Source organism: Prinia subflava, chromosome 5 (assembly GCF_021018805.1).
Source record: "Prinia subflava isolate CZ2003 ecotype Zambia chromosome 5, Cam_Psub_1.2, whole genome shotgun sequence".
In the NCBI taxonomy this organism is placed as follows: Eukaryota; Metazoa; Chordata; class Aves; order Passeriformes; family Cisticolidae; genus Prinia; species Prinia subflava.
In genome coordinates this window covers 52,637,535-52,781,713 of record NC_086251.1, presented here as the reverse complement: position 1 = coordinate 52,781,713, position 144,179 = coordinate 52,637,535, and the positions used below count along the sequence as shown (strand labels likewise).

Here is a 144,179-nt window from a genome sequence, read left to right as displayed (position 1 = left end):
CTTGAGATTCATTAGCATTGTAAGCACTTCCCTAATAACTAACATCAAACTAATCTGAAAATACTTTCAGAAAGTGTGTACCAGCTTCTGCAACAACAGCATCTTTTTCATTTGACATAGCCCTTTTAATACCAGAAGCTCTTGCCTTCAGCTAAGTTTACCTGTGACTCCAAAGCTGCAGGCATCCAGGACTGCGTTCTGGGTAGTTGTGACATTGACCTCAAGACAGAGTTCTTCAAGGGACCAGCTGTTTGCTTGGGCAACATATTGTCTTGTAGCAGTAATATATGCCTCTGGTACAAACAGGCCACCCAGGCACACATGGATGTTCTGTTTAAAGGGGGAAAAGATACAGAAAAAAGGTATTTCAGCTGCAGTATTATTAAGGACTATTATAAATACTTCAGCAATCTATTTACCCTAAAATGTTCCTGCTACTACTGGAACACTAACTGCTAAGCAGCTTTTTGCTCTGAGGCTTTGTCTCCTGTTGTTCCACAGAACTAATGCTCCCTCTGATCTCTGTGCAGTTAGCCTGCCAAGCCCCATCACGCTGTGCTCAGGAGAGCTCAGCAGCACTGACAGACATTTCAGAGGACACTGACTCAAGTTCCTCGACTGAGGAGCTATTTACAAGTGCTGATGTGAGGACTCCAGGAAGCAGTTACACAGCTCCTCCACCAACAACCCCGAGAAGTCAGCACAAGGTACCTTCAGTTCCTTTGCTCCACCAGATGCAGCTGCCTGGGAAATATTCTGGAGCTGTTTAATGCGCTCACTGAAGTCAGACACCCACTGGATAACAGTCATACCAGCTGGCACTGTGTAATGAGACCAGCTGCGAGGCAAAATACCTACAAAGATGGCATCAGAATTAGGTTTTGTTCATATACAGGTTGAAATTGCACACTACATTGAAACTTTGAAGACTTGGACTGGAATATCAACCTCTATTTTAAAAAGCCCTTCAGTAAGTGAAAGCATTTTCAAAGATTACAGAGCAAATGGCCCCCAGGTCTACTGTGTATTTAAAATGCCACCCACTTACAGACACCCTTCAAGAGCAGCTGCAGTTCCAGCTATTTACTGCAAGACCTAATCTTCAACTATTCATGAAGATTTGAGTTCTTTAGAAAAAACTGAAGAGGTGAAGTATCCGTGCTTCAGAAAATGCTGTTGTTCAAATCACCATGTATTACAACATGCAGCATGTCTGTGAAAATTCCACATGTATGCACAATCCTTAAACAGAAATTCAGAGAACTTGAATATTTTCTAGGACGTTTTATAGGACCAATACTACCCATTTGGCAGGATAAATAACTTTGAGAGAATTTAGAATGATCTCAGCCTAGAAATTAAGCTGCTAATATAAATTGTACAAAAAAGCCAAATAATATTATTATTAAAGCCTAACTATTGTATTGTTATTACAGCCTAATTATTAGGCTGTTATCAACCTCAACTTGAAATCTCATACCAAGTCAATGGGAATTTTATGCTCAACTTGAAGTATTACTTGTGCCAAATGGCAATCTATCCACATTTTTCTACCATTTTTGTTTGCTTTTTTTTTTAAGCTGCTGACCAGAGCAGCCTTTTACAGAGTGCAGGAAGCAAAGGGCCCTGGGAGATGCTGGTTTGAATTCCCATACCTTTCACCAGCTCATTGATCAGTGTACGCAAGTAGTTGGTTTGTTTCTTCTTCCCTTCACACACTTGAACCACATCTGCCAGGTCCTGACGAACATCCTGGAGCAGCTTAGCTCCCATTTTCACCTCTCTCTCAAAGAACCGGAACAAAGGATCCTGATGGTCAAAACATTTAGAGTAAGCTGCAGATCAGAGTTCTTGCTGGAAAACTGCTATGAGAAACAACCCCCAGATTCTGGGTGGACGGAGCAGTGACACGGGGACTACAAGCACTGAACACAAAGATGCAGCCTGTGGTGCAGAACGTGATTGCAGAAACTGTTCTACAACTGTTTCTCTCCCTTGGAGAAGGAAGAAAGTAGAAGTCACAGTTGAATAATTAATTGCAGATTGCAGTGGCTAGACTGTTTGCCATTGCATTTCTTCAAATACTAACCAAAAGACATAAACCGGGTTTTAGGAGCACGTCAAGAAACCCAGCAGGTCATTACATGGCTATAGCACTCAAAATCAGCATCAATACAGGTTCCATTGGCCCCCCAGCAGTGGAATTGGTACTTGCAAGTCACAATGCACCTGAACTTGTGCTTTTCCTATGCCCACGTTAAATAAAACACAGTTCTTACTTTAATGTTTTCCACAGTCCGCTTCAGATGGTTCAGAGTTTGTGGGATAAGGTGAAGCCAGTTGGAGGCTGTGGTATGCAGTGTTCTCATCCAGGCTGGGCGCCCATCTGATGTAGAATCAGTTCTTGTCTTCTTCTCAGTTTCTGCATAAGCCAGATCATCCTCATCCTCCAGCATCTGCATTTTCAGCATTTTACTGATCATATCGATGCCTGAAACAGAAGATTTGCTGTTAGAAAAGCAGTGGCTTCAAGATTAAAACATCCCACTACATGCAAGAACCAGGACTTTCCATTATTCCTAGTCTAGACCTAAGATTCAGAACTGCCCAGCTGTAGGTGACTCCAGAAGCTTACAATAAAGCTTTCCAGAATCATGATAGGAGCTTGCCATCTGGAAGGCAAAATGCAACTGGCTTTTTTGATTCATAGGCTCCTGGTCAGCTGTTGGACTACTCAAAAACCAATCATGTTGAGGGAGAAGGAGAAAGCTATCAACTCTTAAACAAAATTTGTATTTATCTTCTGCTTCTTAGTTAAAATGGTGGTCTGGTAATTTAGGGAAGACATAGCTAAAGTTCTGGACTTACCTTGTGTGGTGAGAAGAACTTTCTCTGCATTATTTGGCAGTCCCAGCCATGATGGTGTTTGTGTATCTGGGAGCATCTCAACCCACTGCACAAACTCTTCACGCCTGCAAGGCAGAGTTTTAATATTCATTAAAGGGTTTCCTCTGCTAGAATGCCAAGGTAATGCTTTGCCTGAGACAGACAGCAATACAGCACAGAAATACAGGTTATGTGCTTGGTTTGTTGTTTTTCTTTGTGTGCAGTTTTCTAATTAAAAAAAAAAAAAAAAAAAAAAAGAAAAAAAAAGTTGTACATCAGAGATCAGGATAAGGAAAAAATGATACCTGATTCCATCTGGCATCTGAATATCTTTGTGTCCATCAACCTTGCAAGCCAGCTTGAATTCACTGTCAAAACTCAAGGTAGTGAACAGACGTTCCAAGAAAGTGTTTAACAAACGTTGATCAAATTCATTATCGATACGGCCTCCATAGATAGACTGGGCCATCAGTGTCTTCAGTGCAGACCAGGGGATCTTATCAGGGGAAATGTTCTGGCGACCCTGTCATTAGCAGGAAACAATTGTTGAATTGCCAACAGGTTTTTTGTGCCTACTCATTTAACTTCCTTAATTCTTCCAGAACAGACTGTTTCAGTGAGGATCCAAAGTAATGTTACCTAAGTAGTCAAGAGTACTTGCCTTTGCTGTGTCATCCAGCCAGGTATCCACCGTGTCACAGGCAGATCTCAGGTCGGATTCTCCAAACTCGTACTTCTTGGACCAGCCCAAGGGAGCGTAGCGCAGGCGCTCTTGGATAATGGCATGGAACCAGGCAAGGAGGAAATACAAACGAGCACGCTCATTTGGAGACTAGAAATGGGAGAAAAAAACCAACACAAAACCAAACAACTGTTACTCAAGTGAACTGATAAAACCAAAGCCTGATAAAAGACTACAAAGTATCAGGTTTAATGCTAGATTGTTACTGAAACTTAATACATTCTACCAAACAGAAAAAGCAACTACTATTTATTGGGTGAGGAGAGAAAAAACACTGCAGGTACATCTTAGTATCTGAGGTTTTATCATCTAAGGTAAGATTTCAACAAACATGTTCCTCCATTTAGCTTTATCAAGACAAACCACAGTCTCACCTTGCACATCCTAGAAACTGGAATGCTACTGAAGGTCCTCAGCATGTTTGCCTTTACACCAGGAGGAGGCTCAAACACGAAGATTCGGCCGGCACGTAACAAATTCACTGGCACCTAGAGAAGATCAATAAGCTCACATCCAGCAGCTTTAGCCTTCACTAAATTAAATCCCAGCATAGTTTGCATTAGCCTCAAAACCTCATGGTGAGTATGAAGCCTTTCTTTTGGAGGTTAGGGGAATCAGCAAAAGGAACAGCATGAAGTTTACAGCTACAATTTAGTTATCAGAAAGCAAAACTAGTTACTGCCCTGACAGGTGTGCATTTTCCTTCTTCTTTACTGCAGAACCTTCCCTGGTTTTCTCATGACTTTTAGCTCTGCAAGCCAGTTACTCTGCCAGATAATCAAATTTTAAATCAGTGTTACCTTTGGATTAATCTCCATGGTAAGGAAGAGTCTGAAGCAAGCATGGGGTTGCAGGGAATGTAGTTTCTTTTCTAGTTGCATGAGCCAGCCAGGAGCCAGGTGAACGTTCTTCAGCATTACCCATCTGTGAATTTTTGAAAAAGAACAAATGCTTTTTAGTGAACAGCTTATGGATCCTGGCTGTGATCACCACAAAGAGTAACAGAACATATCAATGCTGCAGATTTTCCTCCCTCTTTTTAACTTGTCTTCTAAATAGAACCAGTTACTATGTGCTGTAAAATGGTTAACTTTCTTGTTTTGCAGGTACAACCTACTTTTCCTGAAATATTTAAACAGCAGATGTAAACAGATGTGCTTGCTATTGCAAACTTGAATTCAAAAGACAGGCCTAATTTTTTGTTTTACTCACAGTTTTCTCTCTTTAATTAATAGCTAACTTCCCCCTTTTATCTTTCTACTAGGCAGTATTCTAGCTGAATAGAACTTACCTTCCAGATTTCACTGCTGTGTTTATTGCTTTATCTGCTTGGTTAAACCCTTCAGCAGAACCTAAAAGACAGAAGGGTTGCTAAATCTTTTACTGCTAACCATTTTATTTATCTTAGATGTTGAAATAAGGTACGCTCTTACCAATAGCAATAGAAGTAATCTGTGTATTCTGCTCAGCTGCAAGGTCTTCAACATGACCACTGGCATCATAACCAGGCACTGAACACATCAGCACAGGGGTATTTGGTTTCACCTGTGCTCCAAGAAGTTGAAAAGAATATGAATCAGTCACTAGATAAATATGAGAATGCAGTAAGCTCAGTGTTTCTTCCCTCTGTACAACTAAAACCATTATGTTATTCTTAGTTTTACTTTTTTAAAAAAGCAAAACAATCCACTCCTCACACCAGAGAAGGGTAAGTGGAAGAAATATTCATTGGATAGCTTAACTCACTGTGGAACTCATGCAAAGTGGCACTAAGCATTTCAAAACCAAGTGGTTTACCTCTGTATCCACAATGTGTGTCAGATCTAAAGGCTGCTCCATAATGGACATGAAAGACTCCCCCAGGTTTGTTGACACAAAGGTGTGTGCCATGGCCAGCAGGCGATCCGGACGGAAGGCCTGGATCAGAAGCAGGCGATGAATGGCCTGTCCAATGGGAGCTGCAAAGAGGAGGCAGGATTAGATGGACAGTGAGTAAACCATTCTCAACACCCTCCTCTCTTCCATTCTCCATTCAATTTCTCCTCATCTTGTTCTGAAGATTACATATTTAGAAAGTTAATTATCCTTTTGGAAGATATGATGCAACTTTTAAATGAAATGCCTATATTCTGTTTGCAATTTGACAACTGAAAAAAGATTAGCAGCTTCAGCTGGTTTACAAAATCTACAGGCTAGAATTATTGACATGAGTGATTTTAATTTCCAGGGAAAACAGATCTTTTCACATCTTCTCACTTACAAAATAATCTGCTCTTCTGCTAGACTTTGAAGTCATTTACACTTGTCTAGCATGGATAGGGTAGATAACCTAGAGCTGCTTCAGTTAATGGTCCAGCAGCTTTAATAAGCAGCTAGTAAATACGAGCTTAGATTCCTTAATTTAGAAAGCTACAGCAATGAGCCCAGAATGATCCAAGACAGCAAACACTTCCTGAAGTTACCTTTCACATAGGGGAGGAACTGAAGGGCAACAGTTACTCTCAGGTTTTCATTCTTAAAAAATTAGCACTGACACCTACTTGTAGCCAAGAGGTAAGACTTCATGCTTAGGTACAACTGCAGGTCTAAACACTCTGCTAGACCAGCCCCGTCCTCAGAAAAATATGTGTCTTGGAGCTTTTTAGGGTGTTGAGCTATCTCCAGACTGGCAGTGACAAAGGTTAATCCTAACTGCTATGCAATAAATCTAATGAGATTGTAGAATTACATTTCATCCTCAGTGGAAGACCAGATCACAGTTTAAGGTGCAGAAGCCAAGTGTAGTAACCACTGCTTAGATCAGTTTGGTTGAAAAAAACCCAACTAAAACAAACAAACCTCCCCAAAACCTCCAAAACAACCCAGAACTGAACCCACTAAACTTGAGGTTCTTATACAGTCCCAGCTTTATGATTTTCTCAATCATTAAGGTCCAAAATTAAATTCTACTTTAGAATTGCTTTTAAAGTCATAGTAACTGCTTAGATGAGTACAGCAGGACTGATATGGACAACAGTGCACCTTCACTTACTTGCAGGTTTTTCTTCAGTCCAAAGGTATGGTACAGTCTGTTCTGGGGAACTGCTATCCAGCCAGATACAGAATTGCTGTATTGAAAAAAAATGCAAAAAACTTGAAACTGAGTTTCAAGATATCAGAAAAGTACAACAAGGACATGTAAAACTCAAATTACACTTTGTCTATTATCCTGTCTTTGGATGTGCAAATCATTCCACTGATATGCCTTCACTGATAGCGTCCAGCACTCCTGATTCTACAGATCTCTATCAGGTCCCAGACCAAGCTATATGTTATTTTACTCTAGGCTGAAATAGCTTAAGGAAAAATTAAATGTAGTAAAGAGAATTCAACTTCTAATATAAAAATTAGGCAGGGCAAACAAAACAGGTACTTATTTAATATATGGCCATAATTTGTGACATAAAATTTCACAGTCAAGACAAAGATGTATTACTCTTTGAACACTCAGTCATGAGAAGGTGCAGTGTTCAGCAGCTCAGTACTATCCAAATTGATTCCACCCAGGCATGTCCAAGAGTCCACCATAATGAAGTTATGTATGGCTGGGGCTGCTCCCCTCTACTGCAGAATTATCACACAATAGTGATGCAGCAGTGCCACACTTTCTGCTACCATGAGAACCAAAGCTGGTCAGCCACAAAGCCGGATGAATGGTGAAACTGTTTCTGAATGATGAACAGTGCTGGTCTTACAAGTTTCACAGCTGGGTTACAAAGGAAGTAAGAAGATTCATATCCACAACTACAGCTACTTAATCTTTAAGACTTCCCTTTCCAAAGCAGGAGAGCTTGTAAGCATGAAGCTTTTCAAGCATCAAGACACCTGAAAAGCTTAATAAGATAGTTAAGTGCCAACACTTACCTCATCAGCTTGAACTTTTGAAACAAGGTCCTTAAATGCAGGAAGGCAGCTCAACCTCATCATTGCCTCTGTTTGCTCTACAGTCAAACCATTGATTTTGGGGAGAGATGCAGTATTTAGCACAATCTCCTTCCCTCTCAAAAAGTGCTGGAATTCTGCATCATATGTAGGCTCCCTAATGTTAAGGGAAAAGAAGACCTTAGCTAGATGCCTTCAAGACAGCCCTCCCCTTTTCAACTGAAGTGAAGCAAGAAAACAAACATTTACCCAATAGTGCCTTTCAGTTTGATCCGGGCCAACAACATGGCAAAGGTTATGTGATCCTGGTGCAGCATGCCACGTGCCACTCGATTGAAGGCCACCTAGAAGCAAAACAGAGTAGCAGTGTAAGGAGCTTTCAACTCTGACCCTTCAGAAATTAATAAAGAATTACATTTAGTAATTAAAAAACTGAACCTGAAAGAGATCCTTTGTGATGATTGACAGACGATGAGTATGGTCTGTAATTCCCTTCAGATTTGGATTCTCATATAAGACATTGTGATAGATGTCCAAGAAAAACTGGAGGGAGTACTGGTACAGGAAATGTATCTGAAAGAGAAGAGAGTTTATTTTTTCTCTTCACAATCCTGTTGTTTGATAACCAACAGAGTATGCCTACCAAACTCCAATACTGGACAGTGCCTATTTAGCTTTAACCAGTAAACCCTCAAAGCTCCTGACAGGAAGAACTCAACCTACCTGTTTCAGTGACTCCATAGTAAAGTAGATACTGCTGCAAGCTGTAGAAAGAGGCAAGTACTGCTGGGAAACAGTCTCCACTTCCTGCATGACAATATCAGTCTCTTCTACTTTTCTGGTAACCTCTGCTGCTTCCCTCTTCAGGTTCTCAAGTGTAGTAATGATGGTGTCATCATCAAGGATACGTCCCTTCACCTCATTAAGTGCTTGCAGTAGGGATTTTTCCAACTGACGTAAGCGCAGCTGAAATTCACCTTAATTATAAGAAAAAAAAGTCATATTGTACAGATATGTTAAAGAATTATGTGAATTGTATGTACTTTGCATTGGGCATCCTGAAAAGAGTATGAAGACATTTCACTGTATTCTTTTATGCAATGTATTCTTTTAGAACAAGAGGAAGTTTATTTTGGTAAACATACCCTGAAGCTTGAGAAGGTCAGAGCGTTTTTCATCAACATCTGGTCTTTCAGCTTTCAGGACTTCATTCAGACACTGGCTCTGCAAGCTGCTGCGAGTTACTGTGAAGTTCACAAACGTAACACGAGAGCAGAGGTCTGGTGGGAATTCAACCTGTCACAGGGAACATGAAAAAATGTTCTCAGCTCTCTTTACATGCCATTTCCACAAACAGGACAGCTTTTGATTTCACTTACTGTTGGATCTCTGGTGGAAAGGAAGATAACGAACGATGGTGACAAATCAATATCTTGGTCTCCCAGAGTAATCAGAACTCTGCCTCCAGTTCTTCGGACTTCACGATTCAGAACAGGATTCAGAACTGGATCGTAGCTCTCCACATCCTAGAAAGACAGATGTGTTAAAGACTGTTGTTTGCAAACATCTCAAGCTAAAACTCCCAGTCCAACAGGGGCGTAAAATTCTGTAAGCAAACAACTGGCAGTTGGTTTGGAACAGGGATCAGGGATTAAGAAAGTATTTGCACTTCAGATGGGTAGTTGAGCTACACAGGTACAGAAGAGAAGTACTATTAGTGGCTGTAATTTTGTTAGCTCTACTGCATGTAAACCCTATTTTAAACAGCACAAGCTGTAGTAACAGCTTCTCCATTTCCATACTAAGGAAAAAACATACCCATTTCAACTGAAAGTCAATTATTCCTACAGTTGCCTGTTTCTTCATATTACTGAAATTTCAGTAAGATATCAGAGCAGATTTAATTCTAGATAACTAACCATGTTAGTTGCCATTATCTATGACTAGGGAAAGCACATGAAAACAAAGGAACAGAGAGACAGGTTGCACGTAATTTTACAGTAGGGAAAGATCAATTCAAAAGAAAAGAATTTGATCTTCAAATGGTGGAAAAGGAAATACCTTCTTTTGATCTTGTAGCTCACAAATTCTTCTCAGGACTAACACCACATATATCTCTAGTTTACTTGTTAAATTGTAAATTGTAAATAAAGTCGCTTGCATGTTACTAAGACAACAACTGCAAACTTTCCTAACACACAGGAACAGAATTCAAGATTTTAAATAGCTTCTACACAATCATGCCACTAACCTGAACCAGAAGTGGGTTACCAAATCTCAAGGCACTTTCCAAGTTCTTCCTGAAAGCGTCATCCAAGAAGCTTGTACGAGTTATCTTACGGTCTTTATACTCATTCATGATAAACTCTGTAGCTTGCCCAGAGGGATCGATGATCAATGGATACCTGAAGTTAATAATAAAACACTTTCATTATTTAGGTTTTGACTGCAGACAGTGTCTAAGCCGTTTTATGAATTTACATGGCATTATTAGTCTCAACACTAAACCCTTGTTTATTCCTTCACTACCTTGAGGCAGGTTCAATGATTCTCTTCAGTTTTAAAAGTTGTATTTGAGCAACAAAATAGCTCAAATAACAAAATGGTTCAAGCCAACTTATTTCAACAGCTAACCATAACAAAAAAGGCAAACAAAAATGAGTTTTATGTTTACATGTGGTTAAGAAGCTTTTAGGAACACGAGAGGCTCACCCCAGTGAAACAGTGCTTTGCAGGAGCTACTCTGACTGAACAGGTGCAAACCCTGCCTGCTGTAAGAGCACTGCTTAAGAACTTCCCCTCTTGGGATGCAGTACTGTTTCCATAAAATGCAATTGCACAGTACCTGTTGAAGCGCTTGAGCATGATGGCATTCTCGGTGCACAGGTCATCGGCGGGCAGCGAGCTCGCCTGCCAGCGCAGCCGCTCGTCGGCGTTGGAGAGGTACTCGGTCCTCGCGATGTCTGTGCGGAACTGCAGGGAGCAAACACAGCTGACATTTAGCTCCACCTCCTCCAACCAGCTGCTGAGGACATTTTAGGTAAATGCAGATCTACAAAGCTGCGACAGCTTTCCAACAGCTCTATTCTTTACCCAGCAATCCTAAAGCTTAACTCCCGTGGTAAATCAATTCATGGTTAACTTATTGTGACTGTATCTTTACCTGGATATTTGCTTGCTGCAAATGGTGAGACCATGTAGTGAACAGATTCTGACGCATCTGCTGGTCAAAGTAGCCAGCATAGGCAATAAAAGCTCCTGAGAGTAAACAGTCTCCTGCAATTGTGGACATCTGGTTTTTGAAAGTTTCACTTGTCTTCTCCCATCTTTCACGTTCAGCAGAAAGACTCTTCAGGAGGGCTGTGCTACGGTTTACCTAGGAAACAGTGGTGAAGTAGATTCTTTAGATGATGAAATGTTCTTATATTACAAGTCTCTCAGAATACTTAAATTCTGACTCAAGGCCCAAGTTACATTTAAAAGCTCAGAATGAGATCAAATTTGGGATTCTTCAGTGACAATTTATTAAGTTGATTCTAACTGTTACCTTGAGGAACTCAAAAGTGCTAAGTACTAATACAGTAGCAACATACTAATGATGAGATCAAGTACACAGAGAAATCCACACTCCCCTCCTTGAAGTCAAGTTAAGACATTACAATCCCACTACATCCATGCCTGTTTTTAAAGGCTTTCTACACATTTTAAACTTTATGAGAACTGTCTTGTTAATCCAGTAGCAACATAAGTTGGTATTTCTCTAACTCCAGACAGGTTTCATGAGAAGCCTTGTGACACCCAGAGATTAAACAGTTCAAATGCACTGCACAGGGGAAGCAACCAAGTCCACTCTCAAATTCGAAGATGGATTCAATTTTGGACTGTCAGAGATTAAAGAATGAAAAATTATTGGTATAGGAAGTCTTACTTTTGCTTCTACAGCAGCCAAGTCTGCCTTAATAGCTTGAGCCTCCGAAATCAGGACTGCGTATTCTTCTTTGTAACGGGCAATACTGGCCTCCAGATCACGAATCATTTGCTCCACTTCATTTGCTTTCTGTTGGTTGTCTTTGGCATCATCCTCCAGCTTCTGCAGTTCATTGCGCAGAGGTTCCACTCGTTTCAACATATCAGCGTAGTTCAGCTGCAAATGGTAAATAGAACCTTTACACTTTCTAAAATGACAAGTTAACAGGAACCACAGCATTCAGGTATATAGTATCAACTGCATCTTTTCATATTTATGTACTTCTGACCTATGTAAGAATTAGTAACTACTTAAGAGAAACTTAGTATTGTTTATCAGTCCCTAGGACTCTAGTTTAAACTAAGCACAGAAACATAAGCAATTGCTTTTTGCAAGATTCTTGTACTGTTCTGTAGGTTTACACAAAGTCATTCAGAAGGTTCAGACCACATTAAGAAGTGCACACCATTGTTTTACAAAAATATTCAATCGGGTGTCCATGCCAGTACTGTGCTAATCTGCCCTTCTTAGCAGTGAAATGAGTAAAGCTAAGCCACAGAACAATTAGGACAGGGCCTGTTGGCAAGATTCAAGTTAAACAGAGTCTCTCCATATCATGCCATTCCAAGCAGGAACAGTTTGAACTGAGCCAAGAATTTTGCTGTATTGGAACACCAACAGGCAAGTAAAACCATGCTTGCATATCTCACTCTGGGGGCAAGACTCCCAAACCCTATTCCTTTAGGAAACTTAAAAGTCTGCCTTGAGTGTGTCCTACTCTGAGGCAAGACAAATGCAGTCTCATTAAGAGGACTGCATTGCATTTTCCAGTGGAGAATTGTGTTGTCCTGTAGAATGGCATCACATACAGAAAGTACCCACCAGTGTTCACCATATACCTAACTTTTTCAGTGCAGATGCTGTATCCACAACTGGCCAATAATTCCCTGGCATGGCACTATATATCCCAAAAGATTCATCTAAACCATCTACCCCATTTTTTGAAGCAAAATAGCTTGCAATACTTTAGCTGAATAAGGGCAAATTCAGAGCCATTAGACATTGCTATGTGCCTTCTGGCTCACTCTTTTCACCTTGCCTTTGCTTCCTCAAGCTGACTTTACCTGTGCAATTGCCCATTTCACCATAGGTCCACAGGCCAGTGATGCTCTGTTTACAATTTCATAGTTGTAACTTGGATTTGACAGGTAGTTTTTCTTCATCTTCTCCCGGATGGCATCACTGCAAGAGAAAAATTTTTACAGATAGCTTGAGTCCATTGTATGTCAGCACACAGGTGCTCAGTATCTCTTCATCCAGCCTGCCTTCCACAGTTGACAAGAAACAATTCCTGTCAGTTTTGCTGAGTAGTAGCTGGGATGTTCAACATGTTGTTTCAGAAATTACAGCTTACAGTGATAAAATTCTACAATATTTTAAGATTAGCCCTTCACTAACTTCTCAACTCTGCTCTAAAAAAACTGGATTTGGCAGGGAATTCAGACGTCTCTAGTCTGACCCTCTGTTCACATTCAGAGCCAGCTAGGAAGCTGACCAGCAGCCTGGTCTGTTATTGCTGCAAAACCACTTTCAGGCGACAATGTGGCTTTGGACACCAACACTGCTTTGCAACCATGCCATTAAATCACACAAGCAGCTGCTTCGTCCCAGTTTTCATGATACACCCTGGCTTCAGCAGTCCAGTTTCTGAACCACCTGCATGTTCACCATGTGCAATAAGCTGCTGTCAAAAGAAGTCAAGTGCTACCAAAGCAATTACACAGAGGAAAGTCCGGCTAAGACCCTCTGCTCTTTGTAAATGGTTTGTTCACATAAATCACACTTGCACTTTACCTGATTTCCTCAGCAGAGAAGTTCACAATGGTTGGAATGAAGTTCTCCCTCATGATGATGGAACGTATTTGTTTCCAGTCAGTGGTGCTTTCACCTAAGAGCAGGCAGATGGACTCCAGTGCCAGCTTAACTGCTGCAGGTGGATTGGCCATGGAACGGACCTCGACCAGGTGCTGCTTCTTTATGGACTTCACAGCTAACCAGTGCCAGAAAGATGAAGAGTGTTGATTGGGAAGAAAACAAACAGTTAGCAAAGTCTAGCAGACTACCCTGGATTTGTACAAATGCTTCAAGATTCTAAAAAGGAATATGAGGTTATTAGAGAAGCAGACACTACTGATTAACTCTATATTACGAGACATGCTTCCACGAAGGTCAACTCGCCAAATGGACACAGGCAACTTACTCTGCTGCCTAAAAAGGATTCACTCAAACCAGTGGTTTGCCTACCCAGTTTAATGAAAGGACAGCTTGACTGCATGCTGTCTGTTCAGCAGCAAGGCATCCCTAGCCTATCTACAGCTGGTCTGCTAGAAACTAAGCTACAAACCATAGAAGCAGTATCAAGAATCAGACCAGTAGCTGGTAAACCAGGACAGTAATATTATACACAGGAAAAAAAAATCACAAAAATCACAGCTCAAAGACTGTGAGTTTAAAAGAAGGGATTTCTTCAACTCTGTTCAGGCCCATGCTAAGAGCCTACACTTTTATTAGACAGAACCAACCCAGATCACAAGAAAACACATTCCCATAGACCAGTTTTAGATCCAAGACAACAGTGTGATCTCTTGAGGTGTTAACATACCATTCTGAGCTTCAATGACAGCAGGCTCCACCTTGTCAAGATCTTCTTTCACACTCATCTGCTTGTCTGCAATGACCTCCTGCTGCTTGTGCAGCTGTTCCTGAATCTCCTGGCTCATGACCTATAAGGAAATTTCACAGACAAAATACTGCCTTTTAGAAGCTGAAATTCTTCCAGCACTTGCTCTGTAGGCTTTGTTTTGTAAATAAAATAGTTGCTGTGCACAGAGATTTAACAAATTTTTTTTACCTTTTTCTTCTCAGCTTCCTGTTGATCTTTCACCATCTTTTTCAACTTGTCATTGGCTGCTGCATTTTTCACTTCTAGCTCCTGACTCTTTATTCTTAGGTCACGCCGCAACTCCTCTACCTAAGATCGATCATAAGATGGAAGAGAGAATTCATATTGAGCATTGAGATCTATTTACTCACTCCAGCTTTACAGAGGGCAAAGTTTTAAAGACACATACCTGATCAACGGTTTCCTTGATTTTTCTCAGACCAACATTCAAATGCATTTGCTGCTCCTCCAGTTCACTTCGCTTCTCATTGAACAAGTTGGCATAATGGTTGATGAAGTCCAAGTAGTGGCGTGGTGTGATTGCCATGGTTCTGCCTCCTCGCTTTGCCAGCCGAGCATTGGCCTTTAGGAGACAAAGTGTTGTAGAGTATGCACTGTTTTAAAATTTTTCTCGATGCCAAGGATCATAGTTTTAGGAAACTGGTGAATGATGCCATGGCCTAGAGTTAGGAGTAAGTTAAGCAGTGTAATAACATACCTGGTGAAGAGTCTGATGAACAAACACACAGCTATTAACAATAGCCTCCCTGTGCGTTGGTGGCTGGGGCAGCTTATCATACACAACTGGCATGTAATCAGGCACAATGTAATTTGGTTTCTCAAGATCCATTTTGCTTGTGAACTCTTTGCCAACTTGGTACAGTGCCTCAGTTGACCAGTCTCCAAACCAGTTCAAGACACATCTGAAATACAAAGCATTTGTGAAGAACTTTCCCCAAACCAGTGTTTTAATGGTACCTGTAAAATACGTTGGAATACACAGTAATTACCTGTTGAAGAGTGCAGGAGAGGTAGCTGCCCTGTCCTTCAGGCCCTCAGAAGATGGATTCATAGTGAACACTACATGGAGATTGCGAATAACTTGGCTGGTGAACCATTTGTACAGTTCCTCATGTGAATCTAACATTAAACCTTCCTTCTGTGCTCCTTCTTTACACTGAGTCATGAGGGTAGCATATTCATCTCCTTCAAAGAGGCCAGGAACCTAATTCAAAAGACAGTTTTCTTGTAGTTTATGGTTGTAAAAAGGTGCAAAAAATATTTACTTAAAATCTTCTTACCTCTCCATTGGCTAGGAGAGTGTTCATTCTCTCCAGGAATCCAGAATCCAAGACGTTTGACTCATCCATAATAAAAGCTATTTTTTCATTTTTACAGCCAGAGCGTCTCAATACTGTTCTAAGGTCTTCATCAAAATCTTCACCTGTGTATTTTCTGTGAACCTGGTGAGAGTTAACATTGGTCATTAACGCTTTCGTTTAGCTTTTATTGGGATTTTAGGGGTCAGTGTATAAGTGGGAGTTTAGATTTACAGGTTTTCAGAAGTTAAACTTAGCACACCAACCTTGATTTGGTAGACACTCAAACCATTCATCCAGGCAACAAATCTTGACAGGGTTGTTTTCCCTGCTCCACTGACTCCAATTAGCAGCAAGTGGCCCTGTGGCTGACGGAAGATTCTGAAAAAGAACACAACCAAGTGTGATTGATAAGTGTTAGTGACTTACTGAAGCTTTTCCTAGAACACCTAAGCTTCAAGTTAGTACCAAAACTGACACGCCTTTCCAGATAGGATCCTGCTATATGGAGTGTATCTTCTATAGCAACAATGAGACCATGCTCCATTCTTACTCTGTACTAAGGCTTTTCTGGTTTAGAGTAACCCTAAATACTGCTTATATGAGTAGCAATGGAAGTCTGAACTTACCGGTCAATTCTTAACACGTGATCCAAGACTTCATTGAACAGGACAAGTGGTACATCAAGCTCTTCTTCATAAAAGACTTTAAGCCTAGCTTTCACATAGTCTCTCAATTCTTCCTGATCCACTGGAATGTAATCCTAAAAGAACCAATCAATATAGTATGGAAGTCAAGATTAGGGGAATTTGCTTAGGGGTAAATTTATGAGTACATCAAAGCAGAAATACTAGAATACTTTAAATAGCAATCCTCTACAAAAGCTTAAGAACACTCATTTAACTTGCACAGGAACATGTCCACTGCCTACAGCAACACAGGTAGCAGCATGAGGTTTAAACACTCCATCTACTGAACCTACCATAGGCTGAGCCTGTGCTGCCAGTTACTGAAGAGACTGGGAAGTAGCTCTATAGACTTACTCCCTTCCACAATTTATTTTAAACAGCTTTTCCTAGTCACTTACTATTGGTCAGAGATGGGTGGCAAGCTAGGTGGACTTTTGCCTAAACTCACCAGGATTTGTACAGCTTGACCAGATGGACCACTTCAGATTATAAGAAACCAGAAAATGTGTAATATCAGTATTACTCAAGGGTCACTGCCTTATCTAAGAGATTCCATAAGGAATAACTGTAACCTGGTAGTGTCACACTACTCTTGAGAAACATTATTTTATACTGCTTTTACATCCCATGATAGCATCCGTGGTATAACAGCTATTAACTTTGTGGCAGAGTTCACTTCTGATAATCATAGTAAAAATTTCTTGGAGATCACTGATTATCACTTTAATATGGTCATAAGAGCTGCATCACTCAGTTGCATCTAACCTATTTTTAATTCTGAGGTTCCTTTTTAAAAAAAATGTCACTTGCCTTTGACAGCCAGTTGCTGTACAAGATAGGTCTGCTCATAGCCTTCTCTTTGTCAATGTTGGGGAAGTGTTTCAGAGCAACCATGTCAATGTTCTCATCAGTCCAGCGTCTCTCCTCATCTTCCACAAGTCTGGGTAAAGAAGTAAGTCACTGAGTACAGTCCTCTGTAATGGGAGGATATAATCACACCACACAGCAGCACTGTGACTGAACTATATTTCTGCTTTGTGCAGATACAACTCCCAAGAGAGTCAAGCCGGAGTGACAGGAAATATTCTCACTGGTATTCCAGCTATTTAACACAAAGCACACTTGAGTTTGATATTCTAATGAAAGTTGGCAAGGAGTAGGCAACTTTTTACACTTTTGCTTCCCCAGCTCATGATTTTTTTACCTGTCCTGGAAGAGACGTAAGGCTTCGTGGGCCCAAATCCTGATAAGGCCTTCAACTGGTAAGGTTTCCAGTGGTCTCAGTGCTTCGAATATACCTCTCACCCACCGAGTCATTTCACGAGGAGAGTAGATGTAGTGTGGCTGCGTGTCTTGAGTGAATCTCTCCTAAAAATTTAAACTTAGTTAGTTACTTTATCTCAATGTTGCACCATACTTTTTACAGGCCTTGACATTGCAAGATATTACTCTGACAGCATAATTAAGTCATTTTTTCCAGAACTCAAGTAATTAGTTGAGTTCTTGTACACATATTATCTATGTGAAAGGCTAACAACACATGTCAAACGATTCAGCACAGAAGAAAGCCTTCTAACTGGAGTTTGGAGTTGCATTTAACAAGTTACCTGAGACATTGTGTAGAACTCTACCATAGCAGCAGTGAGGGGCTCTGCGTAGGTGCGAAGCGATGGGATCAGCCTCAGCATTGCACGGTTGAATGTGCCATAAATCTGAGTAAGTGAAGCTGGGCCAGGATAGTCCACATAAACCACAGGAACATGTCGTAAAAATCTGAAAAATTAGCATATTACACAGTACAGAAATTACGATCTGTATTCTCTTCATTATCTTTTGTCAAAATTAAATAACTGCTTGATTCAAAATCAGCAGCAGCAATTGTAGTTGGTTTGATTGTTCCCATTCTCAAGTGTTTCAGACAGGTGATTCAACAGCCTAACACTGCTGGACTGTCATGGGAAGAAGCAAGCAGCAGACAGTGCAAAAGCAAGGAACACAGTTTCAACACAGTTGCTGTTATACAAATGTATTAAGAACAGATTACATAATCAATGCTCCAGTTTTGACTCCTACTCCATTGTTACCTAGAATTTACCAGACACATTACCTATGTGACAGGGGTTTTCTTCCAGGATCAGTAGGAGGATTACATGCACCAACAAACTGAATTCTCTCCAGTTTCACCCATGTCTGGTCAGATGTACGGTAGAATCCTCCATGTTCCACCATCTGGACCAGAACATAAAAATAAAATCAAATCAGTGGAACATTTTATTTCCCTGTAAGCAGCTGCTGTGATAGAGTTGATTGCAAAGAAAAACAAACCTGTCTAATGAAGGATATGACTCTCTGTGTGCCATACTTATCCATGTCTGGCAAGTTGATTTCATCACAGAACAGCACCAGCCACTTTCCTAACTGCACAGGAGCCAGCACCACTCCATTGGGGGTACGCCTGTATTCACAGTAGTGATCAAAAGTCTTCAACAGCAGCTCTGGAGTGGTAGCACTAGAGAAGTTGAGTCCAACCACCTTAAAAAGAAAATAGTGAAAAAGAAATTAAAATACACCAAGGACTGAAAAGGTGTATCAGGAGTCCTGAAAACAGGTATGTTCAGCTGTTCACAATGGAAGTACATATACCATCCATATTACAGGTATGTTACCACATACATACAGCCATATACAGCCTAGATACTCTGCTTCCCACTGCAGGTTCTCCATGTACCATGCACCAGTGCTTCTTGCCCAACCCTGTATTTTGAACATCACAGACTCATTTAACTGTCACTCCATCTAAATAGAAGGATGAGAGCTACTCTTAAACATCTGCACAGGTTTTTTACTGAACGCTGCATGCAGGAAATGCTCCTCTGTTACTGAACTGGCAAAGAAAGAAAGCAGCTTCGGGCTAAAGAACTTATGAAATGAATCTGTATTCTCCTCAAAGTGATTTTTATTTTTTGCTATAAATACACATGACTGACTAAGGTGAAGCCACCACTGAGTTCTGGCTAGGAAATAAATTCCATGCTATCTTTAATCTTAAGAAGATTAAAGACTTGCTACTACTCTGTAATTCACACACCCACATGCACACACACACAACTCTCTTGTGTACCTCCATGTCAGGCAGAGCTCTGAGAGCACTGAAGAGGGTCATGGTCTTTCCAGAACCTGGTGGGCCACAGAGCACCAGAGGTTTGTGCTCTGCCAGCCAAGTGTACAGCAACGCTTCATGGCGAACTGTATCTAGGGTTGGCACTACAACATCAGGAGCTGCAACTTTGTGTGTTTCAACTTCAATTTGAGGAACTTTGGATTGCCATGGTACCCATTCACCTGTAATGGACACCTAGAAGCACAAAAACACGATTAGACAATTTAGAAGAGGAATCCAGCTCAACTTTAGTTAAATTTATTTTTTTAAGTGACATCAAATTTGATGTGTTTATTTAAACACATTTTAAATAAATGTTTATTTGATGTATTTGCTGAAGTGTGAAACTGTAAAATTTAAGACGGTCTAGCAGCTTATTCTCCAAGTTTGCCTCCAAAATCTAAAGCAAGCTTTTAAGAAAATGAAAGAGCAACATTTCTAGCACAAGATTTACCTCATAGTCAATTATTGGTATGTTGGGTGCAGTTGGCAGTGGCACAGTGGTGATTCTCCTAATGTATTCTCCCAGCTCTGCTCTCATTTTCAAACGACTGTCTCCAGAAAGAGACCACAGTATGGCATAGACCAGGTACCTCTGTAAGAAGCAACAACAGCAAAGACTGGTTTTAGAATAAAGGAACGAAGCTCAGTGGGTAACTCAAATGCAGGCACACACAGCAGTCACCCAGCAGCAGGCTGCAGTCACCTGGATGTAGCGCTCCAGCTGGTCAATCTGCATGGGGAAGTCGGGGTGGTTGGCGTTGTACTGCGCCACGTTGCGGCAGGCTTGGTGCAGCATGGAGAACAGAGAGCCCAGGCAGCGCAGGCGCGTCAGGTCCATGATGTGCTCCAGCTTGAAGGCGTGCTCAAGGGCCTTGGTCACCAGGCCATTGGAGGTGAAATACGGCTGCATTATTGTTGCAGCGTCTCTCTGAATCTGGTGGGGGAGACAAACACTGCTCTAAGCATTTCATTCTCATTTGACTACCAGGCAGAAAGATTTAAAGGTTTGAAATGCTTCATATTAAAAAAAAAAAAAAGTAAAGAGGAAGTCAGCTTTTCTATGCTAGGCTGTCATAAATGCTGCATATGGTGTACCTGTGATACAAGCATTTTTACTACTTTATCCCATAATGTAATCTAAGTTATACCTGCAACATTGGGGATGCTGCTTCTTCTCCTTCATCTTCCTTGCCCTTTCGCCTGCGCTGAGCTTCCTCCTCACCTTCATCCAGAGGAATGCTTCTTAGTCTGGCCAGGAAGTTATTGAATATCATGTCTGTACTGAGAACATCCTCACTGAACCAGACCATACCACACCTTGACACGGTAGCCAAAGTGGCATATTTCAGATCCTGCACCTCAAACATGATGCGCACCTGAAAAACAGAAATTTAAAACAACACTTAGAATAAAAACAACCAACCAAGATCAAAAAAATAGAATAACCCTTCCCCTGAAGAAACAGAGGCCTCTTAAAATATGCAAATTTTCATTTAGATGCTGAATAGTCAACAACAGCATTATAGTGTCCTAAGGTAAGTTCATAATTATTAACATTAATCATTAGACTTACATAATTGACCTTTTGTCTTACAGGGTCAGAGTAAGTGTAACATGAAATGTTTCCCCAAAACCCCTTTACTCCAGCAAACCACAATCTGAACTCAGTATTACTTTGCTTGTGATGAGGAAGAGGCACAACACTAGTACGTATTAAATTAAACCAACAAGCTTACATACAGCACATAAACACAATGTAAAAAAGTAACATTACATTTGGTGGGAGGCTGAGACGTTCTCCATTTGGTAGAGTCAGAAGTTTGTTGTCATCCAGAACAGAGTTCAAGTTCTCAACCCATTCAGGGTCTACATCACCATCAAAGATAATCCACTGACGTTTTTGTAGTTCACCTCTCACATTGTCTATGATTCTATGTTAAAGGAAATATTCATTGAAGTAGAGAATTAAGACTCAGTAAGGTGAAATTATCCTAGGCACACAAGTACCAGCCATTTTGTATTGGTGCTATTAAAGACTTACTTTCTCAGGACATGTGTAAACAAGCCATCTGTCCATTCCCTGGTATTTGGATCCAAAGTACCATAGAGGTGATCTTTGCTAATTGCTTTTGGATCTATAATGTGAGCAACACCTTCCACACCCTCCAGCCGTTCAAGGGCCTTCAGAAGTACTCTCCAGGCCATGCTCTTGCCACTTCCAGAGGGACCAACCATCATCAAGCCATGATTTATCTGTGTGATCTGATACAGCTGAAGAACCTGTGATGCAAGAAACAATGTAACAATTAACTTCAGCAGTTAATCTACGCTTTTAGGTATAGTTTAAGATACAAAAAATTTAAAAGGTTTTGACTTTTCATAATATAAAATATTATGAATTATTATATATACATATATACATCAATTACACATATATTTCTTTTCCACATTTTCAGTTTTATATTTTACCTTTTCGACCCACATGCCACCAACTTCCTCTCCATCACCATAGGTAAGGTACATTTCCTGACACACTTTCTTGAGTTCCTCTCTCAAGGCTGTCATCTCTCCACGGTGATACTGTACTCCAGGGAATACATCAGAAAGGAGACTGAACAGCAGTGGAATGTCTTCTGCAACCAGTTTTGGTACCATAGTTTCACATACACTTTGGATCAGGATCTGCAGAGAGAGAGAGTCACATTTCAATGAAGATTTTTTTGTTAACTTCACTTTACCAAACGTGTTTGACGAGCAATACTTCACTAAATACTTTAATGATTAAGTACCAGACCAGGGTAGTCTTAGTAAAAACAATCATTGATGTAGTTTCAACTTTGGAACTACCCAATGATTCCCTATTGATTTTCGTTTTATACAAGTCCTTCTTAGGTCTCTTCATTATGCTTTTGGTATTAATTACTGAGATGCTGAGCAGCAATAAGTGTCATGGATGCACAACCTCATATGAATGAGTTTTTCACTATGATTCAGGGACTCAGAAGTCATGTTTAACTTGGTGCTTTTAAGCTATCAAATTACCTTTGGTAACTAACATTATTTTGTTCACATGGCTTAATACTAAATGGTAAACACTGAAGGGTTACTTTATTTGATATTGTGCATCCTCTATCACAGAAGAACTTTGCACAACACCTTACCTCTTGCTCTGGCAAGTTCTCAGCGATTTCTCCCTCATCAACAACTTCACCACGCTCTTCCTTCTCCCGCTTTATCTTCTGAATCCTCTCCCTCTTCACATTACCTGCACTAACCAGCACACTCTTCAGTGCTCTCAGGCCAAAATCATAGTGACTTTGGGAGGACAACTGTTCATCACAAAGCCTAAAAAGCAAAAGAGATAAAATACAATTTGATTCTCAGTATGAACCAACATAACACTTGGTAAATGTCATTCTTTACTTGAAATTATTGCTTGAAATGATTGCTGCATAATGTGCTTAGTGAGTGGCAAAGAAGATTACAGCTTTGAACAGTAAGTTCTATGACTGACTGGAGCCAAACTTGTTACTCACTTGAAGAATGGTACTATCTTATTGGCAAGAACTTCGGCAGTACGGAAACCCTGGGAGTACAGCATGACCTGGGCAATCAACTGACGGTCTGGTTTTGTCATTGCCAAGCTACGGAACAGCTTCTTCAAATTGTCAGGCAGATTAGATCTGCCTGCATAGCCAGGATTCATGGTGATGAAGATAGCCATGTCAGGGCTCACTTTGACTTGTTTGTTCAGCAGCTCACAGGTAATGGGTGTTGCAGCTGAAAAGAGAGTGCATTTAGTTATACCTCAGTCAGTGATCCTTTAGTCTGAGAACTGGAATCATACATTATTCTATTTTAGTTTCCTATGGTAATAAGGTACATCAAATATTTAAGTTTTGACATAAAGTAGCTTCATCCTTGCATTACTTGTAAGAAATGTAGCTGAGCAACAAACCAGCAGGAAAGATGTTATAGAAGAATGACATACTCTTATCATAGTTGGGGTTGGAATGCTCTCTCAAGGCTTCCTGGATGCACTGAACTTGCTGTGAAACTGCAGAGAGCATTCGCTCCTCCAGCCTGTTGAACTCATCAAAGCAGCCCCACGCTCCCACTTGGCAAAGTCCCACAAAGATGCGTCCCATCGCCTGTGTGGAGAGGGGAAAATTCACTCAATTGCATCAGCAAAAGGAGCAGAGAAGAGCACTTTATACAATGCATCCAAGGCAGGAAGAAGTTGTGTTTATTTGTATGTTACTGCATTTGTAGTATTATAAGTTATGAAAGGGTTCTGAAGCTCAGCTTTCACTGCCTCACAGAACCACAGAAGATGATCACAGCTCCCTATTACTCCACACTGTACTGCAGTGTGTTCCAAACAGGCAAACTAAGCCCACTGCACAACGTTTTGTTTGCTGATACCACTAACGTCAGGGGTAGTTCTAGTCTGTTGTTGCAAGGAGGGTACAAGAACTACAAAACATTTCAGAAGAGCAAACTGGATGGCCAGAGCATGATAATCTTTCCACATAAAGAACAACTTTTAAGGTAAGATTCTGCAGAAGGCAACATGAGGGAACATGGTGGAGGCCTAGAATCTAATGGTTTCAGATGAATAGGCATCAATTATTCACTGTCTTTTCTATTACAAGAACTTCAGAATCATTACAAAAAGACAAAAAAAATCTGCCCTTTTATGAAGTGCACAGCAATAGTGCACAGTGGAACAACAACAACAACAAATTGGTAAAGATGGTATAGAACCAAGTGTGCAAGTAGATTTAAGGGGAAAAATGGCACATGAAGAAAAGTGCACTGGAGCATGACCAGAGTAACACACCTCCACTGAGACATCCTGATCACCTTAACTGTCAGAGGGAGGAAGGGAGCTGGGGCAGGGAAGGATCACATTATCTGTGATTATTAATACTCCCTAGGCATTTTCTTGCAGTCACTTCTACAAGCTAAATGCTGGCTAAATGCAATCCTAATCTGGTCAAAATAGAGCTGTACAGAAAAAACCCCCCACACACGGGCAACCTGGCAGAGTCTGTAAAGTTTAGTGATTCCTTGTCCATGTTTTATGTTGTTTTTTATCTATACACTTGATCAAAGTTTTCATTTAATTTACTGTTACAGTTTACAGAGACATTTCATCTGGTTCTCAGTTTGAAGATGTCATCAATCTTCAAATATCTGGATAAATTTTCTTAGCTTTGAAGAATTCTTCACATGCTGAGGTAAACTGCACAGCTGTGTTGTAAAGGATAATTTGGTAATAGTACAGCTACTTCAGTAATCTCATACTCTCATCTGTTCCTCATTAAACCAGTACTATGAAAGCAAACTACATAGTTTAAGATGCTTTCCTAAAGCCAGTCTTAAGCCCTTGTCCCTGTACTTCCTCATCCTTTCCCTTCATTTGCTGCTACAGAACAATCTGTTCAAAAACCCAGAACCTCTGCTCTAGCAAGGTTCCATCCCACTTCTGCTTTAGGCTTTATTTTTTACTGAGCTTCCATATGACCCAGTGATACCAGCTCAGTTAGGACTTACACATAATCATCTTGAAAATGAACACTGCTGGCTGTTTCAGGGTTCTGAGGAGACTCCTACTCCTTGTAGGAGTAGGAATCTTGTACTGCTTGTACTGCTTGTTAACAAAGACTACAATGTTTTAATCAAACAGCCTACCTGGAAGTCAAATGTTTCGTCGCAGTTGAAAACCAACACAAAGCGGCCAAGCTGATGTCCAAGAGCTTTAACAGATTCTGTTTTACCAGTACCAGCAGGACCTGTTTTCAAAATGGGATGGACATGCTTTAGAGTTTATCATCTGAGCACCACTGCCAAGCTGTGCAATCTGCCAGCATGTGAGTTCTGAAGGTGCCTGTTCAAGAGGGTTCAAACAAAACCTAAAACTGCTTCGATTTCCCCCAAAAGACCATTTTGTTCTTCGGTATCTTAGTCCTAAGTGTTCTGCATGTTCACATGAACACTTTATTGTGGGGTGCACATCCTTTCCCCAGTCCCCCTGCTAAACCCCATCCCAGGCTACACTACAGTCTCAGGAATGCCTGTTAGGCCTTGGCCTACATTAACAGCACCAGTTAACTCCCCTTGAGCTTATCACAAACCCTGTCTGCTCCCACACCCTCTGTTGTCTAACGAGCTCCTGTTTTCGACTTAATAGCCTTGAGACTTGTATTTTTTCTGTCTGAACAACAGAGCAAGTAGAATAATATTTTTTGTTGTTGTTGGACTTCTCAAGGAATGTTCCAGTAACCGCCCAGCTTGGACTGTGGCCAGGGTGGAAATTTCCTGATGACTGAAATCAGTAATTTTGCAACTCTATAAACAGTGGTCCTAAGTGAGACCCTTAGAGATCTCCTGGACTGCAGCATGCTGTGGCCAGGATCTTCCTCCCAGTGGGCTGCCTCTTGGAGCTTCTCTCCAATTTGCAATGGAGGATTGTCATTGAAAGCTGACACCTGAACCTGGACTGATATCCTCCACTCCTTGAGACCCAACCCTTCACTTCTGGAGAGATGCAAAGGCATCTGACGTATTTCACTGAATTCAAGGGGAATTTTTCATAGCTATGCCTTTGCATATCCTTCATGTGTGTATCCTTCATGTGTATCCTTCAAGTCTATGTGCCTTATGAGTGTTGCCAATTTAGGTCTATAATCCAGCTAAACTTTTTGTCAAGTTACTGCTGTGCTTATAGAAAATCCTATTGAATCATTTAGTTTTAAATTAACCAATTGTTCAAGTACTGCTATTATTGTATTGATTAAGTGTTAATCAAGTGTTAATTAAGTGTTGCTAAAACCTTTAGACCTAAACTTGATCCAGTCTGAAGCTAAGTTTGGCAAGGGAGTCCACTCTGACCCTTGTGACCCAACAGTAGCCTCCCTTAACCTTTTGCCTTCCTTATTGTTATCCCTGCTTATCCTTCTGTGCCCCCAGTCTCCACATAACCCATTTTAGATTTTTTAAATCAGATTTTTCCTTGTGTGCTTTATCTATATAGTAAGTAATAGGGTGAACCTTGCCATAGAATTTGTTGTGCTTTTACAAATTCATGTTAAACCTGCCTTTGCTGATACCTCAAGTGACCTAAACCACTCATTCTCATATATATTAGAGAAGATAAGAATTTTACACACTTGTCTCACAAACTTACCAAATGGCGATCCTCCAAGTCTTGCCTCCAGGGCTTGTGTCATTGTCAGGTAGCAGCGGTCAGTGAGAGGAGTCTGTACCAGCTTATCCTGAACGCCGAGGTACTCAAAGCCATAGTTGAATTTGGCATTTGCCATCTGAATGGAGAGCTGCTGCAACACATCTGTCTGCTTTGGGTCAAAGTAGAACCGCATTTGGCTGAGCCACTCGAAGGATTTGGAGTTGTCGATCTTGCTTTTGATCAGTGATCTTGTAACATCTCTCTGGTGCACCAACTCAGTGATCTGGAGAATGAAGTAACTCCTTAAGACCACAATACAAGCCAATAAAGACAGGCTAATAAAGACAGGAATCCTACAGCTTCTCAGATTAGCACAGTGAATAGCCATCACTTAGAAATCATGGCCTAAAACCAGTCTCTGGTTTAAAATCTGTTGCTACAAAGCCAAAACTAACGTTGCCTACTGTTCTTAATGACTTTCCTAGTTTACAGCAAAGCATTTTGGCCCAGTTAGCCTGTTAATCCATTACACTACTGAATTCAGTATTTTACTTGCCAGAAACCAGGTAATTCCCTCTAGAAATAACCCAGGATGATTTTCATCCCCACACCCCCACCTCCAATCCCTATCTACAAACAAAAGCATATTATGATTACAATAATAAGCACCTTAATGACATATTTCACACCTGAATGAAAAAAATCAGTAAATTCCATACCTGGAAGATCCAGTTTGAAGATCAATTCACTGAGGTAGCCTATAATATGGTACCATGCACTAAACTGACTAGAGTGAAAAGCTACCACCACCTACATTAAGGATCAGGCCTTAATGTAATTGCTTAAATTGCACAAAATCTTTTCATTAAAATTTAAAAATGCTCACCTGTAAACCCTAAAGAGGAAAGGAGGGTTTTACTTACCAAGTGCTCCAGTTTCCTTCTGCGCAGGGGTGGCTGCTCCATCAGCACAGAGTCTGCCAGGACATTGAGAGTGACCTCAACATTGGCTAGCACAGACTGCAGAGGACTGTTGTCTCCACCTCCACCATTGAGGGCTGACTCCACATTCTCAGACCAAGCAATCTGGGCTGACAGCACAACAAGCTGAGCCTGTGTAAAAAAACCCTCATTAGATTGTTTTCCTTGCTGAAGTAACCACGGTCCAGTATACCTAAGTGTTTCACATTAATACCTGGTATTTGTCAATCCAAGAGATGTAGACTGCTGGATCAATTGAAGTTGCTTTTCCGAAGATTTCTACTTCAGTAACAGACTCTGCAAGCAATTTAGCAAGGGTCACTCTCATTTCTTTTTCAACAAGAGTGAGCCACTCATTGATCTTGGGATGTTCTGTGATGGAGACGGGTGTTTTGAACAGCACCTGCAAGAATGAAAGCTTTAAGTCAGCCCACATACACTTATTTTCAGAATTTTATTTAGAAAGAAATACTGCAGCTATACCTCCTCTCCTTCACGTGAGGATATCCCAAGAACCACAGAATTGTCTTCATTGAGAATAATGCTAGAAACTCCAGCAAACATTTTCTTGAAGTGTTTCTGCAACTTAGCAACATTTTTGCTGTTTCCAATGATTTCAAGCAGGTCTTCATCACCAACAAAGTAGAACCTATTAATCACATAAAATCATATATATGTCAGATATGACATAGCTGTATACTGAATTCTGTAACTGAATTCTGTATATAGATAATACACATTTAAACAGTCATAACATCTCATATATATGCACCACAGAAGGATTGGCAGAGGCTTTATAGAGCAGTACACCAATTCCTGCACAGAAACATCAGACTACTTCAGAAGTCAACTGCTTACCGAGGGAAAGAAGACCTCTCCCTTTCCAAGTATTCTCCCAGTGCTTTCTGTATCTTCCCAAGTAAGTCTGCCAGTCTCTCTAATGATCTCTGCACACCCTGAATGTTAAGAACATCCATCACAAGTGGAGACTTGGACACCTTTTTCATGAGTGCCAAAAATTCTGTGCTGATGCTACAAGTAAAGTAAAAGAATACGTTAGTGCAAACTCAGTAATCACAGGCCTGCAGAACACCAAAGTTACTTGTCTCTAAATGACCACCCCACCTCTAATGGTTGCAGCAGCTCTAGAGAACACAAGCCTAAATTCCCCAAATTCCTCTTTATCTACCTCAAGCCCACCAACAACAAAATCTAACTTTTTGGTAATGTTCAATCTACCAAGTCCAGAGCAGGTCTACTTATCTTCACTTCCTGAAAGGACACATAAATCTGATTCTTTGATCTGACTGGAAGTGTGTGGAATGAGTAAGTATGATGAGACCAACTTAAAAGAGAGGAAGTAAAGAATGTTTAAAGGGTGAGATTAAAGGCTGCAGCAGCAAAAATCAGCATGTTTGTTGCAGCCACAACGCCAGAAAAACCCTTGCAGTAACTGACAGGAACTGGCAAGGAAAACCATCTGAGTCCAAATCACCTTCCAAAAATTGTACATCAGCCCATTTGCTACAAACATTTTCTGCTATAGTTGTACCTCTTTGCTTGATGAATTTGTATCTACAAGCAGCTGTAATCCAGCTGGACCAGCTAAGAATGCCGTCAGTATTTCAACTCAGAGACTGCTACAGTGAGTCATGACGTTTCAGGCCTGCCCAGATGCTGCCCCAAGGGCGGCAAGAAAAGAACAAAATTAAAAAGTTACCTCTGGAACCGCTGGGTCTCCACAGGCAGCAAGTGCTTGATGTCTGCACTGCCAGTAAAGATCCCCTCCAGGTAGACCCACCGCCTTTGGACATCTATCCAGACATCAAAGAGTGCCATGATACGGTTCAGCTTATCTTCCCAGCTAAGGGCATCTTCCTCAAACACCTGAAGTTTAAACACTGCATTAATATTCATTTTAATATTATCAAGTGTTTGACCACTAATAATTATTAGAGGAAACAGTTTTTTGGGAGTTACAAATATGCATATACAATTAACCGTCTGTCAGCTTTAAACAGTGAATATAGTCTCTGCTGACAAAAATATAAACTAAACAGAAGGGGAAGGCAGAAATAAACAAATATTCTTTAGCTTTGTTTTCCATTTTACCTTGTAGTATGGTGACAGCTTCATAGCAGACACGCTGTTAATGTGCTCCTTGACTTTGTTGAAAAGGTCATCCCATCCACGAATCAAACGACATTTGTTCTGGTAATTGACCAAGTCCAGCTCATAGGTGTTCCACACTTCTCTTATCTGAAGAAAAAGATGTTTAAGATATGACATGAACCATTTCTGCTCCAACATACTTAAAATGTACAAATGTATTACAGTAATCAGATACTATTTTTTTAACCAAAGATTCTGGCTTTACACTCAATCTTTTGTTAAAAATATTGAGACTATGATGCAGTTCAAGGTGAGATCTTTGCAGTCACTACCAAGAACTGCTTTTCCCAAATAATGCAAGTTTCATTAGAGGAAGTTTACATAATTTTAACTGCTGCCCAAAACAGAGCAAACCATGGAGTCTTGGCACTTGTTTCAACAGCTTAGAGTGACAAGTTCACTACACAAGTAGCCACCTAACAGCAACTCTCACATTTGCTATTACATGCATGCATACAAGAGCTGATACTAGCCTGTTTCAAGAACTCTTCCAAAGCCATCTCTCCCTGAGCCACAAGCAGAACATCTTTGACGATTGCTTCATTCCTCTGTAAATCGACATCCCAGATCTGGCCCAGGGTCAGTTCTGAGACAACCCAGTTCACATGAAGCCTCTTCATCAGCTGTTTCCAGTGTCGGTCTTTAAGTGCCTCGGATTTCAGTTCGATAACTAACATGTTTATCTACAGAAGAAAAGAAAGCAAGTTACATACATCCTTGAACTTGAATACAAAACACATGCCTTTTAGAAATGTGTGCAGCTCACCTTCATGTAGCCCTTCAGAAGTCTCTGAACGTACTCATAGGAGGCGTACTGCCGCAAACGGGCAGGGAAGTTTTTCAGTTGGTTCAGCAGACCATCCAAGTTTTGTCGAAGCTGTCAGAAACATAAAAGCAAGGAAATCTTTCTCTCCAAGTCCTGTGCACATAACCATACAAGTTGCCTACACATTTGTTACAGAAAACTCATTCTAATGAGACATTGGCAACAGAACAGTTCTTTTAAGTGTTATCCGTATCTGCCTGAGATGTGGTTACTCTACAGTTGACAATGTAGTTTTATTGGTCTGACTGAGATTTCTGGTGCAGTCTTGTCACAGGCAGTTAGTTTATAGATTAGTGCTTTTCCTGCTCTTTACCTCCTGAGGACTGAACTAAAATCAATGCTGTTTACCCAACCGTATAATGAATTTTCTCTAATGAGGTCCAACAGCCTATTTAAAAACAGCAGTTTCTTCTCTGTGGATGCAGTCCAATCTCAACCTATGGAAACTGCATAAATTCCCTGTAAGATTACTTAAACTACGACAATCCTGTGGGTATTTTTTCTTAGCTTCAGAAGAAACCTGCTCACAAGATACTGAAAAAGGTACCTAAGCACTGAAAATGATCCAGACTGACAACGGAGCATGTCTGTCTCACGATTTCTAATTTCTAATTTGCATATACTTGTGACAGTTGTATTGTTCATGTACACAAAAGTGAAGTACCTTGCGAGGCTGTACTGAGACCCAGGGTTGTTCTTTCATTTGATCAATCTGTTCCCAGACCTTAGAGAGTTCTGACCAGACACCTTTGAGATCCTGCAGCTCTTCAAGGGCTACCTGTAATAAAAAACATATCAAACATCAGCAGTTATTCCTAATTTCTTCAAAGTCAATAGCAAGGGTGACTTAAACAAAATACTTCAATCCATCAAAAAACTTCTGATAGTTTGCCAGTTCAACAGAACTGCAACAGCAAGTGACCAAGATGAGATTTTGCATCTTGACTCACATAACAAATCAAAAAAAAAAAAAGATAATTAAGGAAGAGATCTCAGACAAGCTCTGAAGGCTATAACTGAGTCAGTGTGGAGACTGTGCCCTGGTATTAGTAGAACACACAGCAGAAGTCACTGTCCTGAGGGAGAAAACGATGGAACTGAAACATTTGTATCCAAAACTGGCAAGAAGGTGTGTGAGCAGGCTGTACCTGGACGCGCTCCTCACTGCCACTGAGCAGTCCAGTATCTGTAAGTTCCAGGGCTTCCTTGGCCTTTGCACACTTCTCACGGTCATCCTTCAGCCTCCCGAATTTTCCTTCGTAAATGGTGAGAGCTTGGAGAGCCTCTTCTGGACGCAGATTTCCCTAGAGTTTGCATGGGATACATTAATCCAATAATCATCCCACAGTTATGCTAAAGGCAAGTAAAAAGTGGGGACTAAATATAAATGCTGGATTGTCTCATTTTTTTACATTTCCGTTTTGCTGGCAATTAAGACAACTTACTAGTCCACAATAAGTCTCATTTCATTTTTACATGCAGTTTTTGGCTTTACTAAAAAGCACTTCAGGAAAACAAAAAAAGGGCAAAAAGCAGCTGGCTTCTGAATCCTCCTCCATATACTTGTTGCAGACAAAGCTCTCTTAGTCAATTAAGTAATTTACTTTTCTGCACCTAACAGAGGCCTATGTTTTAAAGGTAAATTTCCCTCTGCAACTATTCCCTGGAAAAGTCAATGCACTGACAGGTTATTATAGAACCCTTAAAAAGACTTTTACTATCACCTAAAATGAAAAACTGCAAAAAAAGCCTAACAACAAACTCCCTACTTCTTACTGAATGCAGAAAATCTACCTCATTCACTGAGTATTAATCATCACTACTTACTGTTACAGGCTTTGTCTTCTCCCAGTCTGTCAGCAAGTCTGTTGTTCGGCTCTCCACTGCACGGTCCTCTTGAACTATTTTCATCTGCAGGTTTGCCACTTGTTGCTGAATGGCAGAATCCTTCCTACGCATGATGTCATTAAAGGCACCCCACTCCCCCTCGATGTTGTCAATGTAGAGCCAGGAGGAAGGAAACTGGAACCTTTGCTTCTCAAGCAAGCGCTGACCATTGCGGTAAAGCTACAAGACACAGTGGCTTTAAGTTAAAAAGGCAAAACTTAAGCTGCAAGGCTAAAGAAACATACTTCAATAAATGTTCCCTATAGAGCTCACAGGATTTTTAAGAATATGAAGTCTGAGTCTGTTTTTAAGAGAACTTGAATATCATTTTATGATTATGATGAAGCTGCATTTTATGAGCTAAGCCTGACATTTCTACAAGTCAGAATCATTAGCAAAGACAACAAACGTACCTCAACTTGCTTTTCAAACTGTTTGATTTTACGTTTCAAGGACTGCACATATGTGATGAACGTCACAGCATCTGATGTGCTAGCAGTGTCCACAGAATGCTGCTCCAGCTCTTGACGGGACTGTTAAGGGCACAAATCAGTGTTTTAGCATTCTACAGCAGTTGACCTGAAAGTGAAAAACTGGAAATAAGACTTTTCTTACCTTAGAAATTTGTGAATGAAACTCTGTCATATTCTGACCAAGCATTTGGCCAAATTTGCTGAGCACTTCCTTGTGCCAGGAGTCATACTTCAAGTTCACCTTTGATTGTACCTACAAGTGAATAATGTTACATAACAGTAATTTGTCACCCTTGCTATTTTCTGTTATACACTTATTCTGAAATTCAATGCATTTATTATAACAAATAATAACAATTTCTTACCTTGCCATAGTCTATGACAACAGGTCCAAACTCCTTTCTGGTTTCTGCATTGTCAAATGTTCCTCTTGCCTTTCTTATCTGAACCAAAAGGGCCTGCCACTTATTCAGGTCTTCTCCAAGGCGATTGTATATATTTTCAGCCTGCATATCCCACAGACACTGGTACTGCAGCCAAACCTAATGGAGGTATTTCACAATGCTCAGAACTTTTCCAGTATATTCCAAAGGATGTGTTTCCCTCCAGCCCCCAGGAAAACTGGAAGTCCATGATCATTTTAGCTGTTCCATTATATCCTGTCAGACGCCTACCTTGACATACTGCTCCACTTCAGTCACAATTCCCATGACAGCCGAGTATGACTCCTCCAGAGCTGCGGGGCCATCAGGCATCCTTGTCAATGCATTACGATAGAACTTCTCCTCCTCAGACAGCTCATAATGCACTCCAACCTAAGAACCACAGTTATACTTGGGATATACACCAAGTTCCAGGGCACTCAGGTTTGGTTATAGATCAACACACTAATATATTGAGGGCAGTTAATTGCTAAGTAAAAGCAATCGCTCAGACTCAGATACAGCTTCATTACACTTACCTGGTATCTCTGACTTTGAATTCTTGGCAGCGACAGGATTACCATTTTCCAAGAAAACATTTCTTGGTAAAGTTTGTATCTACAGTCTTCAATTGGTGGATTCAAGTATATCACCTGGTTGGTTATTCTTAGCTCATGTACAATGTTCTGCAGAAACAGTAAAAACACTGAGTTTTACTGGCAGATACTGCTACATATAGACAATAATTCTGGACTTCAAGAAGCACTTTTCAAAAATCAACCTGCACTTAAATGGAAAGAGGAAAGTATGTCTCCAAAAAACAGATGCAGAAGAAATATTTATCTCCCATATAAGCTTCAGAAGTAATTTCTGCATTAGTTAATTAACAATAAGGAAAAAACCAACCAACCAAAAAAATCTAATACGAAAAAAACCACAGGAAAGCTTACTTTGATCTTGGGTTCACCACCAGGCTTATGGCTCACTTGAGGAGCATCTGTATCCATGTCAACTTCTGCTTTGTCATCTGCTTGTCCCAGAAGAACTTGGGTCCAGGCCCTCAGTCCAGCTTGCAAACGAACACCCAGGATTCTTTCAATCTAAAGAAAATGAGGCACATTGGAGGAAAAACCTGCATATTCACTGCATGAAGATCCCCATGATCAATATATTCTGACAGGCGGTGCTACAGCACCTCAAAGAACCATGCGCTCCTTCACCAAGCCATTCCAGCACCAGAAGAGGCTTACAAGAATTGCAGGGACTGTTTACTAGGGCTTGTAGCAATAAGGCAGGGAATAATGGCTTTGAATTGAAAGAAAGGGGGTTTAGATTAGGTATTAGGATGGTGAGACACTGGAACAGGTTGCCCAGAAAAGTTATGGATGCCTCATCACTGGACGTGTTCCAAGCCAAGCTGGATGGGGCTTTGAGCTACAGAATGACTGCCCATGGCATGGGGACTGCAACTAGATGATCTTTAAGGTCTCTATCAACCAAAACCATTCCATGATTAAAGAGATTTAGGAGTTTTGGTAAATTTGCACTGAATGTAACCCAAAGCCTCTCCTGGTCCTCACGGACTTCAATGTAATTAAACAATTTTAGCCATATTGCTGTTTGCCTAGTGACCAATAACCTGAAATTTAAGAGGCAGAACCGAACAATATGATGGCAACAGGTCTTTGCCACCAGGATAGCAAATTTCCACCACCCTTTATCCACCTTGCTCGACAGCATCCTCTAGGCCATTAAACTGTATCAAACATTTTTCTTCAAAAGACAAAACTGCCCTTGAATTAATTGATCCCAAAAGTCAACAGCAAAAAACCCCCAACAGAGGTCTTGCATTTTCTGCATACCAAAAATGCACTGAAATTTTCAGGGAATGAGAATTTAGTCTCTGATGTGACTATAAAGAAAAGTTACCCTGGGTGACTATAAAGACAATAATCAAAATATATTTTGCACCTGAGTAAAATCTTATCTCCAAATCTATACAACTCCTCAATCTCAAACCTACCTCCATATCCAATTTATTGACCCAGATTGGCAAATTTGAGTATGAATGAAGATTTAAATCATCCACAGCTTTCTGAACTCTGTTCAAGATTTCGGAGAAAGTCTTGTGATCATACATGCATGTTTCCAATGATCTCACTTCCAGGTCTATCTTCTCTTCAATAATGAGCAGATCATCCACCTAAGATAGTTTAGGAAAAATGGGATGTTTAGTTTGACAGGTTAGATCAAGGGAACAATAATTATTCAGTAATGGTTAATCACATATCATTATGTGGATGCAGGAATCCATCAATTTTAGCAATATCAAATAAAGATAGTATGGCTAATAGCAATACTGTTGGCAGTACTATTTTTAGCACTACTAAAAGATCCAACCAGTTGGCCAATTTGTGCTGACTCAATCAGCTACTTAACCCAAGCACTGCAGAACTGGTTCTCAGCTATCCAATGACACTTTTGGATAACCACACAATACTGAATTATAAATGTAAAAGTCTTGCAGATTTTGACAGATAACACAAACCTTTTCCTGGAAACTGAAGACAGTCTCAGCCAAGCGCTGTACGTATGGATCAAGTTTGTACGATTCCCACACAAGTGCAATTCCTTCTGCAATCAAAGCCTGCACCTCTTTCTTCAAGCCAGCGACCAGCAGTGAGATTGTATTACGCTCCTCTACTTTCTCACACGTTCGCTCGTATGTGCGGACACTTTCAATGAGAGAAATGGCAAACGGATAGAGCTGGTTTGCTTGGTGAGCTTTGTTGACAATTGCTAGTGGGACACGGAAACCAAGCCACTTCAGGTTTCGGACTTCTTTTGACAGTGTAATTATTTCTGGGAGGAAGTTGACTTTCAGCTTCAGGACATTTCCGGTTCGACCTCGAACACGAGTGCTTTCGATGGTGAAAATGCGACCAGACACACCAAGGTTGCGCTGCTGAACTTTTCTTGCCCAGTCATCAAAGATCTCCTGAGTGTTGAGCTTCATGCGAAAGCTATCTCCATCCTGCTTCAGCTTCTGACCTTCCACATGGTTCTCCCAGCCTTTGCCAAGGACATCCTCCACACGCTTCATGTAAGCTGTGAGCTGCCTGTCGATCTGTTTTGCCCAAATTATGGACCCAGACACAGGAGGCAAGTCCCGAACATGACTCATTTTACACGCCTGACTCTGTGGGTATTGTACTTTAAACTTGTCATGAAGAGATTCAATGTCATCTTTCACGCGCTGGATCAGCTGTGTTTGGTATTCACGAATGGCACCGCGAATGTGAGGTCTGACAAACAAGGCGTTGAACCGCGAGAAGATTCTGAACATTTCGTTGGCATTCTTGGCTGTACCCAGCTGGTCTCTCAAGCGAGCTGTTATTCTTGTTTCAACTCTATCAATTCTTTCATCATAGCGCTTCATTGCTGCCTCCCAGGCTTCTGTACCTTCTTTGGAAACATCTAATCCATCTACTTCCTTCACATTCTCGTAAGCAAGATTGACTTCTTCAATTGCATTAGCATCTGCAGCATCAAAAAGGACTTCTGCTACTTTCATATCCTGTGGTTCTGGTACCTCTCCTTGATTTTGCTGGGCAACAGCTGTTACCTGCATTAGAATCACAGTTTAGTGAGTTGGATACTTCAAAATTTCCTGGAAGTAGCAAAATGCAGTTGGTTCTAAAAAACATTGCACAAACCCTCTACAATCAGTGATAAATTATTGACAAATTTTCAATCATCCTTCAAAATTAACTTCCAGCAGGAATAGGGCAACACAGTTACTTTACAAACTTCCACCATTGTGCAGCATAATCTCATTTTCCACTGTGGTTTAGCCAAATTCAAGGATTTAAACACTTACTAATCTCTCCTGCGTTATGTCTAGACGGTGAGTTTATTAACATGAGCATGTATTATGCAATGTAAGTCAGAATTAGAGCTAAACCTATTAGCAAGGGTTCAAAACTAAACATGGAAACTGAATGTTACATTACATTTGTGTTGGTAACTTCAAATAACAGTAACACTCTTGAAGAAGCCACAGAGATTTTCTGTTTGGTAAAAACCAGGATTACCTGAGGTCGCAGGACTCTCACAATGACTGCTCTCAGCTGCTCATGCTGACGCCTGAATTTCCTCATTTGATCAAGACGGCTCTGGAGCTTCCTGTGAGCGGGATTGATGCGCCACACCATCTTCAGGTTCTCTTCCCTTTTTCTCTTCACAATATCTCTCAGCAGAACTTGTAGCTTCTCATATTCGTCATCCCAGGTTTGGAACACTTCAAAGCATGCAACCATTACCTAAAAAAAGTTTTAAACAGGAACTTTAGCTTCCAAATTAAATGGTTTAAGTGGCTTCCTGAAAGCCACTGTCCAATGCAAAAATACAGCAACTGGTTCCACAAAGCCATGAACACACCTTTTCAAATTCTTCATAGGCCACGTGCATCAGTTTTCTGGTTCCCAACACTTTAAGCAGCTGAGAGCTCAGATCTCTTGAAATAGCCTCCACTAAGCGCAATGCCCTTTGGATTGGGTATTTTGTGTTCCTGATTTTTCTCAAATGGGTAAATATTGCAACAAGGGCCTGCCTGATTTTGTCCAGCTCTGTAGCAGACAGCAAGTCATTCAGTGGAAAGTCTTTCATCAGTGGATTATAGTCATTCACTGTTTCCAGTGCCTGTTTCAGACCTAAAGGAAAAAGATTTTAAAATAAATTTTCATTTCACTGACCAAAATTTCTATCTGTAACTAGTCCAAGGTGCCTCTAAACAGCATTGTCCTTTGTTCCACAATGTTCATGTTTTGTAACTGTTTAAGTTCTGTAGGACATTTGAGAAAAGTGTTATTGAACAGATATTTTACCTGTGTCAGTATCAAAGCTGACAGTTGCATGAAAACGTTTGCCATGTTTCAGAATGTCCAGAGTCAGCAGAACTTCTGGACTTTCACGCTTTTCCTGAATGCGGTACAGAGCCCTTTCCAAATTTAACCAGAAGCTTATCTCCTGTAATGCAGTGCCTGATGCAGGATCTCGATCTAATTTGGTCACCTTCAAAGTAACAGAGAGAAAGAGAAGGGAAAAAGAAAAGCATTTAATTTATACACTTTAACTGTAAAAACTTGCTGTAACTAAATATAATTGAAACACCAACAACTGCCAGGTTTTAATAATCCAACTTCAGACAGTTTCAGCACTCACTCTTTGAAAAGTGTAGGAACTGCATGCAACATGTGACAAGAATAATTCCAGAGATCCTAAAGGTTGGTTTTAGGACCCTCATCTTCAGCATAGCCCCAAAAATGTCACCTATCTGCTTTCCTGAGCAGTATCTGCATTCGGGTTAAAGGCAGATGAGCTGGGCAAGATAACAAATGTTTTATGCTCTTATTTAAGAAAAGACAACACTGTTCATGAGCAACAGGTGTTTCCTGTGCACACAGAGGCAACAAAGCCAGACTAGTGTCTCAGATGCTGTTTTTGAGAAACACCAGCAGAACAGCAGTTCTGAAAAGAAACAGACAGAAGTATGAGATCACAAGATAGGGCTGGAGGGACCATGGTGAAGTGGTTGTGGATGCATCAGGGCCAAATAACTAAACAGGCCAATCAGATGTTCTCCTCTCAATCTGCTGTAAAGACTTGAAGAACAGTTACAAAATTCACAGGGTTACTGCCTGTTACTTGAGTCCATTACAGTATGTATAACATAGTCATGCTCTTGGTTATTTGTACAATAATTTAGCCTAGATTCCGAATTTAGACTAGGCTTAGCCTAATTTTAGACTAGACAGCCTAATTTCGACCAATGTCTCTGGTGACTCAAAAACCTGGCCTCAGATCTTCAGAGTACCCTGCACTAAGCAGCACTTTACCAATTAAACTGTGAAGAAGATACACAGTACTACACAGAAGTTCTTATTACTTAGTTGCTTTTTCCCGCTATTCTTTATTTGGTTACCTTTTGTATTTCTCTAATCCAGCGGTTGACTCCAGACTGTAACTGGTTAAGGAACAATGGATCCTCAGCCTTCTCACCAAAATCTGTAACTTTTGGTTTTTCTCCACGTTCGTAACACTGCTTGGCAACATTAGTAATGGTGGCATGAATTGGCAGACTGATCTCTGGAATTTCAATATTCTGTTGCAAATGCAAGAGGCCCATTTCAAGCTCTGCAATCTTTTTCTCAACTGACGGAGCCATCTTATCTCCATCCCTGAAAAAGCACAGGTGTTCCCATGTAAGAAGGCAAACCAAAAACCTTACATAACACATTCAGAGCTGAACTGCTTCCTCAGAGTCAGCAACAGCATGATATGCAACTGTGTGCTTAAACAATTCATGTGATTGACCTTGAAGAGTCACTGTTGTTCAGTTGCGTTTTTTTTTAATCATTCAACACTTACTTTTGCTCATTAGCACAGAAATGCAGTATTTATACTGAATTACCTGTCTGCTTTGCCAGATTCTCGGATATAGGACTTGAAAAAGGGAGCAACAGCATTGCTAATGAAAGAGTGCAATGTTTCATACGGAGAATCTTCACTGAGAGTGAGCACTCTGAGCTGGGAAGACACGGGTTTGTCGGCATCGATCACTGCTGTACGCTTAATGAACGCCAGGCTATGGAACAGAGAAGAGAGTTACCAACCCATCACTTGAAACCTCAGTGATACAATAGCTTTAGTCTGACTGCAAGTTTAGGAGTCAAATGGTAATCTGTATCACCATACTTCACAGTTTTTCTTCTAAGAGAATTAAATACAAGTCTTCCAAATAAATACATCTTTACAGTTCAGCAATAAGCAAGCTGAGCTACCAACAAGGACTCTGAAGTAGAGGCACACTACAGAAAAAACATATTTTACAAAGCTTCAGAGTCAAATATGCCTCAAGAAAAGTGACAAATATGTAAGAGCCAGACATAACCAAAGAATATTGAACCCAAGTTGTGTATGTTACAGCGGCATGTTTACCAGAATTAATAAAACTTTGTTTCTTTAATCCCAGAGCTAGAAGTCCTAGTCCTATCAGAGCCTCTGATAAAAATAGCCTTGAAAAGCTCACTTGAATAAAAACACTGCCTGAAGGCAGTAGGTAAACTGGAGGCAAATTTGTAGGTGAAGTAGGTAAATCTGCTTGTGCAGGTTTTACATATATAGATATATGTAACATATATATATATATATATAGATATATAGATACATATATATATTTACATATATAGATAGTTAGGATCTATTTTACTAATTCACCTGTTTGACTTTATTCCATAATGAATGTCAGTGCTGATACTGTAGGAAATGAACTCTTTTTCCTCTTCTCCTTCATCTCCCACATCCTCTGCAAAAGAATATAGTATGTAAGAATACTTAATTTCTATCATCTGCCACTCCTTCTCAACCACCTTCTACTATTACCAGACTATTCTCTAATCTTTAAGCTCCACACCAACTTAATTAACTAAATTAGGTCAAATGTAGCTTTGCAATATCTCTCAGATGGAGAATGGGTTCAATGTCTTTAAACAAAACTCCGTTAAGATTTAGGTTGCTATAAAAATAATAAAACATTACAGTAAGTGACCTATAATTCACATTCTGAGAGAGAAATCTGCAATACAGAATTTGCATTTATTTGCAGAGATATGTTGCCAGGACAGCTATACTTCAATAAGAACATTAAGCAGCTGCTTTTTTTCTTTCAAAGGTAGCTTTGCATTTTCAGACATCTACTTTGAAAATGATTTGGAAATTAAGTCTCTAAACAAAAATCTCTTGACAGAACAAAAGCCAAGCCCTGGGAAGCGCTCAGGCATTAGCCCAGCCAGTGCATCACAGATGATGTAATTGCTGGGGATGCAGGCAGTCCTGCTGCAATGCAGTGATTTCAGTGCAGGTTACTCCCTGCTGGGGGACACGCTCTGACTGGACACATTACAGCAGACTCTGTACTGCTCTGACTCTGTCAGCCCTGAGCAGATACAGCCTCAGGCTGTCATATTTGTGGCCCCAAGCACCAGAAGCCCGGTCCCTGAACAACACAGCACTCGAGACCACAGAAACCCGAGAGAGCAGCTTTCATCATGCAGAAATAAGGCTTCTGCTTTATCGTACTCATAATCAATAATCTACTTCATGCTATGTAGTCCATGGACAATATTCAATAATAACAACAGTGTCAGAGCTCTCCATATGCTGCTGGAGGTTGCAGATCTGTTAAGTTTGAACACTTGGCTGTCATTCATAAAATCCACTCTGCCCAAGATATGGACAGAAATGGCCTCTGTGCATCATAAATTAGTATTTGGCTTTTGAAACATGTAATGAGTCTCTCTATTCCTTTTTATGCATACATATAAAACAGTATCTATGCCATGAGCCTGGAGATAACTGATCATCACAATCTTTATTACTTCCAACCTGAACTAGGGATAACCACTTACAATCCAGGCATAGCAAAAATGCAGGAATCATCTACATTAATATGAAATAATTTTCTTTAAATCTTATTAAACACTGCTTCATGAATTCATAAAGACAGCTGTTCCTTTGTTCTCTTTGAGAAAATTAACCCTACTGAAAAAGAAGTCTCAAACTTTGGAAGGGGAAAGAGGAGGATAATCTGGAAACAGGCAAAATATAAAAAATGACGAGGTATTTTTAAGCAACATCTGAAGTTTACAATGAATAGACAGCGAATGAAAGAACCTTCTTGATGTTTCTGTTTCTCTCTGTGTGCAGCAACTGCAGGGCATATATCAGGATGTTAAACTGTTTCTGTTGACGTGTTAAATAATGCAATATGAAATATGACTTTATTAGGACTTGATATATACAGGAACAGAACCACCAGCACATTAGGATTAACCATTCAGAAACTTAATAGTAGAATTTTGCAAGCTCACGCTGGCAGGCAGGTAGCCATTTACAGACTGCAGGGGCTTGTTTAATATAAAAGCCTGCATTATTGATGAAACCTAGCTGTATTTTGTCACTGCTCATTAGGCTGCATTCCGTGACAGTAAGAGCCTATTTAGCAACAGATTTGTTGACAAGTCATTTTCGAAATAAACAGTCAGTTACAGCAGCATATGGGTAACAAAGACACTCCAGCCAGAGTCTCAGCTTAGCTGCAGAATTTCATGCAGCATTTGATGCGGTTCCAAGCGCCTGCAGCACGGCCACCAGGCTTTGGTAACTAAACAAAGGCACGGCAAGGTTTGACATCTTCGTTTGTCAACTACGGGAACTCCCTAATTAACCAAGAAACGATGCTTTTTATAGGTCGATTTAGGGTGGTGGTATTTCTTTTTTCCTTTACCCGGGGTTTTGGCGCTCTTGCTCTGTTTCAGAGCGGCTATCTGCCTCGCCCAGGAGCTCACTTCCCGAGCTGCCGCAGGAGCGGTGCCACGGCCGACTGACGAAGCACCTTCGGTGCCGTTCCAAGCAGCACGCCCGGATCTGCGCCCACAGCCAGCCCGCAGCCCCGCCGCGATCCGCCTGGGCCCCGGACCGCGGAACAAAGGCGGCGGGGGAGGCCGGGCCGGCGGCCAGCGGGACCCGCCCGCCGCCCAGGCTGTGCCGCCGCCCGAGCCCGACAGCGAACCCGCGGTGCCGGCCCAGCGATTCCCGGCCGGGGCCGCGCTGAGGCGGAGCGGGTCCGCGGTGCCCGGGCGGCGATTCCCGGCCGGGGCCGCGCTGAGGCGGAGCGGGTCCGCGGTGCCCGGCACGGCGATTCCCGGCCGGGGCCGCGCTGAGGCGGAGCGCGGAGCGGAGCCGCGGGCACGGCGGAGGCGCGCCCCTCCCACCCGCGGCAGGGCGGCGGCCGCGGCCGGCAGCGGCCATTTTGCCACCGCGGCGGCTCCGCTGCCGCCTCACCTTTGAGCGTGGAGCGCTCCACCAGCACCGTGTGGACCTGCGGGTCGGAGAGGAACTTGCGCATATGTTCCACGGCGCCCTTCTCCTCCAGCGCCGCTTCCAGCGCCGCCGGCGCCTCGCCGCCATCCTCCAGCAGCAGCGGCACCAGCTTGCGCAGGTGCTTCTGCAGCACCGAGACGTCGGCCACGTTCTGCACCGCCGAGCCCGACACCTCCATGCCGCCTTCCTCGCCGCCGGGGCCGCCGCCCCCGCCGCCGCCGGAGTCGGACATGCCGAGGCGAGGGACACCGGACAGCACGGCGCTCCGCCCGCCCGGCCGCGCCCCGGCTGTGCCCGCCCGCCGCGCCGCGGGGGAGCCTGGGACGGGCGGCCCGCCCCGCCCCGCCCCGCCCGCCGGCCCCGCCCGGGCAGCGGCCGCTCCCCGCCGCCGCCTGTTCGGAGAACCATGGAGCGGTTTCACTTGGGAGAGACCTTAAGAATCCGCTGGTTCCAGCATCCCTGCCATACGCAGCAACACCTTCTACCAGACCGGGCTGCTCAGGGCCCCATCCAACACGGCCTAGAGCACTGTCAGGGATGGGCATCCACAGCTTCTCTGGGCAACCCTTTCCAGTGCTTCGCCACCCTCACTGTAAAGAACTTCCTCCTAACAGCTAATCTAAACCTACTCTCTTTCATTTTGAATGCATTCCCCCTTGTTCTGTCGCTACATGTTCTTGTAAAAAGCGGTTTTACTGGAGGGTTCCCCTCAGGAAACCCTTCCATGAGGGTTTTATCAGAGTGGTTTACTCTGGACGGAGAGGGCGGGATGTGAGCGGGAAGAGGAAGGCAACAGCCTCTCCTCCACTGCCCTGGCAGCAGCACCCGGGAGAAATGGGTTCTGGTGCTGCTGCTGCCTCCTTACCCGGAAGATAAAGCAGGCCTGAGGCTCATTGGTCCAAAGGAAAATAATGTTTATTTCATGAGAAAAATTAACCCAGGATCCCCAAGGTCCGGTGGCAAAAATGACATATTACCGTGAAGAAAGCAGCAGGCCAAGTGCAAGGCTTCTTCAGTGAAGTATCACTGGTGCTTTACATACCCAGCTTAGTCAGCCAGCTGTGCTAATTAGTTTAATGAACCCAGCATCCAAACCATTAATCCCAGTCTTTTGTGAGAGTGCTTCCCAAAAGCAAAGGACATAAAAGGAGACAGGGACAAAGAGTACATCAGTGAGAAAGGGGATTTTAATAAAAAATGAAAGAATTTTTTAAAAATTCCTGAACATCTGTTACAGCTGCCACATCCCAATGTATTGTCTGATTGAGGTATGAGTTTAACAATCCCATTCCTCCTTGCCCAAACTAGTCCCCGGGTCCTGGTTGCCATTTGGAGGTGTCTGGGTGAGGGGAGGGGGCAGTGAAGATCCAAAGCAACTCCACTGACTCCTCAAAAGTACACTAGTGATGGTGGCCAGCCCACAGACTGAAACTCCAGTTTTTGCTCATATGGAAGTAGAAAAGAGAATGTTGACCCCAAAAGCAAAGCAACCATACAAAACTGTGTCTGCATTTCCTCAAGAGATACGTAGGGAAACGTCCAGCTACCCCCAGGCCCAGGATCTGTTCAGATGTACTGCCCAAGAAGTCAGGAAGTTGGGAATATCCCGCCTGCCAAAGGAAGACCTGATCTGTAAGCCTCTACATAAGTGTACCTCAGCATTAAAGTGTGTATGTCCAGCTATGACACTAGAAATCTGGAAAGCCCACCCACATATCCCAGATCCTCCATTTCTACCAAGGGAAACCATGCCATGCTAAGGCAAGCTCATAAAGCGTTTATGAGTCCAGTTTAGCTTTGAAAAAACGGATCTCTTAAGTAATAAAATTCTCAAACATTAATGTTTGGAAGAAAAATTATTTGTCCAGCAACTAAATTTCAACTGCAAGCACCAAAACTAACAATCACTAAGAGGTGATTGTTTTTTGATGAATCAAATCTGCCTAAACCCCTACCCTGCCCCAAAAGGTAATTTTTTGATGAAGAAAAATAGTGGTAGATACTTCTCTGAATACTGTGTTCATAGAATGGTTACTGAGACAGCGTTTAATACAACACTCACCTATTTCAATCTTCCGAAGTCTACTTTGCTCACATCTTATAATTCTTCTCCATGCAGGTGGTTTCAGGATTGTGTTTCATATGACAAAAAGCGCTAACTTTGCATGGCTGTCTGAATTCCACCAAGACTATCCTATCTTGGCTGACAGCTTTCCAATGTGGGGAGAATTAGCTACTTCTTATATCCGCATAGTAAGCACCAGTACAGGCCAAGCACCCAAACCCCACAGGTTAAACTAACACTCTGGATGCAGAGTCGTTCATTAAAGGGGTGTTGATAACATTCCTAAGCAATCTAGACGCTAGATACATCTCAAGTGTAACTTGGTATCTCTTCGGAGGTGAGCTCAAGCAATGGTTCCAAGAACTGCATGCTCCTTCTGCCGGAGCAGTCATCATCTGCAGTGCCAAACTGCCAGAGAATTTTGGTAGCTTACAAAGCAAGATACAGTATCTCACTGCAGTACCACTGCTGTCAGGAAAAAATGCAACTAAGGAAACTAAGGAAGTAGAAGAAAGCAGGTCAGGGATAAGAAATAAAAATATTATAAAAATATATATTGCTGCTGACTTGCAGAGAAAATAGGGTCAAAAATCCCTCAACAAGTCTCATCTTACTGTAGGTGTTAGAATTGGAAATGCTCCACATGCAGCAAGTCTGGAATTCTGGTATCTACGTGTTAGGCTACTTGCAAATAAAAGCCAGAGTAGGTAGAGACTTTGCATTTCTTTGTATAAACACTTCAGCCTTATCTACTACATTAAGGGGAGCAGGACGAAGAAGCAGATTAAGTTAAAGGAGATTGAAGCAGAGACAAGATAAACTAATTTTTTTACACAAGTTCTTTTCTGCAGTTAAAGCCTATGGTGAGAAAAGGCTTTAGTTGTTTAATCAGAGTGAAAAATAATTTGCCTTGATCTGGTTCTAATTAATTATGGACATTGTTTTCCTGGGCACACAGAAGACCTGGCCCTTCCTACAGGTGTGAGAAGCCACTGAAATCAGCCATCCAAAGGGCAAGATTGCCAATATGACACATTTCCCATGTAATTTAACTAAAGACATATATTTCAGAGAATCATAATGAGAATAGGGCTTGTCAAGATTCAAGACTTACTCCTAGCAAATGCAATACAGTGTCTGTAAAAAGAAAACATTTTTCATGAATTGTAAAAGAAACAACTTTAGTGGGGAAAAAGGAGGATTTTTCCTATATTTAATATTAATATGGTAGTATTTGAGACCAAAAACAAAGGAAAAAAACCTCAACAAGTAACCATTTGAGCAAATCATCTCCCTTCCCATCTCTAATCCTCTTGCATCTTAAATTCTACAGTGAGTGTACTAGGAAAATTACTGTGGCAAGGTCTTCATGCTAGCATGAAAAGACCTTACGATGGCTAGCATGCTAGCAAAACCTCTCCCAGTGTGGTTTTTTGGATCACCAAAACAGCTCAAGGCAGTTCTGTGACTTCCCTCTCCCCTCCTCACCACGGGGTCACTGCGTACGAACCCTCCCGTGTGTGCAGACCTCTCAGGGGCAGGGATGAACGCAGTCCCTGCATGCCTGGCTCCAGGAGCTGCAGCCGCGCTGCTCTTCAAAGGGGAGGAAGGCACAATGCACTGCCTTCTTTTGGCTCCACAGTACATCCTCCCTTGGGAATTCGTTCATACAAAATGTTTAACTACACTGAAGTTTTATTTCATAAAGACAACTCAAGTCTCCTCATAGAAAAGAAACTATAATCCACGGACACAGTGATATGGTAATTAGCATGGCATTTCTTAATTAGCTATACACAGTCAGAGTCTCCACAATCACTGCCCACCGTAAGGACAAGATCCAAGGGGCAAAGGTGCTCCACTTTTAGGTGGGTGGCCCATAAAGGGATCCAGAACACTGGGATAACCTGAAATCACAGCTATCTCCTGTAAGGATATTTGTGAAGTGCATAAAGCAAATGCAAACATCTCCCAACACAAGCAGTATGTGCTACACTAGCACCTTCTTTTCCAGTTCTACAAAGCCAAACCATGAAAGCAATGCCAAAAAAGGCTGCTGGTCAAAGCCCCCGAGATTAATTCCCTTAGAGAGAAAGGATTAAAGGTCATATCCTGAACAAGTTGGCAACTCATTAAAGTATTTATATAGAAAAAATGCCATTGCTGTCAGTATTTTATAACACTGTATTTTGAGATGTATTTAACCCTGATTTCCAAAAGTGAATAACTGGATCCTCCGTTGTTTCAGTATCTTGTTTTTCATTCATGATTTGATGAGTTTACTACTGAGCTCATGAAGAAAACTGTTTCTTTCACTATACAAAGACCTAACTTCTGACTCAAATCTTACATTTGTAACTGAAGCCAGCAGCCTCCTCTTGATCCCAGGCTCAACCCCCCACCCCCAACTCCCCTTCCAACTCCCCCAGTTACCAAATATCAGCTTTACGAATATTTTCCTTAGTTCTTTTGAAGATTTTTACTGATTGCAGAGTGAAGACGACTCTTACTGCAGACTTCAGTTTTCCCCTATATCCTTGCCACCTGATTATGTCTCAAGTACCACAATATAATCCCAGATTTTATGGCTACTTTACTTTTTGCTACTTTGTCAATACAGAAATGTTACAGAATAAAATACTATGCTATGAAAGATGCATTTTTCATATTTGTAGATTGGAGTATTACCAAATTTTAGTACTGATTGCTGTTCTACAGGTAAAGTCTGCCTTTTCTACTGAATATCAATTAATCCTGCTTTATTTTTTTAACCTAATGGCCTTTCTGTAAGTCTTTTTTGCTTTTGTAGAATTTATGAAATTAATTTGTACAGATGATTATGCTAGCAGTGATAATCTGAATACACCCCAAAAAATTGTGTGTTAAATTTAGTTTCATGATGAGCAAGTAAAATTCACATGTTCTTTATTTGTCCATATAATACACCTTTTTTTTTTAAAGTTTTAAAATTAGATAAAAGCATATTAAATGGCAGGTGTATGAAGTTCTTCAGAAACAATGCCAGAACAAAAAATTGAATTACAAAATGTTAAAAAATATGTAGGTACATTTGAACTTAACATTCCACTAACATATAATGTTACAGATATTGTCTAATGAAAAATAATTGTGCCACTTACCTATTTTTGCTGTTTCTAGGAAGTTTTTATTCTGTACATAGGACGATTCTGTACAAAATATGAAGTCTACATTTTTATTACTTATTACCATAAAACAAGGTACAATGTATGTACAATATTCAAATGAAGCCATACTAAAGCCACACTAAAAAGACACTTGTAATATTACTTTTGACATTCCTGATGTACAGGTGTAATTTTGGAAAATGGGGGAAGGTATCAGACAGAACTTTATGAAGAACAACAGTCACCAAAATTCTACTTTAATTTTTCTTTTTATTTTGGATGTATTAGTTTTAGACTTGTTTAGTACAAGATTATACGAAATATATAAATATTGATAACAAACATGCTAAACCATTAGTGGTGACGATTTTGGAATATTGACTAAGCAAATGTTCAGTGGCCCAAAATTTCAAATATGCCTTTACAGAGAACTTGACGCATCTAAATTACCACAATGCTTCCCTTTTTGGTGAGTGTTTATCTTCAATAAAGAATAAAAATAAAATCTAGACAATGAAAGATGTTCTTATACGTTGAGTATCACACAATCAATCAAACACTGATATACAGTTGGGTTCCCCCCCCTTGGATAACATAAGAATAATTCCTTTCAGCAATCTCTTGCACAGACATACTGAACACCCAAAATCAAAGGTAACTGAATCTACCAGCTAAAGATGGAAGTTCAAACAATGGTATATCAAAATACACAGACATTGCTTTACACAATTAAAAAAGCACCCTTTTTCCCTCAAAAGTAGAAGGCATCTTTAAACTGTTTTCATATAGTTTATCCTAATGGTAAAGCATTTTCTTTTTCAAGTTTTACAGGAAATGTTTTCAGACACAGTGGACATTCCACTTAAAGGTTGGGTTGGTCTTTAAATTTAGTTGTTGTAAGCCAATATTTACCACTCACAATTTTCTTCCAATAGACAATGTAACAAATATTGGAAATTGAATGTTAAATGCAACCAACAAACAGCAGGCACTACATCTGCACAAGGTTACTATGAATGTCTGCTTGGAGCAATATTTTTTTTTATGGATGCAGGAGATGTTATACTTCCTTAAAAAGTAAAACAAAACTATTTTTAAAGAAGCCACGTTTTTTATCTCTTTATGCATCAAGACATTAAACATTAAGTTATATCATGTTACTGCCAGAGACAAAAGAAACTAATCACCCATTTAGAATAGCAGAACACATTTCAAACAGCTTGTAAGCAGGATAAGTAAGTCAAAATACTGGCCACCCTGAGAGAAATCAAATATTGAAGACAAAGCACTATATTTTAAAGAGATTTTCCTCCCGTGCTTTTCCATCTACAACAAAAAGCTCATTACATGCAAGTAATCTTGTGGAATATATAGCAGCATTTGAAGATCATCAGCAACTCAGATGCATTTTCAGTTCACTTGTGAGGTGTATTTGCAGCACATGTGCTCTTTACAACAACAACAAAAATATTTTCACGGTAAAATTATGGTCACTATCTCCTCAGCTCTCAGACTCATTTAAAAAGAAGCAGAATGGAATTCAAAAGAGTCTGTTTTTTTTTTTTTTATAATTTTAATAAGCTTGTGATGTTGTGTTCATCTTTCAGATAAAAACTGATGCAACTGAAATCACACATAATATCTGCCACAGAATATTGAACTCCTAGAGCCCAAGAAAAATGCTGAGTATTAAAAGCTCAGATAAGGGAGAAAACAGTGAAAGAGTTATTTCATTGACTTGAAAAAACTTAAAATGAAATTTTATATTCAGTCTATTCCCAGTCATAGTAAACAAATTTTCATTTTAGGAAAAATTATTCTACCAGTTCTTATCTGGAATACTGGTGCCATATTATACACTAAAGACTGGAAGATATGGCTTTAAATCTACATAAACTATTAGGATGTGGTATATATAGATATATATATATCTTTACCCTAAGTAAAAGAGAAATGAATTTACAGAATTCTTGGAAAGGAATGACGACTGAGGATTGTCACGAATGTTACCAGTTTGTAAGCCATGTTTTATAATATGAAAGAATAACTGTATTTTCAAAACTGCTGGTATATAACAAGACAGCAATAATGTTGTAACAACTGTAAAGCTGAGAAATCCTAGAAAAAGTTTAATACTTATATTTGAAATAATTTTACTTTTGAAAAGACATGTTTATCATTAGTACCAACTATTGGTCACTCACTTATTTGGATGGAAAGATTTTATAGAACGCTTTTCTGAAAGATGGCTATAAAAACTCCATCTTATCAGCTAGTTGGTACTATGACAACACCTCCAGGAAATTGTGTCCACTTGATTTTAGTCAACCCAATATTCTGCAAATGGAACTGGGTAATTTACCATTGTTTGAACTACTAATCTTGAGCTGCATACTCTAAGTTATTGCCTACAGAAATGGGTTGAAGAAAGCTTTGACTTTGTGTGTAACTGATTGGTATGGCACAAAAAATTAAGTTCTACTGTAGAACTGAGTCCAGAAAAAAAAACTTTTCCTCCAAAATAATATTTCACTGTCATAGTTTAATGCCCATCATGTGATATTAATTCATCAGCTCTGCAATGTGATTCCAAGGCTTTCATGGTATAGATATCCTGAGGCAGTTCTGACTTGCGTCGCACAAGTGGACGATCTTTTTTCTGATCTTTTTGTGCCTGAAATAAAAATAGAACAAAGTTACCAAACATACTAATTACTAAACATTACTTAAGAGTACTTCTTACACATCAGTATGCTCACTTACAGGAAAAGAAATAAAAAATATCTGGAAAGAAGTTTATACTTTCTCCTCTTTACCTTACTAGCTATGCAGTTTCATGTATTAAAAGCAATTTTTTTGCTAAGAGGAAAACTAGAAACAACTAAGAAATTCTAAGCTATTAACAATCATGACATCACTATCATTTAACCAATGTTCTCTCAAAAGCAGACAATATTCCTACGGAAGTACCTTTAAGCTTTATACCCTAATTTGCTCCTTTATTATTTTTTTTTCCTATGAACAAGTCCTTATAAAAAAACTGCCTGGCTTTTACGTAGCCATTTATTTATTAGCATGTTCAACGTTAGTGAGTCACAGTAGTCTAATTTTATTGTGGCATTCACAAAAAGTGCTCACATAAGTCTCATAAAGAAAAAAATTCCTGATCTACTTTCCTCAGTCAATCACTTTTTCCATAGGGATGTTTTGCTAGATTGCCAGCCTCTGGTACAAATCTTACTTTTACTGAAACTATATAGATCTTTATGTAGTTGTCCATTTCTGAAGTTTAATTTAAGAAACAAAGCTTTCTTTTTGGCTGCCTTTTTTTTTGTTTTTTCCAACTCATAACTGTAGTAGCTCTTAACATCAACTGCTGATGGTACTTAGCAAGGGATATGTAATTGTCTGTCCTCTCCAAGACTGATGCAGGAATGCTACCTGGCCTGCTTTCTGCAATACTCTAATACTTAATCAAAATTTTTCCTGCCTGGTGATCCAAACTTACCATCTTCTTGCAAGCTTAGCTTTTCTAATAATAAGAATTCCTGATTTAAAACATCCTATTAGCTCTGCTAGGACGGGATTTTTGTCTTTGAAAACTTGGCTATAATCTTTTAGTCATTTCACTTCTTGCACACTTTGTGAGCAAATAAAGGGAAGAAAGCATGCACTTGGAGAGATGAGGAATGCTTCAGCAGTTCCAACTCAAGTTTCAGAATTTTGTTTACAGTTTGTTCATTTTCCATTAGCTTCATTTTTTAAGTCCCCACCCTTCTTCACAATCGTGGGTGGTGGCAAATCAAGCTCATTCACAGGGATATGATGCAGTAGTTTTCCAGCTGGAATGCTACCAAAGGAGCTGTATATAGCCCAAATTTTATAGCTCATAAAGTTGAATTCTTTGTAGAAAAGAAGGTAAGACCTAGATGAGAGACCTTGGTTTTAGTCTGGGCTGACATTACTGTTTCTGCACTTTATATTGTATAATACTGGCCCAAATCCTCAGACTCTTCCAGCAGCTGGGACCGTGAATTTTGTTCTTGACTTCTTGTTCCAACTACTAGTACAGAATTCTACTCTGGCTGCTTTCCTTCTAGAGCTGATGTTGGAGCACTCAGACTTAGGAAGCAGGAATTTTAACGCCCTCTGGCCAGGACAGAAAGTGAACCATGGTCTCATAAAATGTGAGAAAACAGTTAATTGTCAGGGAAATAGCACAAAGATGGACACTATGATCAACACAACTCTAAAACTAAGCACTACTCATTTTTCTAAATAATTTTGTTTGTATGCACCTTGCTCCACTAGAACTGGTTCTAGGCTCTGAAGCAAGTGAAAGGAGGCCCCATTCTCTCTCATATGGGCATGGCTAAGCTATCCAAGATATGAAGAAAGAAGATTTAGAAACTTTATTCAGCCCAGTGCTCCTCACTGATTAGCTTTATCCATCATTCCCACTGAGGGGAATGCTGCTCTTGTTCATTGCCCTGGAGAGGGATGTAATTCAGCCACCAAGATTTACATGTAATGCACAGGGATCCACAACATACATAATGTTTAAATAACAGCAATCCCTGAGTGTGCCTTAGAGGTATTACAGCATTTCTTTTAATTCCAACCTCACCCAAAATGCCATGTAACGAATAATAAGTAAAATATAATGCAGGATAATGACACTGGAATTTTAACACAGAAATTTAGGAGGTTAGGTTGACCACATGCTTATTTTTATTAGCTGTCTTATTGGATACACTGGTTCAAATTAACAGACTTTTTCTTCACACTCAACTCTTTTTTCTGGGTCCATTTCTCCAGTCTTAGACTTTGCTGAATTTAGACAGATTTATATTGTACATATTCCTCCCAGAAATCTCAATGATGCTGCAACGTTACCTGACATCTCTCCATTTTCAACCAGCTCCAAGTTGAAATCTCTGGTTTCAACATTGGTATTTATAATTCCACTTAACTGATGTTAAATTAAAAAGACATGACTATTACTGAGCACTAACTAAAGACAAAAGAATGGAAATGACCTTGAGAGTCTTTGCCCTGCAGTGGGCAATGGAACCTGACAGATGGTGGACTGAGGAAGAAGACCCATGAGTGGGCAAGAGACACACTTTACATTTTTTTTAAACACAAGAGCTTTAACCACTATGAAAGCTCTGAATAACAAACAAAAATGTATAAAATACAGTCAGAGTCTAGTATTGACAAGCTTTTCTTATGAAAAATCAAAACCATTATATAGAGAAGAGACTAGAGCATGATGTCGTAGATTTTAGCTATAGCTCTCGCTATCCTTAAAGCATAATCATTGTTCTCATAATGACACAAAAAGCTATTTCTGAGTGAAAATAAAAACAAAGTTTCTGAGCAGAAGACACCTTAAAAGACACTATATAACAGATTCACAAGCATTAGAAACATAATACTATTTCTGGCTGCTACACTATCACTTGAAAGTAGCAGCCCTGATGAAGTGTATTACTATAGGACAAATGGTTACTGGGCTGAAAATACAAGCCAAGTTTATGATTAAATATCACTTAAAGAGATTAATTCATAAACTGGAGTACTTCGCTATCTTCACACGGTTTTACCTGACAAGCCTCTTCTTTCACTGTCTTTTTCAGCGTCTGCAAATCTTCAATTAAAGGCCCGTCTGTCTCCATTGCAACAGGACTGTTCAGCAAACTCGTGTCACTGTATGTTGGGTACTAATAAAATGCAAAATGTTAAAACAATCATTCTCAGTTGTAATAACTAAATACTAGGAGTATTTGAGCATTTGAATGATGTGACTATAGTTATTTCAGATTAACTTCAATATTTAATGCTTCCAGAGACTAAGTAATAGATTTTGGAATGGAACTCCAATACTTTCACACTTGGCAGAAACATCCTGCTGAAAAATGCAGTCAGCATTAAAAAAAAGATGGTTTGATTATCTCAGACTTAATTTTAAAATACTCAGATTTTCTCAAGATTGCATGCCTACTTTGGCAATCTGAAACCTTATTAATACATTGTCAGGTACTCTGTGAACAATGTAGTAATCCAAACACAATCATTTTATTTGCTGATGCAATTTTGTGTTGGAAGAAAAAATACACCGTTTAAAGACTAAATACACCTAATATACATTTAATATAATTTCAAACCAAAATATGAAACTTTTCTGTCTTTGGTAAGTAAAACAATTATAAGAGTCTTAGGAATTAAAAAACCCCAAATATTTGTTGTCTAGTAATGTCAATATACCAGATCTTATTTTAGTTCATATAAGGTATATAGTTTTGAATTCAAAACTTATATCCATGCACACACAGACTTTTTCATCAATTTTTCCTCATAAATATTTTGGTATCTGAGTGTAGCAATAGCTTAATGCAGATGAGAAAAATCTTTAAAAAAACTCTAACAGCAAGGATTTAATGAATTTAAAATCTTAAATTGTACTTTTGTGTCGTGCAGAATCAGGAACAGGTCTGAACAATAAGAATGAACCTAAGAGTCATTAGACAAAGTAAAAAATTAATAGACATTCCAGGAAAAAAGAACCTTCTAAAAATACATTATCTAGAGCACTAAAAGCATTTATATCCTTATGTCAATTTAGTGGAGCATTCAGTAATTTTTCTTTTAAATTTCTTCCAAATATCAGCTTTCTTAAAGCAGACTATGCAGAACACACTGTATACTGGTGGTGGTAATCAGTATCAGAAAATGTATTTACAGAAAGTTCCTTGGAAAGAAAAGGAAATTTACACTGCAGAACTGTGAATTTTTCTACAACTCAATCCACTTATTTAGCCAAATGACCATGTATATCAAGTACTCTTCAAGCAAGGCTTTTGTATGACTTATTAGAGAAATGTTTTGTCACTCAAAGTCAATTATTGCATTCATATGAATAGTACTTTTTGATTCATTTATTTGATCTGTTGTCAGAAAAAATGACGTTTTATTAATTTCAATAGATTTTACTTAAGCAGTTTAGTATTTGTTCCCTGACAAATGACCCAAGAGGAAAAAGACATTTACAAAGTTACTCTTCTTGGCAAAAGAGATTATCTCATACTTTCTGTTCTAAAATAGCACTGAGATCAGAAAGTGTCCCACTTCTGTGCACTGAGTACAGAAGCACCATTTCTCCCTCTTCCACCACCTTAAACTCAGCTAGATGGTGTTGGAAACTTAGAGTACCTTAAGGTTCTTGCTACAGTGTAAGAGAACATAAATTACATAAGTTACATAAAAGTAATTTAAATTACATCAAAGTAATTTAAATGTTTGGAGGTTTTTTGTTCATAGCAGAAAACTGTATGATTGAGATAAAAGAGAACTGGCAGCAATCTCCAAGCAAATGCAGGGGGTGGGGAACCCAAGCCAAACCATTTCCTTCTCCTATAATTTCAAAATACATTGAATAGTCTAAAGGACCTTTGTTTCTTTATCACAATTTGAGTAATATCAAGTAATGCTGGACAGGTTATTTCCCTTTAGGAAAGGAGGAGCAGGTTCACCAGCAGACTGGCCCAGGGCAAGTATGAGAATAAATGCATCAGACAAGAACATACAATATTACTTTAATCCATTTGACACAAAGAAAAACTGACCAGTCAAAACTCACAGTTTGCAGAAAGCTCTCCTTTGTAATATATTGTTTGCAAAACACCTTTTCAAGAGAAACCAATTATGGCCTCTCTATATTTTTACATAATTTTGCACAATAACTTTTCAAACCACAATACGGCATAAGTCCTATTATAAGGAAAGGAAAAAGTACTTCATATCATATTTTTCAGAAACCTTTTTTAAAAAATAATTACTTGCACAAGAGAAAGGTTACAAATTTGAAAAGTACTTTTATTGTGTATCTTTCATAATACAGTTGGTGAAATTCCTTTATTTCCATGATCAGTCAGACCTGTTTTCCCCACTGATATTTAACAAAATTAGAGTATTTAAACATGATCATGTTAATCTTTTCTAAATACCTGGGGATTTGATTTGGCTAGATTTTCTATTTTAACCCATGCTTCTTCCCGTTCCTTCAATTTTAGCTTCTCTCTGAAAAAAAAAATCATACAGAAGTAAAAGAATTCAACAAAATAAATTATTTAGCTATACCTGTTTGAGTCTACTGCCCAAATCACCACCATTGACAGGATAATTTGCATCACCCCGTGATCTCAAATCAACATTAAAACAGAAAAACATCAAGATTTTCTCACAAAAGCAACAAACTGGCTGATGCCAGTTTATCTTTAGTACACGTGCATTGTTAAAAGTAAAAATTAGTAAGAAATTTTGATCTAGGCTGAAAGCATACTTGTGTTTTATTTATAATATTAGAACTCTATATTAGTAAATAAGAAGTCAATAACTGCCCATGAAAAGGGCAGAGAATATTACTTGTCATCCTAAATGGATTCAGGTAATAGGTTAAAGGAAAAAGCACCAGAGACATTTGGAATTGAACTCTAACAGAGAAGTAGCCAAAAAAATCACGCTCATTCTACGGAGTAGCAGGCCCAGAGACATGACATAAATGCCTTTTTTTCTTTTTTTTAATAAAGTAGAAAAAGGTTGTTTTCTTATGCCTAATGCAATTTGAAAATTTAAAATCTAGGCTTTGTTTTCCTTTCTTTCTTACGAGTAAACATCTTCTTGCAGAGACTAGAATGAACGCCTGTCTTTGAAGGCTGGTAGAATTTAAAAGAATTTTGAACTAAGAGTGCTAAAAATGCTCTCAATACAAAGGGCAGATGATCCAAATGTCAAGAAAAAATAAAAAAGGAAGAACAGTTATATATCCAAGCACATACACAATTTGCCTCCAGCTGACAATTAAGTTTAAAAGGGGTTCCACTTATTTGCAATCAGGGAAAAGAGAATTAGTGTCTTTTTTTGAAAGGCCGATGGTCATTATTTTGTCATCCATAAACACACACACCTTAAGAATTTTTTACAGCACAAGCTCATTTCTTCTTGAATTCTAAAAGGAACTTCAAAATTCGGAAAATTCAATCTACATTGAGAATCTGTACTACTTCCAGTATACCAGTTTAAAATAGGTGTCCAATCTGAACCACTACTTGAAAGAATCCCTGTTTACTCTGAAATTTAAAATAAAATTCAAACCAGGTATTTTTAGTACCCACTAAGCTCTTCCAGCCCCTAAAATGAGACCCAAACCATTAATACTTCTTACTTATCTATCTCATTTTAGCAGGATTCTTCCACCAAATAAAATCTGTACTAGACACTTGCACTACAGCAGAGTAACAACTTGATTTTAATTAACTTTTATAATAATATGAAGATATGCTAACACACAATGCAATGCTGAAAAATGCTGGGAAAGTATTTTGGGACAAACTGAGTGACAACATGAAAGGAATTAACACTGGGTAAATAAAGCATGCAAAAATAAACACAGGATGTGAACTAAACTTTTTAACAGATTCTCTACACTGGGCTCCACCACTGGCATGTCCCTCTCAAAAACTTAATTTTTAGAAAGATGGTGACCCCAGAAGTATTAGTCTAAGCCAACATGAAATTCCTTCTTGTTAAGATGATTTACAGTTCACATATAACAAGAGTTTCAGCAAGTCAACTTCGAGACTGCTGTACTGGAATCAAATGGACAACTTCCCACTAATGACACAGTGGTTCTTCAGAGCTAAGGGACTCTGAACAAATTACTCAAGAACAGACAGACACACTGACATGAAAACTTACTTCAGTTTTTCTGCTTTAAATTGCTGTGTGCAGTCATCGAACAGTTTTTGGTTCATCTCCATGAAGAGTTTCAGAGCATTGTATATCAAGCCATGTATTGTCCTATAAGTAAAACTTCTGGTTGAAACTCAGAGTACTTTAAACTTTGAAATCTACTTTTTCTGGTCAACAGTAGCCAATAGCCTACATAACTGGAAAATTACATCATTTCAGAATAAGTGGAAACAAAATTAATTAGTGGAAGTTTCAATTTACCCACAAGAGGCCTAACACAAGTACTAGAATTACCAACTTTGAATGCAGTTTTCTTATTCTGTAGAACTACCCATCACCTACACTTCTGACATTTGAACTTCACTCTTAATACTACGTGTATCAATACAGAGCTAGTTGTGAAATTTAGTAGCTGACACTAATCCCATGAGGGTTATTAGAGAAAATGCAGTATGACATTAAGGATCTTGATGTAAGTAACTTACTAGCAACTGATAAATTCAAGGAAAAAAGAGTTAGTGATTAAAAGGAGTGTAAAAAAGACCCCATTCTTTTTGAAAACTGCCACACAGCAACTGCACTCACTTCAACACAATTATGCCAGAACTCTTTAGAAATGTGTTAGAAAAGTAAAGTCGAAAAGATCACAAAAATTACACAAAACCGATCTGCTCTATGAGGCACTTTTACAGATTAATTTACAGCTCCAGGCTATAATGTACTGCTGCTCAAAAAGCAATCCATTAAATGATTACTTTGTATTGTATATGGAGTTACAAGTAAGAGTGCAGCTGTACTGGGTAGCATGACTTTTGCTCAGAGTAAAATGAATGCATGACCTTGAAAGTCAGAAAAAAACAACCAACAGCAACCCACATTTACTATGTACAACTGCATCACTGAATTGGAATTTTATTAATGAGTACATTATTTGTTACTGCTTGCACCCAGCGACAGTAAGCAACCACTTTAACATCACTTTATTTCCCATTTCTTTCCCAGTGTTTAATTGCAGACTGATTACTCATTCTTGGCCAGCCCAGTCCTGAATTCACAGCTAGAGCCAGACTGGGATACTGTCACCATCCCAGCAGTTGCACAATAGCTCAAACAAAGAGGCATTTTACAATGGAACAGCTGCAGAAGGGAGCTGACCAGGACTGTTGTCATGCGTAAGCACTACGTTATTGTGGGGAAAAAAGTGAAAATAATGGAGAAAGAAGAAAAAAAGCAATAAACAAAGAGAAAATAAAAAGAAGGGGAAAAATGATCTGATCTACAAGATATTTCAATAGAATGCAAAAGAAATGCAAATCAGCAAATAGGTTAGTGATCAGAAATCAAAGTTAGTCTTTAGAAGTATCTGAACTACAGATGAATGTCAAATTTACTCCATATTTGTAGAAGAATGTCATGGATCAGATGCACTAAACCATTCTTTCCTGTTTAATTAAAAAAAGGAAAACTATCTTCCACAGTTCTGAATACTTCCTAAAAATTGACAACAATAATCTATCCAGCAACTTCAGTGTCACAGAATAAACAGCTCAACACACTGTTAAACTAGCTACTCGCAGATCCGAACTCTTAAACCTAGAACTACACATAAGTGAAGTAGCAGGAATTTGTACAAGTGTTTCTTACTTATTCCAATGCGTCTTTGAATTCCGGTACAAGGATGGAAACATGATGGGTAAAATCTTTGCTGCATTATCACTAATTAAACTCATAATATATTCATTATTCCAGTAGTATAACGCTCGCTCTGCAACCTAAGACGACATGAAAAAAGGAACACTTCTTCAATCTCTTACAGAGCAAATAATGATAACATTTGGCAAATATAAGGGAAAAGTAAGAAAAGTTGCAACTCAAGACTTGGGTTTTTTAGTGCTAATGAGAGTTGTGGAGCTGATGAAAAGAGAGACAGAAAAACTGCTTTTTTCTGTTCCAAAAGAACAAGTATTTGTAGAACTCATATTACCAGTAATGAAATGCAAACACTGTACTGAAAGGGTTCAGGTACTTCTGAAAACACTGAGTTTTTCAGCTTTTTTATGTAAAGCATAACACTGAAGTGAATCACCCAACATGAATGCACATATTGCACTCTTGAAAAGAAACAGTAAAACCAATGTTTGGATCTCTGTAACTTAACACAGAATTGAAGACTTCTTTGCAACAAATTAAAATTCATTATGGTGAATAATACATTACAAGTCTGCTTTACAAAATTTTGATATCATTGTACATGCAGTAAATACAGACCTGAAAGTGTGGACTGGACACACATTTGGCTAGCTGTCTGAAGAGAGGTTCCATAACTTTAACAAATTCAGATGGTTCAATAACATCTAAAATTTCTTCTAGTTCATTTAAAAACATGACTTCTTTTGGACTGTGAGTCTTTGGCCAGTATTTCAGCAGTGCCATTACCACCTGTAGAGACAAAGATAAAATAATTTCATGATAATTTCACTTTACAGTGAACTGAATTATAATGCATTAGTAAGTCGTGTACTTTAAGCAGAATACAAAATTTGTGATTTCTTGTCCCATGTAACAGTAGTGATCAGACTTGGTTCAGAAATAACTGTTAATAGGTCTAAATTCACTTCTTCAGAAAATGAAGTTATACGTCTAACAGACATATTCAAAAATAAAAATTAAAATACAAGACAGAAAATCTAACATCCAACTTAGTATGATCAAAGTGCAAATTCGCTACTACATTATCAGAAAAATTAAATGTCATTTAAGTGACAGCAATTTTAAAGCTCTACCTTCTTGTGGATGTAATCCAAAACTCAAGCAATTTACTTCTTATATTTTAACAAAGTATTTACTATAAATGCCTGAATTGACAGGTGACCAACTACTCCAGTTATGTTGCTCTTAAAACTTTGATTTGACTATCTTACTATAATCTTAGTCTTAAACCATGAACACTCAAAACAGCATTCTATGATATTTTGATTTTTAAATATAAAAGCTATAAGCAATATTTAATATAATCACTGACAAGACAAGTCTGAGAAACAAGTGCTTCTTTCATGTATATATTATTTAATCATGAAAGCAGACATTATATCCTCAATGAAGCCTTGGTTAATACATACAAAATTTAAAAAATAAGATGTCAAAAACTCTCATGTGACAATTGTAAGGGGAAGCAAAGCATTTAAATTTGAGAGGATCAGGATCTTTTGAAGAGGCACTCAGTACTTCACTGATGTATTTGCTAAGTTTTTAAAGAAAGTTGTAATCACATATCAATTTGGGATCAAAAAAGGAAACAAACTTGGTTACATATTAATTCAGATTTCTACTAGGAAATATGCAACATCTTATCTGATGTCTGGAAGAAAGTTAAGAAAACAAGACCTCATGCAGTACAAATGATGGACTGACATTTGCTATCTTATTAAATATTAAAGGCTCCAGCTAGAAGAGAACTCTTGCTCAGGTGCATACTTCTATTTGTTCCAAGGAAACCAGTTTCCATTTTATAATGGAAATGGTCATAGTCGAATAATGTGCACTTTTTGTTAGCAGCAACTGTTTTATTGACCTACTGATTAACCAGATTAGTTCTTACCTACTTGATATTGGGTGTAATGAAGGAAACCACTAGATACTACAGAGGACAGTTAAAATTATTCATCTATGCAATTATGTGCAGCCAGACCAAAGTCTGATTCTGTCCAAGGCTGGTAGACATGAACAGGATCTGTTCAAACCCCTTGCACCAATAGGCAGCTGTGTGTCAGAAATCTGTGTTGCATCATAACATCCATCTCCCAACAGAGCACAGTTCAGGCAAGCTAATTCCTGACTGAACTGCTTCTGGATCCACCATCATCTATCTGCTCAGCCAGAACAAAATAAGCAGAATAAAACCTGGTTTCTTTGTAAGACCTGTACTATTAATGTAGTTTTAATTAGTTTTGGATATTCAGAATGACTGCTGGAAAAAAGTGAATTTGACAGATCAAAATGTTTAAGTATTTGACTCAAATACAAACCATTACAAATAAATACTTTGTTCCCCAAACCTCCTTAAACAGTCAACAGATGTAAGGTATATTAATATCAATAGTTCAAAATATGTAATAATAGCCAGATAAACTTACCGGTTCTGTAAGTGTGCTGTCCTTTTCTAAAAACTGAACTACACAGTATGCCAGCTACAGTAAAAGAAAAAGAGTTGTATTAATTTTCACTATGAAACTGAACACATTTTCAAGTCACCAGCCTAAGTCAAGAATAATTTTAAATGCTTCAAATAAAATATAAGTTTCTTCCGTAATTTAAAAAAATTTAAATTTAAAAACCGATTTGGCAGACAATTTAAACAGAAGGGTAAACAGGCTTTAAAAATTATTTCCAACCTTTGCGAGTTTGTTCTCACCTTTTCCTGTGTTATAATATAGACACATATGACTTGATGTTTTCTTTTTAGACCTAGCACTTTGCATTTCACCACATTTCACCTTCTCACATATGAGATTTAAAAATCATGATCTTGTCCCCTAGAATGCTTTCCACTCACTAACACTTTGGTGTCCCGTGTTGATTTATTAAGTATTTGCTATTTCATAACCTAAGTTAGATAGAAGTGCATTGAACAGATGTAAATCTTGAGATTTTTTATGTATCACAACTAATGCTAACTATACCTATCGATGTAAGCTGATGCAACCTGAGGCTGAACTACAGTATTTACCAACTGCAATGCTGAAATGTCCCCCTGTGCCTAAATAGTGAAGTATTACATTCCTTTCACTCCACAGGCCAACAATCCCAAAGTAAGGGAGTAGATCACTGCTCATCTCTCAGACTGTTTAACCAGCTTCCTAAAGTCTCTCCATTTATTGAAGTTCAGCTGCTGACTCAATTCCTTTCCCTTTTTTGATGATTCCTACCAGGAATGCCCCATGGTAATTTGAGGAATGCGCCAAGATTACTACAGCTGCTGTTCTTCCCTATTCTGAAGTAAATTTGATTTAACACAAAAATTAACTTTCTCTGTGTATGTCTTTAGCAGCAAATCCTTCTATCTGTTGCTGTTTCAATTTGAATTTTTATGCATTTACTCAAAGTGTTTCATACACTGAAGTCACTTGAAGTACTTTTCTACTTGATTCAGCAGGACATGTAAGAGAGGCATCCCTATGTCACTGCCGTGTTTTTACTGATGCTGAACAGCAATGCAGGTCAGCTGAAGGTTTTGGAGAATTAGTTTGTGATTTAAGGGAAACAGATAAAGAACAATATGTCTCAGGTCAGTAAGAAAAGCTGGTCATCACTGTTGGTATCTGTTTTAGCTGAGATACAAAAGGTCTTGCTGTTCACACTCCAACAGGTTTTGTTCATGGCATTAGAAAATACAGAACAAATTTTGAAATGGGAGGCATTTTATTCTATGACTTCAACAGCAACTGATAGAAGCCACTGAAGACAAGATCCAAAGCAAATGCTTATAAGCATCTCTCATTGCTAAAGAATTGTAGGTATAGAAAAGGTATTCTTAAAAATACAAGTTGTTATTAATTTTATCTGAATAAATGGTACTTAGAACTTTGGAGTACTCAAACTACATTGAGTAAATATTGAACTTTCAAATTAAAAAGCCAAGATTGTGTAACAATCTCTCACAGACAATTTCAGCATATCACAACAATACTGTACTTTCATGCTGCATGATTTCTCACTCCTCTAGAAATTCTGAATGGAACTAAATTTAGCACAGAAAAGATACAGATGGTTTAAAAGCACAATGCAACTCGGAAGCCCCCTTTTTTCTGTGTACTTCTAAAAGGATCTATTGAATTAAATAATAATGTCCTAGTGAATTCCCAATTCCTTTCAAAACACCAACAAACTGAATTCAGCTGACTTGCTTCATGCAATTTAGAATAAAGTGTTTATAGATGAAATTCATTAAAACCATACTTTTCTGCAATTTTTTATGTCTAAACATTACAGACAAGAAGATAAACAAAAAAATTCTCTGTGGATAAATACTAAGAACTCTCACATTAACCAACTACTATATGTGTTTCATCTATAAATACTACAGTGCTTTTTAAAAACGTATTATTGTGTACACATTTTCTTTTCAATTTTTCTATCAACAAGCTAAGCATTATAGTCATATGTGTTAAGTAATTTCCCCCAGGCAGGTTATCAGGGAAATTTTGGAGCTTAGAACCAAATTCACAGCAGACTTACTTGAGTCCCCCAATCTCTTCAGGCAAGCTTACTTAAACATCAGTATGAAAAAACTGAGCAAAACTTACCTGTGGATGGTAGACACTGAGTGATTTCACTTTGTGCAATGGTAACAAAACCTTCAATAGGAATATTTTGTGCTCTTCTTTTAATGGTAAGGCAAATCCATTAATTATGCTGCCAGGGAAAGAAATTTAAAAATAAAGATCAGTAATTATATAGAAGTCTGCACTAATGTACAGGATATACAAAATTTCTTGGGCTTGTTTTCTAATATTTACAAATGAATAGAATAGTCCAATCAATCTCTGTCCATACCTTAACCAAGTTTTCAGAAGTCTCAAATTCTTCTTCCAAGCTGCACACAACTGTACCTACAGTTCAGACTTCACCCTTGTCTATGAACTAGTCAGTGTTTCAAAGCTTTGAATACACATCTCTCCCAGCTTCTTCACGGTATTAACAAGTGAAACAGAGACTGGATGTAGAAGAGGTAACCCAGGAAAGCAGACAAGTCAAAACATGACTTCTGCTTAACTACCAGCATTTCTCCAAGGCCCTAGACTACAACCAAACAGCATTCCAACACAAGACACCCCAGTGACAGCTGAGTGCACATGTAGCTCAGTAAAGGGACAATGGCACCTTTACCTAAACCCAGGTACCAGAACAAGAAGCTCTGTGTCAACAACATGCTTGGTGATACTTCTTAATGAATAAACAACACAGAACAGGTACAGCACAGAGGCTGCTGCATCTGCAGCTGTGTGTCCCTGAGAGTGGCCCACACCTCAGGGGCTGGAGCACTCTGCTAATGAAGGGCTGACAATGGAGGTGAGGAGATGGGGTCCTGCTTGGAAACCCCAGTGCTGCCTATTGCTGGTGCTTGCATTGCAGACGAAAGGGGTCTGAGGGCTCAGGGTTATAAACGGGACAGCTAGGGCAGGTCTTGAGGTCAGGGTCCAGTAAGAATGGAAAAATGGTGCAAAAGGGTGAGCATAAACTAAGGGGACTAATGAGGTTACAGGGGTGTAACACTGCAGCACATTTAACCCAGTGGGGTTCAAGGGAAGGAAGAACATTCTGTCATGGGTGCATGCAGGGTAACAGGGTGACAAAGCTTGACCAATCAACAGAACAGTGAAAGCTAAGAAACATTAACATGTGGCTGCAAGGCCCATGGGAGGGAGGGTTTCCTCACCGTGACCTAAAAGGCCTTGGTCCCTCCAGGGTTGATAATTCCCTGGGCCTCCACAAGAAGCCTCATTGAGCCTACTAGAAATTCTGATTTGGAAGCCTGAGGGAGTAAAAAAATCCCCAAACCAAACCGACAACATCACTTAAATTTGCAATACTTAAAGCTAACCTAACAAAACCAAGAATGAAAACACTGGTGACTCAACAACAGTTTGGAAGATTTTGCTTCATATTCTAGTACTTAAAGTTTATAGTTTTCATTATGACTTTTGATGAGTGTTACTTGAGTATAGTATGTTGAAGTACTAATGGACATGTAACTTCTTCAATCACATCACCAATTCATTTAATGCTTTGGTTTAAATGGCACAATTTTAGTGTCAAAGGCTTACAGATACATCACTGGAGTCTGAGAAATTATGGAGTTAGCAAAATGATGTTTCTGAAGTTTTATGACCTGTGCTTCCTTTGTTTACCCACTAGGTGTTCAGCAAAGAATTTTTAATAAATTTCAACTCACTACATTTTACTCGTAGTTGTTTTACAATTAAAATAGGATTACAAAAATTGTCATATCCCAAAACATTGCCACAAGGTTCAAGTTTTTTCTGTATTTCTACAATGTTACATAAAAACCCCTTGATTTTTGAAGTCTACTCTTAAAACTGACTTTAATTAAACAAAACCTACTACTTACCTTCCCAATATTTCCAGTAATTCTGCTATGCCATTGTGATGTTCTGTTTCATAAATAAACCTAAATAAATGAAACATTTTATTGGGTTACTGCTGAAGAGAGATACAAATCTAATACCAAGATCCCCATCTAACATTGCAGGTAGCCTTGACCCCAAATATTTCAGTCACTCAGTAAAAGGAAAGTAGAGACATTATGGGAAAGAATTTTTGTGAAAACAAAAATCACTAGCACACCCAGCTGCTTTCAACCTTCACACTTGCTTGCTCTTTTCTCCCATAACAAAGCAGCCTACACTCAAGCTTTTCCCAATACTCATATTTTATGTCATTTTAATAATGCAAAACACAGCAAATAACACTTTAAATATTAAAATAACACAAGAATATCTGGCATAATTAAATGCCATGACTCAACCCTCTATAGCAAATGCAAGCACAAGGTATTCAACCAGTTACTACTTCTGGATGTAAAAAGCTTTATGGCATTACAGATCTCTGTGCATGCAAAAGGCTTGTAATGAACAAAGGAAGTCACATTTTCCTGAATCTTCTTTTGACAGAGCACTGTTATTTACTAGGCCTTTCCTTCCTTACTACTACCTTTCCAGCCTCCCTCACACAAGTGTAAATTTATTGACAAAGTTCTATGCATGGCTTCAGGTGGAAAATTCAAATTAGTGGGTTTTCTCTTAAGTATAAATAATTCCACGAATTTGAAAGCATTTTTTAACTAGAAAATTTGTCATAGGCTGACATAGTAACAACTATTTTTAATCCAGAATATTTGAAGTAACAGTTTTTAATCCTTAAAGACCTTTTCCATATAATTCAGGACAACAATTCCAAGCAAAATTAACCACACTGATGCAAAAAGGCTTGGCTTGAATTAACAGGCACATACAGGTGTAATAATAAAAAAAAAGTATTTCACTTCAGGGAAAAAAATAATTAATGCATTATGGGGAAATGATTAATATAATTCTGGTCAATGACTAAAAGACAAATGAAGGCCACACATTTCTTAGGTAAGCACAGTAATAATCTTGACAACTTGAAGGTAAAACTATATGAAAATGAAATATTTTTACAAGTTTTACACATACTTTAAGAATTTATCATTTCGCATAGCCTAATTCACTAATTCAAGACAAAGGCTAGAACAACTTCCCTCCTTGGTGATCATATCCAAGTGCACCAGTTTACATTTTGATGCAGAATTTTTAAACTTTGAGCTCCTAAATATCATACAGCTAAGTGAGCTTTTCCTTTTCTGTAAGTTTGTGGTTGGCTTTTCTTTTTCTCCCACAACTTTGTAGCTGTGCAAATTATATAATCTCCCAAACATATGTCAGATTGAAAACTCTCTTATACAAACTGTATAAAGTTGATCTAACGACCAGACAATTTCTTGCTGTTTCAAAAACTTGTCACCACAACTATCTGTATTTGAAGACTTTGCTTCCATTATTTCTGAAAGTGCAAGAAGTGGAAAATAAAAACACTTTCCAGAAGTGCATATAATGTACTATGATGTTGTTTTACCACCTGGTTCAGATATTTGATCAAATTATGCATTTTGGATTTAATTTAATAAAATCCACGGCAAATTTATTAATGTATGAGGAAAAAACAAATCTGCATTTTTACTTTTTCCATGGGCTATACTGGCTCTTCACTTGTCCTGTGAAGTCAACTCTTCCAGCTGACTGCAAGACAGTACAGGCTCACTAATTATTTTAAAGTAGCTCCTCTGAGTCCCTTCCAAAGGCTCAGTTGTTGCCACAGGCAGAGAAGATCAGCTCCCTCTACAGCAGGTACCAGGTGCCATTCCTGCTTTGGCACTGGGGCCTGGCAGGTTTTTGCTACTTTCTGAAAGAGGTAGCACCATACATTCACTTGGGATGAAAACAGTGGCAGAGAAGGAGCATGATGGAAGGAGTGTAAAACTGATACACAACATTATTATTTCTAGAAAAGCAAAGAATATCAAAATGATAAAATTAAAACAGCCACTACAATCTTGCATTCACACTGGAGGTAATGGCAATAAAAACACACTTCCAAAGGCCTTTGGTAAACAGGGGATTAACTTTTCATCTTCTTTTTTTTTTTTTTTTTTGGATCAGTGATAATACTACAGTTCATTCTATGGCAATAAACAAATATTTCACAAGACCTCAACAGCACATGTCAATTCTGAGGAAAGAGGAGGCAGCAAACATGTTCCTTCAAGCAAATTACAGATCTCTTAGTCATTCAGTTTCAGCCTATTTTCTGCATTATAAAGAACTATACCTTATTAAGGTATTAGTGTAATACCCTAATTGTCCCACAAAGATACCAAACCACCCACTATATCATATACTAACTCAAATTTCAGCTTCCAGATTTATCTCATGGGCAAGACTACCCTAGTTTAAGTTTCCCAGAGTGGTATTAATTATTATTATATGTAGCAATATTGAAGATAAACATATTAATAATTTTAAAAATTGCTAGCAGTCTCTTGGAGTGTTTTAATTGCATACCTGATCACATGTACCATAATACAAAGATGCTGACATACCTATAAAATATATTATTAATTTGTTTCCGGATGTAAGCTCTTAAGCCTAAGAATTTCCCATATATTCTGTGAAGAGTTGTTTTAAGAAAATCTCTTTCACGAGGATCTTCACTGTCAAAGAGCTCTAAAAGCTGAAGAGAGGGGAAAAAAGATGCACTTTAACTGAATCAACTGCATTGTAAAAATACTTTAAAGCTTTAAGTTAAAAAAATCTTTTTTTACCTCACCTGTAATACAAACTTCTGATCAATATATTTCTTAGCTATATTGGGTTGAAAATCTGGAGATTCTAAAAACCTTAAGAAAAATTCATAAACAAGCTGGAAAAAATAAACAACAAAAAAACCAGTATTAGTCTTTTAAACAAGAACCATTTTATAAGCATCACATTACCAAAACTGCTGATTAGTTCCTCAGAACTGCAAAATGTTTTTAGTTATATTGATCTATATAACAGATTAAAAGCTTTGCTCTTGCTCTCCTGACAAATTACAAGAACTTGAGGCTCTTTAAACTGCAGAAATTCTGCTCAGCTCCATCACTACATTTTACTCAAATGACACACAGTAATCTAATATTTATCATGCCCAGAAGTACATGTTCTAAGAAGTCTCTGTTCTCCTGTTTTTGTCACGGTACCTCTGAAAGCTAAAGCTGTGCCAGAGCCAGATCAAAGCATTCATAGAGACAAACAGAAGCTCATTTAAAATCTCAGCAGTTACATCTCCACCACAAGAAACAATGAGCCTTTAACCTATAACAACTGATTTTTTTAAAAAAAAAGATTTTCAGTTATAATTCAAGAAATACCTTTTAAAAATTACATAGAAAAGTATCTCATTTGAGATAAACACATAACCTAAACAATTTAGAATACATAAGAAGTTTATTAAATGTCAAAATTCTATTATAGACTGTGATGACTCCATGAAGTACCTGTAGATGAGGCCATGCAGCTTCTAAGGTTGGTTCATCTTCCTCTGGATCAAATTCTGCTCCCGTTGGATTGGAAGATGGTGGTAATGTTCGAAACATATTAACTGCAAACTGAAATTACATGTGCCTTTAAGGACTCTGAAACAACTGAATGACCAATAAAAAGACTTCCAAGACAGTTTTGACTAAGAATTCTTCACATTAAGTATTTTAATTAACATTTGCAAAAATGCAAGCTATATAATGCAGTATTTTAAATGGTGAGAAACATTTATACTTCTTTAAATAGCTCTAATTTGGAGAACACTTTTCCACGGAGTAAGTACTCTTCAAAGCACAAAACTACTGTCGGGATGTGTTTTATGAGAACACTGCTCTGAGCTCTCTACACACAGACACGTATGTAAAATGTTTACACAAACCTTTTCATATATACACACTTTATAAGGCCTTGCAGCAACCTGCTAAAGCGTAAGTCAGAAGTAGAGATGCAAACCAAAGGTAACTCACATCTGTTCTTCTCTGTAAAATATTCATTTCATTTCACATAGTGGCTGCACACATATGAGAACACTTCAAAACCAAATTCCACAACACCACCATCCCCTGTGGTATTTCTCTTAACCATGTCCATATACCTGACATTACAGAGCACTGAAGGGGGGAGAAGTAACACACCCTAGTCCTTTTAATATTTGAATTCTGAACCCCCTGAAAAACATTTGGCATCCTCGTGGAAGTGAACCAGTCTCCAAGTGCTTGTCTAGATACAAGGGCCAAGGAGCATATGTATATGCTGTCCTGCCATCTCACATGTGACAGATGGCTGAGCAGACAGTGGGAGGCAGTATCAAACTGCATCAGCTAAATCTGTAAGGTTTACGTTATATTCCCGTGAGGGAAAAGTCATCCTGACACTCTGTTTTTCTGCATAATATTCCTTCATTCCAGCAACAGAGACATAGGTCTGATACACACCAAGACTGACATGTCATAGTAATTACTACTGCAGAGAATTAAAAGTAAAGCTGATATATCTTTATGTTCTCCTTTTTAAATATGCATGGACATCAAGTGATTAACCATCTCTAACCTTTGTTTAAAAAATATGGTGCAATTTTGCACTAATCAATGGTCTTTCAAGAAACAAATCCAGGAAGACTAGACTTGACATTTAAAACTTGCTAAAGTTATTAAACAAATGGAAGAATATGCTTATCTAAATAATTCCCAGTGTCTCAGGCTCTCACTGTAAAAAAGAACAACTGGGTCATGTCAGGTGTTAGCAACAAAGTTTTGTACTTCGTATTTTTGAAAACAGAAAATGGACAGATTAAAAACCTAGAGAGTACTTTTTTCCACGAGGAATGAAACTAGTGAAGCCTGATGTGATCTGTTTTGCATTTTATATCCTTGACCAACAGAATACAAAACTGCTCAAATCAAGCTGCAGCATCTTGCATTGAAAGCACAAACCTGAAACTCTCTTGTCTATTAAGCTACTGAGGTTTAGGAAAACTTAAAATTAATTAATATCAGTGAGTCCTTTACCCAACCAATGGCTCATGTTTTTTCTAATTTCTCAGCCTTTTGACCCAACAGACAAAACACAATTTGAAAGCCTGATCTCCTCTAAGGCAAATTTTCCACAGAAGTATAAGTAAATACAGCATAACTCAAACAAATTTCCCTCCCCAGCCCCACCTCCCGCCAACAAAATTCCACAAGCACCACCCCCCAACCTTATGAAATTAGAGTCTTTATGAACACCGGCCTAGTGTGCCAAAATTCTGCCAGTGCTGCCAGCACTAACATCACTTGACCTTAAAGGGCATCACAGGAGGAAGGGAGAACAAAAAAGGAAAAGAAAACTACCTGCATTTTAAATGGTTCAGGGTAAAAATTTTTGCTGTAATGGTAGTCGATAATCCTGCTTTTCTTGTGGCCCTTTTCATACAATAAGAGAATATTTTCAAGCAAGTAGGCATCAGAGATACTACACATTTTCTCCTCCCTTTTGCTAAGCAGCCTGAGTGAAGCTTGATGTGAACAGCCCTGAATCAAGAGGCACATAAGCTGAAAGTCTGTGCCTTCTGTATTCATATGAAGAATCCCAACCTTATAGTTAATAGAGCACTTATATTCACAGCAATTCTTATCCTAGAGCAAAGATAGAAAACACACCTGCAATGCCCCTTTGAAACCAAAACCAAAAAAACCAATCAAAAAACCAACAAAACCTCAAGCTCACATGGGTATATCTGAGTATGTAGTTTTAATAATGCATGAAAAGTTGCACTGAAAACTACTTCATTTGCTGAATAAAATTAGATCTGCTTCTATATATAGTAACAATTAAAAAAAGTTGTACTACCCTACGTGCTAGTGCACAACAGAATATTCTCATAAAGCCCTGCTTTCTTCTAAAGCCAAACTGAAAAAGCACATATATTATTTTGTAAGTAAGAATGTGCAACGGATGTTTTTCATCACAAAACCCTAAATACATAATGTGCATTTACAAAATTTATGCAGACATTTGCCTCCACATTTTATAGTTTTGAGAAGAGGTACTTAATTCTACTACACCTAGGAAATAGAACTTGTGTAACAAGCAGTTAATAAAACGGTCTTTCTCATCACATCTTTGTTTAGAAATATAAAATGAAATTGAAGGACCTATCAGCTGGCTCTTTGAGGAGGAAAGGGAAAATCTTGAATCCACTCTGAAAGAAGAACATTAAATCCATTTTAGAAATTAATTTCTCATACCTTTTGAAAAAAAGATTTAGGCTTAACATTAAATTATTAGCTAAGCCACTACATGAATATATAGCTTAAAGAAAAGATCTTAGTATAATTTAGTCCAGAATACTTACAGAAAATAAAAAAGAAGGGTGGGGTGGACAGACATGACATGAGCATTAGGACTATAAAGAATAAAAAAGAATGAGATTATAAAGCAAATGTTTCTTTTGTCAGAGAGAAGAATGTTTGAAGCTATGCAAAGGGAAACATTATATTATTTTTAGTAAACAGACAACTTGTGAAATTCATTGCCCTAAGTGATTGGCCTAAATAATAATTTAATAACACCAAACAGAACTTGGACACACACACATACAGCATGTACACATGTACATACACAAGCAAGTAATCTCCAAGCTGTGAAATCTGGCAGAAGGACATAGCAAAATCCCAATTTCCCTGCCAACTCCACAAACTTTCCAAACTGAGAACTATTCGCAAATCTGAATATTTCTTGATCCTCATAACTTTATTGAAAATGCTATTCCTTACAAATATAATTCAGTGGCAGTAGCAGCACATAACGTTTTAATGTTTCTTGGAAGAGTTTTAAAGTACATGAAGACATTATATTTATTTTCCTTAAAATCCCCACAATCAATTCAGATATATGTCTAGAATTTAGCAAATGTACATAACAATCTACACACACATGCCTGAAGGAAAGACCATAACTACTGGAGAAAGAATACAGTTGTTTCAACAAATGACCAAAGGAAAAAAACTATTGAATTTAACCTCAAAATACCAGTCCAGGTGCCTTCACTGACAGTGTCTCTCACAGTGCTGTCTAAAACTTATGCAAGGAAACCCCACACTCTTCAGACCCTTGCACACAAAAAGCATTTTGAATTCACCAAAAGAATTTTTGAACACTTCACAATACCAGCAAAACACTGGCAACCAAGATAGCAGCCAAATTCTGCTGCAAGATCTGTTCAACTGACCCAAGTGCAGACTTGGTTACCATTGGGTGCATCTGAAAGCAAAGAAAGTGTACATTCTTAGCCAAATGTACTCTGGCCACAACTGCTTGATGGAGGAAGATAATGCAGGCATAGAAAGCACAAGCAATGAACTATGAGCAGTTAAGAATTCTTGCACAGAGCATACACCAGTGTCTGACATTGGTATTCAAGAACTCATAGTGAACTCCACTTTACCCAGAGAAAGTCTTAGTAAGCTTATTCTCTTTCATCTCTCTCTTTTCAACAGTGCCAAGTACTCCAAAACAAGCAATCAATAAGAAAAAAACCCAGAGATATAAATAAGTTATTAAAACATGGGAAAAGTCATGATCCCACATCTCCTCATTAACCATCCTCAATGCTTTGGGTTCATGTCTGACATCCAGAGTTATGTGTAGTCCTCATATACTCAGAAGTTCACATGGAAATAACTTCTGTCTCAGTAAACACTTACGGCTGATTTAGATAACAATCTTCATTATAAGCAACATCCTACATACTTTAAATCCTTAGAATCTTTGAAGAAGCTTCAAGGTCTCTGATTTGTAGGAAGAACACTAAATCTGACTAAGTTCACATCTATGTTAAAGAAGCACTGTTTTCTAACTCACTGAAAATTCACCCAAAGTTATAAAGGCTTGGGAAAAAACATCCTGTTACACACAGCGCTTATTAGTCAGGAATTTCAAAAGATCCTCTCTGTTCTCTGGGTTTTCAGACAACAGCTACAGACCTCAACTCAACTGCTACTCCAAGCCACTGGTGTCTGGTCACCACCACGACGAGAGCTGAAAGACTCTGCAAACATAGTTGATCTTTTTTTAAGATTTCAGCAAAATTCCTTTATATAAATTAATACAGCTGAAAAAGTAACATTGAATTATGAAACAGAAAGCTCCCATTGTTGAATCACTTACCATATGTACTACTTCAGGGTAAATAGGTTCCGTAATCACGTTGCGATTGTGTGTGATATATTCTACCATTTCACTTAAAGCTGCTCGTTTTACTTCCTTCCACTTTAGGTCACTTAGTGGATCAGAAACAAAGTCAAAAAGTACACAACATTGTCGTAACTTCTGGATGAAAAGCTTTTCTTGATCCGCTGGAGGAACATCTGAAAAGTGAAAATAATTACACAGTGTTTAAATTATACTGTAGTGGATTCACTACCATCCCCATTTTTACTTTGTGAAACACAGGTATAGAAGTGTTTAGGTTTACAAGCAAACTTTCTAAATCTTCACACAAGTTTCAGCAATATCATGTTCCAGAGAATGAACCCCACTGAAACACTCTGTACCCATCAGGACAATTTAAAAAATTGCAACAGTGGTGCATAACTTGCCTTTGCCAGAAACAGACACCACATGGAAAAAATACATACTTCAAAAAATGCCTGCATGTCCTTTGTGTTTTGCTTAAGTAATCCTGTGAGCCATTAAAATGATGGATATATGTGAGATTACAAATTATACACTGCAAAAATGTCCAAGATCAGGACTTCAATATTTAGGAAATACTAGATAACTGGCCAGAGGTAAAGAAAGCAGTACCATGTTTTGACTGTAGGAGAAACTCGTGTCCAATTAAAATGGCCACATGATTACAGCACAAAGCTTAAAACATGAAATGTGAACACCCCACAGAGTCTGCCTAAGTTTATACCATATTACATTTTATGTTTCTACATAATGACTTTTTTATTGTTAGATATGAACTTCTAAGGCAGTAATAGCACGTTAAAAAATAGGACCAGATTGACTTTGTGAATAGTTCTGCAATTTACTCCCACTTCTTCTAGCTGATGACTTTTTCTTTTTCCTTAGAGTATCATAAAACGCTAGAATTTTCTTAAACAAGCAGCAAGAGCTACCATCCAAGTATTTCAAGTGGTATCACTGAATACAAGCACCTGTGTATGTACAATCTAATTAACTGAATGTGCAACAGATCTACAGTCCAGTTGTTTAAATACCAGTTGCTCTTCTTAAAAATGCCTGAAAAATGTCCTATGATAACAAAGCTGAAATAGCTCCTCTCTCTCAAAGAAAAGTTGCTTTCCAAAGTATTTTGATATACTAAACCTGGAAGACTTATTTGGCTTAAAACAGCCAGCAATTTTTTTTAAAGTTACATGTGCCTAAGTGCTCTGAAGAATAATTCCAGTAAGCAAACACTGCATAGTAATAGCCCTGAAGAACGTGCAGAATAAAAATGCAGCCTTCATGAAAGAAACCACAACCAGTTAGACTTAAGTGTCACCAAGACACCCCAGACAGTGCAGAATTCTAGAAGCAGAAAGAAGGTGCTAGGTAACAGTAATCCCTACGCAGAACAACAACTTTCTGACAAATAAACCAAAATTCCTGTCCAGTGTTGCGAACAAAGCCACGCAGATTTTGTATCTGAACACCCATGCTTTTATTTGAATTAAAAACTAAACTAATGAAAAATGTCTCCTGAGAAAATATCAACAGAAGTGATTTTATATTGATTTGATATTTGATATTAATTGAGAAGTTTGCATACTGAAACCCAGCCAAATTCATGACCTGAATGTAAAAAGTGTCAGACAAACAAAGTGGTGGAGTGGTTACCTTTCCCCAATTAACTGTACAGTGGAAAGTGGTTCAACCTGAAGCATAACAGTTACACTTCGGTATACTGTGCTATGAATGCATACTCTACAAAATCCAAAGTACAGAATGTAGACTATAATTACACAAGTTATGGACATACAATTACAGTGATTACTGTACACTAACCTTTAAGAGATGAAGCATTAAAGATGTAATTACCACTAATAGTGAAAGCTAAAGACTGACAACTAAGAAGGTCAAGAAACACCCTCAGCTAGGCAAGAGCCATTTCCCTTGCCATTTATTCTGAGGTGGTTTAACTATTTTAAGTACCTGAGTCACCCTTGTTACTTGAGAACCACACATATTTCTAACTGTGTTTTGTTTATTTGGGTGAGATAATACCCCCTCTTTTAGGAGTGTTCATTCACAGCTTTCAACTGCCTGGACCTCCCACCTCTTCTAGTACTTTATCAGGAGTAGTTGCCTTGAAACCAGGATTATCCCTACTTTTAAGGTTCGAAAGGATGATTTTAGCATGATACCAAACAGAAGGTGGTTAAGATGATGACTTGAGTAGCCCATAATTTTTGTGCAGAGCATGCACACCTGCAGAACAACTCTGGGACACCCAATAAGTCATTTATTCTCAGACATTTGCCAGGGACTATCTGGTTATGTTCTTTCAGTTAACTGCACGCCAATTTCTAAATCACCTTCCAGCTCAATTAAGTGATAACCCCTCACTTCCATTTGCTTAATTATTGGTATGTTTGAAGAGAATGCCATTAGGGAAAAAAAATCCCTACTTGCGCAATTCTGGTGCTCCATTCACCAATGACTGTGGGAAGGTCATAATTATTCAGAAGCTACTCATTAAAATTACATCAGAATTGATACTTTGAGCTATTCACTGAGCAATGTTTTTTAAAAAAAACCTCAAACACCATCACACCAAATCAAACCAATACCAAGCTCCCATATGTTCTGCTCCCCTTCCCCAACTGGCAGCCAACGATTTACATAACTTTCACAGGACTTGATTCTAAACAGTAGCAGTAGAATAATCTTTTTTTATTCACTCCAAACACTTATCCTTGTCAGTACTTATACCTTAAATGAGTACTATTTTTGCTCTTCTGCTGGAACAGGAGCACAGTTTGTTGTAATCCAAAAGAAGGTCAGTCTTATGTTTGGATTGAATGTTCATCATTTCCTGACATAGCTTTACAGAAATTTGTTACAGCAGATTTTATGCTTAAGCCCACATCAGTTATCCTACTGTCCTTTTTGTAAGAGATAAGTATACACTGGAAAAGGTATCAAAAGATGGTAGATATTATGAGAGCAAGGTACGTCTCTGGGACAGAGGGACCAGCTTTTTGTCTGGTTTGGGTTGTCCAGAGGTTTTTTCCTTACAGTCACAGGATAACTGTTGGATCAAGTTATACAGCCTGCAGATATGCAAGCTCTGCTCCTTCTGTTTTAACGGTATCAATACAGAAATAGCTATTCAATATAAAATTTTCAACATCATCTTAGCCTGTGGCCTTGCCAGACTCTGATATATTGATGAGTAAAAAATAAGTTACTTTCTACTTTGTAACAGATAGTAGCTGTGCTTTTATTATCAGATAAACTAGACCAATAATACTTCACTCTGAAAGGCAGCACTTCCAGTCTGTATTTCCTTTTGTAACAGCCAGGTAAGGATCAGAGGTACTCAGCTACCAAGTGACTTAGCAGCACACAAATAATTGGCTGGAAAAGCTTACATTCAAACACTGAACTCTGTATGGAAACAGATTCTTTGGACATTTCAGGTGTATCTTCAGCAGCTCTTCCTGTGTGAGCTCACTGCAAGCAGACCTCACACTGGTAGCTGTCCTCGACCCCGCGTGCTTCTCAGCCAGGATGTGGCACTGGTTTGCACCCAGGAGCTACCACCTGCACCTTCTCTTTTGTGATGTATAGACCAGCTAAAGGACTAAAACATGTGAATATTCCAACAAATCAAGATGTCTTCATATTAAAACAAATTTTTCCTTATTTTTAAGTAAAAATAAACCAGAAAACACTGAAGTTCATGTTTTCAGTGCCTGCGCTTATGTTCAGTTTTCCTTGACATACAAATATTTGTGCCAGTAGGACTGTAGAGAACTTACTTTTTTGTCAATTATATTTTTTATGTTCCTTCAAACGTAAAAGTTGTATTTTCAGTTTTGTATTGTAATTGTGACATCACTGGGCACTGATGATAGATCCATCCCCTGGTTTTTTCATTGAAGCCCATTTTTCTGTGACAACAGTGTAATGTAATAGTTGCTGAATGGAGGACAAAAGGCAAGGCAGGGTAAGTGGGTGACCCAGAATGTCACATAAAACAGCTGATTTCTAGTACAGATTGGAACTGAAATAAAGTTGAATTTCAAGTTTTAGGTCATATTCTGACACAGAGAAGAGCTGATGCAATTCCTACCACAAATCACAATTTATGGCCAGTAAAACTCACTGTGTTACATCATTTTAAAAGCAGAAACAAGAGATGTGGTCGACAATTTGCAGAAAATACATTCAGAAGACAAAATTCATCTCAGTTGTGTGAACACTTTTTTACTCACATATAAAAGCTTAGCAGAAGTACCAGATTTAGTTAGCTGACAGGTCCCTATTTCATTGAAAGAAAAGTAGCTCCTTTTTCTTTAAAACTATCAGATACCCACAGCTACCAATCAGGATTATGCACATACATTAAATAAAGCTCCTATTATTTTAAATGGGCAGCTAGATTTTTTTCATACAGAAAGATACACAGAAGTTTAAGCCAGAGAATATCATCACACAAAGGCGAAGGAGTATGTGCAAAAACAAGGTCACAGGAAAAAAGAGAAAGCAAAAATCATATGCTGAAAGTAACTGCTTCTTTACTACGCTGGTGTAGAGCAAAAGACCAAGCACATAGGATGACTCCTGCTTGCAAGTAGACAAAACATCTCATGAGATGTGTCAGCAACACTAATGAAGGACTAGAATTGTTAATGATTTGGAAAAACAACATTTAATTGTCAAGTAGGGTGCCCAAAGGATATCCCTAAATTTATTGGTCACATGGTCCAATTGTGACCAATGTGACCATGTCCTTCTGCTGGCCAAAGTATTAGTGCATTTTAAATTTTATGTTCATCATCAAAAACACCCCCAGCATTAAAGCTTTATTAAAGCTTTGTAAGATGCCCTATATAGTTATATTTCAACAAGGAGAGTCTAATATCTTGCAATGTTCTCTTAAAATACTTCAGTTGACAATACCATGGCAGCATTTTTTCAAAGAATAGCAAGTTCAGTGCCTGGAGTAAGAGAAATGGAAATTGCCAGACACGAAGACAGAGGAACTACATAGCATGCAAAGAAGATAAGCTGTCAAAACATGGGTTTACCAGAATGAATACTTTTTCCAAAACTAGTGATCAAGTCCTCAAAAATGAGAAGAATTAGAAAAAAATTAGAAAGAATATTACAAAGTTAAACTAACATTTGATAAAATACCATTTAAAATATTTACCTTATTTTGAAATTGTTTAATTACCATCCTAATTCAAAGCAAGAAACATTATTCTAGAACGATTTTTATTGCATTGCTATTATGCGACCAACTCTTTATAGTTTTCAGTGATTTTCCTGAAATCATGATGACAATAATTAACACTAATTAAAGATGACAGTCTCTCATTAACAGAATTCTATCCTAACACATGATATTGGAAATAGGGGGGGTGGCACATGGAAGAAAACTTCAAATTCACGCATGGACAAATTTAATTAAAGCTGTTTCTTTTCTATCAGCATATAAAAATAAACTCAAGGAATAAAAGAAAGTACTAAAATTATACACAATACATTTTATACTATAACTAGCAACTCTAGTAGTGGGAGTTTGGCTGCAGATAACTCAAAGCAGGCAAGATGTTGTATGGATACACTGGACTAACAAATACATAGAAAATGCTGCTGTTTATATTGTTTTATTTACTGACCCTGCAGAAATATTTCGTTGCCAAAAGAAATGCTTAAAACAAGAAAAACGACTACAGTAACCAAAAAGCCACAAGAATACCTATGGAAAAACAGAGTGCTAGTACTAAGCTGAAGAGAGTACCACATATAAATATTTTCAGTAACACAGACGAGGAACAAACTTCCGTTCTTTATCTCACTATTGAAGATAAAGGGATGTACCTGTCAGTGTTGTAACATGTCATAAAGAATACAGGCTTACTCTAAAAGAATTGAGCTCTAAGTTTAAGGTCCTTATCCAACGACCATGTATGAGACCTGGAAACATTCCTGAGTTTGGAGGGGTTTTTTGAACACTAAACATTTCCCATCAGAAACAGGACACTGAAGAGTAGACAGATTTTGTCTCATCTACAACAAGCTCATGACTCCCCAGTAATTAAAAATATTTTACAGGTACTTAGAGCTTCCATAAGGATTACAAGAAAACACTTAACTACTCCAATCCGCTATTATCAAAGTAAAGCTGTTTTGTTCAAGGCCAGCCAGAAGGTGAGCTGAGAAGAGTATGTGGGTGCACAAGGGAAGTTTCCAATCCCAGGCAGTACCTGGACAGCAAACTGAAACTTCCAAAGTTTGTCCTTCATGTGAATCAGCTGCCCTGTAACTGGAAAAACCCCTGCCTTTCATTTCCCTGTACTTGAAGAAATTATACTGTACCTATCTGCCACTGTTCCACATTTTCACCTGAAAAACTGACACCAAAAATGTGACAGACACATAAAATATAATTACTTCCCTAAATACTGATACAAAATAAGGTTTAAAAATAATACTTAGAATTATAAATATGTGTCACATTTTCTACCTAAAATTCAAAAGCAAGTGCCTTTTATTTTTTTTTTTCCAATTAGTTTTTGGACTCAGAGGTATTCCATCTTATTTAAAAGTGTCTTTTTTCCATCAAACAAGCTCTGTTTAGTAATAAGCATTCAAACTTTATATTTTAATAAAGCAATAGCACGGATATTGTTTCTGTGTCAATCTGCAGCCTGGGTCAAGCTGGAACTCCACTTACAATAAAGAAGTTATTTCACCTATCACAGCTTGTGTATGAAAAGTCTTCACCATGTGTCCAGCTCTGGGATCCCTGACACAGGAAGGACACAGGACCTGCTGGAGCGAGTCCAGAGAAGGGTGATGAGGATGGTCACAGGGCTGGAGCACCTCATCTGTGAGGACAGGCTGTGGGAGTTGGGGTTCTTCTGCATATACGAGTAGTCTGGGGAGACCTTATGGCACCTTCCAGTATGGAAAGGGGCTACAAGGGAGCTGGAGAGGGACTGTTTACAAGGGAATGGAGTGACAGGACAAGGTGTAATGGCTTTAAACTGACAGACGGCAGGTTTAGTGCAGACATTGGGAAGAGATTCTTTACTGTGAGGGTGGTGAGACACTGGAACAGGTTGCAATGACAATGTCCATCCCTGGAAGTGTTCAAGGCCAGGTTAGATGGGGTTCTGAGCAACTCAGTCTGGTGGAAGGTGTCCCAACCCATGGCAGGGGGGGATGGAACTGGATGTTCTCTAAGGTTCCTTCCAATCTAAACCATTTTATTATATGAGTCTACAATACAGAAGTGCGGAGAGGAAAGCAAGAGCAACATGTTGGAATTCATTAAAGTACATAGCATTACAGATTTTTGGTTTCTACATAAAGAAATCTCTTGGTTAAATTTTCACTCAAAAGACTGGCTATTCATTTCATTATGAGGCTTTTAAAGTAATGTATTTTCCATGTAATGAAAAAAAAAAGGCTGTTAGAACCAAACGAGCTATTACCAGACTAATTAAACAGCAACTGAAAAAAAGAAAGAGGGAAAAAAAAATGACAACACCTCAAGAATCCTACAGCTTAAAAGCACCTGAAGGGAATGGGAAGCACATGTTTTGTCAGTCCCAGAGTGAAGCTCAAAGCAGGTGCTTTACAACACTAATCCCCTCTGAAATCTCCAGTCATTGGGGAATCCAGCACTGGTGGCAGCTATCTCCTAACAGAGACTACACCGTGGTTTTGTGAATAGAGGAACTAAGTAATGACATTTAACTGTCAAAGATTTAAGATGGGAGATTTTAAGGACTGATTAATAACAAAATAGGAAAAAAGGTCTGCTGTCATTTTAAACTATTTGGCATAATTTTTACATACTAAATAACCTGAGGCACTGAAATTACTGCCAGTAACTTTATTCCAGGTGTAAATCATAAGTATAATGATGATAAGAGTAGATCAACAGTGAATAATGTGCACAGCAAATTATCTAATGATTTTTGAAAAGCAGAGCAACGCTACTCTGAACCAAGCTCTGAACCAAGCTCACTTTATGAAGAGTTTTATCAGAAGTCAACTGTTTTATTAGAAGCTATGTAAAATTTTTAAAAAATGTAAGAGGATATTTGTCTTCATAGTTAAGAGAAATAAGGATTTTTCCACTATATTAAAACATTTAAAAACAAAAAGTGAAAAGTGATAACTGAATAAATATTTTAAAGGCAATGTAGCATAAAGAGGAAAACAGGAATGCTTACACAGGAAATGACATGTGAAACAAGCCGAAATGGGCTTGAGCTAATGAAACGGAAATTCTACCTGAAAATCAGGGAGAAAAATGGCAAGGAGGATAATCAAATAGACAGTGGAAGAAAAAAAGTGTCTTATCAGGGAAAGAGAGAAACTAAAGACAAAGAACTCTCAGTAAAGCTTTTTGGCACACATACAGTTAATATGACAGCAAATCTCACTCACTTTTAAACACAAAGCACTAAGAGAAAACCCCTCAATTTCATAGCCACTAGAGTGTGCTTGAATCCACTCTCAAGTTATCCAACATCTTCAAATGTGTTTGAAAACTTTAAAATTGTTTTTAAATATATGTAACAAATCTCTGAGAAAATGAAGCACTACTGTCATGAGGTCAGACCTCAATTAAGTTCTGTAACATAACTGAAGTGCATGGTGTAACTCAGATGATTTGTATTAAGTAAACTGAAGAAACACAAACTCTGCCACTCTGGACACCTGGAAGAAATAAGCATCAGGTAATCAGGCCTAACCATCTGCTATAAGCAAATGTGCTGTTTCCCTAACACACCCAAACTCCACACACCAACCCCTAATTCCAGTCAGATACTGCTCTGAGTCTGAGTAACCTGTCAATCCATAGTACCTGTCACACATCCATGATAAATACAATTCAAAGAACACTTAACTGCCAGAATGGAAAATAACTTGGTTCCTTCCCCGGAGCCTGTCAGACTGCCTCCCCCTCTCCTCGCTCCCTGTACATTTGTTGAAGCTGGGGGCTGCTGCTTGCTTTCTCTTTAGATGCTTTTGAATGACAAAATTGGTGAATTTAATGATAACACTTGGAATAATCATTAACAGATATCATAAGCTGGATCTTGTGTAGGCTTAGAAATAGATGACACAATAAATTAGAAAGCAGGAAGAAAAGCCCCTCTGGCTTTTCTATGATCAAACTGATGTGTTTCACACTCCAGTGCAATCTAAAGCAAATGCCCAGTCCCCATGAAGGAACTCTGGCTAAGTTATAAGCACGTCCTTGCTTTTCTGAAGCAAACATTTATTTTGAAACTAACAAACTTCCACAAACCTTCCTTGAGGACAATCCTGATTTAGTTTTCTAAATTCTCCACTCTATTTAAAATTACGAATAGGAAGGGTAGGTCTTCCGTCATAGGAATAGCTTAAACAGCACGGGTCACACTGAGCTTGAGATGCAAACTGAGGTCCTGAATGGCTGATCAACATTTACATCATCTCAAATTGTCACACATCATTACAAGATATGCAAAAGTGTTTTCACCAGAAATCAACAGGGCTTGTGTGGTTTTCTTGAGGGCAATTTCTCAACAGACATCAGTAGGCTGCAAGCCTATCTCTAGTACAGGTTTTTTTGGTATGTATTGGGGTTTTTTTGAGGGGCAGGGGGCAGGGTGGTAGGGGTTTTGGTTGGTTGTGTCGGGTTTTTTCTTAATTTGGGTTTGTGTTTTTTGTATCCACTGGAAAAAGCCCCTCCAATTCAGTGCATAGTTTTCCTCATTTTTTGGCATGAACAACCCCTTCTTAGTCCCACATCCTGTGAAACCTAGCTGCCCTATATGAGGGGATATTGGTAAAAGAAATGATCAAATAGCACAGAAGCAATGATTTGGTCAGAAAATAAAGAAATATATTTAGAACTAGGTCAGTAAATTGCTTAGCAGCCAATGCTGGCCATGTCAAATGCTAAGAGCAACTATGAGTAGTTCTCTATTAGGAAACAAAAATTACTTTCCAGCAAAGAAAATTTTGACTCAAAGTAGAAAGCCAACTACAGCCATTTAAAAATACATACTTTCAACATCTAAGACAAAGATATAATGTACCTACATGTTTGTCAGGAATTAAGTGCTTAATGATTTCCCATTCAACCCAAAACGAATTCCTGCACAATCCAACATTATTTTCCTCATATCACGTTTGTCTGAAAACATACACATTTGCTTCAACAGATGTCTTCAGTCTCTGGTCAAAATAGTTTCCTGTCTCACAAAGGAATTCTAGTAAGAACTGAAAACACACCTATCAGCAATAGTGTCCCTATTGCTTAGCTGCCAGAAAAGCTGACATTCTGCTGATAATTTCCACTCCTCTCACACAGGAGAAAGAGTGAACTGCAGTATGGAATACATTTACATTGAGGCCTCCAAGAAATCTGTAAATTTACAGGGCAGAGACAATTTGATTGGCTGTATTAGCTATGAATCCAAGTCTGACTCCCTATTACATGTCCAGAAGTCCTGAACATGTTAAGATATCTCACTTCCAGCACATTTTCCAAAATATTCATTATTCTATTTACATCTTCCCTTTTTAACAGATTTAGTGTGCAATGAAAGCAATTTGTTCTTCCACTTAACTACAAGCTTTAGAACGCTTTATTCCTTAAGATACATTAATGATTACTCAGTTTCCAGTGATATGAAGTGAGAAAACTTATGCAGTGAAATACAGGCTCAAAATTTTACTTTTGTGAAGATGTGTAATATTCTGATTCAAAAGCCATAAAAATTCTAATTTTGTTCTTGGACAAGAACAACTCAGTTCTTATAGCATGGAAACAACTTTGAGACAGTCTTCAAAAAAAACCTGTGCATCAATTTGTGGATTTTAAGACACTTTATATAAAAGATTAGATGTAACAGAAGCAAAAAGTATAAAAAATATTCCGGGAATACATTAGAAGAAAGTTTCTTGTGTTAATTTGACTCACTAGTTTGCTTGGAAAAATTTTTTGGAGAAAAATTTATTGCACTTAAAGAACACACACCACATTTGTGTTTTGTAGGCTTTGATAATTTTGTTCAAGTTTTCTTTCCAATACGACTTGAATGAACACAGGACATCTTTGAAACATCACTCACATTGTTATGCATTCACTTTAAATATAAAAGTAATAACAGAATTTGTTTCTAGAGGCTGTGTGAAGCCCCACAGCTGGTAGATTTAGTCCAAAATGCAAATTAAAAACCTTCCATAAAAATCTTTAAAATGAAAAAGTGCTTCAAACTGGTAGGCTTCTAGAAAAAATTAGAAAGGTCCCAAATGAACAATTTTTAAATCAGTTTTACAACTTTACATTTCATGTATATTTTTTCTTTGTATAACTTACACAAAGAAAATATTTACTTCATAAAATTCAGATCACTATCAGTAACAAGAACAATTATGAAAATTGACACAAAACTGTCACTTCCACTACTCATAACAATGCAAAGTCAGATCCCACCCCCAAGTTTAACTATACTTTTACAGAAGAAAACTTAACTGTCAAGTTATAGCAGAAGGGGTACCACATGATTTTTATGCCATTAAGTGGAATTCATTAAAGGGTGTGCAGATGTGGCTTTAAAACACCATGCACTCCACGTGCCCTTTATCTCAGTTTTATCACTTGAGTCAGGATGGTGCACACAGAGGGCAGGCACCAGTTCCGTGAGGCTGCTGAGACTCTGCTTTCACCTGTACGAGGTGTCCACCTCTGGCATGAAAGCCACCTCTCCCAGATGAACATCTTGTCTGCATATGATGCAAATATCCCTGTATCTATTAAATACTGCTGGTGCTCCCTTAATCTGTGTGGTTCACACTGCAGTTTCAGTAGCTAACTATTTGACAGCACATGGAATTAATTAGCTGATTTTAGAGAAGTCTCAATTAATTATTAGAAGCTTCAAACAGAAGTGGAAATAAAGATTTTCCACAGAAACAGATGACACTTAATTCTTACCTTAAAATGTATTTGACAGCAACAATCATAAAACAGTATGAATAAAAATTTGAGGGCATCCATTTTTGCTGCCTTGAAAGGGCATGCACGTTACTCCATGAGTCAGTAAAAGCAATGTAAAAATTCCAGCTGACTACCTTCCTATAATTTCATGGTATTTTTAGCTCAACAAAAAGTCCCCTTTAGAGACATTTTACAGTCATGCCCTCAGATATTTTACATGCAGTGTGAACATTTAACATCTTCATTGTTTCCAGCAGAAGAACTCGTACATACATTCTTCATATTGGCAAGGGGTCTATATGAAGGTAAAAACAACCCAACAAAGTTAAGAAAGAAGAAGTGACAGAGAACAAAAAGTAGAAACAGCAGTAAGGTAAAATAGACTCTGATAGAAAGTGATGCATGGTAAGTTGAGAGTTAATAAGCATGTCACCATGTTAAAGGCAGCAAGAATAATAACTAAGTAACCTCCTTTAAATCTGCTTTGGTCAAATATTAAAAACACTCCCCACGAGTTTCTTTGGTAGATACATTAAAAAACCATCAGTCTATGTCTGGCAATGTCCAAATGTCCTTCCAAAAGATCTAGCAAAACAGTACAAGAAGTAAAACAACACAGAGCCATTTGTACCAGTATCAGTCCTTTGATAATTCAGGTGATTATCTAATACTAACAGATGAAAATTTTCATAATTTGATATATACAAGAGGCCTCAGTTCATTAAAAATAGAACTGCTGCTTGTCCTTGAGGAAGATGGCCTTGCTTCCTCTTTTTGAGGCAACACTTTTAGAAAGGAGCAGTGGGTGGGTTTCAAAGCTAACAATTAAGTGTGCAAGTCATTAAGCAATCTTGAAGAGCAGCAGTAGCTCAGAACTTTCTAGAAGAAATTGGAAACTTTTGTCAAGAGGGATGACTATGAGCTCCAGGAGTCAGACAATGTACCAAATGAGACCAGGTAGGAACATAACAGCCCAAACACAAGGTTGATACCTGTTCTCACCCCTTCAAGTTACCAAATTATAGCTGGCAAATGGGGAAGGGAAGAACAAGCATTTTCATCTCCTTTAAATCTCAACTGAGGTTTACCCATTAGGTCAAAACCCAACAACAACTATGACCCACAAGCAGGATAGAAGGTGCATGCTGACCATGGGAAATCCCATTTATTGGACTGGCAGGGCTAAAAAAATTTGATGGTCTTTTGCATGGAAGTATTTCCACAAAGGTACAAACAAGCCTTCCATTTCAAAATTTCAATTCACTCAGAGAATTAACACAGTTCATCACTACCATGGGAGCATCTCAGAAGAAAATTAAGATGTCTCCTCTATGTACCTTTCCTCTCAGGAAGACCTTGTTCACCTATCACAAGGAGCGATTGTACCTTAAACGTTTACTGAATTTAAATGTCCTAAAGAATTAAAGAAAATTAAGACTTAAATAAACATACATGCTCAGACCAAACAAGCTCACCATCCTTAAAATACCTACTTATGTGGAAGGTGCAAGATGCATGCGAAGATGAAGATTATAGTTACATAGAAAATAGAGAAGGAATAAACCAGATTCATTTTCTGCTGCAGAATATACTAAGAGGAAAAAACCAGTATCATGAAAGGTGACTTTGAGATTTTTAGGTATGCTTTTATAATCAGAATAGGCTAGTTTCAGAGTATAATAAAATATTAATATCCTCCCAAAAAGGCAAACTCAGCACACGTAAAGGAAATTATGCTTGAAATGTATCAAGTTCTTGGAAAGTATTAGAAAGCTGGTACGTGACAATTATCTTTGGATTTTTATATTTTTAACATAATGTTGTTATAATGCAGGAAGATTACTACAAACGTGTGGTAAGGATGTGTTAGAAATGACACTGTTCAACATTTTCATAAACACCACAGAAGATGAATAGCAAGGTCACAGAGTTTGTTAAATGCTGTGTTCATTGTCAATTCAAACTTGTCAAAAAAGGCTAGAGAAAATTCTCACAGTACTGAGCAAATTAATTCAATCTATTAGATCTTTCCAAAAGCTGATAAACGTAAAGAAATGTGGGTAAAATAGCTGTCTGTGTACACTTATTAATTCTGTCTTATTTAGAAGTATGGACTGCTGCTGAGCTCCTAACTGAAGAATTAGAAATGAATAAAACATCTTTTTAGCATGCCAATGTTTTTAATTCTGCATGCAGTTCCAGTCACCCATCTTTAAGGGTTTGCCAAAACATGGTAAGAATAATTTAAAACACGATTAAGACCAAAAAATTGTGAGTAAATAGAAGTAAAAGTACTACTAATAGGCATGCTTACACCAAGTATTTAAAAAGTCTGCCTTAGTAACTAAAAAGAAAAGAAAGGGAATAAAGAGCGTTTACAGTAAGAATATTGCTCTTTGAACTTAAAAAAAAAACACCCTACACTTAAATGCATATTGTACTATTTTTACATCACAGCAGGGTCAGTCATTTTTTGGTCCCACAAGCACCAAAGAATGACAGAACCATAGAATAATTTTCACCAGAAGGGACAGTCATTTCTGTTAGTCTAATCCCCCACTACATAAACCCAGCTGCTCTCCAGTCAAAGTATCTCCAATTACAGAGATTTCACAGCCCCTTTTGGAATCTTGTTCCCGCTTTTAACCACTTTCACAGTGAAAATATTTTTGCCTTGCATACAATTGCAATCTGCAGTGTTTGCCAAGTCATATTGGTTACTTCTCATTCACTCACTGTGGACCTCTGAGAAAAGCACAGCTCTGTGCTCCACACCCTCCCATCAGTTAGCTGAGAATCAAATCTCCCCTTACCTTCCTTCCTTTAGGCAGAACAAATCCAGTTCTTTCAGCCTCCTTTGTACATCATGAGGGAAATGGTTACTGTTCTGCATGCTGAGTTTGGTCTGTACTACTTCTGAAGTGAGAGCTTTGGGCTCTGCTTCCCATTTAATTACAAAATAGATAAATTTTTATTCTTCTTTTAGCTCAGACACAATTCCTGCTAAGCAACAGTCTAACAACAGTTTTTAGCAACTGGTTAGACAGAAGTATTTTCAGGTCAATTATTTTTCAAGACAAACACATGATGGATTTTTTTAAAAATGAAAGTGCTTTTCTCCTTTAAGACATAAATTGCCCAACTAAACAATGATCTTTCACCCCCTTTGAGGAACGTGCAAATTTTTATCTAAATAATCAGATATTTACATCACAGCAACACTACCATTGACATTTTTTGCCCTGAAGAACACTGTGTAAAGGTGGAATCTGAACTACCTTCGATGATCCCTCACTCAAGATGAACAAGCAACACACAGAAAAAATGGACAAAGTTAACATCATATCATCTTTGAAAAAAAGCATCTTCCACAAAATCTAAAGTAACTTAAATAATGACAAGTTAAATCTGTCAAAAAACACTTGCTGCTCTGGAAGGCAAAGGAGAAGGGTGGACAATGAGATATTTGAAACATGTTATGGCCTACAGGAAGCATCAGTTTGAGTTAACATAGTATCAGGGTGTTCTCACCCTTCTTCCCACACAACTTTCAGTATGTCTTGCAAAACATCTTGAAAATAATTTTTGAAAAGCATCAACAGATATTACCAGTTCCAGCCAGTCAGCAACCAAGCCATTAAAGTAACCTTTACATTCTGCTAATTCTGCCATTGCAGATCAGAACAGAGTTTTATTTGTATTTTGTTCAAAATATGTCTCAAGTTCATAAAAATATTGGCATCTGGCCTACTTCTATGCTCTGACAAAAAAATATTAAGGGATTTTTCTATCAACACTGAACTATATTCCTAATGAAAAACATCTACTCCCCCAGAGTATTCATATTTTACCTACAGAATGAATTGCTATTATTTTTTACCTGTTACTACACTCTATTACAGTTGTGGCTTTGAACACTCAACAGTAAATATGACGTCTAGTGTCAAATATTTATTGTTTGTCCTAATCCATGCAGCTTTTACAGTTACTTTCTCTGCTTGAAGTGCTGACATGGAAATCAAAATGCTTCCTTTCCCCAAGCCTCACCTTCTTTATGTGGCTTGTCCTGTCAGGGCCTTGAATGCACTTCCATCACCCTAGACATTTATCTGCCAAAAGGGCTCCATGGGGAGGGATGCATCCTGAAAACACCATCTAGATCTGCTTCCCTCCTTGCTGCAAAAATGCTAAATTCATAATACCCAATAAACCTCTTAACGTCATCTTGATTTCAAGTGGCCTGTTAACACATAAAGATTCTAAAGGAGCTCTCCATGCAGATATCCCATGATGAGTTCCTTTAGCTACATGTTTCACCAGGTCAAGTACCTATCCAAGATCAAAAAACCACAGTAGTTATTCCATGGCTGTAATAGCTCTTAAACTGAAATCTTAATTTCCTGGAAGCTTTGTATCATTCCAATACAACTAAATTTTCAGTTCATGATGACAATCAGTGACACTCAACTCAAAGGCATAACGTTCAGCTACCTTCTAGATAGCTGATCTAGAAGGATGCATGCAGCAGTAGCATAACTCAGATCCCCAGGAGAGCCTGTGGCTGACCAAAGCCTCACCAAAGCCACCCCAGCAGGCCAATCACTCTCACTGAGGCAATGTTTTCAGCACAAGCAGACTACATACAGCAGTGGTGCCACACCACTTGCATTTAGCGTGGATTAGGCTCTTGTGGCACGTGTTATTCTCCAACAATGGGTCAAAAGTCACCTGCATTTCTGATTTCTACGCACTGCTCCTGAACAACTGCCAACAGTCTACAGTTGTGACAAAGGGCATGGTCTCACAGCACCTGAATGAAGAAAGGAGAGCAGCTATACTGACACCGAGCAGGGTCAGCCGACAGTCCCGTGGTTGCTGAACAAGTGCTCAGTGAGGAGGGACACCAAGCTGGATACTCGACACTGGGATCCAGATCAGCAAGGCACATGACAGGACAACCACACAGCTGCAACCCGGCTGAGGCAACAACCAAGGCCACAGGCCTGAGCCTAAAGACAGCTCCTGAATCAAAGGGGAATCCCATCAAGGCTCACAGGTCATTCCACAGCAGTCTGAGTCAGGACTACATGGCTACACCATACCCAAGATGAACCTGAGTACCGGCAGCCAAATGAACTGCTGGGGGACGGGGCATTTGTGGCTGTGACACCTCCTATCCTACAAGTACCTCAGTTTCATCTTTTGCTGCTGGAGATACCAGTGTCAGCAATGGCAGTCAATCAAATTCTGACATTCTTATTTCCCATTCATAAGACTTTGACATAATTTTTAAAAACCACTTGCATCTGTTTTTCCAATTGTGTTGTTTAGGTACAGATGTAAGCAACCCAGAAAACAAAGCTCCCTACAGTTCAGGATGCACAGGAGAAAGGTTCTGATCTGGCATGACTCTTGCTTGCTGAAAATTTCCTTTTTATTCTGCAGAAATTACATATTTCACATGATCCAGGTACAGAAAGTGCTTTGGAATTTAACGTTAAAAGATTGTAATTTTTATTTTCATAGAAGCACCAACAGTGTAGTCCACAAGGCTTCGCATATTTTTTAGAAGCAAGATGGAATTCAAATATGGTAGCTACACCATCTCAAAATTGAAATAATTTTATGGGACTGGTGCTTAAGAAATATTTTTTCCATTTCAACAAACTACATCTATGAGAAACACCCAAGGGGCTTATGCCATTATCCCATGTCCTTGACCCTGAAGTTTTAGCTCTTACAGTTGCCAAGAACACTTCTGCTAGAAATTTAATCCTATATTACAACAGATGATGCAGAAGGACAACTGTAAAAGCAGCATGCATTGGGACAAACAGTAATAACGTGTCATTAGCCTTCAGAATTACCAGCTAATTTTTACTGCCATTAATTTTGTATGTATTGCTCTGACAGGCTTCATTTTGGAAGCATCAGTACTGGTAGCATCAGTGCAGCTGGTGACATGAGGTACACAAAAAACCCAAAGGAACTTCTGCACACATGGATGTATGGAAGAGATGCTTTGCTCTTCCAGTGTCAAGAAACTCCTCTGGGCTGTAATACCAGAGAACCATTTTATTTCCTACCTCCTGAAAAATGAAAAACAATCAATCTCCCAGTTATTCTTTAATTGCTTACAAGAAAGTCTACTCTCATAGTCCACTGAAAAACTGTAACCAACCAAACAGAAAAAAGCCCGTATCACCCAAAAAAGCCCTAAACCACAAAACCCTTTAACTTCTCCTTTACTGCCGTATTATTCAGTGCACCAAAAAAATAGGTCTTGGGCAATTAAATTTCAGAACAGTTTCTCAAAATCCATTGTTTCCATAATTATGTATCACATTGGAGCAACATCAGGATAACAAGTTCAATGACAAGAACCTTGTAATCATATTGAGACAAAGGATTAAGGACAATCATTGCAATATTTCATCATTCTGATTCCAACCTTGGTTTGTTTCCCTAACTTGCACCTTTAAAAGATGGTGCTTTTCCCCTTCCAAAGGCAGCATCTAATTGAAAATTAAGATGATTTGTACAGAGTGAAAAGCAAAGGCTTGTCCACAGGTCAGGCAGGTCCATTTATATTTCCTTGATAACAAGCATAATGCTTATTTGAAATCAAGGGCATTTTATTGCATTTCCTCCTCAGTCATAGATCAAAATTAGTTTTCTAGAATTCATCCATTGCCACTTCAGACAGAGGTTATGACTCTTTTAAAAGGTAAAGAGAAATCATGATTTTTAAATACCTGAACACCCATGCTCCTACTGAAAAGAACAGACTTCTGAACAGTTGGGGTTTATAAACTTCCAAAGCAATTTTTTTTAATGTATGGAGTGGTAATGAAAAAAGAAATTCTTTCCAGTACTAACATCTAGCCTATGCCAATGAAAGCTGAGAAGCAAAGGTAATTAAGAAAGGTATCAGCTATGTTTCTTGCATATAAATACCATTGTTCAAGGTGTGCGCATCCCAGCTAGTACATGTTCTGCCTTCATAAAGTTCTATACCAGAACCACCCTAAGGCATTTTTAAAAAGCACTGGTTGCTTAAGAGCCAGCAAAAAAAATACACCAAAATTCCCCAACACAATGCAAAATTTTACTAAGTAAAAAAATACAGAACAAGAGATACTCAATGTTGTACAGAAGTGTCGTACCAACATGTATTTCCAAATTATATAAAATGTAATTTGCAATGCACTAATTCCATAAACCCCAAAGAACACATTCGGTGAAGAACTGAACATTCAGAACCGCACAACACGGTAGGCACATAAGAGCTTGCTTGTTAAAGCCAAACCGCATCCCTTCTAGGAAATGCCTTCTAAATACATAAAGAATATTTTCATAGTAAGTGTCACATCACCTCCCCCCTCTTCCTCTCCAACACTTCCAATTCTTCTACAAGCTGCAGTGTATTTTAAGGGAGCTCTATCTGAACAATTGAAACAAAAAAAGGCTTTGAAGCACACCAAAGATTTGCCCTTTTTCTTTAGAAACGATATAGGGATAACTTGGCTTTTCCCTCCCCCCCTCAGTACCTTTCTGGGGTAGTGACTTCACATCCTTTGACATCAGCACAGCTTGGAAGGGGGATGGGAGAGTTACGGCAGAAAGCTGTAAAACCTGCTTTTAACTATGTATGCAATGCCTCCACGAATTCTTAAATCTTCCCCAAACAAATTTAATACAAAACGGGTTTTGCTCTCCCCCGGTTTTACTGCGGCTGTGACAAACCGAGAGGGACTGAGCTACAAAGGATTTCCTGCTCCCCTTCTCCGAGCTCCACAATAGCCATTTATTCGCTCGTCAGAGGGTCGCGATCACTCTCACACGCACAATAACTCACCTCTAATATGCAAAAGGGCCACGGGCTGGAACGGCCCATTGGAATTGGCTGCGTCAACCACCATCCTGCTGCCAGCTCTGTTACATGTCAACATCTAGGCTCCAGCAGGCACAGCACTGTATTCCTTAAGGCAAGAAACCAGCCTCCATTTTAGTTTAAAAAAAGACAGAAACTGAAGCGCTCTGCAGCTGGAGGGAACTGGCTGGGGAGTGATGTCAGCGGGCGGGAGGAGCCCCATTGGCCGACGGCAGCAACTTCAAATGACACCGAGGAGGCCGCGAATGAGCGCGGCCGGCGCGGGGCTCCCCCCGCGCCCGCACGGCCCCGGGCCGCCCGCGGCAGGGGCGGAGCGGCTGCGGAGATGACGGGGCTGCTGCGCTGGGTTCGGGTTTTTTATTATTACCAGGATGATCTCATTGCTGCTGTTGTACCCCCGCCCCCTCCATAATATTCAGTAGCACCTGCTCGAAAGAGCGCATGCATTTTTATTTTTCCTCTTTCCTTAGCCTTTTCTTTAGTACGGTTTCCCAGGATTATCAAACCGATGTTCCATTTAACCGTGGAAAAACACAGCATTGAGGACAACATCTACAACTTCAGCTTTCAAGGGCCATAACAAAAGGTAGTTAGCTCATAGTAAGACACAGGTCCTTGGATTATTATTGGTGATTTGGAAATATAAAACCTTATTAGCATTCCAGGAATTGTTTTACCACTGGTTACTAGTATGTACATTATGAATAAAAATACATATATATGACAAGCAGCAGATGTTTCATGCTGAATATTTCTTTTAATGTAGAAATGGATCTGCCTTCAGTTTACGTTAATGTTTCTAAAACTGGATCTTGCAAAATACTGGTTTTCGTTTCTAAAAAGATCAGTATAATAAATAGCTTTTTAAACGATTACTGAAAAGTAAAGGACTAAGAAGCAATATATAGGCATAAGGAAGCAGTTTTGCTGCACAATCTCAGAAGTACAATAAAAAAAGCACAGCATAATTTCTGAACTTGTTAGTTCGATTATTTAAGATATTTACAACAAAACTGCGAGCAGCCTTTTTTTCATCATATGAGACTTAAACATTTATTTTTACAATGAACTATTTGAAGGTCCATTTTGTCTGCTGGGAGTGATGTTCAGAGAAACTGGCACTGTTACTTGTGCTGTCTCCAAATCTGTTCTTCTCCCCAAATACTATATGTCACATACTAGTGCAATTTAGTATGTAAATTACTTAGCCTATGACACTGTCCTAACTTCAATCTGCTCAAAAAAACAAAAATGGGGGGCACATCAGAAGACACTTTTCCATTAGATAATTTGCTGATGAAAATTTGAAATAAAATCAAATTATAGGGCATATGTACCTGGTTAGAAAAATTACATTACACTACAATAATACACGTACAAAGGTGAGGCAGAGCTGTACTGAATATTATTAAATTGGTGAAGGGAAAAGACTAACTGGGATATAAAAAAGAAGAATATCGTCCATAAGACACACAACAAAATCAATTGGATTTAATGACTGCTGACAAGGCCCAATTTGAAGTAGTACATCCTGGATGTAAACCTGATGAGAAAGGCCCAAGACAACAAATCTTTAAAATATTACTTAGTTAAAAAAAATAAAGCTCCTCTGTTTGATGTGGTGTGTGGGTTGTTTGTTTGTTTGTTGGTTGGTTTGTTTGTTTTCAAATAGAAGGGACTTGACTGAGAATATCCAAGTACTTAAAAGAATAATTATGGAGGTGGAAGGAATTAATTTTTCTACATTCACTACAAACTGTAAATGCATCTTATGTCAAAGAAGATTAGGTTAGAAATTAAGTGAAATCCCTTCACAATAAGCATACTTAAAAAAATTAAAAGACTGCAAAGTTTCTAATTTAAAAAGTGACCAGGCATAATGTGTGACATAAATGTAGTTGGTCCTGCTTTTAAAAACATCAAAACGAACCACGTGAGCTTTTTAGACCTTTTCTCTAAGATTACAGAGATTCAAATCCTTTGTCCTTACAATGTAGGCAAAACCAGAGAAGATGCATCCTCAAAAACTTCATGTTTTTTATCTATAAATATATCCCTTGAGTGTACCTTAGAATCACAGAATCATCAGGGTTGGAACAGACCTTTAAAATCACCAAGTTCAATGTGAGTTTTATCCTTGTAAAACAAAAAGCTACCATAGAGATATGCCTTTAAAAAAACTAGATTGAAAAATAAAGTCAAGACTGACTTCTAACAAGGTTTTCTACAAGATTTTGATGGATGAAGGAAAAAACTAAGTGACTTGGGTCATTTTTTGAAGTATTTTCACATGAAGGATCTTATAGCAAATTCTGTTTCTTTTCCCGATCTCAAAGCAGAATTAGTTTATTTTATAGTTATAAACCACAGTATGAAGCGGCAAAAATTAGGTTTAAAATTCCAGTTTATCTGGTAACCATATATTTAAGATCAGCTGCTCTATCATTCCTCTCGAATCATGTCTTTGCTTTAATGGCCAGCTGCTGCTTCTATCTCTCTGAAACTCTTTACAAAGGTTAAATGGCCTGGAAGCCATTTAACTCTGCCCCTGTGGCCACAGACACAATTTAACAACAGAGCAAAAAAGGAACATTAGTTACAGTGCCATTTCATAGTTGGGGGTTCATTAGCAAATTTTAGGTAATGGTTTAAGACTCAAGCCCCCTAGAAAATTCTTCATTAGAGAGAGTAAATGTGATATTCACAGAGGTAGCAATCCTATTGGAGAACACTCAGTCACATTCATTGAATTTTCTCTTGCAGAAATGTTCTCATTTCTTTTTTGCTGGACTCTGTTAGGTCTGAGTCCAGTAGTTTACAAACCACTGAGAAACTGGTTAAAACACTCATAAATCAGTGTATTTCTGGTGTATTTCTGACAGGGCACTAGTGGAGATGAATACTTTGGTCTTCATAAGACCTTTTTGTGGTTAATAACATCTGCAGTCTTCTCACCATTGTAAAGACTGAGAGTACATTCTGCTCAGGAGGTTTCTATACCTTCCCTTTGTTTCAATCTTAAAATATTTGATTTGCCACCAAAGGAAAATATTTACTTAAGTTGAATTATTTTGAGCAACTTCATTTGAGAAAAAAATTGCAAAGAAAATTGAGTTAGGAATTGACTTCCTAATGGAAGGGAAAGAATATTAGTGCTAGTGGAGCAAAGCTAATGAACATCAATGGGAGGAAGAAAAGCTTACTTTAACAAATTTATGAAGACATTTCTGTTGAAAGAAAATGAAAAACAGTATCAACTTCAGCTATCCATTTTGAGAATGAAATTAACAAAAAACCTATATTGACAACATAGTGAAACTGTAGCTATGGTTTCCTCTGAACCCTGCTCATCACTTCTGACTTTCCAATGGTGGCAATGAAGGAAAAATCCTATAAAGTTCTCAGGATATAACTGTAACTTTTTAGAATAATAGAATGGTTTTGGTTGGAAGAGACCTTAAAGATCATTTAGCTAGGATCCAGCATTATAGTTGATGAATACTCTTTACACTTGGAGGATATGAACCACTTTTTCAAAAACAAACACTCCATTTGGGTTATTGATTTTAAATACAACCACTCACCCTGCTTCTCATCCCCCACAACACACACAGCAAATTCACCTGCCCAAAGGTTGCCTTTATTTCCATTTTACACCACCTGCTAGTCTAACTGATAGTGGCAGAACCAACAACCTAAGATAATTAATATTGCCGACCTTCTATTTACATGAAGACACTTGGGTTGGTTACCTCTCAGACTATATGAGTTTTCATTTTTTGATTGAGAGGGGAAGGGAGTATATTAAGTCTGAGCTCTAAGGTTCCTAAAGGCATAATTCCACAATTGCTGAAATTGCTATTCCTCATCAGCCTAAGCCAGCCTTGTTGCAGGCTGCTTCAGGCCCCTTCCTGCACTCCTCTCTGCTTTACACTTGAAAATATTTTGTTCTCATCTGCTTCAGTGGTCATCAGACCCATAGCTGAGTTGGTGCAGTCCCTTAAGTCAACAGAAAGCCACTTTAATTGTCAGGTTAGTTTTCTGCTAACTTAGACTGTGTTCCCTGGCAGTCTAAGCTGAGCTAAGCCTACAGGAGCTACTGCTGCAATACCCTCTCTTCTGAGGCACGGGTGCCCATCTGTCTGAAATTGCTGTACAAGGGCTTGTGCAGCTGCATGGCTGAACCAGATTAGGAAACTGAGCACAGTTAAATGAGAAAAGGGCCAGTTTGAGCCATGCTGATTCCATTATCTGTCTCACCACACAGACACCCCAAAAAAGGACAGGAATAAACATGGCTTACTTTTTCTGGTAGGAGGAATGTAGTTTACTTTTCCCTTCCAACAATTATAGCCTACACAAAACTTACTGTTCTCATTAATTATGTCAGGCTATAAGAAAACATGAGTCTCATCATAATCCTGAACAGTGATATACTCAAAGACAGCTTTGTTTTAGAGAAGGAAAGGTATTGGATAGTACACATTCTGGAGGAGAACCTCTAGCAATAGGAAGGAAAATGGGCTTCTCCTACTAGGTTCTGACTCAATTCCAGAGGACAGCCAAGAGGAAATTCTTCATGGAAAAAGAGGCTGTAAACACCATGTTGATACCTAGCTATCAAAAGAAATGCAGAGATAAGAAATATATACTTACCTGGATAAATGAAAGGGATATGGAACTATCATGCAGCTTCCTTAAAAAATTCCCAAGACTGAAGCATGGCAAAAGACAATTCTTTATTGAAAAATTTATAATATTCAGTCCTTCTAGTGCAGCAAAATTTGTTTAAAAGAGGAATTGGTAAATATCTGTTTGTGACTGGGTTTCCTGCCTCTATCTCGATTTCCTAATATTTGCATGCTCACTGTAGCACAAAAGTTCAACAGTGCCAAGTTTTCATTTAATCCATCTTGTATACTCAAGAAGTTTTGTGAGTGGGGGTAGGGAGAAAAACAAGTACATCTTGGTTGAGTTCAGAAAACTGTACAACACAAAATAATTACCTTAAAAAAAATCTCTTTCAAAAATAGCATTGGTACAAAACCATAATTCCTAGGGCAGATTGCAGAAGCTCATTTCAAATACTAGCACACTATTTTAATCAAGTCCTGTGCAAAATCCACCAAAATAGCACCAAACTCACTGCTTTGGCCTTATTACATAGGTCACACAACACTTTTAAGAAATAAAGTGTAAAAATTACATTTAAGAGTAAAAATTTGAGACCAGGCTAGTTATCCAACAACCACTGATTGATACTTAGGTGTATAAATTCAATGTTTGATCTGGAGAGGTCTTCAGAAGAAAGAAGTTCAGTGCAGCAGCAAAAATGTGTAGGTCTAATTATAATGAGGATCTATGCAATGGAACAAAATGTTCCTTTTGTGAATGAGAGCATAATAAAAGGCATTTTAAGAGAGATCTAAATTGAATTCAGAGACAGGTTAGAATCTAGAAAATAAGACAATACCACGTTTTAAATCCTATTTTTATGGATTCTGTCCAAACTTCAGTGGAAACAAGTTTGGTAGGAAATGCTGCCAGTGACAGATGTAGTGCATTCTTCTAACACTTTCAGCTGCTGACTAATGAGTAGGTGTTTGATAGGGCAGTTGAAATGAAAAATGGCTCATTAATCCAAGCCTATGATTTCATGTAAAACTAGCTGAAGGAGAAGAATTCACACACTCAAGCAAAGTATTTTTCTTCTACAGCTTTTTTTTTGGTAGTTCTTCATTCACTAGCTATGAAGTTTCTTAATCTTTAAAATGCTACGTAGCAATTCAGACCGGATAATTTCTAAATATTTTAGTATTAATTATGTTATAACCACTGATAGATTGTATATTCCTGTATGAACACCAAACAATTGTCACCTTTTGGTTTAAGAAATGCATATGCTTAGCACACGTATTTTAATAATTATTTTAAACATTTAAAAGAAAAGTCAGTACAGGAAAGTCTGTTTACGCAATACTGGTAATGCTTTTAAGATCCAAGTTCAAGGACTAAGTTGCTAAAGTGACAGGACAAAGAGCCTCCACAATTCCTTCACATGATACAATACATACATTCACTGACACAACCATACCAATATAGCAAAGAACAAGCTTCTGCAGTATTTTCCTTTATGGACTTTTTGTTTCAATAAATTAAATACAACATTGGACTGGCAAAAAACCCTATAAAAGCATGAACACAGTCAGGACCCAAAGGACAGCATTCAGCATACTGAGTTACTCCACTATGGGTCACACACAAGGGAGAGGAGAATGATCTGTTTCACAAAACTGCGTTCATTGATATTTTACACGAGAATTAATTTGTTTTGCCTCAGTGTCTTGCCTTTTAAATGAATCATGTATTAAAGCAAATTATTTTTACAGCAGCATTATCTTGTTTCATCTACCATCTTACTTTGCATAAAATACTTTTAGCTAAACAGGAATGCTACCACCTTGCAGCCGGACACAATTCCTTAATTGCCATGCACGCACATAAGAAGTACAATTAAACTGGAAAGGCCAAAGCACAGCATATTTGTTCTCTGCATAAATTACAAGTGGCAGGAGTAGATTTCTGAAATGAAAGTGATCCTAAACATTGAGATCTCCAATTTCAGCAGTTTATATGAAAAATGCTCCTCAAAATCCCAAAGTAGTCCATTAGCACCATGATTCTCATAAATTCAATTATATTGCACACATTCAGTCAGTCTCTTTTGTATCATGAAAACAGATGCTCGTTTTAAATAAGCAGGTAACACACTCTGCTTAAATTTAAACGTATTCCAATATGAGTTTGCAGAAATTACCAACATACATGGTTGAAATTCTCTATAGTACCGAGAACAAAACTTGACTTGCTTTCTCATTTACTTGATATCAGTTTTGCTTATTTATCCATACACTGCAGTTGAGAAAAATACACAATAATTTTACATTTCTGACTTCTGGAGCAATTCTCATTTTTTCCTTCTTTCTCATGGTTGTAACAGTTCTATCAATCAAAATTTGATACAATTGATTTTTTAGGTATCAGATACAAACTAGAATAACCTCTCCTGCAATTTTGATTCATCAGACTTTAATATTTTACAGATGACGAAAACAGAGCTATCTCCTAGACAGCCATTTACAACTTAAAAACATTAGGAAAGCTTTAATAATGCTTGCCTCCTTATCAGAGTCCTGTATCAAAGGCAGACAAGTTGAGACACCACCCTGATGTTCTTTTACACAGAACAGAGTCAGAATTTGGCAGAGCTCTGAAGTCTCTGCTTGAAAAAAAACAAGAACCATGCTCTCTGCAAGACATGTGCTCAGAAAAATGACCTGTCATGTTCATTTCTTTTCCACCCCCTCATTTTTATTGGGTAGGTTTTTTTGGTTGTTTTTGGGTTTTTCAAATTGATATGAGTAATAGTACTTCTAATGTTGAAACCATGCTAAAGCAGAAACTGACATCACCAGAAGATCAAAACCAGTACTGATCAAAATGTGTGGCAAGATCTTCAACAACAAAATACCAGAATCTGTTTAATCCTATCACATGCAGATATTCTACATTAAAAAATGAAATCTATACTTCTCAGCACTAGAAGTCAGTACATATGTCCTCAGCTGTCAGTGTAGCTCATTTCTTCCTACCTTCATAAAAACCTTTACAAGAATATTGTATCCCCATCTTTGAGATCAAAAGTCCAATGCCAAGAGGTAAATAGTAACTTCTAAAAGAAATTCAGAACTGTATTTGAAAATAAAAGCTGATGTCCAGTCTCTATCGTATCTAAAAATGTTCACTTTTATATGGAAGAAATCCCCAAACCTCAAATCAAACCAATGAAAGAACCCAATCCCAAATGCACAAACTGAATCACAACCCTGCATTCCAAGAGGCCTTTATATGGCTGCAAAAGGATTTTACCCAGCTTTAAAAAAAGTATATACAGAAATGCTACAAAAAAAAAAGCGTATTTTTGAATCGTGACCAAATTTACATATGCATGACTAACATATGTTCATTGGGAAAATTTCAGAATATTAAGTAGTACTGACTTATTTTTTCAAATTTGTTATTCTAGAACTGACAGAGAACGTTCTTTTTAATGAGTATTACTTGAAGGTTAAAGTTAGATTTGTGACACAACTGTGTTTGACAGTGCATAAAACATTTTATCCTAGTTAGGGTGCTTTAATATTATACTTAAAACTTCTCATTGAGACATTTTCTTACATTTTGTAAAGATTCAGACTACATCCTTAAAAATCTCACTACTTCATAGTCATTTCTATTTTACAGTTTACTATATTTACTACAATCAGCACATTCATGTAAAATAATGTACAAATACAAGTACATTCACCTGTTTGCACAGTTAAAAACTCATTTACCATGAAAACATTACCAAAAATGTAACAATGAATTTAAGCTTCTTGCATAAAGCTGAAATGAGCATCTGCAAAGAACACAAACTCCTTCACTGTGTCAGTGCTCAGGTGTGCACAAGCTTGGATATGCTACTTTTTAAATACATTTACATAATAATACTGAACACTTCTGCTGTTTATTTCATAGAGAAGATATTTTTAAAGTTTTAAACAATATTAACAGTTTATGTAATTGTAGCATTTTATATTTAATATACTAATTTTACTGTATCCTAAATCACAAACTGCTTTCTTAGGAAATCAAAAATGAAGAAACTGTTACGTTTCTGAATGCTGAAGCACTCTGCCATTTATATTTGATATTAAAAAAGCACTAATCTGCAAACTTTTAAACCACAATAAAATAAAACAAAACATCTTTAAGTGCAGTAAGTATTTTTTTCCCAATAAAGAATTTAAAGCAAAAATCAATTTTCTGTAACTTAAGTATCTGTACTACCAATGTTAGCTAACAAAGGGAACTGGATAAGAAGAAACCACAAAGTGCAAGTTTGTTGGCACAGAATTTTTCTTTTTTTGGTGAAAATAGGTAAGATCTTTTCAAGATGTTTGACACTGTTCTGAAGGCACTTCTCCAGAGATCCTTCTAGGTTATCTGTGGGCAGACAAACTACCTGCTCTACCCAGCTAAATCAGGTCGTACTGCACTGTGCTGCAGGGAGCTTCATTAGCTTGCAGTTTTGCTAATATATGGATCTTGGTGTTCCACAAACCAATTACATCAGAGACTTCTCTTTTCTACGTTCAGCTCTCTTCTTAGAGCCTCTTAATTCATAATCTATTTCCTTTTCTTCATGCATTATCTGAGCTATTCTGCTCCTCCATTTCCTGGATAATCTGAGGGTGCATAACATTAATCAGAAGTTGCTCCAATGAACATAAATCATGCCACACTAATACCAGCCACCAGGGCAAATATACTGGTATTTCCAGAAGCTTATCATCAGCACTTTTGTGTAACACCCAAGAGAAAGTTTGCAGCATGCTTGAAGATCAAAAAAGTATTTCTTAAATAAGGAATCTTGATGAAAAGCTACCTTGGCAGCTCCTCCTTTCCCTCCCACTATTTCAAGTGATCAGTTGACCTCATCTCCAGACCCGTGGCACAGAAGAAAGGTGTTTATCTCACCAATACCACAGCTCATTCAGATCTTACCAGTAACAAGCTTTCACATATCTAATAGGGGCCTAAAGTATGCAAAGACAATCCCATTCTATATTTTGTGCTTAAAATACAGTCTCATGTAAAGTACCTCCCACCACACAGTAGTCAATGCAACATTTGTAAGAAAATACACATCTCTTGCTCTACTACAGACAAAAGAAAGGTTCCCCAGGTACTGTAGCCATAGAAATACAGCCACCTGTTCTGAGTAACAGGAGTTTGAAAGCTGGTTAAGCGCAGCTAACCTGAAGGAACACTATGTTCTTCCCAGCACTTCATAGAAGTCAAACCTGTCTTAATCATTTCAGTCCTTTAAATTACAGTCTGCCAGTCCAATTTAACTCGTGTCCAGACACAGACATTAAACAACACACTCAAAGATCTCCAAGGAGAAAGCTTTCCAGATTTGCTTGACCCACTAAATGCACATCAAGTCAAGTATCTCTGTATCTTTCAGAGGAACAGCGTGACTGGCCAGCAGTATTGTCAGCCACCCAAGCAGGCTGGAATTACATCAGGACTGAGCACATGCAGTGAGCACAGCCATTACACAGACATCTGGTATTATCCATTGAGATTGGGTACAGCTTGATAATAAAGCTGTTACTACCTTTACCAGTAAAAGGTGGCAATTACTACCCCTCACTAGACCAACAATTGCACCAGTGCTCAGTAATAAACTTTGGCCCTTGACAGCCTGGGGATGTACATACAGCATCAGGCACCCACCAGGGAGAAGCTCAAGATCTTTTCATTCCTTTCACCTGAGGGTGAGGGGAGTGATTGCAGACTGAAGGCAATTACAATGCACAATAGTCCTACCACTCCTTCACAAATAGGTACACTGTGTCAAAAAGTGCTAGAATGCTCTGAGAAAACACCTGAGATAGTTTTTAAGAGTTTTCTTTATTTTTTTTTACTCCTTCCTCCTCCAACTAAAAGCAAGCAGTCTTCTGCTGAAATGAACTACTGGATTCAACTGCAACACAGCCAAGGTAAAAACAGATCTTAAACTTCCCCTTCACCACTGTAGGATGGATTAATTCTCTCCTGTCCTACCTGCATTCATTTTCCCCATGTCCAGCTCTCTGTCCACACTGCTTGTATTTGCATGTTCAGTTCTGGTATCCCTGAGCTGCAGTCCCAGGCACTACCAGAACCACTGCACTTAAAATAGGACCAAGAAAGAAATTATTTTCTTTGTGGCTGAGTCTTTGAACAAAAGGTTATGCCAGTCAATGTGGCTGTATGCATAACTTCTTATAAAAATCACTACTTCAATTCAGTGTCTTTTGCTTATGTCACTCATACCCTGGTTGTCACAGCTTGTGCATGAACCTTCTATGACAGTTTAAAAGACAGAACATATTATTCATAATCTGTGGTGCTAAATATCCTTATTTAAAATTTAATAAATAGATTGAAATTAACTAACTAAATAGGCAGTACTTTAGTCTTGAAATATATTAAATAGCATCTTGTATATAGGCTGCTACACCAACATGATGGACATTATTTCAGATTTTTTTTGTAAAAAGAGTATCTGCGTGAAGAGAAAAATCTTGCAATCTAATTTAATCTGAATGAAATGCAGCGTAATTCAGATAGGCTGACAAGCACCATTTATTTTCAAGAAACACTAATATATTATATTAAGAAAATGATGAGTGGAGGAAAGAATCCAATAATTTCCCCAATAATTCCACATTGTCTACACCAGTACTGCGCAACATTTCAGCGATCTATTAGGATTTCACTGCCAATCTTGAACACTGTAAAGCAGTACACACTGCATTTCAAAACTGCCTTTTTTTTGTTTCCTCTAAATAAGCCTTCAGAGCAAATAAAGATGGTAAAAGCTGGGTTAGTAAGAGAAAATGCATCAGTTATCATCATCTTCTTGTCACAGATGTAAGTAAATATAAATCTAAGAGATAATAAAGCCTTAAAATCAACAAAGGAAAAGTTCATGTGCACTAAAAAGGCATCACTCTGCCTGACCCATGCTCAGGAAAAACAGACCCACACATAGTGATAGACCAGGTCTTCTAACAATGTCAAGGGAGACTTTAGCACAAATGAAGCAAGGTTTGAGCACACTGCACTGAGGACAGCTGCCTAATATTTTGCAAAGAGAGCCCAAATATTCTGCTTTTGTGTGAGATGATGAATATACTGTCACACAGACATGGCCTATGCTGATTGCCAAGAAGGCAACATACTGGAAGTCCTCAAATGCAGATAAAATTAAAAATCACCCATGGCAAGTATGTGCAGTTTGCACATGTGCATACTTGATGTATTATGTATGCTGTGCACATATTAGAAGTATGATAGCTCAGATGCTTCTCAGTCTCATGCCCAAATTTCCCCACAAGAGTAATTCTACTTTGGAAAGACATACCTTTTAAAGCTGGCAGTTTCTGAAGCTCCCTGTTATTGCTAACATTAAACCTTGAAGAACTCTGACGCTTTTCCTTCTTCACTACAATCTGTGGTGCTGGTACTTTGATTTTAGATAGCTGTGCTGGGGGAGGAGTGCTATTTGATTTTTTGTTTGACACCTGTTTAAAAAGAAATTAAAGCAGTTAATTACAGATGAACCTAAGAAATAAAAATCTTCTATAAAGCCATTTTAGTCACAGAAATAACTGATAATGAGTATGCTTTTAATTCAACTATTGTATCCATTATCCTCTGAATGTATTGCCACCTTTAGTTCTGCTCATCTTTTCAGGATTCATTTCTGTACCATAGCCCTCATACAGATGGGAATAGATCACCTTGGTACATGCAGTAGACCATTTATTTGAAGTTACCAGACAACCAAAAAGAAATTTTCAAATAATGTATTTCCTCAGCTACTTTCACCTCTCCCCACCCCGAGAAGTCCAGGTCTCCTAGGTATTTAAGTTCATCTTCAAAGGGACCAGAGAAAGTGGTCTATTTACAGCAGGTGAACCTTTCACTGCCTATTCATCCTCTGCCTTGCAGCCAGAGTCCTAAGCTTGGCCAGGGCAATCAGGCTTTGATATAAAGTTAAAGGAGTGAGTCTCACTATTGTAGTAGCTTTAACAGCTTCTAAAACATCCATTAAGATTTGTAGTCGTTTACTGCCTACTCAAAGCAAGTTACTTTTACTGTAATAATCCTTATTAGACTGTCACTGTACCTCTGTATGAAGTTTATAACATAAATGCAGAAAAATTAGTTCCCACTACAGGCTTCCAGTTTGCTGTTATTTATTTCCCTGACTACATTTGACAGTGCTCTCTCTTAAGCTGAAAAAAATGCATCATTAACAAAAGCCTGTCAGAACTTGTGGTGCTGCCTCTTTCATTCATTTTTTTTTTCCAAGGAGGAAAAGCAGGTTTAAAGGAGGCAATAATTAACTTTTAAAATATGAATAATTTCATGACATTCATTACAAGAATGATTAAATATCTAGGAGTGATCTACACTAAAAATATAGAAACAGCTGACAAGGACCTCTTGCTGCAACACTGTAATTCATTTTGCAGGCCCTTACTTTGCTGTAGAAGTCTCTCAAATTTGCAAATTAGAAGTACATATATCTTAAAATATACCTTGGCACTTCTGCCTTACAGGAAAGACCTTATTGTTCTCCGAAAGTGCCCACGAGATAAGCAATAGAGAAAAAAATCAGATGGGAACAGCATTCATGATGAAAATCAAGTTGTAACACTGGTACTTTGGCAGTTTGACTTGATTTAATTAGAATTTTGTTAAGTGTTATAGGTATGAAAGCAGCTTAATTCCTGCATGAAATAACATCAATGGCATTTTCATAGAGATATTGCTAAAACAAGATAAACCAATTTTCTTCATGTTCTGAACAGTATTCCCAGAAAAGCTTATTCATCAACAATTTGCATAGTCTTGTAGTGTACATATTCAGCGTGCATGGAAATGTTACCATATATAAATATCTACCTTTTGAGTCTCCAAGACAGTAATTTCATTCAAATTTTGTCCTAGTAGCATGACTGGGAAAGAATATATGCTTCAAGAATAGATTAACAATTGTATTATATTATACAGACAGCACTTAATATATCAAAGATGACTGGAAGCAACATTTAGGTTTTATTAAACACATTTAAGATGACCATGGTGCAAATTTAATATTATAAAAGCAAACCCCCTTATACAGCCCTATAGAACAAATAAGGGGAGACAGTACAGTGAATAAGTCTCAGTTACCAAAACCACTCTAGAACTTGTTCCAGTACAAATGGAATACATCAGCAAATTGAAAGCATTTATGTACAAGCAATACCTGTTACATTGCATTTTTCAGACTATTTCACTTTTTAATCTTGGACACTAAATGTTTAAAAACGTTTATGCTGAAATACAAGTGATCTGCAAGGTAATTTCTATCCATTAACTGAAAATCTAAAAAGTATTACAAACAAAAATATTCATAGACTAAGCTAAAATAAAAACAGTACTAAGAATTAGGAAGCAATGACTTACCAAGTATTAAGCAATAAATGCTAATTAAGATGCATCATAAACATGATTACTGCACAGGATTCTGTACTTTCAATATTGTTATTGAGCCTAATGGTGTTTTTCCGAACTGGCTACTTTCCACTGCCACCTGTATTTTTTCATTACTTGGAACAGGAAAAGCCATTTTCCTGTTTCCTCTATTCCCAAACAAATTCCCCATTTCAAATTAACAGGTGCTCTCATGTGTCTGCACACACTACAGTACCCTAAAGTAGCACACACCTCAGGCAAGCAAGTATTCTAAACTGCAGAAAAATTCTAAAATTAGCCAAAAGTGGTTATTTAAGAGGATGGGTAACATTGTGATTAGAAATGTTGAAAGAAAGCATTTTTTGTTGCTATGGAAACCTCCCATCTAGAAGTGATGACTCCAGAGTAATTCTAGCCCTGAATCACTGGACCATTTATCCAACAGATTTCCTCCTCCTTCCTACCATCAAACATGATCACCCCTGCTTTTCAGCCATGCTCCAGTCAGCCAGCACATACCAGAAAGCTACCAGAATAATTTCTAAACCATTATTTCAGTACCACACAACTGTACCAAATGACCTCTGCAACTGGCATTATGGTGCTACCATGAACGAGCTGGCCTCCAGGGCTTGCAGACAACATTGGATAGAAGGGCACCTGGGAAGTGAGTTAAGGCAACTTAAGCCACAAAGCTCAGCAATTTTAACATCTCTTGAAAAAAGGCAAACAAATTCAGACTAACAATTGTGTATTCATCTGTTGAAGATTTCAAAGTAACATACTTTCTGTGAAATACAGTGCTTTTGAGTTCAGGTTTAAGAGCCAAACTCAGCTTCTCCCTCCCAGTAACAAACCAAACAACCACAGACAGCACAACTCCCAAGAGTAAGTAATGGACGTTCTGCTGCATCAGTGAACAGTTCAATGTATTTGACACCAGAACAGCCAAGCCACAGACACCATTTTATCAACTTCCTTCCTATGACTAGAATAAGCAATACCTATTCTTGCCCTTGTTCTGGCAAACGGCTCCCTCCTACCCAAATGTTTATATAGACAGACACATTTAATTCCAAAAGTGCTGATAAACATCTAAAAATATGCACGAACTGCTCCGAAAAATGTCACACTGAGACTGTTTCTTCAAATCATGATTAAAACACAACCCTCAGGTTTTCTGATCAATTCATTTCTGAAAAGCTAGAATTTTACATACTTCAATGAACATTAAGACAATCAGCTGAAGTGTGATTTCAACTTTCAAATTCAAATTTTAACTATTGAAAGTATAGTTAAAGTATAGTCAGTGCCCATGACTAAGCTTAAAACTAATTCAAGAGAGTGAAAGGTGAAGAGGAGAAAAGGTTTCTTGCCAGTCACAACAGTTCAAGGCAGATAGCCCTTGCATCTCTTCATCCCTTGAATCCTGCATCAAGCAGGATGTGGTACATTCCTTTTCTTAACATCACTCTTTTGAGCAAAGTTGCTTCTTTCACCTTTCTGACATTATACAGGCAGGTAAAGATAAGAACACAATGGTGAGTTTGCAACCAGGGAAAGAAAGATATGAGCAAGCACATCTACACTTACAGCCAATTCTTCTTTTTAAATTAAACTGATCATCATCAAGCATCCCAAAATGCAACTTTTACTTTTGGACAACTAAGACACAAGAGTGAGTACGGTGGGACCTGGAAGGAGGATCCACCCTGCATGCCATGTACCTCACTAAGTCTTTCAGAAGAACCTATTCTTCCCCTTCTGACAGTCTCCCAAAAATGCTATTCAAGCTACCTTGACAAACAAGGGCAGCCAGAAGAACTCTGTCTGACCTTACATTTCAAAGCACACTCAGTAGTAACTAAATTAGACCAAAGGACACAAAGCCTTCTGATCCACAAAATCAAAAGCCAAACCAAGCCAAGCCTAGAGTGGGGTCAACTCTATAACAATGCAGCAAGCTTGCATACTGCTTTCTAAGATAAACCAGTAAGAGCAGGGTAAGGATTTGAAAATGAAAGTAAAATCACCTTAATGCATCTGTCATTAAAAGATTTAGAAAACTGGATGGCTTACTAGTGACAAAAATCAGATCTCCTAAGCACAAGGCAATGGAGATCCTCAGCCTGACGAAACATGGTGCTGGCAGCATCCTATATGGTGTTTATTTACACAGATCAGTCTAAGACTAATATGCAAATTTCTGCCTTCTAATAAGTATTGCCAGTGAATTCAAACTTATATCAGTGTGCACACCATTTTACAATAGCAGCAGGAAAACCTTGAGAAAAAACTCTGGACTGTGAAATCTAGATAGGTGACCCCTGTACCACTTCACACATGATTAAGGTTCCCTGTGAAATACAAGTACACAGAGCAAAAAGCATAGAAAACTTTAAAAGAATCATCAGTCTGAATTTTAAACAGAGGGAAAATGCTTATTTTAATGCAGAATTAATCCCTTCCCTGTTCTCCATTTGGTATAGTAAGTAGCCTCCCTAGACTTATTTTTCATTAAGATAAACAGAGGTCTGATCTACAGCACCCAGAAGAGCTCATTTCTTGCCAAGACAGCCTCAGAATGCTATGAAAGCATTTTGGATTACATCTAAAACATACTTACAATGAAAATGAAACACAGGTTACTGAAACTAAACACACAGATCATCACAAAACATGAAAAGGACATTAACAACTTGATTTTCAAAACTGTATGAGGGCCCAGTATGTAACCAAAATAATTTAGCTAACAGGTTGAGGCTTAATACATAATCAATGTAATTAGGCTGAGAAGCTGAATTTAAATTAATCTTTTGAGATGAGAACTGAAATCAAAGATCAAGGAGTCAAAATGGGTGGAGAGCAGTTAAAAAGCCTTCCATGTAGTCTTCTCTCCCTCTGCAGTAACTTCAAAGTAGTGTGAAAAATCTCTGAACACTCCAGAAATCTTGAACACTACCAGGGAGCTCTCTCCTTTGCAGATCTTCATTTACTGTTTTGGGGGTGGGAATAAGGACAGATCGTATCTGGCCTATGGCCCAGCTGCCATCACCCTGGTAAACAGATCCACACCATCCCTACAGGAAGTGAGCTGGTGATGTGACATCAGCAGCTGGGACCAAGGCAAGTTGTTCAAGACAACACTAGCAGCAGAGCAGCAGCAGAGTTTGTCCACTGATTTCAATTCTGTGTTGTTAACAGCAGCAATTCAACATGACTTCCAAGAGGATAACATCAGAATAAACTCTTTTTACTAATAGTATTAAAGATAAGGCCTGGCAGAGCTTTAAGACAGTCTGCAGTAATTCTAGTACACACAAGTACTGGCAGAGATTATTATGGAGCAAGTAAATATGATTTTTAACACCAATATTTTCAATCTGCAGAGAATCAGTACAAACTATACAAAGCTTGGTATGGAATACAGTGGATACATAAAAAGAAACACTGATCCATGAACAATACAGTTAAAAACAGCAGGGAAACAATTTGTTTGCAAGGTACTACTTTGAACAGCAAATGCTTCTGAAGTTCTTTGCTGAAGATTCTTGCTACTAAGCCATTATTGTTCACTAGTTTTACCACAAGCCAGTTTGGACAGACAACAACAGGAGTCTCTGGAGAGGCAGCTTACAGTGCTGAAGGCTTTGGGTGGATTCACACAGATGGTAATTTAGATGTCTTTGGTTTTCCTCAACAAAATCATTTGCCAGAATGATACCTGAATTGGCTGCTAGAATGATCTTTGCATCTGCCTTTCTAGCAAATATGCTTATTATTGTTAAACACTCCCAATGGTTGAGATTACTCCTGGAGAATCCTATCCAATGCATCTCAGCATAATTTACTATGTTTTTATTACAGCAAGAGCTGCATCCTAAACCTTTGAGGATGGCATGCTGTTGTAACAATAAGCAAAAAGAGTAACTTTTCAACAGGATAGTAATGACAAAGTTTCTATGCTGTAGCACTCACAGACTTACCCTGTAGTACTCGTTTAACAGCTGTGATTTTGTATTTACATGCAGCACTGCTAGTGCTGGCTATTGTCAATGTCTGACTCTGGAGTTCCATTCGAGTTTTGCCAGAGACAGCAGCAGTCTGTTGAACTGCGTCAGTGACTGGGACGTTTCCTACAAGCAGCGAAGGCCATCTGGGCCTCTTCGCTGTGAAGGGGTGCCCACAACAAACTTCAGTCACAAACCACTTTAGAAGACTGATCCACAACTTGCTGAAGCTCTTCTGCCTTTCTTGCTGCTGTTCATTTTTCACAACACAAAGCATTGCTTGTATTTCCTGTTAGCTGCTTATACACAGGACTCAAATTTTATCTTCTAAAGAATTGTATCATCACAGCTTTGTGTAATAGACTGGGCTTGCAACACACCAAGCCAATCCCATGTTTCAGCTTAGTGTGCTGCATCCCTGACATTAATACACTATAATTTTACATTCACAACTAAATATAGCATATTTATATAAATATAGCAGTAGCATAAGGCTTGTTTTCCATTTGCTTCTTGTAAACTTAATTTTGCTTTAACGAGTTTACCCCAGAAGCTGATTTGTGATTCCTTCAGTCAGAGCTCAGATCTCCAGCCCAAGGTTGCAGAGTACTGGCAAAGATGAGAGGGTGCCCAAGCTCAGACTTCAAGTGGCTTCACACTGCTTTGCATTTGCTGAAACATCACCATCAGTGAGCACCTGGTACTTCACAAAAGCAGCAAAGCAACACTTGGTTTCCTATCTTCTATCACAAAACTTCAAAGCAAGAAATGTCTTCAGGAAAAAAAAATTGTGACCTGCAACCACCAGTTGGTTGATTAAATAAGATTTAAACCAAATAATGTCCTAAGTATTATTTTAAAACATTTATATAAACACAGGGATGAAGAATCTGGATAAAGGATGGCCTGGCTTAAATTATTTTAGTTCTTGATTTTCATTTTTAATTTTGTCTCTGATGAGCCTGAAGCATCCTTTTACTTTAAAAAAAACCCCAAAACAACAAAAACTACCTTTGTTCTTTTTAGATATATATGTGTACATACACATATGCACATATATATAGGTAAAGTTCCCACATTTGAATGAATTCACATACTAACTCATTCACTTCAGGCATCAACTTCTATACTCTACTGTAAATTTTAGTTATATACAGCTACTGGTGAGCTAAGTCAACTGCACATGTGGCTTTACCACTGAGGTCTGTATTTTTGTGCTCCCTGATCTATTCATAGAAGCTTATCACTTCACACACTCACACTGAAGTCTTTTTCTCCTTCACCTTCTGCCCACCCATTTGGTATTTATTAGATGCTATTTGAGAGAGTTACAGTCCATGGCAAGTGACCTGGTCTAGTGGAAGCTGTCCCTCCCCATGGCAGCTGCGTTGGAACTAGATGATCTGATGGGTCACTTCCAACCAGACCATTCTATGATTCTATGAATAATAACCTGAACTGCTTCTACAGAACTGTTACACCAAATCATTTCATCTTTGGCTCTCATCACGCTTTTACTTTACATGTTGCTAGAGAAGCTTACGTGTCAGTATTTCAGACTGCTAAATTGAGAAGTGATGAGGAAGTATATAAAAGTCACTATAAATGTGTAGCAAATTATAATATTTGGCAGTCATGTTTTACGAAGCATATTCAGGAATAGGCCAGGATTTTTTTTCCTAGCTTTTGGTTGGTTGCTTTCTGTAAATAGCCCTCTAAGCTTGTTGCAGGGAAGGACACACAAATGAAAAACCCCAAAGCCTACCATCCCACTTCCAGGATTACAAATTTATTCTGGTTTCAAATTAAATTGAGGGGGGGGAAAAATGCACACAAGGTATGTTTTTAGTGAACATATGCGTAGATTCAACAGCTACCTGTTTTTCTCACTGTTTGTTTTCTCTAAGAGAAAACTACACTAATAATTCTGTATTACACGTGTTAATGTACATCTGAGTACTCTCTAAGTGGTAGGCCTTAAGTCTTATGAAAAAATTTAAGAGAACCAATTTGAAACAAAGGATGAAAAGGAGGTTTCTTTTTTTTTTTCCCATCAGTTCACAAAATGCTGGTATCCATTTGCTAAAGTCACTCTGCTCCTTTTGCTAAGAACAGCCTTTACTTTCATTGCTGTGCTGCTTCCATTCAGGAAGAATTCAGAGAGCTTAAAAACACCATCAGGATGCAGAGGATAGCAAGTACTAAACCACACACAGTTCTCACACCTCAAATGTTACACAAGTAGTTGTGAGCCTTGTGTAAGAAGTAGAAGGGCGTAAGATCCTGTTTTCAGAAGCATCTCATTTTAGGTAATAAAATACTTGAATACAGCAGTGTTTGGTACACTTTAACAACACCATTAATTTTAAAAGCATAATGTTAATGTCACATAACAAACACCTTTAAAGTTACGCCTCCACTATTCAGTATTAAGGTGCCTTTGCTTGCTTGGAACACAGAAGAAAATTCCAGTTCCCAAAAACCAAAAAGCCAAGATGTCATTAAAAATTTGAAATAGGAAAATAACAGAAGTTAAAACCAAAAAGTTTCGTACATGCTCTAAGAATAACACATATGGCATCTCTCTACTCAGTAAACAGCTTCTCATTTAGCACTAAGGGTGTATACAGTCACGTATTTTTTAATGGTTATATCAACCCATTAAAATAATCTCTTTAGGAAAGAAAATCAGAACTGCAAGACATGACCAAAAATTAGTTTTCAAATTAATCTTTAAAGAAGTTGGCATACCCATTTAAAACCAAACAAACCCACTCCAAAGCCCACAGACTATTTTGTATCAGTTATAACTGATTCAAGAGAAAATCCATACCAACTTCATACACAGCTTTGGTTTAAAATACTGTTTTGCTAATATTACGAGTAAAATCCCAAACTAACAGCCCTACAAAGCTAACACTGCCTATTTATAGTCCTTCCATGATTCAAACGTGAGAGGATAACTTGTTTGAAATTTCAATTTTATTTCATAATCTCTTCTTCCAAAAGCAAGACCATCAGTTTTAGGATCATCTTTATCTACTGCTGCATGGGAGTGGCTCATGAAAGCACTGGCTACTTTGCCTGTCCAGCTGGGGCACACCACTGAGCACATTCTGAAGAGCCAGGGCCCTGCTAGTGTTACTATGTGATGCCTGTCAGTGCTAAATGTATCTCTTTGTTAAGGACATCAGCTTCTATAAAGAACAACTAAAAGACAATCTTACACCTCAAAGATTATGAATGCAATGTATCCAAAATGCAGTGCAACTGAGTTACAGGGTCTGCCCAACTGGTGTGAGGATTGACACACCTGAAGGGTGGGATGCCATCCAGAGGGGCCTGGACAAGTTTGAGAAATGAGCCCATGTGGATCTCATGCGCTTTAACAAGACCAAGTGCTGGTGCTGCACCTGGGTCCAGGCAACTGTGGTATCAATTCAGGCTGGGGATGAGCAGAGAGAGAGCAGTCCTGCTGAGAAAGCTCCAGGGTGCTGCTGGATGAGAGGCTGGACATGACCCAGAGATGTGCAGCTGCAGCCCACAAACCACCCGTGTGCGGGGCTGCACCCACAGCACCGTGGGCAGCAGGGCAGGGAGGGAATTCTGCCCCTCTGCTCTGCTCAGGTGAGGTCCCCCTGGAACACTGGATCCAGCTGTGTGGATCAGCACAGGAAGGACATGGAGCTGTTGGAGCAAGTCCAGAGGAGGACCACAAAGATGATTAGAGGGATGGAGCACCTTTGCTATGAAAAAAGGCTGAGAGGATAGGCTTTATTCAACCTGGAGAAGAAAAGGCTTTGGGACCCAAACCATTCTGCGATTCTACAACTGAACAACAATAATGGAAAAGATCTAAATGATGGATGCTTTACATAAATGAATAAATACTTATCTGTGACAAGAAGGTATTTCCAGAAACTATTTAGGAGTAGTCCTAATACATGTTAACAAGGAAGAGAAAACAGTCCCTGAACTCTCTCCTTTCCCAATCCCCAACTTCTTCTGCTGTAGTGCCGAAATGAACTGCCAAATTAGTACTTTTGCCAAGACTTTCAAGTATAACTTAAATTCTGAAGTAGAAAATTCTAGTCTCAAACTGAATGCTATGTAACAGTCCCCATGCACCATCTTCAAAATCAGGCATGTTCTCAGGGTAAAGAGCACCACAGTAAAAATCACAAACGGTAAACATGATAAAAAATAAGCTGCATATATAGAGAATATCCACTCAACTTTCTAAATAACTCCTGCTGCTGATCACAGAAACCTGTTATCACAAATTAATGCTGGGTTTATTGCTTTTGTCTAGTCCTTGCTTTCCTTTGTGTTAGGATACTTCAGCATATGATCTCAGCTAAAAAAGCCATGCATAAAACATCAACACTGCTTCTACTACCCATTCCTTTTGTGATTTCTTACTTTTTATGGAAGTGACAATCCCATGTGCTCATGTAATCAGGAATCATTAAAAGTAGCAGTGAGAATACTGACAGTCTTTCCCCACGATGTGCTGGCTAATACAGGTAAGGTGATCCTGGAAAATCGGACAGCCACCCCTGGAGGTTCTTTCAGAGGGATGAAAATCCTTACTTATGCTGAAGTGTTTTGAAGATGGCCCATTAAACAGAGATTTCTGTAATTTTTTGGCAATTCCATTTACTGGAAAGTATTACCACTATGCTAAGTAGCTTAAGAAATTAACTTTTAAATTAAAAAGGGCTCAAAAAGCATGGAAGAAAAACTTCTAAAAACAAAGCCTTACAAAATTTCTGCACTGGAAGCCATTACAGTAGTAAACCTACTGAAAAGTGATGGCTATGAGACAGTGGCAGGACAGAAGCATGGATCAGCACTTAAAAGATTTTAAATTATTTTTAAAATTGGTTTCAGCAGCAATTATAGTCCAACGTCAGCAACACACGCTGTCAATAAGTCCATTTGTTGCACAGCAAGAAAAATGGCTAATACAATTTACATTTTATTACATTTTGATTTGCCTATGTTAAAAAGAAGAAAAAAACACAACAAAATACCTTTAAAGTAGAAAGAACCAACAAGGACAGCACATGGAAACAAGAATACACACACACACAGACACACACACGCTTCTCAAAACCACATTAGTCTTCCGTTTGCTTTTCTGCACAGCAGAAGAATGAGTTATAATTTCGGTTTTCATTTGCTGATAGTCACCAAGCCAATACTTTCTCAAACAACAAAAACAGTCTTTGCCTTCTACAGACTACTCAGTATCTAGATTGAAAATGAATACAAATTAAAAGTTTCATGCTAGTTTAGGCCAGTTTAGCTAGACATAGAAGAAGCTATCACTTCCAGTCACCTAGTTTTATACCAGACTACTGTCTTATATGAAAGGCTGCTAGCTTCCATCCCTTCCATCCCCCACGTGAACCACAGGAGTGAATTAATTGTCCTGGACTGTTCCAGTGACTGGTGAAAAGAGCAAGTTTTAGCACTGACTCTCGCACAGACACGAAAACTGAGAAATAAGGAGTATATAGGGTTAAAATGTTAACTTCCTTCCCCTGTGGTACTATTTGAAAACCACTGCTGAAGTACTGCACTTGAATCATTTTAGGTGTTAGGTCAGGCTTTTCTGGAGATAGAGAAAGGTCATGTTTTTCAACAGTCATTAACTATTACCAAGTCACCTTTTCTAAAAAAATGAGGCTATCCATAAATTACTACTGCCTCAACTCAAAGGGAGACCTCCACACCCCTGTGACCAAACAGAACTCTACAACAAAGCTTTTCCAGCAGACAAATAAGTTCATCAAAAGCCAGTTAGATCACAGGGTATATGTCCACAAGGTACCAAGTGCTGGAATGGGCAATCACCACACCCAGGGGATTTAATTTTCAGTATTAGTTTTTGGGCACTGTTAAGCAAAGGCCCCAAGAATTTACCAGAGTAGAGACACTACTCCCATAGAGAGAAAAAGAAATACACAACAGATTAAGTCTTTGCTCACAACTTAAAGACACTAATATGCTGGACTAACTGATGAAATAAGATGTTATATTAAAGGAATAGATTCAACTATTCAGTCTAATTTATTGAAGTTTACTAACAGGTTATAAAATAAGCTTAGATAGGAACTTAATCATATTAGCTTTTTTCTTAAGCGTTCAATAAATGAGCAACATGTAACTGGAAACAGGAGTAAAGGCATTGGGTACAGAAGGCCAAGGTGCCCTCACCTCATACAGTCTGTGCATTTCTGGTACCTCTGTCACAAAAAGGAGAACAATAGACAGAAACAAGAGAAGGACAATCAGAGTAACAGGAGTCCTCCTATCTAGGGGACATTAAGCAGGATTTTGGGGGAAAAAAACCCCTAAATATAATATATATATGTTAAAATACATAAATGTTAATTGTACAATTAATTTAAAACCAATTTTACACAACTTCCAGTTAAATAACCTTCTAAACCACATAATGGCCTAAAGAAAAGTATACCAGGACAGAAGAACATACATATACATCTACTCTGTTTCTGATTCTCTCTCCTCAGCATCAGCAGCTGACCACATAGCAATTCAGAAGGGAGGTCCATGTTAATTCACATGTGGCAAGGCTTTTTTAGTATTACATTGAGTAACCACGCACAGCTAATGCGAGAAACATCAGCTTAAGCGATTTTCACTCTCTTTTAGCACGGGCATTCTGGACCTGGTATACCAGGAATCATTTCAATCCCTCTTCAAACTTGCTGTACAGCTTCCATCAACTGAAACCTCATTTCCCTGATTGCAAGACAGGAAAAACACGTGCTCATTTTTGTAAATACTAAGATCTGTTGTACTTTTTTATCTATAGAAGCTGAAGGCATCATGAATTTAGTTAAGTGCTATGGAAGTGTCTATAAATAAAGTATTTGTGGGATGCTGCTGCTTGTGTTGCCCGTTCTTTGAATAGCAGGCGGTTTTTAGTCTTTACAATCTGCCATTTGCATTAAATTCATTTGCATTAAATGCATATGCATTAAATGCATTTTGAGAAACAAAAAGCTGAATTGAACTGTCATATTTCCAAACCTACTCATAGTCTAGAAGAGGATTTTTAAAAAGCCATATTAAAACATATGTAGAATGATACATGACAACATTTTTTGAAGAGAAAGGCAACCTAGAAATATATTAACAGCATGCTACTGAATATTTCTGTATTTACCAATCTTTGCTGCATTAATAAATAGCCTCCTTTCTGCTCATACAAGCACTAGCTAACATACAGCAGGGTTACAGCCAGCCACATTAGAATGCACAGTCTACATTACTATTTGTGTGCAATAACTCTATTAATTAAGATAATGAGTCAGGCACTGAGGTGTTCAAAACTGTACAGAGACTAAATAATGCCCACTGGGAATGAGAACCATACTATATGTGCCAGTCACATTCCCAGTTCCTTTCCCATTCTGCCCCTGCTCACATATGATCAAATATCACAGACAAGTGAATTGTACTTTTCATTGGGAATGCTACCTGGTTGGCAAAAGAAACAGTGTATGAACAGTAAAACATATTCTTCAGTTGAGATTCATCTCTCTCACATTTCAAGTTTATAACTCAAAAATCTAGATATGCGAAGACACAAAGAAATGACAAAGAAACCCACATATACATACAAAGCCCTTCACTTATTATCTCAGGGAGCTTTACACTCGATCCTGAAGTACCAAGAGGGAATAAGAAAATAAGTCTTGGTCTCAGCAACTTGTCTTTCAGAAGCTTGAGAAAATAAGTAGTCAACAAACGTACTGCAAAGATGGTGATTAATGATGAGCCTTACAACTGCACAGGAATTAAAATTATGTCCAAGTGACACTCTTTTTAATACCACAGCAATATACTGGAAAGACAGAATACATCACAATGATATGTTCTATTTACATCTATTTACACCACTATAAACATCTACACAGATACATTTCCCACTTTATTCTACAAGCTCCCCTAGCAGGTAAGATCCTTTCTAGTAGCTAGATTCTCCCCATCAAAACTCAATCACTCTTACAGGAATTTACCAAAATACTTTTACAGGTAATTTATAAGTTTTAATGATCTTGTAAATTTATGACAGCAGCATGAATCGCTCTGCACAACAGACAAATGAGAACTCACTGAACTGCATACAATAAATAGTCCAACCCACCTACCCCTAATGGTTGTTTCAGGGCAGGAAAAACAATAAAGCTGGATGAGTATTTTGTTCTCAAACATTATCTCTAAACAAGACATGTTTAGAGGCTGAAATACATAACTTTTCAGTATATCACTTTACATTCAAACTACTATGAACATTTTAAAGGAAATTTCAGGAAATTCACGTAAACAGTGGATTTCCAAATCAAACAAAACTACTAACTCTGAGTTTCTGGATGAACGTGTGCAAGGGAGTGAATAATGATTTAATTGTCCCTTTTCAAGTTGCTGTGCCTTGCTGGTGGGCAAAGCTGAGAGAAATGTAGAAGGAAAAAAATCAACAGAATACTTTGTCAAAAATGGCACACTTTGTCGTTTACCTTTAAAAAGGAACCACACAACACAACAGCTGGCAGCCTTTGATTAAGCCTAAGGTCTCTTGACAATAAACCAGGCTACTGACACTAACTGACATGCCAGCATTGACAGTTTGAGAGAAGAGACCTCTGGGAATTACAGAGAATTCTAAAAACGACAAGAAGAGAAGCTCAAAAACTCACAGTAAGACTAGAAAATAAGACAGATGTACATTTCATAACCAAAAAAAGGAATAGATGAGCATTTAAGACTGTAGCAAGTAAATATTTATTTACTCTAAATAAAACTGATTTCCTTAAAGGCATTGTCTCTTATTTTAACAAATACCAGGGCAGTAGTTCCACAATCATTTTCCCTCAAAATTACCTGTCATGTCAAAATTACAATGTAGAAAAACTTAAAACACTTTTTAGAAGTTACTACAAATAAATGTGAAAAATGCTATGTTTCTTAGTAATATTTACCTCATGTTCTTGGTTATCTTGTCCATCTTTGCCACCTTTTCCACTCTTGACTGATTTTGCAGGTTCCTTAAAAAAAAAAAAAAGTTTGCAGTTTCAGGTTTTTTTACAAAAGGAGATCTAGATAGATTTTCAAGTCAAGGAATCAGGCTTTTTTAGACACTCGCTAAAAGTAATCAAAATGATACTGTTTAACTGGAAGATGATAGTATTGACAAATCAGTCTCTACAAAGCCACTTTAAACATTTTTTATCTGTAGAAAGACTTTGGAGTTTTATTTATGCCTCAAAATTCACCTATAAAGATAAGCTTTCCCCTAAGTAAGCAGGCAGGGACAAAGAATATAAGTGATTTGAACTATGTCTAAGAAATTACTTAGTTCTACTACCTTGCTGGCTTTGGCTTTTTGGTTCAGAAATATTTATATTTAGTTTACCTTCGAAACTAGCATCAGTATAGTACACATTTTACACTTTATTATTTTTTCTGTTCTAGGGGCTAGAAAAATCTAGTGTTAGAACTAGGCCCACAAGTCATTGTTCTGCCTCACAGCATTGTACTTACCTCGAATCCTTCACTCGTTTTTGAGATTTGCTACTCTCAGAAAAGTGAAGAAAAGTTTCAATGTTTTTAACACCGCAAGTGCCAAGGATATTGGGAAAATGTGAAAGCAAACAACCCTCACAAACCACAACACTCGACCTCCCCACATCTCATTTTAAAATGACGTTGACAAACTAAAAGCCAAACAGAAGCGGTCGAGAGGGACAGCAGCTGGCTGAGGCAGACAGAACACTTCACTGTTTCTGACTTCCACTCATGGCTAATTGCCTATCACACAAAATAAAGTGAAATCCAGCTAACTTCCTGCCGGATTTACAAGTTTTCTGCGAGCATTACTTGTGCAAGCCCCTTTCGTAGCCGCCAGACAAATCACTCCCTGGAGCCTGAGGAAAAGCGGGGCCAAAGCTGGGTTCATTCTATTGTCAGGAGAAGGAGCTGAAAGGCTCCGAGGGGCGATTAGCGCTACTTGAATACTTATGGAGATCCCCCAAGCGCAACTCCCACTGCAGCCCGAGCTACGCAGCAGCGAAACTTCCCAGGACGGGGCCCGGGCAAGTAGCCGTGGGGACAGACCCCCCCCATTCTACCGTGGAAATAATCCCTTCCCCCTGCACAACGCCCCCGGGCCAGCCCCGAGCGAGACCCCCCCCTCCCCGCTCCGCCTCAGCCAGCCCCAGCTGAGGACACGTTTCCCATCCCCTCCCTCCAGCACTCCCCCGCACGCCAAACCCACGGCCGCCCTCCGCCGCCTCCCTCCGACGGCCGCCGGCGAGACGGTAGCAGGACCCCGCCTCGGCACCCCCGGACTAGGCCCCGCCGGGAGCTGCCCCCTCTCCGGCACCCGGGGGGAGGCGGAGGCCGGCACAGAGCAGTGAGGGAGGGAGCCACCCCTCACCCGGGGCTGCCCCTCGCGCGGCTCTCCCAGCGCCGGGGAACGGGCGCCGCTCGCCGCTGCCGCCCCCCACCCCAGGCCCCTCCTCCCCGCGGGGCCTGCACCCCACAGCCTCCCCGCGGGGCTCGGCCTCTCCCGATCGCCACGACTCACTTTCTCCTTCTTGTTTTTATTCGGCATGGCCGCGGAGGCGCAGCCCCCGCCGGCCCCGCTTCGCTCCGCGCCGCGCCCGCCCCGCGCTGCCGCTCCCCCGCTCCGCGGCGGCCTCGGCGCCCCCCTCCTTCCTCCCCCGCCCGCGGGGAGCGGGTCCTGCCCGCCCATTGGCTGCGCGAGTCACGTGGGTCGCAGCTCAAGGGGCGTCACCGGGAGGGCGGGGCTGGCGGCGGCCCCGCCCCCGGCGGCTCCGGCGCTCTCCTCAGGGCTCCTCAGGGCTCCTGCGCTCCGCCCGGGCTCCGGCCGCACCTCGGGGTGTTCCCGCAGGCTGAGCGGGGCGGCGGGACCGGCTGAGGTGTCCTCAGGGCCCCGAGCCTCTGGCAGGCTCTCTCCCAGCCGGTGGCAGCCCGTGAGAAGCGTAGGGGTCCCTGCACCCGTTTCCTCAGCCACTCTCGGACGAAGGGCACGGGCTCCGCCGTGGGCGTCGGGGTGCCGTCACTGCGGAGAGGAAATGTTAAGGGGGAATAAAAAAGGAGATAAAACAATATAGGGCATGCCTGAAGTTCGCTGGCCCTTTAGTACAAATCCAGTGTGTCCATCATCATTTTGAGGACTTCAACATGCCCTTGCAGTACGTGGATGAGGAAGGTGAGCTTTGCGAAGTTGCAGCCTGGTTTTGAAGCGATATCCTGATTGCTTTTAAAAGCCTCAGTTCAGCTGTGCATGTTTTCATGATGCCCACCTGTACCAGAAATAATTTTTTTCCAAGCAAATCACTTCTTAATCTCCCAAAACCAGAATGTAAAATTTAGGACCATCTTAGACAAAACAAGAAATGTGCACATACTGAATCTGGAAAATCTACAAACTGTATTTCTCTCATGGTCAAATTAAGCCACGAATCACTGTTAGATGAGAAAAAAAGTGCAGAGGACGTTAGCACTCATAATAGCATCAAGACATAAAATATTTTAAATTTAGATTGGACATACTTGTTAAATTCTAATTGTATTGTACTGCTAAAGGATAGAAAAATTATGACTTAATACATACAGCGTAAAAGTGAAATTGATCTCATTCCTTACCCAGCCTGTGAATATCAAATCCGGCATGAGCAAGCAGATATGCCCTCATTTTTGGGATATGGAATTCTAATGAACACGTGCATCTGGTGGGATAGTATCTAATGTTAGATACTTGTATCAGCTTGTATCCATTATATTTGAGCTGCTGCAAAAACGACAAAGAAAGTTTTCCCTTTTCCAGGTACTGCAAAGAAATTTACTATCTGTGGAGAGCTGCTTCCTCTTACTTCAGTCCTCTTCCTTTCCTGTTTCTTAAGTGCTAGGAAACAAATTATGCCTGCCTCTTATTCTTTCTCTCATCTTCTCTGGTTTGAGAGTTTAGAAATGAGGTGCAGTTATCACTATTGCGCCTCTGCTAAGAGCCAGTCATAAATTAGATGCTACTAATAAATGACATTTCTCACCAACAGAATAACATGGATTTTTTTAAATACTAAGAGAAAGCAAAGGAGTGAATCTACCTCCATTTGTAGTCTGGAGTTTGATTAGTGTGTGAAAGGGTTTGTATAGCTAAGGATAAACTCAAGAGCTTCCACTTCTTAGTTAGGTTACAATTTTGTAGAAGCTTAAACTACTCTTAATTCCCAGCTGTTGTGCTCCTATCTCCCTCCCCTGCACTGATGCTGGTACTGTGAAGTTTAAACTTGCTCATGGGGTCAATCAGGTTGAAAACTGTCCTCTCAAAATGATGTGTTGGTGTGTTGGTTTCGTTTTGGTTTGATATTTGTTGTTCAGGTTTTTGGACCTTTTTTTTTTTTTTTTTTTTTTTTTTTTTTTTTTTTTTTTTTTCCTTGAACTGGCACACCACCACCTGCTTCTGTAAACACTAGCATTGGCTGAAGGAAGGGGGTGGAAATATGTGGCGGGGGCGGGATGTGACCTCAACAGCCTAGATTTAGATCAGTTTAAGCAGCTTAATGAGTTTCTCATTGGCTCTTGGCCTCTTTTGTGCTGCTAGTGCTCACAGTTTTTCTAAATAGTGGAAAAACTCTGTCAGTATCGTTCTTACCCGAGTACTTCTCAATAGGAGCAGCAAAAATTGTCTGTCCTTATTTTGCAGTTGGGAAACCTTGAATTAATATGTTGAACTGAATACAGGTTCAAAAGTTGGCACTGACTCAGTTAACATTTATGAGGTTTTCTTTGTGACCACAGATGTAGAAACTCTTGTGAAAACTTGACTCCCCCTCACCTTGCTTTGCTGCAGAGTCTAATTCACCAGTAACAGAAAGCAATTGTGTTTTTCAAGGCCTGCTCTATTATATGAAATAATCAGTGGGTGGAGGAGGTTTACAAGAAAAATAGTTCCATCTGTATGCTCTTGTGTCTTCATAAAACATAAGACTAAGATAAGTGACTTAGGTGATGAAATCTTACTTTTACTACAATGGTATGGCAACGTGGGCCTAATTATTCTGCTGTGGAGTAGAAATAACTATGTAAATAATGTGATGTAATTGAAGTGTGAATATGACTATATTAATATTTGCATTAACTTCTGAACATTTTATGCAAACTAGGTGTTTTCAAAAACCAGCACACAGTCACACTGATTAGGTTATCATTCTTATTAAAATGTTAAAAATGAATACATGTAGCATGGTTTTCAATTTGCATTTTTTAATGTACTGATCAAATTCTTTAAATTTGCAAAAGTTAAGCCACCAAATAATGTCAAGTATTGTGCAAAACACCTGGATAATATTTAATAGCTTGAAACTGGGCCAAGTGTCCTCTGTGCCAATGAAAGGAGAGTATCTACACAATTAGTTCTTTCCAGTTGTATTGGATATTCTTGTCTGTTTGATTGCTTTTCATTTGTTTTTGTTGCTTGTTTTTTAATCCCTTTACAGTGGTTGAGCAGTCATTCCCTGGCCTGAGTTTACTGAACAGATCACTGTCACTGTGACAGGGATAACATCTTCCATGCCCAGTTGTATGACTTTATTGCTTCCCATGCACTGCCCCTGGTTTAATTGGGTGATATGCCAGTTCAGCTTGTTAAAATGGCAGAAAACTCACTGAGCAGTGGCAACAGGAGACAATGAGACCTTTTGCTAGGAAGCTGTTAATTTGGCTCAGCTGAAACTATGCAACAGCACTTGTGGACAAGGTTTTAGCAGCCAGTGAAGTGTCATCATTATACATAATTGTCAGACATTGTCAGGCTGTTTCTCAAAACATCTCTTCATTGGCTGATGCAGAATTTTGTTGTCTGGCACACTGTGTCAGATCTAGAGAACTGAAACCTGAAGGACCAGTGGCAGCAAGGAGGCTGGAAGAGATGGGTTGAAATAGAAACAGATTTTTTCTCATGTTTGCATGGGCCAAAATACTACTTAAGGTAACTTTCCTGGCAAGAATAGTGGAGCTGGCAGATTATGTCTGAAGGAACTAACTGAGGGAACAAACTGCTTAATCAGCACCTGCAATAGATTCTGCTTCCATGCAATCTAGCCTCAAGAGCTGCAGAACCAGTATACTCAAATTCACAAAAAGCTTAAACATCTTTCAGAAACTTTCTCTACAAGCGTGGATTCATTCTGCTTACCCTGAATCACATTAAATAATTCTTGTGCTGCTCTCAATCTGAGTTGTAAGGCTTTGATTCTCCTCAATTAATTTAAAATCCATTAGTGTTGGATGCCCTGCTGCCACAATCTGCAGTATTGTAAAGGTTGCAAAACAATTTATTCACAGCTGTGTAAAAGTCACACTCTTTCGAGGTAACTAGTAACAGGTCAAACTTGGAACTTCATGCATGTAAACAACATGATATTTTAGCCTTATATGTGACCATATAATTACAAATGGCAATTACTGGCATCACTTAACACAAAACCAGAGATGCATGTTCAGAACCATAATTAATCATGTGTGTGCAGTAGTGTCATATTGATGCCTTCTAGCTGTAATATTACTCTGTATTTTTGTAAAATTTGGACTAGTAAAAATGAACAAAATGTTCATGTATGATTAATTATGCTATCTGAATCTTTGCTTTAAGAACTGTGGAACTATTACACTTGAAATATTGATTTCTCTAAGTTTTGTCTGTTCTAAATCCTTTTCACTCTCTTCCTTGCCTCTAAGTTTAAAAAAAATGATAAGGCTTCATTTGAATGCAGTGAATACTATTAGTTATTTAGGAAATTAACGCATTATAGAAAATGTTTTCTAGGAGATTTTTCCCTTTTTGAAAAAATTCAGGACTCTCTTTCCTTCAGTAAGTACCAAAACTCATGTTAACACTTTTCAGTAAGCTCCCAGGGGCTTATTGGCAAAACCAGAAGTCAGCTTGCTCGTCTTGTATTGGGGAGCAGCAGGAGATGCCCCATGAGAGAGAAAGAGGTGGGAGCAGAGCATGGCTACAGCAAAGGCAGGCCCCCCTCAGCAGGGCATTGACCCAGTGGGGTCAGGATGGTGATAATACCAGCCTGAGACAGGGCAAGGCAAGAATTCAGGCATGCACTCAACAGTGACAGGAGGAAGAACCAGAGACCAGAATGGAGACAACACTTCCTATGATACAGATGGGAGCCAAGGAGGCAAGGCTGCACAGAGGGCTGCTTATAACACAGGGCTAAGGTTCATCCAGGCCACCAGGGCCAGAGGGAATGGTGCACTGTAAGCCTGAGGTCCACCTAGGAAGTTCAGTTAATAAATCATGTTTGAAGGAGATATGGCTGGAAACTAGTACAGCTCTGACAAAATGGGCCAGGTTTGAGTGCCCAGGCAAGAATTTAAATAGAGGTCCTGGACTACTTGGAAATGTTGTCACATATGGCTGCAAACAGGCCTGGTATTAGATGTTAGTAGCCATTGTACGCCTTAATTAACACGTGGATTCTGGATTTCTGTATGGGCTAACAATTTTAAAATGGGCATGAAAATCATAAATAATGAGAATGGACAACTCATGCCAAATGTTACTGAGGCATTGCACTGATTTAACTGGGATAGAGTTACATTTCTTCATAGCAGCTTCTGTGGGGCTAGATGTGCTTTGGATTTGTGATGAAAACAGTGCTAAGAACATAACAATGTTTTTGTTATTGCTGAGCAGTGATTACACAACCTCAAGACCTTTTCTCCTTCTCATACCACCCCACCAATGAGGAGGCTGGGAGTACACAAGAGGCTGGGAGGGGACACAACTGGGACAGTGACCGCAGCTGACCCAAGGGATATTCCATGATGTACGATGTCTTGCTCAGCAGTAAAACTGGATGGAGGCGTGTGGAGGTTGGGGCTGGTACTACTTGGGGACTGGCTGGGCATCTGTTGGCTGGTGGTGAGCAATTATTTTGGGATTTTTTTTAATCTTTTCTTCTTTGTGTTCTTTGTGTATTTTCTTTTTTTTTTTTTTTTCTTTTTTTTTTTTTTTTTTTTCCTTTTTTTTAAAATTTCTTTTTCTCAACCTTTGAAGTTTCCCATTTTTACCCTTTTGGTTCTCACCCCTATTCCATTCGGGATAAGCTGTGTGATCCTGAGCTGCCTACTGGGGTTAAACCATGACAGGCATCTGTACAAAGATTCAGAAATATTTTGGAGAAATAATATCTCACAAAAGTATCTAATAATACCTAATGGTAGTTAAAACATTTTTATCTGCTTGTGGCTGCAGTTACTACAGTGGTTAAGTATTAAAATGACCTACATGGGGGAATTCAGATGATGAACAAAGTAAAAGACAGGCTATTAAGCCGGATGAACCATTTGTCTTATCCAGAATGCCAATTCCTATGAGAAGTGCCTGAATCTGTGTGCTTATACTCAAATTCCAGAGAGATGGGAATTACAAAAATAGTAACATTAAAACACTTTGTACAAATCGCTTGATGTTCTTCTGCCCCAGAGAAGCAAATAAAAAGATCTTAAAGGAAGACTTTGCTGTATGTCATGGAGTTGAATCTTTTCAGGAAAAACACCTCAAAGAGGTGCAACTCTGCCTGTGACATTTATAAATTAGGATGTCTGCTTTCACTTTTCCACTATTTCTGTGGTTTTGTTTTTTGTCTTTATAATGAGTTAAGAGTTACTTGAAAATATAATAATCTGTTTAAAATTTATTAAAATTTAATGCTGTGCCTAGCATTTAGGAGGTAGAAGGGATGTATTTATTTTTGATAGTTCATCTCTTTTTTGTGTCAAAATTGAGTATTTTTATGATGTGTTTTGGTGCAATTTATAGCAGTCTTTGTTCATTCCTGCTTTTTGCTACATTAAGTACAATGTTCCCATAAATGTATTAGCATTCCTTCTTCCCACTCGATATCAAAGGAAAGATTAATTTTGTATCAGATGAGTGAGACTAGTAGCATAAAGGTGACTGCAGCTAAAACTCCTACATTTTCATTTTTGTCATATTTAAGTTAGTATTTATAGAATGAACGAAGAGATCCAATTAATTGTACCTCCTGTTGATGCCACACAAGATTTTCTCCTTCAACACTTCATACCTTTTTTTTCTGCCATTTTTAGGATTTGTCATAGCTAATATAGCTGTATATTTTTATCTCAGTGTGGGAAGAGTTGAAAGACATACTGAGAAGGCGTACTCAGGACTTAACCCTGCGAGTACCATGAGCTTGTGGACTCACGAGGGTCCGAATCTGTGTATCCTCAGAAATGTCCATATTCTGGGATGATGCATGTGCTGGATTTCTGATTTTCAGGAGCAGTCCGTGCTTCCTTGTCAGAATGTGAGGAGTGGCTTCCACCAGCAGAGCTTTTGGTTTGCTCCCCCTAGGGCAGGCTGCCCGCCGCTGCACCGAGCAGGCTCTGCAGGGATCTTACAGAGCTCTGCAGGCCTTCCACAGCCTCCCTGCGTGCATCGCACAGACATCGCTGCTCTGCTGGGCTCACATCCTGGCATCAGGACAGTTCTTACTGTGTATTAAGAAGGATAAAATTTGGGTTTAGCTATCGTTGCCTGGGTCTACATTGAAACCCCTCAGCATGAAGCAGCCTCACAGGGTCTGTTTTGGTAGTCAGGGTAATTCCTGCAGTCAAGGTTCCCTGTCTTCAAAAGCTGTGATAGTCTAGAGGCCCCTGCCTGAACGATTCCCTCTTGGCACTTTAAAGTCTATCTTTGCATATGAGACAGTTGAACAATTTTGAAAGGTTCTTTAATAACAAAACTCTTTTTTATTTGCCCAAGATAAAAGGAGAAATGCTTGTGGCACACCACTTACGTGCTACTATACCATGTCATCAGAGAGACAGGTTACAGGGTCATGCCAGGCAAAGGCTTGCAAGGATGATGGAGGATTGGAGCAAGCATAGAAAAATTTTGTTCTCAAACCATTTCCTAGAGCTATCTAATCACTGAATGGCTTCTAGAATTTTTCTAAGAACAAGCCTTGTTTTTTTGATTCAGAGAGTATTCCAGGAATAATCAAACGTGCACAGAGTGAATGCTAATGAAGAAGACCTTGGAACAAAACAGGCAGTAATTCAAACTGATAGTCCAGGTCCATTCAAAATCTCTTTATGTGTTGTGATGGAATCCTTGGCTTCTAATTCAGCTGTAGATTCCACTGGCTGGTAAAAGTCCTGAGTCAGAGAACCATAGAATGGGTGGGGTTGGAAGGGACCTCAGTGGGTCACCTTGTCCAACCTCCCTGCTCATGCAGAGTCATCCTAGAGCACACAGCACAGAGCTGTAGGCAGGTGGTTCCTGGGTATCTCCAGTGAGAGAAACTCCACAACTTCTCTAGATAATCTGTTCCAATGCATGGGCAGTGCACAGTAAAAAATTTCTTCCTCGTGTTCGGGCGGAACTTGTTGGTCATCAGTTTATGCCCATTGCCTCTTATTCTATCACTTGGCACCACCAAGAAGGGCCTGGCTTCATTCTCTTGCCACCCTCCTTTCAGATACTTGTAGACGTTGATGGGGTCCCCTCTCAGTTGCCTTTTCTCAAGGCTAAACAGGCTCTTTCCTCATAAGAGAGACACTCCAGTCCTTTAATCACCTTTGTAGCCCTCCAGCTGGACCCAGTCCAGGAGTTCCAGTCCAGTTTGTGCTGAGGAATTCATAATTCTAAATTCAACTTTTCAGTATAAGAATGATTAAGAATTAATCAACTTCATTGAACCAGAATGTTTTTGCTTAGTTACACTTAAGAAGGTGTCAGCTTCATTTTTACTGAAGGTTTCAAAAAAATCAGATACTCTGAAAGAATTTCAACAGAGCAATTAAACATTGGCAAAGCTTCTAAGCATTTCAACCCAAAATCTTACAATAGGAAGTGTTAGACCAACTTAACTGCAGATTTCTCTTCCATCTGTATTTATATCATGCAGTGTACTGACTATCTGGTATGCCTGTACAGACTTTGCCCCAACATTAAATTTGTTTGCATCTTATGTTCAGTATTTATTTCAGAAATTTTGCATAGATATGAGTTGTGTTTATGTTTTATCACCAGTTCTTAGATATGTTAGAACTTCTTTTGACCCTCAGGAAGTTGATTGGAAGTATTGAGTAGACAATTACTAAGAAGTCATAAAACAAGGCCTTTGACACAGACTTTTTTTGCCTGCATGCATTCCACAGAACCATGACACATAATCTTTATGCTTCATGCATTCCCTTCACAGAGGTTCATGGGTTTTTTTAACTTTATGCTCCTTTTTTTGCTGTCCACAGTTTTTTTTGTTGTCAATGTCAACACAGCTGATTAATCACAACTCTTCTCCTAGAGTTTAGTTTCCCAAACCAGCTCCTGTCCCCAGCATGCTGTATGTTCTCTGCTTTTGCTTTTATTGCTGTTCTCATGTATTTATTTTCAACTTTATCTGAAGGCTCTTGGTTCATGTTTCTTGGCTGTTCAGGGAACTATTCCATGTACATGTAACAAAATGATTCAAAAACCAATTGTGAAAGCTGTTCTTCCTTTCACTGGGGCTACCAAGGTAGTTTTATGGGCAGCCTTTTGTCTGTCTTGTGTTATCTAATTTATAGACTAAATGCCTAGATTTCCTTATGTACTCTGTTTTTATTTTTTCAAAGGAAGAATTAGCAGGCATTTGAACTAAAGTAATCTGCTTTTTAATATAAATTGAAAGACATTTTAATATTTATCTAAAATGTCAGAAACTAGATGAATTAACGCCCAATCTTGAAGGATTTTTTTATTTATTTACTTGTGTTATGGAACCAACCAGGGATTTTAATTCAAGGCTGAAGCATTATAGCACTGTAATTGAAATACTAGTAGGGAAATGTCCTTTTCACAGAAAGCTATAGTTTTGCTATGTACGCCCCAAACAGTGTGCTTTGTACATATTATTATTGAATTATATGTATAAGTTGTGGCCTAGAAACCAGAATTAGGGGAAAGTGACCAAAAGCTGAGCAACCAAATAATAAAATTTATTAAGTATACATAAATTAAGGGATGCAAAGGCTCGCTAGTCACTGCCATGAGTGTTCAAGCTCTGATGGTGCTTTTCCAGGCTTCTCAGCTGTGTGTAGGTCAGTGTTGCTTGGCCTGAAGGATAAAGTTCATCACCCTTGCATTCCTGTGCATGCTGTTGGCTGCAGAAGATGGTGAGGCATCAGCTGGCTCAAGAGGCTCATGTAGGCTTGAGTGAACCTTGAGTATCTTTGGTGCAGCATGAACATTCAGGAGCCTCCTAGTCAACTCCTTGATTATTCTGTAAAAGTTACAGAGGAACTGGAATTTTGATAGATGGTGAATTCAGATGCTTTGGGTTTAAAATATCTTCTTATGGTCTAACATTAATTACCACCAATAAACACTGATGGCTAATGAAAATGTCTTATAAAAAGTCTGAAGGAATACTCTGTGAGCTCAGCAACAGACTGGGGTTTGAATGATCTGGATTCTATTCTTCAGACTAGAAATGGCAAATTTCACCATTAATTTGCAGTGTGATTTTGGCAAGTTTAATCTCTGTGTTTCTTTTTCCCATCTATTATCTTTCTTGTCTATCTTTATGGCAATTGGTTTCTACAGTGCCTAGAATAAGGAAGGAGGCAATCTGGACTGTGATTCTAATAACAGTGATAACAGTAGCTTTAAATACAAACTGAATTTCAACTGTTCTATTGAGGTATGATTGTAATAGGTTTTTAAAGGTATACAGAGATATAGATTTAAATTATGTTTTCAGCCATCTTTAACTTAAAGGTTTTAATCCTGTCAGAGAGCAGTCTTTAGCATTTGTCTCCATATTCTGTACTGACATAAAAGAAGCTGAACCATGAAGATAATGTCCATGGATGTCAAGGAGGTAACAAAGTTGTATTTTTAAGAATTCTAACTCAACAACTCTATCACCTACTGCTAAGTGTCTGCAGCACTTTTACATGTAAAATTCCCTTTAATTCCTAATACATTTTCAGAAATATTCTCATTAAAAAAACCCTTTTATATGATACTGACCTTACATTTGAAATTGACTGATTAATTATGTTTGTGGTGTCTATTGCTAGGCTTACTCCAAATATACCCTGATGTTAATTTTCTTTTCACAAGAAGAGGGCTTCTACCTCATGACTGATTTTTCTATCAGGTTTGAGATGATGAAGGCAGCCTTTGAGTCTATATTGAAATCCCCTGAATTTCAGTTGGATTCCCTGAAAATATCAATGTGGTTCTGTTCAGTAAACATAAAAAAACCTCTAATAAATTCAAAGCTCATGGAGACTGCTGAACATGATGAGTTTTGTTGAGAACAGCAGGATGCCAGGCTTCCTGCAGAAGGGAGTTACAATCACTTGATTTCATCAATTTCCTAATTCTTTTTTTGACAGTACAGATGTTTTGCATCCATACTGCATGTTTGTATCCATACAAAAATTTTTGTGCCTTAAGTGTGCAGAAGAGGAACAAGTCACATCCTTCATGCAAAACTTTGTAAAAGTAAGTCTGTCTCATTACATTATTTTTTTTTTCCCATTCATCTCAGGTTGTTCTTTTGTTCTTGTTTGTTTGTCTTTTTAGAAGTTAATCTAGTAATTGAAAAAAACCCTGATGGACATGAACAGAAATTGATCACTGAGTTCATTGTCTCACTTACACCTGGGTTCCAAAATTGTTTTGATGGGCTGACCCTTTAGACCTAAAAGGATAATCAAGTCTCCTGGCCTACTCAACCCTGAGTTTGAAAATAACACGGCAGCTTTGTTAACCAGATTGCACAGGAAAAGCAGAGTCTCTAGCCTGGGACTGGCTATTACATTTTTGCTATTGAATGCCTGTCAAACAGTACCTTTCAGTTACAACCCACTTGAGACAGACCTGATGCAGACACTTGGAGATGAAAAGCTGCGTATCCTATTACCAGTCACTTGAGCTGTTCAGTGGCCATCTGCTGATTGGAGAAGAAAACATCATTAATAATGCATTTGTGGATTGTGCTCTAGCTTTTATGTTGCTATTAGTTCTTCCAGCATTAACGATATCAACATTATTTAGCTTCTGAGCTTCAGCATCTCCTTAGTAGCCATGGCAAGATTTTTTGTATTTTCTCTTTTAGGAGATAAAAGGAATTAAAGCATATGACATGAAATTAGAATTCATCCACTAGTATGAGTTTGCTTATTGTTTTCATAAGAGTCTGTACTACATTAATAAGTTTTATCACAGTTTCAAAATAGTTTTCCAAAAGAAGGAGTGTGAACAAAGAAGAGTAACTTGTATAATAGTTTATTATAAGTAAAACTAATCTAGTACTTCATAACATAAATCACCTAATGCTATGAAACAAGTAATACAATGCTTTGGATTTAGGCTGGTGCAGCTCTGTTAAAGTCAGTGCTAGAAAAATAACCAGAAATACCTAGAGAATTTTGTTTGTTTTGAACAGTGTTTTAACATTTTTAATCACCGGTTTCACCAGGCACAATACAATTATTGCATTAGAACTTAAGCCATTCAAACCCATAATTTACATTCTTATCATTTGGAGGAGTTGTTTCATTTTTAAATTGCTGAACAATATGACCTGAAAAGTTGTCAGATTAAAACCTGCAGCCAAAACAAGACTGTATTAGCTGTTAAGTTTTTAATGTCTCTGGAAGTGTTGCTTTTTCCTAAGTATTGATTTTTTTTTTCCCTTACAAAGTGTCGTTTGTATATACTTAGAAAATAATTATGTGCCTGAGACAAAATGGCATGCAGGTTTCATCCTTGATCCAAGATATTTGCAAACTAAAAGTCCTTTTTAGTCCATTACTTTTTAAAATTATTTTTAATATCAGATATTATGACTGGCCAAAACCACCAAAGGCTTGGCTGCTTACCCCTGCTACAGATCTCTGTAGGTTTTATGCCGTTGTGGCTTCAAGATTGTCTTACTGCAGTACAGAGGGACAGAGGAGCTATAGCTATGGCAACCAGTGCCTGGTAGGTAACTGACAGCATGAATTACAGCATCTCTAAGGATTTGCTGCAGACTGGTCTCCTTGCTGGTCTGATGGCTCATTTTGGTTTTGACCTTCAGGGCAAGGACCAACATCAAGGCCTTTCCTGTTCCTGGTATCATCCTTCTGTAAGAAACTCTGAAGAGGTTATGTAGATAAACAGGTATAGATGGGTCTTAAACTGGTTTAGATGGGCATTTTCTTGCAGTCATATTTATTGTTATTCTTTAAGTGGGACAAATTGTGTCTCATTTTAGTTAGTCTCAGTATTGCTACATCTACTGTACCACTTTGAGCACTATAACTACCTCATTCAGCAGGGTATGGTTCACAGCCTTGGTTGACTCGGTGGTATGAGTATATTACTGAAGTCAAACTCAGCTTCCAATATAGCTCTTATATTAAAGTGGGATATGAAACATTCTTGTTTTTATTATTTAGGTTATGCAAAATGTGTCTGAATTACAAAAGGCACTTGCAGCTCTGACACTAATAATACAGCTTCTCCACAGTCACTGGCAATTGGAGAATGTTTCATAGCCAAATCACAAAAGCCAAGAGGTTGAAAGGGGAAATATGAGAGAAAATATTTCTTTAAGGTGTCTGTGACTTGCTGATTAAATTTCAAGAATAATTATACTGATGTCCCTGGGTAATGTGTGAGTGGTCGTGGTCGAGAACCTGGAGTGCAGTTTCAGGTCTCCTTGCCCAAAAAACCCACTTAATACTGATTAAAATACTCCATAGATCAGAGTTTAGTATCTCTGTTGACAATGGATTTGGACTTCTTTTTTATGAAAACTCTTGGCCATTTCTGTAAAGATCATTTGCCAGCAGTTATCTACGCACATTTGCTTAATCATGTGCATTTAAAAGCAAAACTGAATGTGCCTGACCACTTATACCTACAGCCAAATACCTCGTTAGTGAATATATAATAACATTATGTAATAGTAATAACAATGATTTAATTGAGCAACCCAGGACTCATGTTCTGACATTGTATGCAATTAAATAGCTGTTGTGAATGTTTCAAGGAAAATGAAATTAATTTGTAAGATAATGAGAACTGCAACTTGTAACCACTTTCAGCAGTCATAGCCAAAATCCCCAAACTCTTGTCTGAACTCATAGTATAGAAGATCTGATAGATTTGGTGAATTTCTTTAGAATGCAGAGAATCACACACAGAATTTTATTGCTTAAATATCATCTCAGACAGTAAAGTGTAAAGCTTGATTATTGACATGTTCATACAAAAGTTTGCTAAAATGGGAGTAAAATATGTTTATGAAAACAACCAGGTGATTGTATCTGTAGAAATGTAAAGCATAATGAAGCAGTTCACAGGAAAAATCCCCGTTAAATGTTTTGGAGTTTGCTGGGTTCAAAATTACTCAAATTTGATTCATTTTAAATTAAGATGACCTAATAAAATTATATTCCTAATGGAATTTAAGTAACTCTATTTGAAAGAAGAATGCTTCAGTTGTGGCATGACAAAGCTGAAGCATTTGGGTTTTGTTCTTAGCTACTATTTACTTTTCTAGTGACTGGTTTCAGTACTGTGAAAAAACTTTCAGAAATTGTTAGTAGAGTTTCTAAGATTGGATGGTGTTCAATATTATTGATGAACTGATAGCTAAGAAAAGAGGAGAGAATTATTTACATGGTCATTTTTGTACAAGGGCATAGAGAAAGTGTGTTTAGTATGTGTTTACAACTGAAAGAACCCCATCAAGAATGGGGACAGATTTTTCTTAATTGTTAATAGCTTTTGTATATACCTAGTTCAGATCCCTTTTCCTAAAAATGTCCTATTACTATTGCTAATAACACAAATGGACCCATCAGATGCAATACCATTTTCCCAGTTCGTATCAGTTTTACTGAGACTGCAAATGACTAGAGTTTTTTGTCTCACAACAGTTTAGGAGCATACGAGAATTACAAATAAGTAGGAAAGGTGGAATAAGCCTGAAGAGAAAATCCATGATAACCTATTACTCTTGTCAGTTTTTTCTCCTGAATAATATATGACAACACCTTTAAATTTACTGAAAACCTTTGGTAAAGAAGGTTTTGCAGCCTTCTTAGTGAGTCTACTTCTTGGAAGAATTATCATTATGTATATTTTAATTGTTTTCAATGCACTATTTAATCAATATTTCCTGTGCTTCTTCCAGTCCTCCTAGTGAATACATTGAGCAATAAATGATAGTCTTTCTATAACTACCTTTTTCATGTATAAAGAGAATTAAAGTTCTACACTCTCAGATTCTCCATCTCTCTCATAAGTTGCATTTTCTAAGCCACATGTACTGTTTTTCTTCCCTCAATACTAACAATTGCTAACCCTATGGACTTTTTAAAGTAAAGGAATACAAAATAGCTCAGTGAATAGACACTTTAGGTATTGTCATGTTAGTAATGTAAATTGTTTATTAAGTTTTTACATTTTATAATTGTAAAATGTAAAAGCTTAATAAACATTACAAAAAATGCTCTCTGGTTCTGAATAGTGTGGTGTTCAGTGTGTGAAATAATGTCATTAGGTCATCGTAGGTCTAAATGAGTTGACTGTGTTCCACTAGTAGATTCCCACTGCTGAAAACAAGTATGTAAAATGTATCCTGGCCCTCTTCATGGAAGAATACTCTCCATTTCATCACCAGACTAAAGTTAGATTTTGCTTTTTTTCCTCACACAAATTAGAATTCTTTTTTTGAACATGGAGAAACCTATAGATGTAGTGTGTCAGCTAGAACTGTGGGGGATGACTGAGACGGTATCTCCTTCTGATTCCTGATGACAGCAATTCATAATGGCTTTTAATTTAATACAGCATATTCCTGAAACTTGCACAGGAATTTTTCTCCTGTGATCTGCACATTTGAATTGAAATCTGCAGCTGCTTTAGTTCTGCTTTGCTGAAGTGAAGGTGTAAGTAGTGTATTAGAAGAGTGAGTTTCTGATTCCCTGCTGGTGCTATAAGTGAGTATTCCTGAGTTTGGCCTGATGTGGCTCCCAGTCCTCAGAACAACGTCAGTCAGTTTTCAAGTCTGACACCCGCAACTCTCACAGGTACCAAGTACCACTACAGAAAAATTCAGTTTCCTGCTTTATGTCAGACCCCTGCACCAAGGCTGCATGCTTGCAAGATATTCCCAGGTAGCACACTCAGCATGAGGTGCATTAATCTTATTTACTTGAAAACAAGTAATATATTAAAGATTACTAATATAACATATTAAATTTACTAAGAACAAACTAATAAACAATCATGACGTGATCTTGCTCTCTAATTTTTATTAAAAAAAAAAGCTTTAGGGTTTGTCAGGGAAAAAAATCCTTTTTTGAAATATAATATTTTCCCCTGGCTTTACAAAATAAACAGCTTGAACTTTTCAGTAATTTCATGTACTCATTGTACTTAAGGTGTGTGCATAGTCATATGGCAACACTATCCTCTAGTGGCAGAATGAGTTAACACAAGGTTCCAGCTGCAGCAGCGGGGACTGGTTTGTGTGTGTTGAAAACATGGGGTGTGATCGTTATTATTCATAAATTCAGAGTTTTGATTTACATAACACAATAAGGAGCAATTAACTCAATGGTGCATACAATGTGATGGCAACATGTGCTCCATATGCAGCATCAGCAGCACGACATATTTTATTACACTATCAGAATATATATATATGTGTGTATATTTATAGAGTTTCTTATGATTTTCCAGACTACTGAACTTACGTAATTGTATTCTGCTATGGTCCCCTTTTCATAGGTGTGGTGTTTAACATGATTGACCACCAGCTGGTTTTTTTCTTCTCTTCAACCCTGCTGCTAAAATCTAACTCTTATGGTGAAAGTGCCTCTAGACATTGTTATCCACAAGCGCATTAAATATCCTTAATTTATTTTTTTTATTCAAAATTTCAAAAATCCAACTAAATTTCCTTAAATTCAAAAATTTAAGGAAAATGAGATAAGGAAAAATTTGGTTTAAGAGAACAAATTCTGTGATTTCAATGCATCAGTTTTGTTGACTTACTAAAGGGGCTAGTCTGGACTGAAAGTGCATTTGTTTTCTGTGAATACATATATCACAAAAAAGTAAATTATTTCTCACTCATCCTCTAAAAATGTTCCTACTCTGGAAGTTTGGAAATCTATCTATGTTAAAAATCCTATGTCATCCTTTTTTTTTGTGGGTTTTTTTTGTTTTGTTTTGTTTTGTTTTGTTTTTCTTTTTTTTCTTTTTTTTGTTGGTGTGGTGTTTTTTTCCTGTGTGTTTGTGTTGTTGGGGTCTGTGGGTCGTGAGGGTGTTTTCTTTAGTGTTCTGACACATTTTGCAGAAATCTCATCTAAATATTCACCATGTATTTTGGTAATAAAGAGGTTTTGATGCTTTCCCTCCATGCATGCCCCATATAGATCCAAGGCGACCAGAGAAGACCCAGCAGAAGACACTGCTTCAGCTTTTGATATGGAGCAATTACTGCAAGTGAGAAGCAGAACAGATGGGAATGAACATGCTGATGTTTCCACTGTTCTGATTTTGCTTTCAAAGACCATTTGACACACAGCCAGCTAACTTGTGTATCAGGTCCAGTTAGAGGTCCACATACCTGGCTTGACAATGCTTCCATTTTTCTTCTCCATACCAGATTTAGCAGACATGTTTTAGGAGGTGGCATTATACCTTTTAAATGTTACCATTTAATGCTCCATAAAATATAAACACTGGATACTAAAGGGCTTCTACTGGCATTGATATATATGATATAATTCATATAACTTACTTGTCTTTTATAGATTAATTTTTTTAATTCATAAATGTATTTGTTCCTACTGTGCCAAGTTGCTTTTTGGTTCTGTACAAAGAATTCAAAGTAAATACTTCCATAATTTTCATGTGAATTGTCTTAAAAGCAAAAATAAGAGCATAAAAATGCAATATTCTTTTCTCCAGCATTCAATTTATATTGCAAAATTTTTGCAGTGCCTTTTTTTTGTCCTCTGAGGTCTGTACTTGGACCAAAGGAAATACTTGATTTGGACAGCTCATGTGCACAGAGAGAAGTCATTGTCTTGTTGCCTTTGTTCCACAATCCTCTTGAGCAGTGTTTGCTATAGTCATATAAACTGCAGTGGTAAACTGCAATATGAAAACATCAAATTTGTGACAACATAATTGTAGCAATAGAACAATAACTAGTCAAGAAACAATTCCCTTGAATGAGGCAACAACTATTTTTAATGTGTCAATAAGAACTATTAGTACTACAAGTGGTGCACCATTGAGGGTCAGATGTAACTCTGCAATGAACACTGTTATTTTAAAACACCATGCAGAGTTCAGAAGTTACGTTTGAAAGGTCTTACTCAGGGGCTTATGTTGAGTTATGGATCCTCTTGCTTCTGACTCATGAGTTTAATTTCAGTTCACATTGCTAGTGACAAAATATTGTCAGAGCATAACACTGTATTTCATGAATTAACTGTATGTGTCCAGTCCTCAAAAATTGAGTTAGAAGTTTACATTGCAGATTGACCAATGACAGAAAGAACCAACCAGTGATTTTGTTGGCAATGTTTGAATTGCCAGAGAAGATTGGCTTGTTCTTTTTTCCTCTAGTTCTCCTCTGAAAGTTGAGCATTGTCCATATGAAATACAGAGAAGTCATAGAATTTCTGCCTCTGCTAGATGTATTCTGTAGATAAATAAAGAAATGAAAAGTTATGTCAGGAACAAATAATATTCAGATATCCTGGGGGAAAGGCTTTAGAGGATCTGTAAAAGGGAACTGTGTGTTTGTGACAGGCTGTGATCTGTTTATATGAAGGTCTACATCATAGGGGACCAAAATAATGCTCTTTATCGCTTGAGCTGTGTAAAAATAAGCCTGTGATGTAGAAAGAGGAAAAAAATTACTTAAGTTCCCCATTCTCTTCAATAGGTCAGTACCATCAGGTGAATGTGTCTCCTGTTTCTATTTCCACTTGCCTGACTCTCTTCAATTCCATATTTCTTGATTTGGTGTATCCAGAACTAATAACTTAAGGGTATAAGAAAATGGAGTTTTAGTATAGTATGGGTTATTATGTGTTTTAGTGTTCCTGTTGGCTAAAACCAAATTATTTGATATTATGTTATTGAAATTGCATACACTTGATGACATTTTTGAAATGTTATTGTCTTTTATGTATGTTTTTTCCCCTTTTAAAATTTTCTTCTTAAAAAAATACTGTTTATGTAATAAGAAGTACAATAAAACCAAATTTTAATTATAATTTGCAGTGTCACATGTTCATAATTGCAAGAATCTTACCTTAAATACAAGTGTAGGAATTTAGGAATTATTCTGAAACATTTGGAAGCATTATATTTGGCTATGAAGTCTCATGGTTTGTTGTTTTGGATTCCAGTGCGGAGTTTTCTCAGTGTTTCATTGAGGTGTGGAATAGACACTAGAAGATCTCTGTGATAAACACAGACTTTCTTATCCAATATCCTGTTTTCAAATGGGGCTTGACTGCCAGCTCTGCAGAAATGAGTTAGCAGGGCAGACAACACAGGAAGAAGAGTGAAAGTTCCTTGGATAATATCCTTCTCTATTGACCTCTAACATGGTTCATTTTATCTGTTCCTTTCAAATTCACGCTCCTTGCTGATTGGCACAAAAAGAGAGTCCAATAATGGCAGAATGTTCACTTCTGCTAGAAATCTGTGAAGAAATACATGAAATAAAATCATCGGATGTATTTCTCACAGGTCAATGAAGAGCTACAATGTCATGTGCAGCTAATAGTTGCACATCAACCATCTGGAGAATGTGAACTTGCAGTCTGGCACAGTTATACTCTGTTTCCACTAATAACCACGTGAACCAGCCCCTGTCATTGTGTAATGATGTACTGTATGCAGTGCTTAGAATATTAAATCTTTCATGTGGCAAATATGTCACTTTACAGGTGGTTTCACTGAATTCAATTTAGGAGGGCAGGTGTTCTTCAGCGAATATTATTATCTTGCTCTGAATTGGGCAGCACAGAGTCCTATGTCTAAGAAATTGTGCGGGCAAAATGACTCTGTTTTTCTGGAGTTTGTCTAAAAACATGAGAAAGAATAATCCAGCATGTAACAGAGGAGGAATAAATAAATGTATTGAAGGGATTGATTTTGATTTGCAGAGTGTGTCTTTCACAGTTTCAATTGCACCAGTGTGAAGTATACCTTCTCTTTCTCTCCACTGACACTATCCCTCACATCTGGAAGCAATCAGTCTTAAATAAAGGGCCCTGAGATCCCAAGGTAGAAAAAGCAGACCAACTGTATGTGGCTGAGCTATGACAACAAATCTGAAAATCTGACTTCATTGATTTCAGTTGCTGTAATTTAGATTTGATGCAAAACTTATTAAGTATCAACTCACTCTTATGTGTATTGCTGCCCAAGCTAAATATCTGGAAAGTATTATGAATGATTTTTTAATATAAATTGAATAGACAGATCATATAAGCATGTGCTGAGAATTTATTTGATTTGAATAGGCTGCATAAGAGCCTAAAGTACAATGAAGTGTAGCTGTGAAGTAGTTTTCATACTATAGAACTACAGAGAGCAGAATCCTTTTTCTAATCAGGTTCCACATCAACTGCTTAATCTCTCTAGAACAAAAGAGCCTTGAGATTTCCCATAATGTGAGCTCAGAAAACAATGTGTTTAAAAAAAAGCTATTTTACTGCTAAATACTTTACTTTGTATGATGGTACATTTTTTGTATCAATTCATTAGCTATAGTTTTTGAAAATTAAATTGTTTTCTGTATACAGCTTTGTGGGATTTGTGAGGAAAAATACTGCATTATTTTTTCACTTTGAAGACTTTCAAACAAATGTCTCTAGATATGACATAAATCAGAATCTGGCTTGTGAAAGGCATAGCTCCTCCTGGGATTCAGTGGACACCTAAACTACAGGCAGGTTCATACTGATGGAGATTTTCAATCTTATATGAGGAAAAGAGAAGTTGGTTGGGGATGCTGAAAAAGAAGCTATGTCCTTCTCATTTTTTAATAATATACACGCTATCAGTAGTATGAAACAACAAAACTACTAATTTGTTACCAAGTAGAGCAGAAGGCCAGAATATGGCCACTTAAAGAATTAGTTATCCTATTTGCTGAGCTGAGACTATAAGAATAAGAGAATAAGTACTCAGCATTATGAAAATCATTCATTATCTGTGTCTGGGAACCATTTGCTATTAATTTTAATACCTTATGTTTTAAACTGAGAACCTTTCAATGTGAGAGGGGAGTTGTTTCTTCAGCTGGAAAATGGCACCATTTCTAGGTGCATATTTTTTACTGCCTTTCCCTGAAAGAGAAGGTGCTGAGTGCAGGAG

At 38.4% G+C, this 144,179-nt stretch overlaps 2 protein-coding genes across 4 annotated transcripts in view; both read right to left on the bottom strand.

Moving 5' to 3' along the window:
* DYNC1H1 (dynein cytoplasmic 1 heavy chain 1) overlaps window positions 1-43,586 on the bottom strand; it is a 45,485-nt gene extending 1,899 nt beyond the window's left edge. Inside the window, exons 1-76 of the mRNA XM_063399384.1 lie at window positions 43,265-43,586; window positions 40,640-40,727; window positions 39,834-40,007; window positions 39,345-39,600; window positions 38,248-38,434; window positions 37,802-38,073; window positions 37,456-37,683; window positions 35,910-36,986; window positions 35,385-35,564; window positions 34,312-34,461; window positions 33,901-34,047; window positions 33,614-33,754; window positions 33,305-33,481; window positions 33,082-33,192; window positions 32,880-32,999; window positions 32,407-32,646; window positions 31,728-31,883; window positions 31,244-31,357; window positions 30,520-30,630; window positions 30,227-30,436; window positions 29,694-29,840; window positions 29,302-29,468; window positions 28,440-28,613; window positions 28,065-28,230; window positions 27,796-27,984; window positions 27,525-27,713; window positions 26,602-26,884; window positions 25,107-25,207; window positions 23,401-23,560; window positions 22,946-23,189; window positions 22,571-22,754; window positions 21,879-22,091; window positions 21,451-21,689; window positions 21,184-21,340; window positions 20,558-20,785; window positions 20,113-20,343; window positions 19,861-20,001; window positions 19,368-19,601; window positions 18,572-18,778; window positions 18,354-18,475; window positions 17,854-18,019; window positions 17,451-17,614; window positions 17,057-17,186; window positions 16,187-16,320; window positions 15,824-15,938; window positions 15,540-15,701; window positions 15,249-15,463; window positions 14,957-15,161; window positions 14,648-14,821; window positions 14,428-14,547; window positions 14,179-14,299; window positions 13,371-13,566; window positions 12,641-12,758; window positions 11,478-11,693; window positions 10,713-10,925; window positions 10,395-10,522; window positions 9,801-9,954; window positions 8,929-9,075; window positions 8,695-8,845; window positions 8,273-8,526; window positions 7,988-8,122; window positions 7,799-7,893; window positions 7,532-7,706; window positions 6,660-6,735; window positions 5,426-5,586; window positions 5,062-5,173; window positions 4,920-4,980; window positions 4,429-4,552; window positions 4,003-4,116; window positions 3,548-3,718; window positions 3,192-3,409; window positions 2,869-2,972; window positions 2,280-2,491; window positions 1,656-1,809; window positions 712-854; window positions 162-330 (exon numbers count right to left, since the gene is read on the bottom strand). Coding sequence (XP_063255454.1) covers window positions 162-330; window positions 712-854; window positions 1,656-1,809; window positions 2,280-2,491; window positions 2,869-2,972; window positions 3,192-3,409; window positions 3,548-3,718; window positions 4,003-4,116; window positions 4,429-4,552; window positions 4,920-4,980; window positions 5,062-5,173; window positions 5,426-5,586; window positions 6,660-6,735; window positions 7,532-7,706; window positions 7,799-7,893; window positions 7,988-8,122; window positions 8,273-8,526; window positions 8,695-8,845; window positions 8,929-9,075; window positions 9,801-9,954; window positions 10,395-10,522; window positions 10,713-10,925; window positions 11,478-11,693; window positions 12,641-12,758; window positions 13,371-13,566; window positions 14,179-14,299; window positions 14,428-14,547; window positions 14,648-14,821; window positions 14,957-15,161; window positions 15,249-15,463; window positions 15,540-15,701; window positions 15,824-15,938; window positions 16,187-16,320; window positions 17,057-17,186; window positions 17,451-17,614; window positions 17,854-18,019; window positions 18,354-18,475; window positions 18,572-18,778; window positions 19,368-19,601; window positions 19,861-20,001; window positions 20,113-20,343; window positions 20,558-20,785; window positions 21,184-21,340; window positions 21,451-21,689; window positions 21,879-22,091; window positions 22,571-22,754; window positions 22,946-23,189; window positions 23,401-23,560; window positions 25,107-25,207; window positions 26,602-26,884; window positions 27,525-27,713; window positions 27,796-27,984; window positions 28,065-28,230; window positions 28,440-28,613; window positions 29,302-29,468; window positions 29,694-29,840; window positions 30,227-30,436; window positions 30,520-30,630; window positions 31,244-31,357; window positions 31,728-31,883; window positions 32,407-32,646; window positions 32,880-32,999; window positions 33,082-33,192; window positions 33,305-33,481; window positions 33,614-33,754; window positions 33,901-34,047; window positions 34,312-34,461; window positions 35,385-35,564; window positions 35,910-36,986; window positions 37,456-37,683; window positions 37,802-38,073; window positions 38,248-38,434; window positions 39,345-39,600; window positions 39,834-40,007; window positions 40,640-40,727; window positions 43,265-43,535 — 13,693 coding nt within the window. The 5' untranslated portion in view covers window positions 43,536-43,586. The remainder of the gene's footprint in view (window positions 1-161; window positions 331-711; window positions 855-1,655; window positions 1,810-2,279; window positions 2,492-2,868; window positions 2,973-3,191; window positions 3,410-3,547; window positions 3,719-4,002; window positions 4,117-4,428; window positions 4,553-4,919; window positions 4,981-5,061; window positions 5,174-5,425; window positions 5,587-6,659; window positions 6,736-7,531; window positions 7,707-7,798; window positions 7,894-7,987; window positions 8,123-8,272; window positions 8,527-8,694; window positions 8,846-8,928; window positions 9,076-9,800; window positions 9,955-10,394; window positions 10,523-10,712; window positions 10,926-11,477; window positions 11,694-12,640; window positions 12,759-13,370; window positions 13,567-14,178; window positions 14,300-14,427; window positions 14,548-14,647; window positions 14,822-14,956; window positions 15,162-15,248; window positions 15,464-15,539; window positions 15,702-15,823; window positions 15,939-16,186; window positions 16,321-17,056; window positions 17,187-17,450; window positions 17,615-17,853; window positions 18,020-18,353; window positions 18,476-18,571; window positions 18,779-19,367; window positions 19,602-19,860; window positions 20,002-20,112; window positions 20,344-20,557; window positions 20,786-21,183; window positions 21,341-21,450; window positions 21,690-21,878; window positions 22,092-22,570; window positions 22,755-22,945; window positions 23,190-23,400; window positions 23,561-25,106; window positions 25,208-26,601; window positions 26,885-27,524; window positions 27,714-27,795; window positions 27,985-28,064; window positions 28,231-28,439; window positions 28,614-29,301; window positions 29,469-29,693; window positions 29,841-30,226; window positions 30,437-30,519; window positions 30,631-31,243; window positions 31,358-31,727; window positions 31,884-32,406; window positions 32,647-32,879; window positions 33,000-33,081; window positions 33,193-33,304; window positions 33,482-33,613; window positions 33,755-33,900; window positions 34,048-34,311; window positions 34,462-35,384; window positions 35,565-35,909; window positions 36,987-37,455; window positions 37,684-37,801; window positions 38,074-38,247; window positions 38,435-39,344; window positions 39,601-39,833; window positions 40,008-40,639; window positions 40,728-43,264) is intronic.
* Window positions 43,587-48,268: 4,682 nt separating this feature from the next.
* PPP2R5C (protein phosphatase 2 regulatory subunit B'gamma) lies at window positions 48,269-123,438 on the bottom strand. Of its 3 annotated transcripts, XM_063399379.1 has the most exons (16): window positions 123,282-123,438; window positions 121,675-121,740; window positions 106,543-106,702; window positions 74,593-74,792; window positions 69,900-70,010; window positions 69,191-69,283; window positions 68,964-69,094; window positions 66,396-66,455; window positions 64,570-64,678; window positions 62,401-62,454; window positions 60,536-60,706; window positions 59,912-60,039; window positions 58,274-58,375; window positions 56,524-56,596; window positions 54,124-54,240; window positions 48,269-51,188 (listed from the first exon to the last, which is right to left on the bottom strand). In XM_063399379.1, exons 1-16 carry the CDS (start codon window positions 123,306-123,308, stop codon window positions 51,057-51,059), a joined length of 1,734 nt encoding a protein of 577 aa, XP_063255449.1. In that variant the 5' UTR covers window positions 123,309-123,438; the 3' UTR covers window positions 48,269-51,056. The 3 variants fall into 3 exon arrangements, with proteins under 3 accessions (XP_063255449.1, XP_063255451.1, XP_063255450.1); XM_063399381.1 differs by lacking the exons at window positions 106,543-106,702; window positions 123,282-123,438; XM_063399380.1 differs by lacking the exons at window positions 106,543-106,702; window positions 121,675-121,740; window positions 123,282-123,438 and adding an exon at window positions 94,485-94,737.
* Window positions 123,439-144,179: the final 20,741 nt, after the last annotated feature.

Bases quoted from the DNA above. Each gene is read 5' to 3' on its own strand.
- PPP2R5C (XM_063399379.1), bottom strand. From the start codon at position 123,308: ATGCCGAATAAAAACAAGAAGGAGAAA. The intron at 121,741-123,281 runs GTGAGTCGTGGC...TTTTTTTTTAAG, and splicing joins ATAAAAACAAGAAGGAGAAA to GAACCTGCAAAATCAGTCAA. The intron at 60,040-60,535 runs GTCTGTATTTAC...ATGTCGTCTTAG, and splicing joins TGTCCAGTCCACACTTTCAG to GTTGCAGAGCGAGCGTTATA.